The 140,046-nt window shown below is 44.7% G+C and overlaps 1 long non-coding RNA gene across 2 annotated transcripts; it reads left to right on the top strand.

Moving 5' to 3' along the window:
- The first annotated feature begins 59,616 nt into the window (after positions 1-59,616).
- Positions 59,617-127,660, top strand: LOC123594702. Of its 2 annotated transcripts, XR_006710847.1 has the most exons (5): positions 59,617-61,018; positions 61,326-61,512; positions 61,759-61,940; positions 73,232-73,289; positions 127,306-127,660. It is a non-coding gene; the product is annotated as an uncharacterized LOC123594702 (long non-coding RNA). The 2 variants fall into 2 exon arrangements; XR_006710846.1 differs by having other exon boundaries at positions 61,326-61,940.
- Positions 127,661-140,046: the final 12,386 nt, after the last annotated feature.

The following is a 140,046-nucleotide window of genomic DNA, read 5'->3' as shown; positions in this document are numbered from 1 at the left end:
ATTTCAGCTCAGGTCATGATCTCACAGTTTGTGGGATTGAGCCCTGTGTCGGGCTCTGTGCTGACAGCACGGAGCCTGCCTGGGATTCTCTCTCTAGCTCTCTCTCTGCCCCTCCCCTGCTCACACTCTCTCAGCCTCAAAATAAATAAACTTAAAAAAATTCCCCTCAAATGTTCAAATATGCACAAAACTATACAGAGAGGAAGTACAATAAATCCCCATTTACTCATCCCTTTGGATTTAGTTCATTTTTTTAAAGTAAGCTCTAGGCCCAACATGGGGCTTGAACTCACAACCCTAAGATCAAGAGTCACATGCCCTACCAACTGAACCAGCCAGGCACTCCTTGGACTTAGTTCATTTTTGAGACTTACTCTACGAGTGGTTGAAATGTTATTTCATACATGAATACTAGTCAACTTTATTTCTAAATTGTTTCCACTTTTTATTATATAAACATAGATTGAAACTATAAAGTGTTATTTAAACATTTTTGTAGACTTTAATATTTATAATGGCTATAAATGATATAAAATGGTACTATTTTAGAAGTACTTAAGGCAGAATACTGTATTTAAAAATCATGAAAAGTAAGGGGGTGCCTGGGTGGCTCCGTCGGTTGAGTGTCCAACTTTGGCTCAGGTCATGATCTCGTGATCTGTGAGTTCAAGCCCCACGTCGGGCTCTGCCCTGACAGCTCAGAGCCTGGAGCCTGGAGCCTGCTTCAGATTCTGTGTCTCCCCCTCTCTCTGCCCCTCCCCTGCTCATGCTCTGTCTCTCTCAAAAATAAATAAACATTAAAAGAAATAAAAATAAAAATCACGAAAAGTAAGAAGGACACAAAAAAACCTAATATTCTGACATCCCTGTGTACAAAAGAATACCTCTGAAAACAAATTTATAGGAAATGTTTTTCAGAGCTTACACGTTTTACGTCTATGATCTGTTAGAAACTTATTTTCAAACGCCATGTTTGGATCACAGTTTATATTTTAAGATAATCTACATTATATTTTTCCAGCCTTATTGAGATATAACTGACGTATAACATTGTGTATGTTTGAGATGTACCAAGTGATGGTTTGATGCACGTATATATTGTGAAGTTGACAATCTACATTATTAAGCCCAAGGACACATAAAGTAGAAAATGCCCTAATTGTATGCATTTTCATTCAGATTTATAAGACTTACAATGTAGAAAGCTTTTAAAAGATTTCTTGATAGCTCCATTCTGAGATGTCCAGACACGGTTTTTCATGTGTGCTATTATCTTGCTTTTATTTATTCCCAGAGCCTCGTCGGGCTTAACAATATCTACAATTCCGGCCAAGGGAGGTACTCTGACCAGCGTTCACGCTTTTGCTGTCAGCGTTTGTGACAGGAGATCTGGCTTTGCGCGTTCTGTGTGTTCATGTGTTTGTATCAGGCAGGATGATGCTGACTTTGGCCATAGCGTGCCACCCGGAATTGGTGATATCTTAACCTAATAAGGGCTTATTTCACACTCGCATAAAATCTGATGTGGATGATTCTGTTTAGGAAGCTGTCTTGGGCAGCCCTACTGCCAGCCATGAACTTGAGGACTGGGCTTCTCTCATTGTCTTGGATTGCTTCCCTCCCCCTCCCCCGCCGCCCCCCCCCCCCCCCCCCCCCCGCCATGCAGCTGGGGGAGAGAGGGAGGGTGTGGGAAATTTCGTGGGGCGGAGTAGGGGCCAGGCCTGGGGGTGGCGTATATCACTTCCGCCCGACCCCACGGGCTAGAACTGGGTCGTGTGGTCCCACCTAGGTGGAAGGGTGGACTAGAAGCGTTGTCTGCCAGAGTTTGTGAAGAGAGGGTCCCGATCTTAGATCTGGAAGACACTTTTGGGTTCAGCATCTTATCTTACAGAAGTGGAAACTGAGGCACAGTTGTGGAGGGAGCCTTGCACAAGACTATAGAGAAAGCGCCAGGCCAATGTTAGAGCATCTAGTGTGTGTATAGCATCTGGGGTTCGCTCAGACCCGTCCTAGCATCATCTGGACCCATCTTCTACCTGGTGGTAAACGCAACTTCCTCAACAGCCCCCCTGCCGTCCCTCAAATGAAAAGTTGATTCTGTTCAGTTAAGGAATGAAGAGGGGCACAAGTTTACAAATGCCAAGATAAATGTATATATAATTTCTTAATATTTTAATACAATCTTTTATCTTTCCAGTCATGGACTAGTGTGGCATTATTTTATTTTATGGCGCCGGACACTTTTTTTTTTGTTTGTTTTGCCCATTAGTGAGTTTTTTTCCACATTAAGTAACATTTCTGAAAACGACACATGAGCTATAAAACCAGAATACTTAATATTCATACTTATTATGCCTTAATATCTTACCTAAGAGTTCAGGGAGGAAATGGCATTCGTGTCCTGTATATGCCAGTACCTCTAAACCTTTCCATTAGTATTCGCGTTAGAGATAAGTGAATGAAAATAAAAATTATCTGGAAAGTGAAATGTTTCTTCATTAAATTTGAGGTTTTGGCGTTTTCATTTTCCAAAATATGTTATGACTTCAGCGCTCGTAATCTGGTTATTACCATGTGACCAGTACGTAAAACATAAATTACAGATGTGGAGAGATTGGGTTTGGGGGTTTGGGGCGAGGTAGCAAATGGAGGACAAAGAAGAATAAATACACGTTCTCTGAGATTATTCCTTCGTCCCGCTGAGAGAGCATCAGAGCTCTGTCTGTGGTGACAGGACCTGGGTCCTCTCAGCTCTGAGCCGGCCTCTGCATGTTTAAGGTGAAGGATTCTTGCAGAGCCTTGTTTTCCTAGCTTTTGTCGAAACCCTTTCTGGGACCGCGTGCCTCCGTGGTAGGCTAGTGCTTGTCTTAGCCACATCAACGGAAATGTAGTGGGTACGCATCTCATAACCTACCGTATCTTGGGCCTCACGGCTACCGGATGCGACTCCACATTTACATGTGCGACAACAGTAGCAACCGCAACGACACAGCCCTGATCCCTGGCGATTATTATTACTGTTTTCATCTTTCATTGGGTGTTAACTCTCAGGATATGAAAGGATTCAAGGGTGCCGGGCAAACGTCACGGTCAGGAATGCGTTCGAAATCCCGGCGACACCCCCTCTCTTCACAGGTGACGTACTTACGGTAACATCGATAGTAATATCAACCTCTTTGAAACCCTCTGGCAATGCCTTCAGGGGTGAAATCCCGCATCAGTATCCAGCGAGGCAGCTCCCCTAGTTTGCTATCCGGGAGCGTCTCCTTCGCTGGTACGGGTGACGCCATCTTGGAGTCCTGGGTGTCGGCTCTCACTACCTAACAGTCGTTGAGTTGTTACGTGCCGGTCAGTTATTGGCTGTGTCGGTCACTGTTCCAAGCGATGTACATTAGCTCATTTAATTCTCAAAACAAGAGTCTACATCTCTCTTTGTTACTTTTTCAGAACAAAGGAAACCTTCCCAGAAGCCCCTGACAGATTCCCCCTAACGTCTCGTTTGCCCACGCCAAACCCGAAGTTGACTGAGAGGAATGCTTCGCTTAGGAAGTCCAATCAGAGCTCATCACCCGTGTATGGGGAAGGAAATTACAATTCAGAGGAGGCCAAACGAAACAAAACCCGGCTTGTGTTGGCAGGAAGGCCGGGAAAGGTGAGGCTATTGGGTAGGAAGCCAGCGGTGTCTCCCACAGTAGCCAGGGAGAAAGGAGCAGATATCAAGAAAATCTAATTTGAAGACATTTTTCAAACACCGACTATTGAAGTGGAGATAAAGTTCCATTAGTATTTGTACCATGAATGAACATCAACCAAAATAGCCACAAATTTTCTGGGCACCGCTACTTAATGTCTTCTTAATGGTTTGCAGTGTAACTCTGGGCAAGTTCACTTAAGCATTTGGCATTTCTTCTCTGAATATGACAACCCAATAATGAGGCTTTTTAATTCAAGAAACTAGAACTGTCATTCTGTGCTCTGTCTTCATCCCAGATGTTGACAGCTTGATCAGTTTTACTTCCCCCATTGCCAGGATGCAACAAGGGCAGGGGGAAACATTTCAATAACCACTGAAAGAATCTGGAACTCTCCTACATCAGAGGGCCAAAGAGCCCGATATCCACAGGCATTTATGGGCGGCAACATCTCTATGACCCGTGTGTTGCCTGGGTTTCGCATGCAGTCTTCTTCCTTCCTTCCTGTGCAAAGTCCCACCGGGTTAGCATCACAGCGATTTTGTCCCAATCTTCTCAGGCATCTGGGGACCACCACCAGTTTGCGCAAGTGCGGGGGTACCTGTGAGATTCGGCAGTCTCGTAGGCACCTCTTTCTCAGACAGATACAGACAGATTTTCCCACAGGTAATAGTTCCTGTAGTTGAAATCACACTCTACACAAGTGTTCTCCGATTTTTCACCCAGAGCCAGGCTCAGCTTGTAACTGTGCTAAGATTTCCATCAGTCTCTCTGGATTTGATCCGTGACGTGTGGGTCTTGTCCTGGGGCCAGTGCTGCATGTTTATCGCACCTCCCTTGCCCTCCAGTATTGCCAGGTCCCTCCCCCCTAAATGAGTGCATCTCCATTGCTCCCAGGTGATCAGTGAAGCGCTGGAATGTGGCTTTGTCCTTGGGACTGACAAGTGACAAGGACCGCTTATGTCCCCAGTAGTGCAATCCTTTCTATTTTATTCCTTGTGGACACCTTCCCAACTGTTTTTCCAGGAACAGATGAAACTAACTTGATTATTTTCTCATCAGATATTGCTTGTTGTAATAATTTTTTAAAAATGTTTATTTATTTTTGAGAGACAGAGAGACAGAGTGTGAACATGGGAGGGGCCGAGAGGGAGGGAGACACAGAATCCCAAGCAGGCTCCAAGCTCTGAGCTGTCGGCACAGAGCCTGACGCGGGGCTCGAACGCACAAACTGAGAGATCGTGACCCGAGCCGAAGTTGGATGCTTAACCGACTAAGCCACCCAGGCGCCCCCAAATATTGCTTTTGACTCAAATAAAGATCAAAAATAAATAAATAAAACAAAATAAATAAATAAAAAGTGAATGATCATCACACACACACACACACACACACACACACACACACAAACCTAGGTATATTCTTTGTTTTTGAGAGAGACAGACAGAGCATGAGCGGGGGAGGTACAGAGAGAGAGGAGACACAGAATCCGAACGAGGCTCCAGGCTCTGAGCTGTCAGCACAGAGCCTGACGCGGGGCTTGAACCCACAAGCCAGCGAGATCATGACCTGAGCCAAAGTCGGACACTTAACCCACTGAGCCGCCCAGGCGCCCCAGATCATCCACTTTTTAAAACAGATTTCTCTTTTAATGACATCTGAACTTTTTCTAAAAATTTACCCTGAAAGGATGAAGATCAGTGCATATTGAATATGCTTTTCAGTAAAGAATGCTGTAGGTATTTTCAACTGACTACTATATTTAAGAGAGTGCAAAAGACTGCAATTTGCTCATTGTGGAAGGTCCTTCTTTTAAGTTTATTTATTTTGGGAGAGACAGAGAGTGTGTGGGTGGGGGAGGGCCAGAGAGAGAGAGAGAGAGAGAGAGAAAGAGAGAATCCCAAACAGGCTCTGCGTGGTCAGCACCCAGAGCCTGACGCGGGGGCTCGAATTCAGGAAACCGTGAGATCATGAAGGGAGCAGAAATCGAGAGGTGGACGCTTCACCCACTGAGCCACCCCGGCGCCCCGGAAGGTCTCGTTTAAATCCAGTCCCGTCCCTCGCGCCCTCTCTTTGTCAAAATAAGGAAACAGGAACAAATGTTTGAAAAACTCCAGTCCCATCGCATAAAGCGGCCCCTCGTCATTGCCAGAAGTGGGACTTCCCTCCCCGGCTCTGTGGATTACTCCTAAGGCACTCAAGTGTCTGTAGGCCAAGTTTCGTGCGAAAGCAGGGCTGGGCAAGCGGTGCTAGCTGACCTCCACGTTGCGCGTGCGTGCTGTTGGGGGCCGCCTCTCTGCCCAGCTGCAGCTGCACGGGTGGAACTCACAGGAAATACACACAATCCAACACTTCACAAGTTATTTTATACAAGGAGATTTTTATAAATAGCCACAAGGTCTTCTTATCTATCAGATCCCAACACCCAGCCGGCGCTGTGTTCCCTGGAGAAGGGTGCACTCCCCACGGTAGAGCTGAGAGCGAGGTAGAGAGAGAGAGAGGGAGAGAGAGAGAGAGAGAAGAAAGCCTCCTTCGGGTTCGCGACTCTGACTCTTTAACCCCGAGCCGCCAGTGTCTGCCATGACAGGTAACTCCTGATTACTGAACTCCTTATCTTGAAGAAAAAAAAAACACAACAATTTAGGATTGAGTTTCCCTGCGTGGTGCTTTATCTGCCTTTCCAGAAATAAAGTGTGCTTCAGGGAGGAAATTAAAAAAAAAAAAAAAAAAAAAAAGATCGTTGGACCAGATTCATTATCAGGGGAAGATGGTAAGACAAATTCTTGAGCGCGGTGCTTTTCAGACTAGATTTTGAGCGAGAATACTAATTTCTCCTTGATAACATCACATATTTAAAACACACTGTTGAGCTGCTCGATGGCCAGGGGGGAGGGAGGGGGAGGAGGCGTCGTCATCTAAAGATCACAAATACTTAGGTTGCCGACCTCTCGGTCCTGACCCCTACGTCCTCCTCCGTGTTTGCTACGGGTGAGCAAGTGCACGGAGAAGTGAGGTGCGAGAGATCGTCCGGGTCCGATCCTCTCCTCTCCATTTCTCAGCCTCCTCTGGGCTGGTTAAGCGGCCCATGGCCTCTCCTGCCCACGGTACTTTCTGTAGTGCCTCGGTTCTTACAGCGCTTTCAAAACCGCCCATCTCCCGTGCTTGGGTCTTCAAAGACTCCACCGGCCGACAGAATGCCCACAAGCGTCAAAAGAAGGAAGGTCGTAGTCTCCAGGGGAAGGGGAGGGATTCCGTGCATCGCGCTTCTGAGTGTTTGGTTTTGCCTCTTTATTTATTTTTGTCCCTCAGGGCTTCCGACGAAGATCCGGAGTTCCCTCAACACTCTCCTTCTCGGTCAGGTCCTGACATCTACCTGGAGAGCCCCCCTCCAGGCAAACTGCCGACCTCTTTTGGAGAGGATCCCCCCCCCCCCACCGGCCTCCCCGAGGAGAGCCTGAGCCGGGACATCAGCACACCCGGGACATCAGGGCAGAATGCTTGGCCGTTCCCAACGCGCTCCACTCTGCAATCACTACCATTACTGCCGGGGTTTCTCTTTATCTCCTTTTAAAATCCTCCATTAGTGGGAATGTGCATCATGCCTTATCTATCACAAAGAAAGAAGTCAGCCTCGTTAACTATTCTGGTTTAAGGAGCTTCCTAAGCACTTTGCACAAATTATCAGCTAACCTATCTGATTACATGATCGTCATCTGAGCTAATGGCCTTTCAATCGGCTTCTCTCGGAGCTCAGTGGGTCTCTGTGGGACTTGTCTCTCACTCGTGCCAAATACCGACTCCATAGCTTTCTGTGCTGATTTATGCCCCCGTCGTTTTTGGTGATGTCCTTTCTAAATATCATAATTACAGAGATAAGCTGTGGTGTTTAATTTGAGCACAAAAATGTCATAACACCATCAATTTTCCTAGCATCGCTTCACTATTGGTCTGTTGAACACAGAAGTGTGGAACATCCATGGTTACTGAAATCAACAGAGAGATTCTAAAGGCAAGTTTTATCTCCCGTGAAAAAAGCACTCTTTTATCTTACAATCGTGATTATTTTTGGATATCTAGATTAAAGCCGTGCTATTTTATCCCCGCTCTGCCCACCGCCAAAAAAGTCTCTTTCTACAACATTCTATAAAGTCATTTTCTTTCTATTTCCCCATTCCACTTGGAGTGACTAAGCTGTGGGTACCCATGAAAATTTTGAGTTATACAGTCTTACACTACTCGATGTAAACAATATATTGGAAAATATCAGTAATGAAGATGGACCAGTGAGGTCTTCTCCGCAGGCGTAGCAATTTGCATAAGAGGGCTGCACATAAACGGAAAACTCCACTTACTGCACAGAAATCTTGCTTCTTTTTTGTTAAACTTTTTTTTTTTTCTGAGAGAGAGAGAGAGTGAAAGAGAGCATGCATGGATGTGTGCCCGTGCATGAGGGAGGGGCAGAGAGAGAGGGGGACAGAGGATCCGAAGTGGGGTCAGAGAGCCCGCTGCGGGCTCGAACTCACAAACCGTGAGATCATGACTTGAGCTGAAGTCAGACGCTCAATCGACTGAGCCACCCAGGCGCCCCTGGAAATATTACTTCTTAATTAAAATCACTCCATCTGGAAACACTGGAGTCATCTTCGACTCATACACTGGTCACTCACTGGTAGGTTCCTTCAAAGTCGTCTCTTCCATGCCCACCGCCAGTGCTGGGCCTCCGCACGTCGTGGCTCGATGCTCCAGTAGCCCCTGACCAGTCTCCTTGACTCTGATCCAGTCCATTCATCACCAACTTTATCAGCTTAAAATGAAAAGCAACTCGTCTCTCAACCATCCTCCCCCCCTTCCCCCGTTCCTCAGATGGACACACTGTTTAGCTCTTGTAACTCTTGCTTCTGATTAGTGATACGTTTCTAGATAATTTGTATACATCACTGCTTCTTGATGTATTGTTGCACATTGCGCCCCTTTACTTTCTGCCCCCCAACCTTCCCCCGGGATGGGCTTTTCACTTTTTTTTTTTTTTAGCTCCTCTCTTGATGACTTTTGTTAAGTTTAAGTAATACGTTAAGAATCTTATTGCATGTTTGAGCAACTTTAGACGGGGTTTCTGAACTACTCATCCGGTACGACGATGCTTGGTGGGGCTGCTGCACAGCTGTGATGCTGGAGCGTGTCCTCCCTGCCCACTGGCTTATACACACCGTCTCCTGGCTACACGCTTTCCCTGGTCCGCTTACTCCCTTGTATATTCTGTTAGCCTTCTGAGAGGGACGTGCATTTTGGCACGTTTCCAAATTCCTTTTACCCTTTTCTCAACCTTGAGCCGTACTTTGGCTATGTGTAGGGCTGCAGCTGAAAAACTGAGCCTGCGTTTTGAAGGCGCTGCCCCATTATCCCCTGGCATCTGGCAGTGCTGGTGAGAAACCCGATGTGAGTGTGCTTATCATTGCTTCGTAGGTAAGCTAACGTTTTCTCTTCAGGGCTGTGCTATCTTCTTATCTTGGCTCTTCTGAAATGTCACGGTGATGGGTCCAGGTGTGGAGCTTTTTTTTTTTTTTTTTTTTAAGGGTATTTATTTTGAAAGAGAGAGCGTGCACGTGCATGCCCGAGCAGGGGAGGGGCAGAGAGGGGGGAGAGAATTGCAAGCAGGCTCCGCGCTGGCAGCGCAGAGCCCGACGTGGGGCTCGAACTCACGAACCGTGGGATCGTGACCTGAGCTGAAGTCAAGAGTCAGACGCTTAACCGACTGAGCCACCCAGGCGCCCCCCGATGTGGAGCTTTAACCTTTAACCTGGGCTGGGCACTTACTGGGCTCCCGCACTTGGAACACTGAAGTCCGATAGCCCCAGGGAGTCGGCTTTTGTGTCTTCTACCAGTTCCCTCCTTCCACTTCTGTCTTTCCAGAACACCTGTCTATTGGATGTGAGACAGCCTGTATTGAATTTCCATCTTTTATAGTTTTCCTCCCACTTCGGTTCTTCTGTCACGTGTGTTCTGCCTAGAAGGAGATTTCCATATTATATTTTAACTAAAATTTACATTTCGGCGGTCGTATTTTTAATTTCCAAGATCTTTTCCTGACCGTACCTATTTCATAACATTTTCTTTGGGTTGCGGAACACTTCCCTGTTTGGCGACTGCCTCCGCCCCCTCGCAGACGGAGATGCTGGCTGCTGCTGCCGTCGCCGGGGCTGCTGCTCCTTCTCGTTCTGTTCTTCTTCTTTTTCTTTTTTCCCTCTTCCTCTTCTGCTCTCTTCCACCTTCCTTGCTTCCTGTCTTCCGGCTCCTCCTGCTCTTCTGTTCTCTGAATCACTTGTCTCCCTTCTTGTCACTTTCCCCCAGCTTTCCTGAGGTATATTGACATGGGACAAATACAAGTTTTAGGTGTACGTGGCGATAATTCTACATTTGTGTATATATGGTGAAATGTATATAGTGTATACACTAAAACCTTGGTGTGCGAGCATAATTCGTTTCGGAAACACGCTTGTCATCCAAAGCGCTTGCGTATCAAAGCGAATTTCAAGAACCATTGGCTCAGTTGTGATCATGTGACTTTGGGCGTCACATACGACTCGTATTGCAAGACCAAGACGTCGTTCGTTTGTCAAGTTAAAACGTGTTAGAAATGTTTGCTTGTCTTGCGGAACACGCGCAGAACAAGTTAGTCACAATCCAAGCTTGTACTGGATGCATAATATATATACAGTGAAACGATGGCCACATAAGGTTTGGTTAACACATCGGTTCCCTCATATAATTACCATTGTTTTGGTGAGGACAGCTAAGGTCTACTGTCTTTCAGCTCGAAGGTAGACAATTCAGTATTGTGGGTTATAGTCAGCATGCTGTACATTAGATCCCGGAACTAATTCATCGATAGCTGGAGGCTTGGAGCGTTTGACCAACATGTTCCCATTTCCACCATCCCCACGCCTGACGACCACCGATCTACTTTTTGGTTCCAGGAGCTCAGCCTTTTTAGATTACGCGTATGAGCGCGAACACACATGTGTGTTGTGCTCTGACTTCTTTCACTTAGCGTAATGCCCTCCAAGTCCATCCATATTGTTGTAAAAGGCAGGACTTCCTACTTTGTTAGTGTGGCTTTTTTCTTTTTTCTTTTTTTTCAAAATTTTATTTCAATTCTAGTTAAACATGCAGTGCAAAGTTGGTGTCAGGAGTGAGTTTGTTTGTGTTTCACTGATGCTGATGCTCAGGCCTTGATTGCACAGCGAGTGTAGCCACCCCTGCGGCTGCTTCTTGGGCTTCAGGTTCCACTCATGCTTGTTCAGCCCACGGCATGTGTCTTCTTGGGCTGTGGATCCAGGGGCTGGCGCTTCTTACCCTCGTAGAGTTTCCCGGGGTTCTTTTTCTGAGCCTGGTTGATGACGGTGAGAACACGGGCGACAGATTTGTGAACAACTCGGATCTTGGAGAACTTGGAGGCTGGGCTGCCTGTCACTTCGGGACACACAGCTGGGACAGCCCCACCCTCAGGACTTCCAGCTCTTGAAGCACTTCCTCCTTCTTGCCAAAAGTCTCAAGGCTTAATCTGGACCATGTCTGCACAGTCCACCGCCAGGATTTCCCACTTTTGTATGGCAGGATAATACTCCATAACGCACGCACACACACGTACACACACTCACACCCAGTCACACACACACTCACACACACACCCAGTCACACACACACCCAGTCACACACACACACACACACACACACACACACACACTACATTTTCTTTATTCATCCATTATCTAGTTCTCTCTTCAGATCTGTTAATATTTGCTTATTGTATTTTGGGGCTCCAATGTTGGGTGCACATATATTTACAATGGTCATATCCTCTTGATGAACTCACCCCTTTATCATGATGTAGCCACCTCCTCTGTCTCTTTTTAAAATTTTTCTTTAATGTTTATTTTTGAGAGAGAGAGGGGCGGGGAGGGGCAGAGAGAGAGGGAGACACAGAATCCGAAGCAGGCTCCAGGCTCTGAGCATTTAGCACAAAGCCTGACACGGGGCTTGAACCCACGAACCTTGAGATCCTGACCTGACCTGAAGTTAGATGCTTAACTGACTGAGCCACATGGGTGCCCCTTTAGACATCTTTTTAAGTTTATTTATTTTGAGAGAGAGCACAAGCAGGGGAGGGGCAGAGAGAAAGGGAGAGAGAGAATCTCAAGCAGGCACCAGGCTCGAACCCACGAACCGTGATAACATGACCTGAGCTGAAGTTGGCCGCTCCACTGATGGCCGCTCACCCAGGCACCCCTGTCTCTCATTACATGTTTGATTTGAAGTCTATTTTGTCTGATAAAGTATAGCTACCCCTGGTCTCTTTTGGTTTCTGTTTGCATGGAATATTTTATTTTCTATTCCTTCACTTAGGGTTTACATGTGTCCTTAAATTTGAAGTGAGCCTCTTGTAGGCAGCATATGGTTACATCTTGTTTTTTAATCCTTTCAGCCACTCTATACATTTTGATTGGAGAATGTAATCCATTTACCTTTAAAGTAATTATTGATATGGGGCATCTGGGTGGCTCCGTCTGTTAAGCCTCCGACTGGATTTTGGCTCAGGTCATGATCTCCCGGGTTGGTGAGATAAAGCCTTATGTCGGGCTCTGTGCTGATAACACAGGGTCTGCTTGTTATTTTCTCTCTCCTGTCTCTGCCCCTCCCCCACTTGTGCTTGCACGCACGCGCGCTCTCTCTCTCTCTCTCAAAATAAATAAATTTAAAAAATAATTATTGATAAATAAGGACTTACTAATGCCATCTTGTTATTTTCAGGCTGTTTTGTCATGTTCCTTTTTTCCTTTTTGGATGTCTTCCTTTGTGAATTGATGATTTTCCATAATAGAATGCTTTGATTCCCTTCTCTATGTTTTGTGTATCTAACTATAGTTTTTGTTTTGTGGTTACCATAAAACTTACATAAAATTTCTTATAAATAGCAGTGTTTTTAAAGCTGGTAACAACTTAGCTGTGATCACATACAAAAACTCTACCCTCTTACTCCTTCCCTGTATTTATGTTTTTGATGTCACAATTTACCTCTTTTTATATTGTATATAATTTAACAAATGATCATAGAAATAGTTGTTTTCAATACTTTGGTCCTTAATCCTTTATACTTGAGTTAAGTGATTGACATACCACAATATTACAGTGCTAGAGTATTCTGAGTTTGACTATGTATTTACCTTTGCTGGTGTGTTTTATTTTTTCGTATGTTTTCACATTGCTAATCATTATTCTTTTGTTTCTGCTTGAAGAACTTCTTTTCGCATTTCTTGTAAGATGCGTCTAGTGCTCGTGAACTCCCTCAGCTTTTGTTTGTTTGGGAAAGGCTTTATCTTGTCTTTATTTCTGAAAGAAAGACAATTTTGCCTGGTAAAGCATCCTTGGTTAGCAGGGGGTTTTTTTCCCAGCACTTTGAATATATCATCCTATTCTCTCCTGTCCTGCAAGATTTCTGCTGAGAAATATGCTGATAGCCTTATGGGTGTGCCCTTATAGGTGAAAATTGTTTTTCTTTTGCTTCTTTTAAAATCCCTTCTTTGTCTCGACTTTAGATAGTTTTATTTTAATGTATCTTGGAGAAGATCATTTTGTGTTGGACTTTTGGAGGGACCTATTAACTTCATGAATGTTGATGTCCAGAACTTTCCCCAGGTTTGGGAAGTTTACAGCCATTATTTTTTTTTTCCCCCAGAAAAATTTAACAAGTTTATGTATAATTGTTATAAAGTTGAACTGCTGAAACATGTTCACTACAACATTTTGACTTTCATTAACGCTTTATGTCCCTGCATTTATATCGAAAATTCACACACAAGTGAAAATGGAAAAACTGCCAATACCTCATTTTTGTCCCCGATTTTTCCACTTGCCGCCATATACTTAGGTACCTTTTGACCCCATGGAAAAAAATATAGCTAATGTTCGGAACTACCAATAACAGGAAGAAGAGAAATATTTTTTTTGAAGAATGAGATGTTTTCCATCACAGCGGATGCTTACGCATGTTCTCCACATATGTGGCGTGCTAACTGGATGTCGTTCGGCCTGATTGTTACACGTTTGGCCCGGATAGCATGCATGTTGCCGTCTGCCGACACCCACCTGATCCGCCTCTCTTGCCTCCGCCAGGCGTCGATGGCCACACTCTGGAAGCCCGGATCTGTTTTGAAGTCCTGAGCAATTTCTCACACTAGACGCTGGACCGGGAGTTCGTGGATTGGAAGTTCAGCAGACTTCTGATAACGTCTAGTGCGGTGGAGGGTCACGGTACCCGACCTGTAACGATGAGTTTTCCGCACCCCTCCGGTAGAGGGCGCACTCTTGCCAGCAACTTTTGAAGCTAGTTGCTTCCTGGGCGCTTTACCACCAGTGGCTCGGTGGGCAGTCTGCTTTGTTGGAGCCACGGCACAGAGACCTCCTTCCTTACCCCCCTTCACCTTGGGCTGGAACTCAGTGGGCTAGACGTGGCCTTAGCATTAGCGAGCAATGGCAATGTGACAGTGGCTGTAAAACACCAGCCATTGTTTCTTTAAAAAAGCTTTCTGCCCCTTTCTCCCGCTCTTCTCTTTCTGGGAACTCCAGTAACATGTAGATTGTTTCTGTTAATGGTATTCTGTAATTTATGTAGGCTGTCTTCACTCGTTTTTGTTTTTGTTTTGTTTGTTTGCTCTTCTGACTAGTTGATGTCAGTGAAATGTCTTCTCAGTTACCTATTCTTTCTTCTGCTTGGTGAAGTCTGTTGTTGAAGCTCTCTATTGAATTCTTCAGTTCATTCTTTAACTCTAGAATTTCTGGGTGTTTTCGTTTTTTTTTGTTTTTTTTTTTTTTAATGGTTTCTGCTTTATTGTTGAACCTGTCATTAGTTCATGCTGTTTTCCTAATTTCATTTCGTTTTCTGTGTTTTCTTGTACCTCGCTGAATTTCTTTACGAGGATTATTCTGAATTCATTTTTTAAACATTTTGTTAATGTTTATTTATTTATGACAGATAGAGACAGAGTGCAAGTAGGGGAGGGGCAGAGAGAGAGAGAGAGGGAGACACAGAATCTGAAACAGGCTCCAGGCTCTGAGCTTCAGCACAGAGCACGACGCGGGGCTCGAACTCAGGAATGGCAAGATCATGACCTAGGCCAAAGTCAGACACTTAACCGATGGAGCCACCCAGGTGCCTCGTGAATTCTTTGTCAGATAGCTCACAGATCTCTATTTCAGTAGAGATCAGTGTCAGTAATTGGCGTTTTATTAGTTTCTTTCAGTGGTGTCATGTTTCCTTGATTATTATCCTTGTGGCCCTGTGTTGGTTTCTGTGCATTTAAGGAAGGAGGTACCTCTCCCAGTCTTTACGGTCAGCAGGCTTCAGCAGGCACAACTCTTCACTAGTCAGCCTGTGCAAAGATTCTCGACGGGCTACCTGGTGACGTCCGTGCCCAGCGCGTTGCTGCTGGGGCCATTTAGCGGTCAGATCTGATGACTTCGACCTTGCATTTCCAAGCAACACTGGAGTACTAATGTGAGCATGAGTCAAGTAATGTTTTTAGCTCTCTGCTTTCTGGACTTCCTCCCTATTAAGTATCTCTCTGGTTTTACAGATGAACAACGGAGTCTCAAGGCCTGCCAAAGCCTCAGGGCCTTTCTTGAGCCCTAAAGTTTTTCTGCAACGTCAGTCAGAGAGCTATTCCCAACTGTCCCCAAAGTACCCCCTGTCAGTGCTTTCTTGATTGATATATTTTCAACATTAGAATGGATTTCAGAGATAACTTTTAAGACCTCTCTCCTTGGGGAGCTTGGGATGAGGAGGACTATAATGTAGAGTGCAGCACCTCTGTCATGTTTTGTGGCCAAATTCGAGTTCCTATCGCATTTTCTCTTGCTCTTTTTGTAAATATAAATAAAGGATAGACCACTCAAAGATGAAGAACACAATGAAAAAAATAACTGTGTGGAAGTAATGAATAGAATTGGCACCTCAGAAAATTGAATTAGTAAATAAGAAGCCAAGCTTGAGCACCTCCTAGAACACAGAGAAAAAGAAAGGTGAAAACCATGAACGCGAGGCTAGTCAATATGGAGGACAGGTGCAAGAGATAAGGGCTACAAATACGGACAGCTCGAAGACAGGTGAGAACGTGGGAGACAGGAGCAATACTGCAGAAAAACACACGGCCCCGCTGTTTCTGACCTCAAGGAAAGCATTACATCTAGAATAAGGGGGTTCACTGTGTTCTATGAACAATTAATAAAAACAGATTCACATCAGGTAAAATGATTAAATGTCACAAAGAATCCTGGCTGTCAAGTCCCTACAGCCCACGAAAACAAAAACCAGACGTGTTAACCTAATAATAGTCATCCGTAAAGAAACACGATCAGCCTGTTAGTCTTTTCCAAAATACGAAATTGAAGAAAACAGTAGATCATCAACTGTAGAGCCGAGAGGGCAGAGGGTGTGAGTTAAAGTCTAAATAGACCAAGATATCAAATTCTCATTCACTTCCGAATATGTTTGAAAGAAATGCTATCTATCTATCTATCTATCTATCTACCTGTCCTAAACATTTATAGTCCCAGGGTTTGTGCTGCCAGAAGCTTTTACAATTTAGGGGACCCATTTAGGAAAAAGGATACAAATTTAGGTGTGAGAGTGAATATTTATCGAGGTCAAGGAAGCACTCCAAATTGCAAAGTTGATGAATACTACAAACATGACTGCATTTTCCAATAACATTTGTTGACAGTTTGCAATTGCAGAAGATATTAATAAGGCCCATAAAGGGAAGTCAAATATGTTATTTGGTTTTAAGATTACCTGTCAGATACCGTGGTCACTTCGTTATCTCCCTCTTAGTTAATCGCTCAGCACCATGTCGCATAGTTGGCTACTCCCTACTTGTTGAAGTACTTTCTTCTATCTGTTTCCATGACACCGCACAATTCTGTTTTTTCTACCTATGTCACTGGCTGACCCCTTTTCAGTCTCTTTTCTTGGCTTCTCTTCCCTTGGACCTCTGGAAAGTGGTGTCCCGAGAATTTAAACCCGGGCCACTTTTCTGTTGTTACTCTACTCGCTTTTTAGGTGGTTTCAATTGTTACATGGTTTTAAGTAACAAACAGGTTCCAAGGATCCCAAATCTGTATCCTGCCCTGACATCTCTACCGAGCTTCTGACTTATTGGACATATCCAAGTCCTTCACGATCTCCTTCCCTGGGTACCAAATAGGCATCTCAAATCTAGCACGTGACAAACAGACCTTCTGACTTCCCTCTAAGCCTGTACCTCTCCCAGTCTTTTTAAACTTTTTAAAAATGTTTATTTATTTTTGAGAGCGAGCGAGCGAGCAAGTGAGCATGAGCAGGGGAGAGGCAGAGAGCGGGGTGGGGGGGTGGATCGAGGATCCGAAGCGGGCTCTGCGCTGACAGCGGCCAGCCCGACGCGGGGCTCGAACTCACAGAGAGCTCATGACTGAAGCCAAAGTCAGATGCTCCACCGACCGAGCCACCCAGGTGCCCCTCTCCTAGTCCTTGTAGATGTCAACAGGTAGGAGCACCATTAATGCAATTGCTGAACCCAAAAACTTCAGGATAATCCTTGAATTTTCCTCAGTTTTCTGAATTTGCTCCATCAACATATCCTCCCAACTCTGCTTCCAAAACAGCTTCTGAATATGTCCACTTCCTCCTGTGTCTTCCACTCTACCACTCCGGCCTAAGTCACCATTCTGTTCTGCTTAGGCTTCTGTAATGGCTTCCTAACTTCTCTCTCTGCCCCATTCCTCATAGTCTCACTTACTCACAGGCACCAGAGTGATATTTTTAAAGTGTCATTCTTATCATGTCATCGCCATGCTTAAAATCCTCCAGTGGCTTGCCATTTCACTCGGGATACAATCCAAATAGCGTAGGCTTACCAACAAGCCTTTCCATGCTCCGGACCTTCTGCCTCGCCAACGTCGAGCCCCAACACTTTCTGCTTAGCTCACCGCGCTCCGGTCACACTGGCCTTCTTTCTGTCCCCTGAGCATCTTTCCTTGGGGCTTTGTCGCCAGTTCTTCCCTCTGCCAACAGTATTCTCCTCCGTAGATTGTACGCTGCTGTCTCCGTCTTCTCATTCAGGTCTTGCCTTACGTCCTACCTCCTCAGCAAGACCACCTTTGAAACTCTTCTTCGAATGGCGGTCTCCCCCTAGTCATGATCAGTCCTCTCCAGTACAAATACCTTTATCTGATCTTTTTTTAAGTCTGTATTCACTGCAGTCTCCCAAATGCCTAGGACACAACCTGGCACAGAGTTGTGACGCTCCATACATATGTCAACGAAATGAGTGAACACTAGCACCTACCTTTCAAACCGTGGGAAAAGATGACAGCAACTGTATGAAGTACATCGGACGGGGAGTCCTTCTAAGGTGCAATAAGATGTTCTTTTCCTTTTTCTCCACTATTACTTTAAATCCATCTTGTGGAAAAAATGTTTTTGAGTCCAAGAATGAACTTTTAGCCAGTCTTCATAGCTCGTGCACTCAGTCTTAGTCGACGTAAAGTCCTCTGGTTGCTTTCATCTGTAATAGTTCCAATTCAGCAATGAACGTGTGTAGTCTAGGGTGATAATGGCAACACTTTGAATCTCATGGTGAAGAATTCTATCCTCCACGTGAATGTCTCTCCCTCACACATCTCCTCCTTTCTCCACACAAGCAGGTGGCTACAGTTTCTGACCTGTCCAGGGAGGGGAGGTCAGGGTCAAGTTCTATCTCGACTGGAATTTAAGGCATCTGGTGTTGGTGTCTCTGGTTGTGGCGGTTGTTTAGAGCTGTCTCTCCTTGGACTTAGGGGATGGGCAAATCTGACTCTTTCCTTGGTATGCAGTCTGCGTTGGCAAGATTTTATTTATTTAAAATGTTTGCTTATTTATTTTTGAGAGAGCACGAGCGAGCACAAGCAGGAGAGGGGCAGAGAGAGAGGGAGACACAGAATCCGAAGCAGGCTCCAGGCTCTGAGCTGTCGGCACACAGCCTGACGTGGGGCCCGAACCCACAAACCGTGAGATCATGACTTGAGCCAAAGGCGGGCGCTCAATGGACTGAGCACCGCCCCCTCCCCCCCGGGCGCCCCTGCCTTGGCAAGATTTTAAAAAGGCTTCAGGTGAATAGCTCTCCTACCACCTGGCCCACATCTCACATGTGGTCCATGAGAAGCAATCCGCATCCTGGCCCCTGTTCAGTAACTGCATAGCCAGGTCCCAATGCTGCCGCGTCAGGCCAATAGTCACGACGTTTCTGGATGTTAGATTCCTCAGGTATATACGTCTACGTCCCCTCTTCCCCCAGTTTCTAGTTCTAGTTCACAAGTGAACAAACATATGAAAAGGTATAACATACATTATTCATAGTTATTAATATTGACATATACTATATGAATGAACATGTTATATAATATTAACATGTAACACTGTATTATCATAAGAATGAATAGAAATACGAGATTGCCCACTAATAGAATCCTACTGAATATATCACACGCACTGTAGCTGCTAAAATTTAAAGCCTATACCTGAGATACAGCATTTGTTTAACATTTATGTAGTCAAATACGTCTTTTTCTTTGAGATTCCTTCTCCGCTTTCAAGTTTGCAAGTTCCTGACCCTCAAGAGAGTTGATGAACACTCGCTTGTGATTTTTATATTTTCCAAATTTTCTGTGACCTTTGCAATTAGAATCATAAACTATAGTTAACACTACAATTAACCTTAAACCCAAATTACAGGCCTAGAAACATACTGGATGATCCCTTACAACGTGACCGTTTATCTTTAAACTTAGTGCAAGACTAGGCTTCCAAAGACTTCTCTAGCAGTCCTTGGAACGGTGCTCTGTGTCTGGGTCCGTCAGATCCGGGCTCCAATTCCAGCTGTCTCACTCAGTAGCTCTTTGACTGTGGCCAATTTATCCAACCGCTCGGACTTACATTCACAAAATAGCAGCAAAACTAGGGTTGCCACGAGCATTGGCTGAAATAATATACTTAAAGCACCAAGTGCGTACAAAAGGCTGGTTCCTCTTGGTTCTCTCTCTCTTTTGTTTTCTTCCCCACCCATCCCTCCGGGCCTTTGGCAGCTATAGCTCAACGTTCATTATCGACCTGCCCATCAGGGGTGGTTGTTAAAATTCCTTGCTCTATAAACTGAGGAAGTCAGTTGGCGGGACCCGAATTAAAAATTGCAAGAGGGAAGTTGTATTTGCCACGTAATATAGCACAGAACATTCTGGTAGAACACAAGCTCAGCCGAGAGTCCGTTCATGAGAGCAAGCCGGCTTCCTTGCCAATGTGTTTTTGCCTAGCAGTCAGTCTTTGTTAAGTTATCCTGCGGTAACAGCCTCCCGCTCTCAGCAGCTTCCGACGACGAAAGTGTCTCTCGCTCGGCTTCCACAGCCTTGACAGGTCGGGTGCGGCTCTACCTTGGTTCGAGAAGTAGAATTGTCCTGCGGACGTGAGCCAGCAGTGAGGTTTTGAGTTGGGGGTAGCAAGTACTAAACAGCACTATTTAGCACATGTGGGCTCTCAAGTATTAGGCCCTCATTTGAGGTCACTACAGAATATCTGAGGCGGAGGGAAGACGGCCGTAACTTGAATGAAATGGTGTAGCAGGTGTGCGGTTCGGTCCTTTCCAGATTCTGTGACATCTATCACTGTGGTGTCACCAAAATCTCTTTCGGTGCCTTAGTATCTCCACCTGCGTGTTCTGCTCTGCACAGATGGCTCCCTTCAGTTATGATGGAATGTGTTATAGTCTCTGGCTCTTTAAATTTTTTTTTAATGTTTATTTGTTTTTGACACGGAGAGAGAGAGAGAGGGAGACACAGAATCCGAAGCAGGCTCCAGGCACTGAGCCGTCAGCACGGAGCCCGACGCGGGGCTCGAACTCACGGACCGCGAGATCGTGACCTGAGCCGAAGCGGGACGCTCAACCGACTGAGCCACCCGGGCGCCCCTATTCTCTGGCTCTTTAAAGGGTCTAGACAAGAGTGGCCTATTTGCAAACAGTGCTTCTGTGTCTTTTGTAGAGTGACAGTTGACAATATTGCCGACATGCACCTCCGTGCGTCTTACACAGGGACTGGCGTGATTATCATCAGACTTTATTTTTCCTGCAGAAACAAAGCTTGTTTCTGTAGACTAACGTGTGTGTTTCCTTTCTTCAAACAATGACTAAAGAAAAGATCCACCGCGTTTCCCTTTTAGGACTTCCATTGCCAGAAATCTTGGTACCCAATTCACTGCCCAACTCTGGTCACTGACTTGATTCAGCTGCCTGGTAGAATGTTCCCTCTCTGCTGACTCTAAATAGTTCCTCTTCCATTGAATCCCCCGATCGTCCAGATTTGCATTTTCTTAGAAGAAACTTCTAACCTGCCTCTAATGTTTTGGGCAATAGCCCAAATGCTGAATACCCCCCAAATAAACATGTCAACCATAATTTAACTAACTCAGAGAAAATGTTCCGGTTCTTAGTAACGTATCTACGGAGAGGTGGAGCATGTTATGACCGAAGTTTAATTCACCGTAAAAACTATCAAGCCCTAACCTGAAACAAAACAAAACAAAACAAAACAAAACAGAACAAAACAAAACTGTGTGTGTGTGCGGGTCACAGAGGGTTGTATGTAAATGCTTTCGTGTGTTGAAACCTCCGACTAGAATGTGAACCTGATGAAGGCGGGGTTCCTTGTCATGCTTTTTGCATCGTGCCAGTGTTTCCCAAAGTGGGGGTAACACGTGTAAAGCCGGCGAGGCATGAGACGGTTTGGGCTGTACGTGCAGGAACATCTTCAGCTCTGAAGGTATGCTTTTATTTGCATGCGTGGCAAAAATAATTAGCGTAAGAACACCTCTGATTTCATGGATCTTAGGAGCTAAGGTGAAGCCCAGTGTATTTAAGTGGAAGATGTGGTTCAATTAAAAGGACAATGTTAAGTAAACAAGGGGCGCCTGCCTGGGTGGCTCGGTCGGTTAAGCACCTGACTTCGGCTCAGGTCACGATCTCGCGGTCCGTGGGTTCGAGCCCCGCGTCGGGCTCTGTGCTGACACCTTGGAGCCTGGAGCCTGCTTCGGATTCTGGGTCTCCCTCTCTCTCTGCCCCTGCCCTGCTTGTGTGCTCTGTCTGTCTCTCTCTCTCAAAAATAAATCCATAAACATTTAAAAAAGAACAACGTTAAGTAAATAATAATATGGGTGATCTAAGGGATGGAAAATAGCCTGTACACGTCCTAGGAATGAGCGAAGTCTGGGAAACAGTATGTTACACTCTGCTGTTTGACTCCCATCTCATCCCGTTTGAGACATTTATCATATAACATACTTACCGTATGATACATTTAATGTGAGATCCATGGAGCTTGCCCTCTGTGCCGGGCACTTGCCAGGGGACTGGGACTACAGAGGGACTACAGAGCTTAGGAGATACGTTGTCTCTCCTCATCAGCCCTTCAGGAAGCACCTCAAAGACACCTGATATCAGCCACATCTTGGTGGATGGAGTTGTTTTGTTTTTTTTTTTTTTAAGCTGAAATCTAGGAACGTTTCTGCCCACCAGTTCTAACCAGGTATTTAAAATTTTTTTCCATTATAAGTTTGGTTTAACCTCAGTCGTGTGGCCATTTCCTTCTTCACTTTAAAACAGCAATTTTGAGGTAAATTAGCTCAGCTTTGTTGTTCACTCAGTCAAAGGTCAGTTATCAGCTCAGATTAAATAGGGTGTTGTCTCTTGGCATTTGTGGTATAGGCTTTGAAAATAAGGATGCCGGAGACCCAGATATCAGGTGAATCTGTGCCCTATAAATAGAAAAGATAATAAGGTACTTCAACTTTATGCTAGTAAAACTTTATGTCGGGTCTTGGTGACTAAAATTATAGGCATTTAGGATGTCAAGAAGGGGAAAAAACTTCTGGTAAAATAGCACAGAGTTTGCCTCTCTGTAATAGTTATGAGTTTTTTCCTCGCCTAAAATAACATGATTTTATGAGCTTCTAATACCTGCTGGAAATTAAGAAGAGAGCTGCGTTTTGCAGCTCTTTAAGTGTTGATTACGTAAGTATTTCTGGGTGAAGCATCATTTGAATTTTCCTCTAAAAGCAAAACTGACGCTTTTTGCCCCATCCTTTTTTATTATTTTCTCGATTATGGGTTTGTAAAGCACGCGATCACTCTTAGTTATTCTCCTGAGCATTCATTTTTGTATCTAGTAACCATCCGAGGTCTGAAAAAAAGTTCTGCAGAAGAAGCAGTAGAGAAATCTGTGTACTGTTGGCTGGCATTAGCATTTATGAATATTTTAGTTGATTTTTCCAGAGCCACTTTTTATTATCACCACATTATTTTCTCTATCATGTCTTAATCTAAAGATGTGTTAACGTGAATCAATTTTATTTTCGCTGGAGAACACTTGGAGGAATGGCTACAGCTCAGTTAGTTCTATCTCCAGATAGAGTGATTAAGGAATGGTAGGGCCCCTGACGGCTGAATCTTGGGCCAGACATCAATGACTGCCACAGTTTCCCCAGAAGATTAGACATTCAGGACTGGAGGGGGTGGAGGGAGAGGGACTAGTATTTCAAACAAATTGATGTAGTTTAACTAACGGAGGTATATCGGTTTGGGTCCAATCAAGAGACAGAAAACACGATGTTGGAACTGAGAGGTAATAAATTGGTAACTGACACTGTGGTTTTGGCCTCCACCACCTTTGTGGCACTTGGCCCCTCTGCCTCTCCCCTCCCCCTCTCGTCCCACTGTACTCTGAATACGGCGGCCAAGGTGGACATGTTAACGGGGAAATTAACACGGAAATTAGGCCGCGTCACTCCTCTTTGCAAGAGCCTCTAGCGGCTCCCGTCCTACCCGGAGAAGAGGCTAACGTCCTTCAATCCACCGGGTCACGTACAACCTGTGTCCTTCTCCCCTGCTCTTTACCTCTCTGACCCTGCCTTCTACCGCTCTCCCCTTCTCCAGTGTGCCACCTCAGTCACAATGGGCCTCTTGCTGTTCCTCAAACCTGCCAGGGAGTCCCCGCTGTAGACCTTGGCACTTGGTGTTTTCTCTCCCTAGAGTGTTCTTCCTTGGTGTAGTACATGCCTTGCTGCTTTACTTCCTTTTCTCAGATGTCACCTTGTTAGTGACGCGCTCCCTGGGCGTCGATCCTTCTCACATTCCAACTTGCTCTTAACCCTTCATATCCGTTTTGTAGGCTTGTTTTATTTTCTCCTCCACATCTGGAATTCTATATACTCATAATCAGGCATGCCAGGGTTATACTAGTACCTATTTTCCAGGGATAGCATAAAGATTTTGTTTAGGGACACCTGGGTGGCTCAGTCCATTAAGCGTCTGACTTCATGAGGTCATGATCTCGCCGTTTGTGGGTTCAAACCCCGCATCGGGCTCTGTGTTGACCGCTCAGAGCCTGGAGCCTGCTTCGGATTCTGTGTCTCCCTCTCTCTCTCTGCCCTCCCCCATGTGTGCTCTCTCTCTCTCTCTCTGTCCCTCTCTCTCTCTCTCTCTCTCTCTCTCTCAGTCTTTCTCTCATGATCTCATGGTTTGTGGGTTTGATCCATGCTCTGTGCTGACAGCTTGGAGCCTGATGTCCACTTCGGATTCTGTGTCTCCCTCTCTCTCTGTACCTCCTCCGCTCATGCTCTGTCCCTCTCTCTCTCTCAAAAATAAGTAAACGTTAAAAAACTTAAAATAAAGATTTTGGTTATATATATAAATACATATACATGTATTTATATATATAAATATATATAATTTTAACATATAAATATATATTTATGTACTTATATATTTACTATGTATATATTTATATATATTTACTTTATATATATAATACAATATAATTATATATAATATAATATATATATATAAAAGATTTTATATATAGGGATGCCTGGGTGGCTCAGTTGCTTAACTGTCCAAGTTCAACTCAGGTCAGGACCTCACGGTTTATGAGTTCAAGCCCTGCATCGGACTGTGTGCTGACAGTGCAGAGCCTGCCTGGGATTCTCTCTCCCCCTCTCTCTGCCCCTCCCCTGCTTTCTCTCTCTCAAAAATAAATAGACTTGAAAAAAGATTATATATATATATATGTATGTATAGGCCCTGACACATGGAACACTCAAGAAATATTTGCTACGTATAGTGGACAAGCCCTAGGAAGGATGAGCTATGAAAACCTGCGTGTGATCTTTGGAAACCCCTTTTTTCCTAGATGAGGCCTAATCCTACACTGAAAGCTGGCCGGGTGGCCACCTTGTCACACGGTCAATACAGACTCTCGAGGCCCTCCCTCTCTGTCGGCAAGAAGAGGCAATTAAAGGCCAACATAAGGGAAGCGTACGAGGGAGACAGAATACAGCACTCTGACCAGGCGTTGCGAAGGAGGAGACGCCAAGAGGGGTTGGCCAAGGCTCCGGTCGTGTCATGTTCTCGCTACAGGGCCTGGCAGACGAGCATGAGTAAGATCTGACGATGTCATGCGATGAGCCTGCCTCTTCCAGCCTGCTTTGATTTGCGCGTCATTCCCTTCCATCCACATGGGGGACTTCAGGCATTTGAGACCCCTTCTCTCTCGCCGGCTTCTGCCCCTGTTCGTTGCCCTCCGCGCGAACTACTGGCATAGCTTCTAGCTGGTGTTCCCGGCTCCCTAACCTGGCGCCCGTGGTGTGGCCAGCTGCTCCCGTTCTGAGATCACGCAGCGAGCATTTTCTGTATTTCACGCTTGGCTTTAGGCAGTTCACCTTTGTCATTCCTTTAATTCCTCCAGCAACACGTTGAGCGTAGGACTGGTCGTACTTCCTATTATAAATGCAGAAGCAAGTTCGGAGGCCTCACACGACTTGTTCTAGCTCCTTCAGCTCAGCGGTGCCCGGGTTAAGTGTCGTGATTGTTGTACCAGCTCTCCTACATCTTGCCCAAACACAGATCCCTTTGCAAAATTAAACCTTGGCATTTCATGATCTTCACAATCTACCCCTATCCCGCTTCAGATCGTTCTCTCCCATCTGATTGCCCCTGACAGTTCATTGTCCAAGTTAACCCGTTGACTGCTTCCCTCCCGATATTCTAGGGGCTGCGGCGCACCGTAACTTTGCGTGTGCTTCCTCTCTGTCTGCAGTACGCATTCCTCCTTCCTGGTCTGGCAAGCGGCCTGTAATTTTTCAGGCTCAGGTTAATTGCTGCTTCCTTCGTGCAACCTTCCTCAGTGCCTCTTGGGGCAGGATTCATGGCATTTTTTTCTATATTCGCACAACAGCCTGCATTTATTTCTACTATAGTATTTTTTTCATTCTGACTTCTATTACGCTTGTTCATATATTTGTCTCCTCTCTCCAGACCAAAAGTTCCTCCCGGGCAGAGACTGTGTCTGATTTATCACTCAATTTTCACCACCCAGCATAGTGCCTGGTACATAAAGTCTCATAAGAAAGGTTTGTTGAATGCGGAATGGATATCGGACTTCTCCCCACCTGCAGATCTGCAGGGGCCTAGCAGATTCAGCCAGGCCCCTCCGGTCAGGGTTGGGAGCCTCTCGTTCAGGCTCCCAAGATACCCTGTGCACCTTGAACGTTGTATCGTAACCATCTGTCGACATATCCGCCTTCCTTGCTAGGCTGCCTGAAATTCAGGAAACATGCGTAAAGCCCGATGACTATGTCTCAGTGAATGGGTTTTGAGTGAGTAAATGAAGGCTGACTGGGCCTCCACGGTGCTTGGTGTTCTGCCTGTGCTGAAGGGTTATGCTTTTTCTCATTGATGCTCAGCAGATGCTAAACCGTGGAGTCAGTCAACAGTAAATCCGTGTGATTGGCAGCGAAATGGACGAGCCAGTTGTTCTCTGGGGGAAAGGGACGACAATGGAACAGTTTGGCCACGGTGGGGATCACCGTGACTGTGCCTGTGCGGACCGAGCCTGAAGTGAATGGACTGGATGTTTGGCCAGTGTAAGCCCCTCCATCGTCAAGGTAATGGTACAAATGAATATCTAGTCCCCATCTGCGCTTGGGAGGTCTATCACTTTTTTTAAATGTGTTTTTTAAATTTTTATTTTTGAGACAGAGCATGAGCGGGGGAGGGTCAGAGACAGAGAGAGAGAGGGAGACACAGAATCCGAAGCAGGCTCCAGACTCTGAGCTGTCAGCACGGAGCCTGACGCGGGGCTCGAACTCACGAACTGCAAGGTCATGACCTGAGCCAAAGTCTGATGCTTAACAACTGAGCCGCCCAGGCACCCCGATAGCAGTCTATCACTTGTGTCTAATTTCCCATTTCAAGAGTATCAAATTCCGATCGTCAATTTCAACAAACCTGAACAGGAGGTTTGATATTTTACAAGAATAAGCACATGGAAACGGACCCAGCAGAACTGAAAAATGTCACGAAGAATGGCCTGTGACATTATCAGCATAATGTCCTGACCTTAGTTATTCAATCCCTTCATCGAAAAATTCAAAATATTTGCATCCATAAATCCTTCAGTGGTATTTTTCCTTCCTGATGCCAACCCGTCTGGCCTGAGATTTTGTAAACAGACGACTTTTTGATTCTCACAAACATGACATTTTTATGAACATAATAACATAAAAATATGTATCAGTGCCAACCGATCTTAAATATTTTCTATCAAAGTGTGACCTTTTCTATTCCACATAATATCTAAATCTTTTTTTCCTCGTGTTCACAGAACCTGTGAGAAAGTCAAATAACATAATCTGAAATGTAAAGGTATGTTTGGGAAAGTTGGCTAAACCCAGATGTAGCTGCTGATTGAAAATGAAGCTCCCCCCCCCCCCCACCAAAAAAAAGAAGCTACAGCCTCCCGGGTTAGTTTGTCTGAATCATCTTTCAGATGAGTGAGGCCGTAGGACAGATCAAATGTGTTCATAGAGAAGAACATCAAGAGGAACTGGAAGAACCCCCCCTGAGGGGCCAGCTTACAGTCCACAGCATATTCAGAGAACATTTGCTCCCCTGCCTCCGTCGCGCCACAGGTGCCCGGATGGGATGCACGTGGTCTGTGCGTGTGTTCCCAGAATGCCCACTCCATCCTTTTCCGTAAATCCTTGGAAAGGTCTGAGCATGTCTACTTCAAGCCCCCTCTCCCTCCCGTATTTGCTCCAACTCTGCGTCCGCAGCAGATACAAAGGGCTGAGTGATCCTAGTGTAGTAAGGAACTCAAGAGAAATGCCCAAGGGGTAAAAGTAACCAGTTTCTTTCCTTAATAGGATGAGGGCTCGTCCCCTTCCTTTTTGGCAAAGTCCTCCTCGTCTGCGAGAGCCTCAGGAGAGCTCGAATAGCCTCCACTGCGAAGGTCTTGGCCAACCTCGACTAACAGTCATGGGCCCCTCTGGGGTGCCCTCTGTCTGTCGGCCTCCCTGCGACGCAGAGGTGAAAAAACCAAGCTTTGTCCTCAAGTATCTTGCAGTGCAGAAGGGAGGATAGACGCAGGATCACAAAGCCCAAAGTATTACGGTGAGATGCTGCTCTGATGGAAATATCTACATCACGTGAGAATAAAAAGTATCTCAGTCTGCCTTACAGAAGACTTTCCTGAGGACGTGGGAAAACTAACTTACTTGATCTTATTTACAAACAAAATGCTTTTTAAAAGACTTCAAAGGTTGTCTCAAGGGTTCTAAGAACAAGAGATTGAAACCAGAAATTGAAATCCTAGAAGGATTCTTGCTTTGTGCTTCTTTCTTATTTTTGAAAGGTTGACTTCAGTCTGTCTCTCGCCCTCCTTGTCACTCTCGTTTTCTCTGTCAACCAGCAGCTGGCACTTCAGCATATCCATAGTGAAATATGGCCATTTGAATTGACAGCCTCACGTCGAGAGTGCTTCCTGGGAAAAGAGAATCTGATCGGCCCTGCTAAGGTCAGCGTGTACCCCAATCCAGTACGCTATCCCTAGGGGTCAGGGTCATGCAGCGGAAACGTGACTGCCGGGTCACCAACTCCTGGATAGTGAGAGGAGCTCCGCGTATGCAAAGAAATCCCATTAGTTCCAGGTGACCAAAAACATAGGTGTTACGCGCGGAGCGCGGCAAAGAGACCAGGTGCGATGCCAGGCCGAGGCAACGTTTTAAGGACTTTGAATTTGGACTTTGTCTTGCAATGTGGTACGATAAACCTTGCAAGGGGACAGCGATACGTGGCACTAGTGACTGAGATAGAGAAAGCTGGAGAAGCGGCAGTTTGCGGAATACTATTACCTATTATTATAGCGACAAGTGTATATTGCACATAATAACGCTGTATACGCTAATGGTGTTACACATAACATCATATATGACATATTGGATATGCTCTTGGATACTGTGTATTAGTATATTTCATTAGCACTATTTTGAGGTACTTACATCAAAGTGAGGGTGCTACATAAAAGCTCCAATTTACTGAGCGCTTAGTGTGTGCATGGTGCTGCACTTTGCATATATTATCTTTTATTTATTTATTTTTAAGAAAGAGAGAGGAAGAGAGAGAGAGAGAGCAAGAGCACGTGAGCGGGGGAGACGGACAGAGGGAGAGAGGGAGAATCTTAAGCAGGCCCCGTGCCCCATGCAGAGTCTGACGTGGGCCTCGATCTCACGTCCGTGAGATCGTGACCTGAGCTGAAATCAAGAGTCTGATCTAACCGACTGGACCTGTACCTATAGCTTGAAGGGGAAATCAATGCTCATTGATCGAAGCCACCGATCGGAGGTTGTCTGTCACCGTAGCAAAGCCTCGTCCATTCTGCCTAGTACAGTGAGCAGTTGGTGGTGGTCGAGGAAGCGTATCTCTCCTTGATTTCTACTTCCTGTTCCTCTCATTTCCCAATCTCTCCGCTTCACTTCGCATTTCCTTGCTTTGCAGTACTAGTTCCTGGTTGTCTGTCATCGCTGCCGCCACGGCTCTGGCTGGTGGGGTGGATTTCCTCAACGACTGGTCACAGCCACCTACCCCAGCTCGAAGACTTGCCACCAAGTACAATCGGTACTTCCGTTGAACCATTCAAAACCCATCCACCACTGACCGATGCCTAAGAAGGCTTGCCTTAGAACAGCACCTTTCAGGGGCGCCTGGGGGGCTCAGCCGGTGAAGCGTCGGGCTTTGGCTCAGGTCATGATCTCCCGGTCCGTGAGTTCGAGCCCCGCATCGGGCTCCGTGCTGACGGCTCGGAGCCTGGAGCCTGCTTCTGTGGCTCCCTCTCTTCCTGGCCCTTCCCCCGCTCTCACACACACACACACTCTCTGTCTCTCTCTCTCTCTCTCTCTCTCTCAAAAATAAATAAACATTAAAAAAATAAAAAGAACAGTGCCTTTCAAACCTCTGCTTTTAAATATCGCCAATGGCAGAAGGGACCCATTGGAGCTGAGCCGGGGGCAACGAAATGCAAGCACAAAACGTGTTTAAAGTCTCCTACTTTACCTAAAAGTTTTATGCAAATTTTGAATTCTTATTCATTATATATCTTTATTTTAACTTAAAATAAGGTTTTTCCTCAAGTCATCAAGGGATAGCGATTTTTTCAAGAAATGCGTCCTGTGGATTGTTTATTACACACCTTAGATAATCAGAAAAAAACATACCTGGACTCTATTATCTTAGCTCCCCAAAGAAATGCCTTCACTATGATTTAATGTTATTTTTGGTATTTTTATAGAGGTCTGGCCGAGGAAAATCTGTGTGAGGAAAGCACCTGGGTCTTTTATCAAAGTGCACTCACAAATATTGTCTAAAATAGTACACAGTATCCTCAATACAAGGAGCCGTGCCATACATTTTTGTCAAGGTCTTCTGTGTCATTGATGACCCCCCCGCCCTCCGCCAGGTGTCCCTGTAACTCAGCCCGAGGAGTAAGACCTTGGCACAGTGGTTCCCAAAGCGTGGTGCCTGGACCAGCCTCATCAACATCACTTGGGACCTTGTTAGGAATGAATATTTCCAGACGCGCCCACCCCAGACCTACTGAATGAAAAACTGGGGTTGGAACACGGCAATGTGTTTTGACAAACCCTCCGGGGGAATCTGATGTCTGCTAATATTTGAGAACCGCTGCCTTAGCGGATGCCTCGGCCCCCCTCCCGGGGAAATGATTGAAGTGGGCGCGGTTACCATTTTGTCCCCTTTCCATTCCCTTTTCAGCCGCCTGGTGCTCTCCTGTTTGCCTCCTCACACCCCGTCCCCACCTGCTCGGACCACTCTCTCCTCTGGCCTCTTTTCCTTTTCTAGAACGTGGCAAGCTCCTTCCTGCATTAAAGCCTTTACCCTGGCTGTTGCCTCTGCTTGGCTTCACCACAGCGTCCGGGTGATTGACCCCACTTGTCATTCGTATTTCGGCGTAAGGTGACACTTGCTCAGAGACACCCCTGCGAAAAGCTAATTTCAAGTAGCCAACCAATCGCTGCGTCACGTCGCCTTTATTTCTCCCCAGAGTACTTTATCACCACCTTCCCCGCTGTAAATTTGTTTGCTTCTTGTCTGTCTCCTCCACCGGAAGGAAAGTCCCATGCGGATAGGGACTTGTGTCCGTTCGTTTACATTTGTATCCCCCGCCCCTAGGATATCGCCTGGCACGTAGTAACTCATCAAATATTTGGTAAATGAATAATTAGTGAAAAGAACCGTAACTAGGAGCCAGGAGAACTAGGGTTGATAAAGAAAAAATGGGAATAGTTTGAGCAATCACGCCCACAATTTCCACCTAATGAGCCGACGTCCAGAAGTAAGTGTGAACTGGTAGTGTGGGCTCTTCGTTGGTCTCCGTTCCTATTTGCTGCACGTGGACCGAGGCCGTGGCCGTGCCGTACGTGATGTTTAGACAGCACAGCTCTTCACGTTCAAGCCAAGCTACCTATTCTGCTCAGCCAAAGAAACACACATCTCTTATGGAGACATGGTTTAGAGGTCACCGAGAAGATACCCTCTTGAACGATTTTCAGGAGTGATGTTGACTGTACTTGATTTTCACCTTAGACTGACTTCGTAACTTGGTCTTTGAGCGATACGTGATTTCACTGTAAATGCGCCGTATGATTCTTTCAGGTAACCTTAAAATTGCATGTGTGAAACCCGTCTTTCTTCCTTCCTTGTTTCCCCCCGTCTTCCTTCTTTGCCAGAAAGCAATTGGGCAGACCTGAAGGCAATGGAAAGGCAGTCTCGTGGCGGCTGAGGCCCGTTTGGGGAGGATGTCTAAGCGGTGCCGCAGCCTCTCAGGGTTAAGAGATTTCATATGTGTAGGAAGATGAAGCAAATGAGTAAATCCACTCAGTAAATATTTTGAGAACAAGGGGAGCCAGCGGGTTTTAACTACTCAGGAAGGAAGTTGCAAATATGTAAAGAGGTAAAGCTGGACTGAGCCTGAGATGTTGGGTGGGAATTCGAGGTATTGACGTGAACCCGATATTCAATCGATGCAATGTAGAAATAAATATCGATGTAAATGTGTATGTTACATGCTTATATGTGAGTGTATACATATGTATACATGTGTGTAGATTTACCCCCCCCACACACACTTCTTAACTGTTCACTGAACAGTCCTAGAAGCAGTGATACCCTGGGAGCAATAAACACACTTACCGTCCAGCTCCTGGTTTCTAGATACCTCTCACTGTCCAATGGAAAAAAGTCAGAGCACTTTTGAGAAATGACTGCATCGAGGTTTGGGGCAAGAAAAGAACCAGATGGACCTGGAACCTTTTATTGTTCCCACAATAAGGATGCTCTCTAAGAATCGTGGGGATATGTCAAAGGATACAAATGCCAGCTTAAAGAGGATCACACGGGCCAACTAGTAAATGTTGAAAGAATGACCAAATTACAAAATCACCACCTCGCAAGCATCATGGAAATATTTAATTCAGGTAAGACGGGGCACCTGGCTGGCTCAGTTGGTGGAGCATGCGACTCTTGATCTCGGGGTCGTGAGTTCGAACCCATGTTGGATGTAGTGTTTAGTTAAAAATACAAAACAAGGGGCGCCTGGGTGGCGCAGTCGGTTAAGCGTCCGACTTCAACCAGGTCGCGATCTCGCGGTCTGTGGGTTCGAGCCCCGCGTCGGGCTCTGGGCTGATGGCTCAGAGCCTGGAGCCTGTTTCCGATTCTGTGTCTCCCTCTCTCTCTGCCCCTCCCCCGTCCATGCTCTGTCTCTCTCTGTCCCAAAAATAAATAAACGTTGAAAATTCTAAAATCTTAATGCATTACGTATTTGTAAAATATACTTATCTAATTGAACTACTGACAGAGATGATTGATAAAGTAGATATATGGACTAATTGTCAATATCTCACTCTTCTTCTTGGATTGCTTTAAAAAAAATACAAAACAAAAACCCTTTACTGAAAGGAAATAGAAAAAATAAAACCAATGGGTGAAAATGGGATGAGGGATGGGATTTTACGTAGTTCCCAAATATCCCCCCCCCCCAAAACACTATTCCTTATGAAGAAGAAAAAAGTTACTGCACGGTAGAAAGACAGGGCAGATACCATATGAATCAAATGACCCAATTTAATAACACCTAAGGTTGACAAATCAACACCCTGTACTACCCGATAGAACAGAATGACAACGTAGCATCACGCTTGTGATAGTTCAGTCAAAAATGCAGAGCTTGGGTCTGTCAGGAGGCAAACCCATAATAAAGGACATTCTGCAAAATGACACCTGCAGTCATTAAAACGTCAAGCTCATGAGATCGAGGAAAGACTGAGGAACCGTTCCAGATTAAGAGACTGGAAGGATATACCAACAGGGTGCAACTTGTGGTCCCGAATTGTATTCTCTTGCTGGAAGACAGATTGAGACAACTGGCAAAACTAGAATGGGGTCTCTGGAAAAAGGGTATATGGGAGTTTGGTGCGACTTTTTCTTGCTACGTTTTTCTAGGTTTGGCAATTGTTCAAAATGCAGTTGTTTTTAAAGACACTAAAGTAATAAAGGAAGTCCATATAAGGAACCGCTTAATTTTGATTTAGATTCTGGTATCATTTGTTGAGCACCTACTGCGTGTGGGCCATTATGCTAGCTGTAATGATGACTCACCTGTAATGATGGCGAACATTCTGGAAATACTTATCCAAGGGCTAATACGTGCCACATCAGAGTGACCATAGGGCTAACCTCTGCCTCCCTTCTCTCAGCTCAGTTCTAGTGCTGCCTGATGTCCAAGACCTGAAAACACTTTTTTCACTTCCTTTGTTCAACTTACTACTCGTCCACTGTGTGAAGACCAATATGGTACCATTTATTCCATCATGGCCACAAACAGAAATTCTGTATAGGTTTAGTTTCTGCAGTCACTTTGGAGAAATATTTGGCAATTTCTCATCAAGTTCAACATACCCTCACCATAGGATCCAGTCATTCCACTCCTAGATTTTTACCTTCGAGAAATTAAGGCGTACGCCCATGCTAAGATTTGCACGCAAATGTTCACAGTAGCTTTAAGAGCCCAAACCTGGCAACTCCCAAAGCAACCAGCAACAGAGGAATGCATAAAGAAGTTGTGGTATGTCCATACAGTAGAACAAACAGGATTGACATACTGATATATGTACCAAAAAAAATGGATCTCGAAACTATTACACTTGGTGAAAGAAACCGGGCACAAAAGAGTATATATGAAATTTATATGGAATTTGAAAATAGGCAACAGCCACCTACAGACACAAAAAGTGAATCAGTAGTTGCCTGGGGCCGGGATGGGAAATTGGAGTCCAAAGGCAAAGGAGGAAACTTTTTGGGATGATGGGTATATTCTGTATCTTCATTGTGGTGGTGAGTATATATATATGTATATATTCATCAAAACACATTGGACTGGTCACTTAGAATGAGTGTGTTTTCTTTTATGTAAATTAAACCGTAAACAAGTTGATTTGTTAAAACAATTTTTTTTTTTTATTTTAGAGAGAGAGAAAGAGAAAGCATGAGCGAGGGAGGGGGAGAGGGGCAGAGGAAGAGGTAGAAAAATCTTAAGCAGGCTCCAGGCTCAGGGCGGAGCCTGATGCGGGGCTCAATCCTACGACCCTGGGATCACGACCTGAGCTGAAATCGAGAGTCAGGCGCTTAACTGACTGAGCCACCCAGGCGCCCCAATAAAACTGATTTAAAAAGAAAAAAAAAAAACCAGCAGAGGAGCCCTCCTAATAAGATCAAATAAAATCACTCCACAGAGACAACCATCTAATTTAGAATTTAAGAGTCAACTGTTATTTGTTTAGCTCTAAACACGAGGCATTATGATTAGCACAATAATCGCTAACACGTACTGACCATCTACTGTGTGCAGGTGCTAGGCTAAATGCTTTCCGTGGATTTACTCTTTTAACAAATATTTATCGAGGTGCTACTATATGCAAGGTCCTGTTCTTACCCACACACACATACGTGGGTGTCAACCTGGGCTGGCTGCTTTTGTTGCACACACAGCCCGCAGTTGCTGGCCTAAGACGCACCTGGTTACCTCCGCCCATCAGTGTGCAGATTTGGCCGTGCCCTGTGCATCACTAGCGCGTACGCTCTCAGAAGCTTCGGGAAGAGTGTATGGTGTATGCCTGGCCATCACCCCCAACTCTTTCACTCGCTCCTTTTCCCCTCCTCCTCCTGCAGCAAATTGTTTTTGCTACACAGAGCCACAACCCGGAGTCATTCTGTAGGACAAAAATAGCCCGGCTCTTATGACATTTGGGAAGACTCTTCATTGAATCCCATCCATTAACATTTTATGGCGTGTCCACGGTGGCAGGCTTCAGAAGTCAGTGAGACCAGGTCCTTATCCTGAAGGAGCCTGTCAAGTGGCGAGTACTTGAAGGTGAACATCACAGCCCTTACCAGCTTAATCCCCAGCACAGTATGTCTGAACCAGAAGAGCCCTCAGAGATCATAGAGGCCACTGCTACTCAGTATGTGGTCCCTGGATTGGGGCTATGTGTCCTCGACGCGCCAGATGCGGAGTGCGAGAGTAGGCGTTTGCAGACTTTTAAAGCAATTTGGCATTGCGGTGATGTGCAAGGGTGTGATTTCGTATTGGGATAAAAAGGTCTTTCACTGTAGAGAACCGGAAGAGGGTGACTCCTGCGTGTCTCCCCTGCGGAAACTGAAATCCAGAGTGGGAAGTGACTTTCTCAAGGGCTCCTGGTTCTTGCTTCCGGCCTGTTGCCTCTCATGCTCCAAAATTTATTCCGAACTCATGAGAAACGGAGTGGTGAATTGAACCCAAAAAGGGGTTAATGATGGCTACCATTTGGAGGGGATGGCCTGTGTGTCAGGCATTTTATCCATATTCTTCACGACATCTCCTGCTTGTATGTGTTGTTATCACCACTTTGCAGATGATGCAAATGAGGCTTAGAACAGTAAATCAACAAGTCTCAATGTCACCCGGGAGTCAGTGGTCAAACACAGGTCTGTGTGGACCAGACCTCTTATCCGCCATAGTAGACATGCCTCATCTCAGTGAGAACTCCGGCCGTCCTACGAGGCAGAGACGATCATTAACCCCATTTTACAGTTGAAGAAACTAAAGTTCAACAAGATGAAGACCATGGTTAGTGAGTGATAGGGTTGGATTTAATTTGTCTGCCGGCTCTAAAACCCACACACTTTCCCACAATGCTACACTGCCTGAAAATGTTCAAATGACAAATGTGAGGAAGATAATAGAATATTGTTCTCTCGGTATTGAAGCATATCGGTTTCATGGGAAAGGTCACGAGGCTGGGCAAGTTCGGAAGTGTAATCTGGGACTCGTGCCAAGGTCTGAGTCCTGTCTGGTTGGCACATACTTCGACTGGGCATATATCAGTGTGTCACCAGCGTGGGCTATAGCTCATGTTGACTGTTTAACTCCCTTTTCTGTAGCCAAGTCTCAATGGAATTCTCGAAGATTCTTCTGGACTCTCTCCGTCCAGGCAGATGCCAGTGATCTTCCCTTTGCCTGGAATTCTCTTTCTTGTCTCTTTGCCCAGCTCACGCCTATTCATCATTCAAATACCAGCTTAGATTCATTTTCTCAGATAAGCTTCCAGGCACCCCTAACGGAGTCAGGTCTCCCCAGTATCCACCTTCACAGCATACAAAGACACCCAGTTGCAATCCACATCACCGTAAAGAATTGATTATAGAATTCTAGCTTTCACTTTCTCTTAGTAGGATGTAAATGCTGCAAGAGCAGGGGCTTTGTCTGGCTCACTCTTGCACCTCCGGCTCCTAGCGCAGCCGCAGGCGTGCGAGGTACTCCACGAAGGTTTTGCTTCTGGAGTGCAAGAATGGAGGCATTTGTGCAAATTCTGGATCCTTGTGCAACCACGCCTGTGGTCTTCTCTGTGTGCAATTAGACCAGTGTTTCCTAAACTTGCCTGATCATAAGAATCACCTGGAGTGCTTGCTAAAAATATAGATAATTAGGCAGAGAAGCCAGGGGTGGCCCACAAGTGTCAAATTTCGTTTCGTGGCAGACTCAGTGGATTTTGTGGGCAGGCAAGTTTGGGAAAGACTGACTATGTTTTTTTAAGTTTATTTATTTTGAGAGGGAGAGAGAGCAGGGGAGGGGCAGAGAGAAAGAGGGAGGGAGAGAATCCCAAGCAGGCTCCACGCTGCCAGCACAGAGCCCGACGCGGGGCCCAATCCCACGAACCGTGAGATCATGACCTGGGCCAAATCAAGAGCCAGATGCTTAACCGACCGAGCCACCCAGGCACCCCGGGGAAAGAGTGGCTTTAAATACCTGTGTCTTATTTCTGAATATTTTTGTTGACAGTTGGACCTATAGGCTTCCAGGATCTGACTCACAGCTCCTTTCCTTTTGCCCCTTCTCACATGCCCCCTGCTTTATGTCTGCTCAACTAGTTACTACCCCTCCTCGTACACATTCCTCAGCCCAAATATTTGACTTTAGTTGTGCTGTTGCTGTGGTCAGAATGTCTTTTTTCCCATTTCTGTTCTTTTCAAATGATACTTTTTCGATCTAAAACCGTGTGTGGTTTCCCCTTCTTCTGGCCTCTCCTCAAGTTGCATGCCTGCCTCTTTGATGACTCTTCATCATATTCAACTTTGTGTCACAGCCTCTTATGTCTCTATTCCTTTTAGCCTATGAGCAACTTAAGAGCCAGATCCATTCTTGGGCCCAAGTTTTGGTCCCTCCTAAAGCACACACACAGTCTCCCCCCCCCCCCCCCCGCAGGAACCAGGTACTAGCTTAAGACCTTTTCCCACCAGCTCTCCAGCACCGTTAAGAAAATGGCGATCGTCAGGGGTGCTTCTCAACCATTCTCTTCTCTCCGTCTCCAAACCTCTCCAGGTCCTCGTCCATCTTCTCCTCTTGACTTAGCAGATGATTCTGCTCCGCGTGGTCACTCAAGGCCCCAGAGTGATGGAGGCTTCACCTCAATGCGCACTGCCCGCATCACCATAGCAGGGGCTGGACGACATCAGAAATCATGCCCTGCTTCTCAAAGCTTCTGCCTGGAAGTGATACACACGTACACCACTTCCATTAGACCTCACTCCTTCTCGTATCTCATTGGCCAAAATGGGTCGCACGGCCATACCTGATTTAAAAGGGAGCCAGGAAGTGTAATCCCGTTGTTTGTCTGAAAGGAGGAGAACTGGAATATTTGTGAACATCCCTAACGATTGCCAAAATAATATGGATGGAACATATTTCAATGGCACTTTGCTTGCTTTAATTAATTAATTAATTTTAATGTTTATTTATTTTTGAGAGAGAGAGACAGAGACAGAGACAGAGAAACACAAAGCGCCAGCAGGGGAGGAGCAAAGAGAGAGAGAGAGAGGGAGACACAGAATTCGAAGCAGCTCCAGGCTCTGAGCCATCAGCACAGAGCCCGACGCAGGGCTCAAACCGCCGAACCGTGAGATCATGTCCCGAGCTCAAGTCGGGCGCTCAATCCACTGAGCCACCCAGGTGCCCCTGCTTGCTTTATTTTTAATTGCTTTCCCCAACTCTCTCCTGGATAAAGGGTACATCTGCCTTTCTTTTATTTGGCTCACTGTGCGTATGCATACATTTAAAAACGGTGGAGTTATTTATGACCCGATATGGATGCGAGAAATTTGATTATAGACTGACTCTGGCCTTGGTAGAAAGTCCAGAAAAGTTCTTCAGAGTTAAGAGACTGAGAATCACAGCAAGACAAGTTTGGGAAACTGTCAAACTCTGTTACTTTAGAGGACACTTAATTACTCTTAATAATTCACAATTTACTGCCTGATGCTCCATGCAGGTAACGTCTGCTTCCTTATAAAGGATATATGGGAAACAGTAGCCCCAAAGGTGCTTTTTGAAAGGAGGTTTTTAAGAGCATCCAGGTGTGCAGGTAACTAGTCCTCTTGTCGTGGCAAATGTTTGGGTTCGGTCCCTGACTCCAGCCTGACTCGTTTCCGCGTGTTTGAAAATCACTTAACGTTTCTCCACATCAACCACCCCCTGCCTTCAAAAAGGAGCTAATCGTTGTTTTGTGGCTTTGGGGGGATTTCAGAGGAAGGGGCTGGATGGTGAGCACAGCAGTGGGAAAGAGAGTCCATATGGATTGGGGGGGGGCTTCAGTGAAATTCAACTGATGCCATGCAAAATCATGTATTATGTAAAAGAAAGAGCATCCCTTTGGAGTCAGATCGCGTCTCATCTCTGTCACCTCTAGCTCTGTAAACTCGGAAAAGGCGCAGTCACCTCAGAGAAATGGGATGACCCTTACCTCATGGCACCGTTGTGATGAGTAAATGAGAGAAAATACACAAGCCGCCTAGCATAGTGCCAGCACGGAGTAAATTAGAAATAAAAGGCAACCGTTAAAATTAAAGAGCAGGCAAAAAAGATGGGCCATTTTAGCATTTTAGAGGATCCGGCACACCCCAGATATCCTTTAACCCAGTGTGCTTTTATATTAAATACGCCGGGTTAAAACATTTTACTTGTACAACTTTTTTAAAGTTTATTTATTTTGAGAGAGACAGAGAGACAGAGAGAGTAAGGGAGGGGCACAGAGAGAAGGAGAGAGAATCTCAAGCAGGGATCCTGATGCGGGGCTCAAACCCATGAAGCTTTGAGATCATGACCTGAGCTGAAACCAAGAGACACTTCACGGGTGCCCCACTTGTGTAACTTTTTTTTTTTAAACTTTTTAAAAAAAGTGATCTCCATTCTCAACATGGGGCTCGAACTCACGACCCCAAGATCAAGAGTCACACACTCTTCTAAGCCAGCCAGGTGCCCCCATATAGCTGTTACCTGGAATTATAATGTACACAGATACTGAATTTCTTCCCTCTTTCTGAATTAATCCTGCTTAGTTATATTGTTCTCTGCATCGATAGAACACTTGGCTTTCAAAGGGGATGTTAAGATCTTCCAGAGTTAACGTACATTCTAATAGAGGGAAATTATCATGGCCTTATCTTTTAAGGATCAAAATCAGGACTCGACTGTTCTCTGCTGGGATATCCATTATCAACGTGTGACAGATTTGGAATTAAAGTTATGAGTGTGTGAATTGCTGTGGTGTCACACATTATGGTTCTGCATATTGAATCATCTCCTATATTAAAAATGAATAAAATGTAGGTAGAAGGATACATTTGTGTGACAACTTGGAAGGAAAGCAAAGAATGCTGATGAAACCACCATCATGAGGCTACAATACTTTCTCTTGAAGTGTCTTTTTTCTTAGTGTCTACCATTTTATTTCCGCATATTTTTCTGCTACTTCAATAGTGATGAACAGTCTCAAATGAATATTTACATTAACTGCTTTTGCATACGTTTCTTACTTAATCTGTATAGGTCATCTAATGTTTGGAATGGGCTGGTTTAAAATGCACTTTCTTGATTGAGGAGAATTTAAATAGAAATACCAAGAGTATGTGTTCCTGCAAGATTAGAGCTGGGAGGACCATGTAAGATAATTCCTAAGTCAGTGCTTTCCTCTGGCAAACTGTTGTTGCTTCTACCTAGAGAGATCAAATTCCTTGCTCAAGAATAATTTTTAGAGGCAGAATCAGGATTGGAACTCAGCCACCATACTGCCTCCTGTGTTCTGTTTCATTTTCTTTTCTTTTCTACTTTTTAAAAAATGTTTTCCTTATTTATTTTGAGACAGAGAGAGAGAGAGAGAGTGCACGCACATGCACACAAGCGGGGGAGGGGCAGAGAGAGAGAGAGAGTGAGAGCGAGAGAGAATCCCAAGTAGGCTCAGTCCTGTCCCAGCCTGTCCCTGGTTCCAGTGCGGAGCCCGCCTCTGGGCTCGATCCCAGGAACCTGTGAGATCGTGACCTGAGCCGAGATAAAGAGACGCTTAACTGACTGAGCCACCCGGGTGCCCCTCTGTTTCATTTTAAAAACAGGATCGCCAAGTTGGAAACTGACAACGCTATATCCCCAAAAAAGACTCTAAACCCAGTGCTTTAGATTCCTCAGGACACAAAGTGTAACATAGCTATCATCTTTATTTTCTGGTTCTGAGAGGAGGACAGGATGAGCGCGCAGATATTCCAAAGGGCACAAGTATACAGTGACTTGACAGGCAAGATCCCCCCACCCCCAGACCCCTAGCAGCAGCTGTGACCTGTTAAGTCAAAGTAGCAAACCATTGAGATAGGAAAGAGAAGGTGACCACTTTATCCCTGCCTCTCCCTCCTTTGTACTTAAGTGAAACCTACCTGATCTCGCCTTTGCGGCTCAGGCTGAGACTCGATTTACACGTACGCTGTTATTGTGGTTTTGTTTGGCTCAAACTCCTGCGATGTTGGGCGAAGACACAATGATGACGTCGTGAACTCATGTACTTTCTGTCCTCGGATACACAAAGCTCTGTGAACTGGAATTCAGGGAACATTTATGGCTGCATTTCCCACTGTTACTCTTGCTAACAACTCATCGCCTTTTTAAATGTTTACTTTTGAGAGAGAGTGTGAGCTGAGGAGGGCAGACAGAGAGGGAGACAGAGGATCTGAAGCAGGATCTGTGCTGACAGCACAGAGTCCGACGCGGGGCTCGAACCCATGAACCGTGAGATCGTGACCTGAACTGAAGTTGGGCGCTCGACCGATTGAACCACCCAGCACCCCTCCAAAAAAACTCATCACTCTTTGCCATGCCGTGAGCGATAAGTGACACGAGAATTATGGGACTTAGAAGCAGTCATTCTCATTTATGTTATTAGCCGACGTCTTTGCCTAAACAAAGAAAAACACGACAAAAAACCAATATGGTTATCTTTTGATCACACTTAAAGATGTTTACAAGTTGAAAGATCACATCTAAAGGGAAAAAGGTAAATGTGTTCGCGTGATTTAACCAAGAGAACAACAGCAATGGTTATACGTACGTGGAGTGTTCTTGCGGGAAAAGCAAGGTGACTAACACAATAGAAGTCTTTCAGACATCTGTACTTCTCGACAGTAAGGACTATTTAATAGTGGCATGGCTGGACCACCTGCTGTCTGTGGGTTTTTTTTTTTTTCCCCTCCCCTATGTGTGCAGCCAAATCTTTATTATTAGCCAATTTCCTGTATGAAAAGGACCGGTGAGGGCATCAATAATAAAGGATCTTTTATTTAGTACAAATCCCATATAAAAGATGATCAGAGCACCAGTTAGCAGGCTGTGTACGGAAATAGGATTCTCTGAGTACTGGGTGCGCAGGACCCAGGAAGCTGCAGAGGAGGGGGCCGAACACCCGCTCGCTCCAGTGGTGTTCTCAGCACACGGGAGGCCAGGGCACAGCACGCGCGCGCGGTCCACACCTGACTTACAGAGACGGGCGGGAACAATAGGTCGCCGCTTCCTCCTAACGGGTTTCACGCTCTGTGATCCCTTCATGCAGTTTTCAAGCTTTGCAAATCGGCGCACAAACCTCCGTCCACGATCTTTGGACAAAGAATAAGAATGAGCATTTTGTGGGGACCTGTGTGTGCGCGGTACTCTTCCAGGCCCTTGGCCTACATCCGAGCCTCACATCAACCCCGGGAGGTAGGGGTTACTGTGATCCTCGTCCTTGTGAAAACAACTGCTGGGGAGAAAGGCCTCCTAACTTTCCTGTGCTAGCCAGGAAGAGGGAGGGCTGGGAACTAAATGCCGATGTGGATTCCTCCAGAACCTGGTATGTGTTTTTTGTTTTTTTTTTCTCACTGCTCTGTGCCTCCCGTGTGCCATTTTATGTTTACTTGAGAAGAAATGTTTTTAACTAAAGGCAAAAAGGTGAGAATTTAGTTGAATGAGCTTGGGTGAGTTTTAAAGAGATATTTGATATGTGTACTACAATTCCGAGCTTCCTGGCTGGCGTTCTTAATATTCGGCTCCACGGTCAGGTGCTGAGGTATGCCCACGGATTAATTATTTTTATGCAATGGTGACTGTTTTCCAAATTGAACCGTTTTGATAGCTAAATTCAGGCCTGCACGTATGCATGTGTGTGCATTCACACAGAGAACAGATCAAGGGACCCAACGTTATTGCAGGAAGCGTCAATATTTCTGCTTGGTAAAGTGTATAAACAGAAGTTTTCAGTTAAGTAAGCAGAATGAAAATAGCAAAACAAAAATTGAATCTAAACCAGCTTGAACGTTTAACAATCAATGGAGTTAACATTATAGTTAACCGAAGGTGAGAGGTAAATTTCGTCTCTGCTTCACCCCGATGGAAAACCCATCAATCCCCTTTGCAATTGTCTTGATTACATGATTGTGCCCGTCAGGTTCCGGTTTGCGTCTCGAAGACATACATGCTTGTGACTTGTTTAAAGCAAACTCAAGTGGACAAGCACACTTCGGTGGGGTTGGTTGGACCCTTCTCGCCACTGTTTCCACGTATCTATCTCTTACGGCCTCGAATCCTTATTTTTCATGATCGACTACCACTATCCAAAGTCCATTTCTAGACAAAGAAGACTCCCACGTAGGCATCCAGGCCATCTGTCTACATCTTGTTTTCATTACACTTTCTCGATTATCATTGTTTGTGGACCTTCTCATCTTGACTCTGGGTATTATCGCCTGCTTTCCACTTTGCCCTGGGGAGAAGCAATGTAATTTTGAATTCTCGTAACCTGATATCAAAATCATTTTATTTATTTATTTATTTATTTATTTATTTATTTTTTAAATTAATAACTTTTTTTTTTCAACGTTTATTCATTTTTGGGACAGAGAGAGACAGAGCATGAACGGGGGAGGGGCAGAGAGAGAGGGAGACACAGAATCGGAAACAGGCTCCAGGCTCTGAGCCATCAGCCCAGAGCCCGACGCGGGGCTCGAACTCACGGACCGCGAGATCGTGACCTGGCTGAAGTCGGACGCCCAACCGACTGCGCCACCCAGGCGCCCCATCAAAATCATTTTAGAGCAAAAATTTTGGTATCGGAACCCAGCTTGATTCAAGGAAACCCTAGGCAAAGAGGTACCTCCGACAGCATTTAAAGCCCTGTCGGATTGACCAGCCGAACTCACCCTTTGCCGAGCTCCTATGTGAGAGAGGGGGTGAACAGGATCTATTTGGACACTTGTCTCTGACCCCATCACTTGGATCGTGTACTGTATATGCTATTTTCTCCTTGATTACAGCAGTGACTTTGTGTCTTGCCTTCCGGGCACTCAGGGTAACCTTAGTTAACCAATTTTCACTGCTTACCTCTAGAAATGAAGAAGTCACAGATTAGCAATTACATCTCTATTCATCTCAACATATCCACACGAAGCCGCCTTTTTAAGGTAAATACTTGCTGTTCACTTGCTTTCTCCTGAAGATAAGAGGTGAGAAATTCTGGGGATGTAAGCGTGTGACTCAGCTGCAGTAGCATGTACATTTCTGATGGGTCCAAATGAATAACTCAGGTACTAGAATGAAAAAGAGGGAAAAGAAAATGGAATAATCCTTATAGGAAATGTGTTGTAATTGTCGTTCGCATTTTCTTTGTTTTCAGCTTTAAGGAAGTACCCAAAAGTTTCCAAAAGTAAGATTTTGCATCTCTTGTTTTCTTGACGTTAACCGGATCTTCAGTGTTAAGATGGAAATACATAGAAGTGAAAACTCACTAGAAGTTACATCCTTGGTTGGTTTATTATCAATCAGTAAGAGGATTAAAACGGCTTAGCATCAATTACCTGACTAGACAAGCAAGGGAAACAAAAAATCACGTCCAAAAGCAAGGGTGATAATTGGAATGTTCAGGCTGCTGGAGACCTTGTTCACATTTCCTGCGATTATACCTTCATTATACCCCACTGAAGATAATGGCTCTCTGGGGCGCCATGATTCATAGGCTAAAGCTCAATGTAGCAGCGATATTACGCAAAGGTGGAAGATGTGACAAGTGAAATTAGGTCAATTAAACACATATCATTCTCGGACTCGTTAAATTTGTCCATAGCAGATTGCTTGGTTGGCATAAGCCATATTTCCCTAGCTCAACTGATTGTGATGTTATCTTGTGTTTAAGATTACACGTGAACGGAAGCTAGGCTGTGGACCAAAAGGTAGCCACCTTATTATCCTAGTTATTCCTGGCATTAGTTTGAAGGGGTTGTCCATTAATAAGGCTATATGTTTTACCTTTTTCCCCTGATCCCAAAATGCATCCATTTAAGTTAATGTGGCACAGAGTGTCCTCCTCTGGCTGGCCGGTCCTTCCTCAAACTCTTTGCTGGCTCACTTCTACTCACCTCTTTTTTTTTTTTTTTAATGTTTATTCATTTATTTTTGAAGCAGGGGGAGAACAAGTGGGGGAGGGGCAGAGACAGAGGGAGACACAGGATCTGAAGCGGGCTCCAGGCTCTGAGCTGTTCGAGCTGTGGGGCTCGAACTCACGGACCGTGAGATCATGACCTGAGCCCAAGTCGGACGCTTCACTGACTGAGCCACCCAAGGTGCCCCACTTCTACTCGTCTTTTAAGGCTGATAGAAAGATTTCCTGTTCTGATCCTCCCCTGCCCCACCTCTAGGTGAGGTGGCTCCCCTAGGTACACCTTTGTCATAACCTGTAAGAGACAATTATCAGATTGCATCCGAAAGATCAGACTCACAGTTATGCTGAGATGTCATTTCAGATGACAGTGGGCTGGCTCGGAAGGCATTTACGACAACTGACAGTAACTTAGCATGTTCCTTTGGTTTCTCTCTGTCCCAGTACACGGGTCCCACTCACCAAGACTAAAGAAACACCTACCGACTTTGAAAACTCTTTGCATAGACTCCTTTTTGGTGTTGTTTTCGGTAAGAGCAACTTTGCTGTTATGCTAATCTTTAACTTGTCGGGATTCACCTGTATACCACACTGGCAAAACTTGTTTAACTCCTTGGGCAGCTGCCCATGTGAGTACACGGTCCAGGTTTCTCTTTCACACGAACGCCCCCACATCGTGTCCCTCACGTAGTCACGTACCAGTCTGTTTACTTGTATGCTATACACATCTGACTGTAAACTTCTTTTTTTTTTTCAATTTTTTTTAATGTTTGATTTTCGAGAGAGAGAGGAAGGGAGAGAGAGAGAGAGAGACACAGAATCCGAAGCAGGCTCCAGGCTCCGAGCTTGTCAGCACAGAGCCCGACGTGGGGCTCGAACCCACAAACCGTGAGATCGTGACCTGAGCCGAAGTCGGAGGCTTAACCGTCTGAACTGCCCAGGTGCTGCCCGACTGTAAACTTCTTGAGGGCAGCCAAGATGTTCTGTTCATCACTGAATCCCTAACGTGTAACGTGAGGACTGGCATACGGTAGGCGGTTAGTGCTGTGAGCTGACTGCATGCATCGTAGCTGGCATTTATTGGACACTCTTTGTATGTGGCACCATTCTAGGCATTATCCCTTACAGTTAGGAGGTGGTGTCTGTGGTTATTCTTATTTCACACACACACTAGAAAACAAAATCCTAAAGTTAAACATGCCTGAGGTCACGGAGCAAGTAGGCGGTTGACTGGGGACGTGACCCGGGCTGGTCTGACCTCAAAGCCCTTGCCCCTCACTATGAGGAATAATGCCTCCAGGATAGGAGTCACTCCTGCAAGGAAAGAAGGCCCCTGGGGCATTGTACAAGGTTGGCACCTGTGACCGCTGCGATCTGGGAGGGGCTGTCTCATGTCCTCAGGCTCTGGTCTATGAAATCAGGGAGGCGTTGTCTACGAGACCCTACCCTGCGGAGAAATGATGAAAGAGCTTGTGGACAGTCCCACTGGACCGTCAAACTGAAGCGGGTAGGCAGGTGGAGACTCCAAATACGACGCCGTGCCAAGAGAGCCGGCAAAGAGCAAGAAGGTTCCAAGCGGAGGGCTGAAGCCAGAGTCTCGAAGGATTACTGACTGGAAAGAATAGCCGTGGCATGGCGTGGATGTGTGCGAACGCCAGTCGGCCCGGACTGCTGAGCGAGCGGCCGTCCATTCCAACAGTCCTCAGTTATTGAGAACCTTCCCTTGGTCAGCCACTGAGCACGAGACACAGAGATAAGCCAGCCTTATCTCCCGGAGCCACAGAAAAGACGATGCTGTCCGCTTGCCCAGACTTTGGTGCGTTCGCGTTGCCCCGCAACCAGCACGGCCTGGCAATAATTCGTGCCAACAGTATTCTCACCCAGCACTCACTGTAAAAGTCAGGCGCTCTTCTCAGTGCCTTCTGTGCTGTAAAACATCCTATCCTGGGGCGCCTGGGTGGCTCCATCGGTGAAGCGTCCGACTCTTGATTTCGGCTCAGCTCATGAGCTCGCGGTTTGTGAGTTCGAGCCCCGCGCTGTCCGCGCAGAGCCTGTTTGGGATTCTCTCTCTTCCTCTCTCTCTCTCTGCCCCTCCCCTGCTCATGGGTGCCTGCACGCACGCTCACGCTCGCTCCCTCGCTCTCTCTCTCAAAAAGAAGTAGACATTAAAAAAACCCCATCGTCACAACAACTCTTTAAGGGAGGCATGATTGACATCATCGTATTACAGATGAGGAAACGGCGGCACAGACAGGTTAGGGGCTTGCCTGAAGTCACACAGTTTGTCGAGGGTGGAGCTGGGATTGGGACGGAGGAAGTCTGGCTCCAGAGTTGGAGCTCCTAACGTCTGCATGCGTGAGCTCTCTAAGTGGTAGCTCCTTCTCTAGGTTCTCTTTCATTCAATGGCACTTACTCGTTCACCACATCTTTGCCGAGAACCTACTACGTGTTTGGCGTTGGGCTGCTTGCCGGACGTGTAACAGTAGAGAAGGCAGGCAAGGTTTTGATGCCGTCCCATATGGAAGGACTGTCAAGTGGCTCGTAAGATTAGAGAAAGCAGTGACGCTCCGCCTGTCCCCGCCAGGACCCCAGCCATTGCTGGAAGCTGTACGTGCTTCCCAGTAAAGACCGAGACTGAATCGAGAGACCCTGCTCACTCCCAGGACTGAGAACTGCAAGGATTTTGGGTTGAGTCCCTCCCTTGTTGGAATTGGCCAATTTATGTGTATAATGGCAAACAATTCAGCCTTTATGCAAGAGGGAATTCTTTCTGGAAATATTTAGTTCTTGGAACCAAGGAATCTAATATGACAGCAAGCATATTAATTGAGAATCTGTGGCCTGCACTCCTGACCTTAGGAAAAATGGCCTTGGGTCACCTGGGTGGCTCAGTCGGTTAAGCGTCTGACTCTTGATTTCGGCTCGGGTCATGATCTCATGGTTCGTGAATTCGAGCCCTGAGTCAGGCTCTTCACTGACAGGGCAGGGCCTGCTTGGGATTCTCTCTCTCCCTCTCTCTGCCCCTCCCCCGCTCAGGCGCACTCTCTCTGTCTCAAAAAAATAAACTTAAAAAAAAGGGAAAAAAATGGCCTTGCTTGTGTGAACTTGACAGCATCCGTCTCCCCTGCCCCCAGCAGTGTGGACTGGAGTCATTAGATTGGAAGGTACAATTTTAAATGAAAAGACATGTCCAGTTTTATTTGTTGCTACAAATATTTGTTGCTATTATGGTGAATACTTAGTGTTATTGCATAAATTTGCTGGGGAAGATGAATTTTTTAACGTTTACTCATTTTCTGAGAGACAGAGCGTGAGCACGGGAGGGGCAGAGAGAGAGAGGGAGACACAGAATCCGAAGGAGGCTCCGGGCTCTGAGCCGTCAGCACAGAGCCCGAGGTGGGGCTTGAACTCCCGAACCGCGAGATCATGACCTGAGCCGAAGTCGGACGCCTCACCGACGGAGCCACCCAGGCGCCCCTAAGTTTACTAGTGACGATTAAAGTAGAGCTGATTATAAACATACAGAGAACAAGGTAAATGGATGTTTAAAATGTTCTTGCTTTCAAGTTCAATAGTGAATAACTGAAAATTCAGTGTTTAAAGAGAGCTGCAGGAGGGAAGAAAACCCTCTCTTTTGAAAAACAGATTTCCCGTGGACCACGTGGGAATCCCTTGTACAGCGGAACAGAGGCTGTTATCTGGGAAATGTATCGTAGTTATCTCAGAGTCAGGCAGACGATCCCACACCGCACCTCTACTTTGAGCCATTTGAATCCCCAGCCTGCTTTTTTTATTCTGGCCTCGATACCAATTTTGTTTTTGCCGGCATGGGTCTTAAGAGCCGCTGATGCTCGTACTTTGGATTAGCCGAAGTGAAGCACCTCTGAATGCCAGCGTGTATCGACTTTGACAGAGAGCGCACGACCGGGGCCCCGGGAAATTGTATGCGATCCACTCAACACGCGTGTGCTCGAGGCCGGGCCGTGTGCTATGGGCTGGGATGTGAGGCTCCGCGAGATACGTTCCCCGGGCTCGAGGAGCCTGCGGTGTAACGGGAGGGGAAGACGCGGACAGACGAGGAGCAAGATCAGGAGTGGGTTCCGAGAGACATCTGGATCTGGGTAATTCCAGCAGGGGGGTTCATCTGCGGCCGGGGCCCCCGGAAGAGGGCGCAGAGCCACACCCGGGTGGGAGCCGGAGTAGGAGTTGGAGGTAAAAGCAGGGGGGGCTCTGACACCGGCCGAATGTGCTAGTGGGTCAAGTTACCGGCCCTCTCGGAGCACCCGTTTCTGAACTACCGAAGAGTCTTCCAGAGAGGAAAGAGAGAGTCAGACGTCTGCTTCGGGAAGATCTCTCGAGCCTCCGTGCGGAGAGTGGGTGGGAGGAGGCAAGGCCGGAGGCAGGAACGGAGAGGAGAGAGCCGAGCCCTGTTGAGGAAATCAGCGTCTCCAAATGCAGCCTCTTTTATACGCGGTGCCCGGCATCTGGCCACGCCAGCGCCGACACCGATTCTCCGTCTACAGTCCTTGCTTCAGGTCTGGCGAGTGGCCAGAGCCCAGAGAGGAGAGCTCCCCCTCCTCTCCGCTCAGCACACAGGACCCATTCAGAATCATCCCCTCCGATCCCCGGGCTCCACTGGCCCTGGGGAAATGACAGGCCTTGGGAATCAGAGAGACAGTGCCTGTCCTCATCATGCTCAGCTGCCCTCCCGTCCCGGAGGTCACGGATTGTCCCAGAGGCGGTGAGGCTCTTCGTGCGTTTGCTGGGAGGCTCTGGTGGGCGTCAGCCCTGCCACCTCCGGCCCCCCAGCAGGACGTGGGCAGGCCGCATGTCCGCAGGACCGGAGCCAAGACGCAGACAAGCCCAGGGTCTTCATGCGTCCTGGCTGCAGAGGGCCTGCCCTGCTCTCTGGGACAGTGCTTGCCTGCGAGGGAGGTTTGAAAGCAGCTTAAGGTTTTCCCCAGGGCCCGTGTCCTGCTCTGGCCTCGGCGGTACCCTGCAAGAAGGGCAACAGCAAACATAAGGCCTGTGTCTTTTCGTCTCTTAATGGCCTTAAGAAATGCTGTTGTAAAGAAACTCACCAAGATTTCCTTAAGCCCGTTTTCGCAACGTATTGGGCATCGCACCCTTTCCCCATCCATGTGCTATGAGCTGTGTCAAAATAATTTGGGGAGGCGCCACGGTCAAGGATCTGGGCGGGGGGTAGGAGGGACGCGTGGAGGGTGGGTGGCCATTTTGGCGTTGACGTTGGACTTCGTTATCCACGTGACCAGTGGGGTTAGTCAGCCCTGGCGATCCTCTGTTTCCTCCTCTGTAAAACTGAGCTCACACTTGACTTGGGGATCGCCATGAGGGTTACCTGAGAGAAAATAGGGAGAGCTTCTGGTACGCTGGAGCCATTGGTCGTTATTTTTTCTGCAGTGTGGGCAACCGTGAGTCTAGACTTCCAAGGACTAGTTTTCCTGATAGAATTGTATTCGCTCACTAAAGTTGTAGCTGCAAAACCTGCACACAACACACACATACGATCTCTTTGAAACAGAATAACATCAGGTGGATTTCAGGACAGAGGATAGAGGCAGCGCGTGGAAGGACCCGCGAGTCCTTCGTGAACCCTGGGGGCTATGCGGACACTTGGGTCAGTGCTTCCTGATAATGCGCGACACACAGGCGCATCTTGTAAAAAGTGACCCCCGGTCTTCACGTTCGTGACATTAAAAGCTAACACGTCTTGTCCGTTCGGTGTTGGTTCTGTTTACTGGGGTTTTTTTTTTTTGTCTTGTTTTGTTTTTTAACTAGCATAGGAAGATCGGGGACTAGACGTGTGGTGTGAGGGAAAGCAGTGTGATTTCTGGGGTTCTTTGCCGGCCTAAAACATTCCCCCGCCTGCCGGCTGTTGCTTGGAATCACTATCACAAAGCCCTCCTTTCCACGGTTGGCTGGGATGACGCCACACGGACGGGTGGCACAAAGTTCCGGTGCCGCTAACCTTAATAAACTGCTCTTTCGTACACGGCAGCCCTTTCCGTGTCTGAAGACATCTATTTTGCGGCCTCCCGGTGTCTTCTGCTGTTGCCCGCATGCCCGTCTCAGGATCCCCGCTCTCTGGCACCCTGCCTGGCTCACCAACTTCTGTAGGTCCCTCATCCCAAACATCTCTGCCGGAGGGAAGTCTACTCCACAGCCTATAGGGCCAGGCTTCTCAGATGTGCTCCAGAGCCCCGGGCCTCTGGGCAGCCCCTGCCCCCACTGGGCCCGCCCTGATTTTGGAGTTCAGAGAGCAGAGGATAGGAAGATTCCCAGTTCTGTGAGTGGGAGAAGTGCTGTTTTGTTGGTTGCTTTCCCACAGCTGAGCTTGTCATAAAAGGAGCTCTGTTCTCCCAGGGTTTGTTAATTGCAGCATCACTGGGTTTAAAAAACAACAACAACAAAAAAAACCCTTCAAGAATGTAGGGAATCTTGTCTTAATTCAGTTTGATATCTAGTCCCTCACTGCGGTGTCAGTTTCCAGTCTTATGTTTGATACACCAAAAATCAACAATTCAAAGTCATACCGGCATAGTCAAGTTTCCAATATTGAAATAACCCTCTATGCTAATTAAGTGTAAATTATATTAGATGTATCAGGTTACATTGCTGCATATCACCCAACAGTTGCATAATCTTTTGAATTCTGTCAAAACCTGCGATTTCAAATAGAATTAGCTTTTTTAGGAGGAACCTCTGGTAATATCTAGTGAATATCTAGGCCCCCCAGTGAAATTTTCTCGACAGCTAATTTTCTAGCGGGGCAAACACTGGTTATACTTGGGAGTTGGCTTTGATCCTTTGATCTGGTGACGGTGTGGGTGTGAGTGTGGAGGAGGGAGAAGGCTGAGTATAGTTCTCTTTGGCTGGACTGAATTCCAAAGCAATTCCAGTGGCTTGCAAATCAGAGGGTCCGTTTCATGGTGTGCTTAAGAAGGATTCCCCTGAAGGAGTCGTGCTGATTCTGGAGATTAAGGAAGAACGTCCTGGTGGCAATTAATTAATTGTATGCAACGCTTTAATTTAAAACGAGTCACTCCGGCTTGGGAATAAATAAAACCCTCCAAACTGTGAAGGCAAAATGAAACTAAGTGTCGATGGCCACCTTGCCAACCTCGCGTGTGCATTTAAGCGTGTTCCTTTTGGAACCTTCGCGCCAACGCTGCCGGGGCCACGGTCTGTAGAGCTGAGCACATCGGTCAGCTCAGTCTCAGAGACCACCCCGTCTCCTTACCCCAGGCCTCCTGCCCACCCTGCGGCTCCCGCCGGGGAATCAGGCTGGAGCTGGGGGTGGTGGCAGGTGAGTGGGGGGCGGGGCGGGCGCTGGGCAAGTCCCCTGCGGATCCCGGGGCTCGGTCCACGTGCTCCTTTTCTAGACCCGGGGACAGGGCTCCAGCCTTTGCTTCTCCACCAGGGGAATTTCCTCAGGGACCAGGGGGTTTCTGAAGGCCAGAGCATCGGCCAGGAAGAGCGCGCGCCCCGGGGAGGCCACTGGCGCATTTTCATCCCGAGAGCCTTACCCACTCGGTATGCAAGTGCATTGGTACCCTCTTACTATCTCTGTCAACTGGATGCTCCTAGAAAGCAAAACTGGACTATTTTCAGGCCTGCACAAGCTCTGCTTTAATTAAGGGGGCCTTTCCATCTCCTAACTCTGAGCCCGCTGTGGCTCACAAAGCCCCGGCTGGTGGAAGACGTGCTCACCTTCCAGTGGGGGGTCAGCAGCAGACATCGTGCCCCCATCTCGGTCCATGTTTTCAGTCTCGTCGTCGGGGCTGCTGGCCCGTGTTAGACGGGGACACTTCAGCCCTGCCCCCCCGCCGTGTGCGAGCCCTCCCACACGCCCTTGCTCGCACCCACGGGATTCGTATAAAAAGCCTCGGCAGCTGGGTCCTGGTCAACCGAGGAAAGCACTTCCAGCCTCGCCCGCCCGCCTTCCTTCCCTCGGCTCCTGCCTCCCCCAGCCTTCGGTCATAGGTCGCCCTCTCTTTCTTTCCCTGTTTACACCGGATGACTCAACCCCAGCCCCCGGCCCACGGCGACCCTGCGAGGGCCCCGGGCTGTGGTGGCCGCAGAGGGACCTGGGCCTGGGTCCGGGCCACCCCGGAGCGCCCCCTGCAGAGCCCGGGTTCACTGCGACGCTGTTTGGGGAACCAGACCAGACGCCCCGCGCGCCCCCCACCGCGACTTGGGGGCCTTCCCAAGTCGGGGAGCAGTATCAGGGAAAGAGCCGTCACCGAAGATGGCTTTGTTTTCCATTAGAAAGAATTCTCTGCTTGGCATAGCAAACCTTTGCTTACGAACACTGGCTGTCCCGTCTGCCTGTGACCTGTCTTCGTCTCCTTTGCTGTCCTCACTCCCGCCACCTTGTCCTCAGTTCAGGACGGGATATGGAAGCTTCCACCGCCTGACTGCTTGTGGCTGGGCCTCGTCCTCTTAAGGGGCCCCTGTATGTACGTAATTGAATTTGGTTTTCCCCTGTTCCTCTGTCTCATGTCAATTTGATTATTAGACCAGCCAGAAGACCCTAGCAGCGTACAAAACTTTTCTTCCTCCCTGACAGCTTCGTTCATATTTAAAAATCTCATCCCTTTGTATAGTCACCATTAACAAAAACTATTCTGAAACTTCCAACTTCATAAAGGCATTAGATCAGGTTATTAAGCAGCGAATGGAGGTGAGGCATTCTTAGAGACCTAGTGGGAATTCAGATTCTGTCTGGATACCTCATCTTTTCTCCTTCAACCAAACCACGCTCCTGAGTTGCTGAATAACACCGGGTTTTTGTTACGACGCTCACTAGTAACCGAACAAAGGCAACCGGCAGAGTTCCTTTCTCCTTGTTATTTTAAGTGACACTTTGCTACATGCCCGTGATAGTAGCCGTCCGTGGGCTCAGGGCCAGACAGCTGGTTTTGCTCTGGTGCAAATTCATGACTCCATATGTGCTCGATTCTTACCTGTTCTTGGATCGATAGACGGCTTTGTTTCTAAACTGAGCTCTCCATAGTATCCTCAGAGAAAATCTTCCATGGGTCAGGTTAGACTGTGGTAACAAAACACATCCTAAATTTGAGCGGCTCGTACTCACTATTAGCTAACTGACTTTGTACTCACATCTCATGCCCGCTGCTCGTGTCGCGGCAGAAAAGAAAAAGAAAGGCGGTGGTAAAGGGCACGATGGCTCTCAAGGCTTCTGTCCTGATGGGGTATGGATCTTTCTGCTCATTTTCTGCCTCTTCTTTTCTTTATTTTAAATTTAGCTACCTAAAAGCAAATTGGTTAACATACAGTGTAGCCTTGGTTTCGGGAGGAGAACCCAGTGACTCATTGCTTACATAGGACACCCAGGGCTCATCCCCACAAGCGCCCTCCTTAATGCCCATCGCCCATGTAGCTCATCAACATCCCCCCCCCCCCCACCAGTATCCCTCGCAGCAACCCCCGGTCTGTTCTCTGCTCGCTTTCTATTGGCCAAACTAAGTTGCATGGCTGAGGCCGACGGGGCAGGAATGTACAACCTTCCCTGTGGGATGACCAGGGACTATTTGAACAATAACACAGTCTTCCACAGGCCTCCTCCCCCAGGCTCCCTCTTACTACATTTCTCCCGAAAGAGCCAAGTTGGTTTTGCCTTTGAATCACGGTTTTCTAATTGTAAGACGTTTTCTGTGGTACCCACACCCTAGTTTTAGGACCGGCCCTCTGGCCCTCTTGTGTCAAAGAGATTTCCTGACCTGTATCAAAAGTGCCCTGGAGATCTGTGGTATCCATGAAAGAGAAGCTGTTCGGAAGCCACCTTCTGTCCATAATAAAGCCCTTCTCTGCCTGTAGCAGAGCAAGCCAGAACAGAGCTGTTGCCTTCCAGAAGTTTCTTATATTCGTATCGTAAGCCTGGGCATCAGCAAACCTGACATATATTTGAAACCATAGGCATTAGCATTTCGCCTCCTCCGTCTCCTCTCCCTCCTCCTCCTTCTTTAGATTTATACACTTGCTGCTGCACTCGTCACCTGATGTTATCCTGTTTGGGTGCCCTGTTTTATGTTCACATAACACTCTACATTCCCCAGCTCAACCATAATCTGCCTTATAATTGCTTTTTAAGATATCTGTCTCCCTTGACTTATTCATGTGCTCTCGCCTCTAGGCTAGTCCCTTCTATACCTAGCTGTGCTTGTCCTACTGTTTTGTATCAGCCTAGGTCTTGAGATATCCTTGGCCATTTCTCTCGGAGCCGGAATGTCGACTTCCTGCTTTAGGAAACATCTCTGGGGTCCGTTCTATTACGCATTCTGCGTCCCAACTTCCTAGGATCCCCCTTTCGTTCCTTTTATCCTCTTATTCCTGCGGACTTCTAAATCTCCCTCTTTGTGGAAGCTTGGCACACAACCTTCGGTCTCATGAAACACGGAGCCAAAGCTCAAGTGGGGGTGATGTTGGGGAGAACCTAGAACCTTCTTCCGGACGTGACAGGCCTGGTATCCCTAGAGAGTAAGAGACCGCTCGACATTCCCAGTCCCAGGGAGAAGCTTTGTCTCGTGTGCAAGAAAAGAGCACCCACTGGCCTTTGACCAGCGCCATACTGGTGACACCACTCATTGTCACCCCGTGATGGGTTTGCCCTTTGGGGAAAGAGTACTGACCGCAACCAGACAGGCACTTTGCTGGCATGCTAATATTAAAGTCAAGCCGGGAAAAAAAATGCAATGATGTTTTATGTAAGATAATGGTTATCTTACAGCACAGTGGGTGTAATGTACTCAGTGATCTGTTTTTCTTACCTACCTGTCAAAACTCCAGTTTGAAGATTCATATCAAACTTATTTCAATTCACAAAGAAAGGCTGTTGCCATGGGGGTTGGGGAGGAAAGCGTCGCTGGTTGCTGAAGACAATCCTTCCATACACAAGCCAATAGTCACAAAATAGAGGAGGGCCCAATAAGGACTCTTCATAGAACGATTAATAGGTTTCTAGCCCGCATGTGAGCATGTGCGTGCACGCGTGCGCACACACAGACGATAGCTGGTTGGAAGGCAGCTTGTGTGGTATGGAATTTCTAGGGATGCAGATGGCAGGAGAGAGACCAAACAGCACCTTCCCTTCAGACAAGACCGCAGTTTTCTCGTGTGTAGCCTAAGGATAATCATAGCACCTGTTTCCTAGGGTTACCTTCGAGGAAGCAACGTGAGAATACACGTACGGCGCTTCGCACAGGGCAGGGCACGTGGGAAGTAGTCAAAAATGTGAATTCGCATTGTTGTCGTGAAGTGGAGTCAAGGCTGTGCTTCGTACGCCAAGGTGATGGTCTGGAGGGTCCGCGGTAAAGGGTGCAATTAGCATTGCTTCTCCAGAACCGGGAGTGTGATCCCTCACCCCAGTTCCAGATGCCTTCGTCAGGTCACTGCACACGCTAGTCACTGAGCTGGCTGTCCGAGGCCACCACTCCTGGCTGGGGTCAGGAAATAGGGTAAAGCTAAACTCTCAGATGGCCCAAATTATAATTCTATAATTCTAGAACACCTCCTATTTGTTGAGTGCGCTTCTGTGCACCGAGCATCATTCCTGATTCCTAACGTACAACTAGAACGACTCTAAAGGCAGGCGCTGTCATTGGCACCGTTGTACGGAGTGGGAAAACGCAGCACGAGAGAGTAAGCACTCGCCCGGTTCCACCGAGTAAGTGGCAGGGCTGGGAATCGAACTGAAGTCTGGCCGGGCTCAAAGCACCAGCTCTAACATACCAGATCTGAGACTATTGTAATATTAGCAATAACTAAAAACTACCCTTCAGTTCCTTATTTTTATGTTTCCCTAGGGGTCTTATGTCTATTATGACTTCAAAGAAAAGACTATGAAAATCTCCTTTAAAGCAAAATGATCACAAGTAACTTGTCCTTATATACTTAAAGATTTATTAAGGCACTATTACTAAAATTTCTTGTCCAGGATTAAACTGTTCAATTTATAGTACTTGATAAATTACTTTGATACACTTAGCTACGTCTTCTTCGGCATCCCTTTAAATTAAATTTTTAGTTTAAGAGCAGAGAACACTGACGAAAATGAGATTTCAAAATAAAATGACTGCATCCAGAAATCTGTATATAGCTCTAAGATTTCTGAACGTCTCAACATTTTAATTCCTATCACATGGATATAAGCTTGGACTTAAAATATCTGTAATTTCACTTTGAATCGTACATTTAATGATTATTTTTTATGCCTTGCTCAATTTGTTTCTACTTCCTCTCTTCATCAGAGCCCTGGTTTCGCCGATGCTGAAGTGACACTAATCTCAAGACCAGGTCTGAATTCATTTTAGTAATTTGTAAGTACACGTGAATATTAAGGACGTATTAGCAATATACCCACGTACGAGATTTAGCAGTTTGGGAAGCGAGACTGGAAGACACGGGATTTTAGGTTAGATAGCGCTCCACGTGATTACTGACCCTGCCACATACTGCCTGTGTCGTTCTGAATGTATCATTTGAGCTTAGTGATCCTTCGTTTCCCCGCCTGTAAAGTGGGGCTCATAATACCTTCTTCCCAGGAGGGCTGGTGTGATGTACATCAAGGGCATAGACTAATGCGTGCCACAAAATAGGCTCCCACTTTGGTTGAAAAAAGGAAAAAAATGTTGATTCCGTTCCATCCTTTATGTCAATAGAAGTGAGAAAAAGTGGATCGTTTCTAATGCATAATGTAGAAAAACCCTTACAGCCATTTATAAATGTGTGTGTGTGTGTGTGTGTGTGTGTGTGTGTGTATTCTCTATGTGATATATGTATGAACTCTGTATATATATATACTCTCTCTATATATTATACTCTGTATGTACCTATAGAGAGAAACTGTATATATAGTCTATGTATATTCTGCATATACACACACTATATATATGCACACACAATGTACTCTGTATATATACACACTTACTATACACACAGTATACTCTGCATATATGTAAACTTATAATCTCTCTCTCTTTTTCTCTCTCCCTCCCTCCATCTCCAGACACACACACACTTGCACACCGGGTTACTTAATTATTAGCTCACTGTTCTGGTGCATATGGAGGGAGAGTAAAATAGGGCTGCCGTGATGGCCTAAATGAGATTCCCACCTAGAACAAACAATGGTTCTCCATTATTATTTTTTTTTTAATTTTGAGAGGGAGAGAGAGAGAGAGACTGTGAGTGGGGGAGAGGGGCAGAAGGAGAGAGAGGGAATCTTAAGCAGGCCCCACGCTCAGCGTGGGACTTGATCCCATGACGCTGGAATCATGACCTAGACTGAGCCACCCAGGTGCCCCCACTCTTTACAATCAAGCTAGAAGTCCTGTTTTCTTCAGAGTCGTTTGCATGTTACAATGTTTATGTGAGTGCCCTCTCATTGTTTTGTAAGTCATAACTACATAAGGCACCGAGCTTGGCACTTTCACAAATACGGTCTTATTTAAGCCTCATGACACCCCGGGGAAGTAGGTAGTATTATCCCCAGTTTTTCAAAGTTTCTGTATTGAAGCACAATAGACATTTAATAGACTGGAAATGTGAAGGTGTGCAGTTTGATATGTCTTAACCTACGTATACCCCTGGGAAACCATGTACAATCAAGAGAGCGGACATTTCCGTCACCCAGAGAAGTTTCCTCACGTTCCCTTATCATCCCTCCCGCTGTCTCTCCTTGCCCTTGCTCTATCCCAGGCGACCATCACCTGCCTTCTGTCACTATCGATTAGTTTATATTTTCTAGAGTTTTCTATCAACGGAATCGTATAAGAGGTGGTCTTTTGTGTCTGGCTTATTTCAATTAGCATCACGTTTTCAAAGTTCCTTCATGTTGTAGCACGCGTCAGTATTTCATCCTGTCTTACTGCAGAATAAGATTCCGTTGTATGGATGTCGATGAGCATTTGGGCTGTTTCCGCTTCTTAGCGATCATAAATAAATTAATGTCGCCGTCAACTCTAACGTCCATGTTCTTGTGTGGACATACGTTTTCATTTCTGTTGCGCACGTATTCGGGAGTGGGATTTCTGGCTTATTCGGTCACTTTGGGGGAACTGCCGGATTGTTTGCTAATGTGGCCGCCAAATGCTTCATTCCCCGCAGAGCGTTTAAGTATATGAATAAACGGATTTAGAGAATGTCAAGGACTTGCTTAAGGCCACACCACTTGGCGTCTGTCGTTTCAAAACTCCATGCAAGGCGATGCTAAGCTCCTTCAGGATGATGTTTCTCAGACTTACTTTCTCCCATGGATGGGCTCTGAACCAGACTGCTTAGATCAAAACCACTTGCTGGTTCGTAGCACGAAGAAAGATTCTTAATCTCTGTCCTTCAACTTCTCACGTGCAAAAACGGAGCTGATGATAACGGTAGCTACCTCATAGGATTCTTTGGTGATGCAATAAATTAATGGCTATAAATTACTTGGCTCAATCCTGGAACGCACAGGGTTCCAGAAAGACTTGTTGTTATTATTAGCACCGTTTATTATTATTACTGCTGTTGCTACAATCTGCACCCAGAACAGCTCATAATAGAGGCAAAAATCAACCCTCCTAGGTAATCGCACCAACAGGCTGCTCTACAATATATGAATTGACGTCTGGCTTCAGGAGGAATACTCGATTCACGTCTCAAAATAATGTGGCGCCGTGTATCCAGAAATGAATAAAGGGCTTTCCTACTTTGGGGACTCAGTCTAACGTGCTGGGTCTTACCCTTTTGGAGGTCGGAGCGTTGGACGACGGTGACCGACCCTTGCGTGCACAAGGCCCTTTGCAACATTCCAGTCACGGTGGGTCTTTTCGAGGCGGGCCTCGGAAGTCACGGTTAGCGCCCACCTCCTCTACGACAGGCCTTCTGCCAGGCACCGTACATCCAGGGGCTCGTGCAATCCTCATAATCACCCGAACGCGGAGAAAACCGAAGTTCACAGAACGAAGTGTCTTTCTCAAGGTCACTTAGTACGCATGATACTTGCGCTGTTTCCGGGGCCATTTCCCCTGTGCCTCCTTTGCCAGTGCCTGTTGACTATCAGTTTAAGCACCCTTCAAGGTGAAATTGCTTCGAAACCCCTTCCACGGTTTGACAGCCTACATTCAAGCCTTTTAGCATAATTGGGGAAGTCAGTGGGCGGGTGATTCTAGCTTGCTGTAGTAGAAGCCAGTAAGCCATCTACTTATCATTCTGTTGGCGAAGTTTCTCCGCTTTCTTTCCTCTCGATAACACAGCAGGATGTCATTTGCAAGGATGCCAATCCCCACACGGTTCCTGCACCTAACTTGCGACATCAGTCACCGACTGGTTGTGAGAAACGCCCCCGTTGTATAAATGAGCCCCTCCCCTTTGACACCTAAATTGTCTTCGTGCCTGTTCTACACGTCGGAGGGCGCAGAGAGGGCTTTCCAATTTCACACCCCTAATCCAATTTCCCAGACACGGCGGTTCCTAAGTTTGACAGCGGAAGAGGAAGGACTCCACCGCTCCCCAGAGTGGACCTGCAACCCTGGCGGTGAGTACAGCTCCCGGTGCAGATTCCCTACAGGGACCGAAGGGACTCCAGAAAGCAGAGGGGATCCTACCAGTGCTTGTTGCGCTGCGAAGGGGCGAAATCCCACCCCGCCTCCTGGACTCAGCCGGGGCTCCCCCTTGGCTCGGAGGTCAAATCGCTTCCTTCTGCCGCCTCTAAGGTGTGTGCAGGTTGGGGGTGGGGGGGGGATACGGGAGCCAGCGTGGGCTTTTATCCGCTAATTATATTAAGTCCAAGAGAAAACGCTTTCTGAGTTCCATCTCACTGTGTTTTTCATTCTCCTTCCCAGTGTGCCACAGAGATCCCATTTTCAGGACCAGCCATCCTCCTTCCTCTGCACACACACAGAAAGTAGAAGGGGGTAATTATCCCCCAGGAGCACCTTAATTGTTCCAATTAACCTGACCACTTTTTGCAATCAAAGCCAGGCGGAGAAGAGGAATTAAAGTGATCAAACACCGTTTTATGGGCCGTGGGTAAGTAAGAGACAAGGCAGGGCACTTTCTCTGAAGGACGGGCTCTGAAACGACATAGGCTTGCACTCAGGGATTTTTCTACCACCATTACCGAAAAGAAAAATGACATCTTAGCAGCTTGTAATTCTGCCATCACTGTGCCTTTCTTTCATAACACACAGCACATGACCACAATTATCCACGCTCGTTTAAGCTGTCTGTGGAAGCACTCTGTGAGCGGGACTGTTTAACTGCTTTCTCGGGCAGGCAAGCCTGGCTTTGAACCCCCGTTCTAAAACTAACGCGCGCTCCAGTACTGGACAAGCAAGGAAACGCTGCGGAACCTCACCATCCCGAGCTACGAGGTGGGCACCGGCCCCACATTCTAGACGATGGAAGTGACTCTTCAGTGAACTGAAGTTACCTTCCCACATTCACGTTTGAGCTTGGTAATCAGAGGTCATTTCTTTCTTTCTTTTTGTAAGTTCGTAGTATCTGTATTTGTATAATGCTTTGTAGTTGATAAGTGTAAATGCTGTTCAGTACTCGCAAAAATGTTCCATAACAAAGGTGCCACCATATGAGGAGACAGGGGCTCTGACACGTCAAAGCGATTTGCCCGAGTTCACGCACCGGTAACAAATCTAGGATTCAAAGCTGGGATTTCAAACCCTCTCTATGACTCCGGGTCCAGGATTTTCCCTTTATTGTAGCCGAGCTTGTCTGATGGTGGGTTTTTTTAGTTTTTTATTTAAACTCAAGTTAGTTAACATATAGAGTAGTAATGGTTTCAGGAGTAGAATTTGGTAATGCATCACTCACATACGACACCCAGTGCTCATCCCCACAAGCGCCCTCCTTAATGCCCATCGCCCATTTAGCCCATCCCCCCTCCCACCTCCCCTCCAGCAGCCCTCAGTTTGTTCTCTGTATGGAAGAGTCTCTTATGGTTTGCCTCCCTCTCTGTTTCTATCTTATTTTTCCTTCCCTTCCCCTATGCTCATCTGTTTTGTTTCTCTTTAAATTTTTTTTAACGTTTATTTTATTTTTGAGAGAGACAGAGCACGAGCAGGGGAGGAGCAGAGAGAGAGGGAGACACCAAATCCGAAGCAGGCTCCAGGCTCTGAGCTGTCAGCACAGAGCCCGACGCGGGGCTTGAGTGCACGAACCGCATTGATGAAGAGAGGAAGTAGAAACAAATTGAGCATTTGTCTTCAATAATAACATAATAGCATAATAACACTCTAATTCCATCCGCATTATTGCAAACGGCAAGACGTCGTTCTTTTGATTGTCCATTCACCAGTCGACGGACATTTGGGCTCTTTCCATACTTTGTCTGTTGTTGGTAGCGCTGCTGTAAACATTGGGGCCCATGTGCCCCTTCAAATCAGCATTTTTGTATCCTTTGGGTAAATACCTAGTAGTGCAATTGCCGGGTCGTAGGGGAGTTCTATTTGTAAGTTTTCGAGGAACCTCCACGCTGTTTTCCAGAGCGGCTGCCCCAGCTTGCATTCCCACCAACAGTGCAAAAGGGGTCCCCTTTCTCCACGTCCTTGTCAACACCTATTGCTTCCTGAGTTGTTCGTTTTAGCCACTCTGACAGATGCGCGTTTCTCGTCTTCTTCCTTCGTTTCCTTCGTCTTTTCCTGTCCTAACATTCACTGAGAGTCTACCGTGTGCCAGGCACTCTGCTAAATATTAGAGACACAGTGGTGAACATTATGGACGTAATCTCTGTTGTCATGGAACTGAAACAGAACTCAAGTCTGTCTTCTTGCAAAGCTCATATCCTAATCACTATACCAGAGAATTTTGCTTTCCTCACGATGTTGTTATGCTCAGATTAGTGGCTGAACGCAAAAGCGCTCTACTCTTTGAGGAAGTTGGGTTATATATGTGATACGCACACACGTATCTTCCGGCAGACTGAATCTTTATGAACCTTTTCAAGGCTCATTTGGGCATGACAGAAAGAAGTAACTGTAACTAAAAATTGGGTCATTTGCTCAAAATCAGTTAATTTTCTAAATAAAATGTAATACAAAATCTATGGGCAAATCTATAGAGACAGAAAGTAGATTAGTGGTTGCCTGGGGCTAGGAGAAGGAACAAGGTGTGACTGCAAATGGGCATGAGTTTCTTTCTGGAATGTTCTGAAGTTGGATGGTGGTGACGGTTACGTGATTCTGAAAATTTTCCCACAATCTTGGATGGTACACTTAAAATGAGACGCTGTTCTGTTATCTAAGTCAGACCTCAGAAAAGCTGTTAAAAGCGCAAAGTATATTAATAAAGGCTTATGAGTTAATCCTGATGGGAGGTGTGAGTTCAAGTCTTTCTGGGGTGATCAGGGAAGAGACAGGATCGTGAGAGGCCGTACCGCATGAGCCTTATTGGGCGGTGCATGGACAGGTTTGTATGCAAGGAGAAGTCCTTCCCAGCCGGAGACCTTCCAGAGACAGCCTCACAGGGCGATCACCCTGAAGGGGACTGGAGCAAGGGACCCCCTGGGGGAGAGGAAACGGGAGACAGGGCTTACGTGTCTAGGCAGCATTGCTCAGAGCACCGAGGTGGACCGTCTGCGGGTCAGGGAGCTCCGAAGGGCGGCACTGGCTTGGGGTCCTTTACAGGCACAGGATTTGTCTTATCTGTGGCCAGCAGATGTTAGGTGCAGTTTCACAGGGTATGTAAAGTAGGTAGGTTCTAAGTAGGTTAAAAATAAATTTATTTGGACTATATTTAAAGCAATTGGATGTTTAAGAATTTGAGTTCGGGGCCACAGGGCTCCGAACTAGGGGTCCGTCCTAGCCGGCTCTGAATAAATAAATGACAGGGGGCCCATTTTAGGCCAGGGCACAGGGGCCATGCCTGGCCCACGGATGTCACAGGAAGCTATCATGAATCTGCCTTAGCCTCAAAATGATAGTGGTTAAGAGCGATCGTGTCTAGTCACCCTCGACAGGCCACATACCTGTTACCTGATGGTCCCGGGCAACCTCACGTTCTCGTTTCCTCATCTGTGAACCAGGAAAGTATGAGCGTTTGCCACACAAGACCGTGAGGATTACCCAAGTAAACACGTGCCCTGCACAGAGGGAGCGCTCGACAGTTGCCAGCCCTTATTAGCTGAGAACCTGACCGTGCAATCCGTTTCCGCACCTCCGGAAGGAGAGTAGTTGTAATTAATGAATGTCGCCACGATTTCTATTTAGAAGAACTTTTGAACTTGAGCGTTGCTCACAAGAGATGTTAAGTAGCTCGTCCCCAATCACAAGGATAGCAAATACTAGAGCTAAGGTTTGAACCCGGTTGGTCTGAATCCTCACGTTGCACTCCTAGCCGTGTCGCCCCACGACTGACTTAGCAGCTGTGGCCCTTCAGGTGGCTTTAGCCTCTCATCCTCAGGCTCTTCGTGTTTAAACTGTGAGAGTTCTACAAGGTAGGGCTGCGGAGGATGGTTAGGAGAATTAAATGAGATACGGCAAACAGAATTGTGCCCGGCCGGTAGGAGGCGCCCGATAAGCGTCCGCGAGTGTTCAATGACTGTGATTACGGCTGCCCGAGGCGCTTTCACTTTCAAACTCGTCTCCCGGAATGTCTCACGCGAAAGAGGTCGCAACTCAGGAGAGGGAAATTGGGGCCAGGCCGGGCTGGCCTCCAGCCCTGGGTTCACTTGATTATCCACCTCAGCGAACGTCAATTCCGTTCTTTTGTTACTCGTTTAAAAGTTTTTTTTGTTTTTTTTTTTTAATCTTTATTTTTGAGAGAGATGGAGTGTGAGCAGGGGAGGGGCAGGGAGAGGGAGACACAGAATCTGCGGCAGGCTCCAGGCCCCGAGCTGTCAGCACAGGGCCCGACGCGGGGCTCGAACTCACGAACCGCGAGATCACGACCTGAGCCGAAGCCGGACGCTCCACCGACGGAGCCACCCAGGCGGGCGCCCCTTTTGTTACTTGCTTAAAAACCTTAGACTCATCCTGGACGCCTTCCTTTCTCTTCTACCTCACTTCCACTCGGTCAGGGAATTCCTCTGGCTCTGCTTCCAAAAGAAATCTGTGATCTGACCCCTTTACATCCCCTCCACCACCACGATCCTGGCCCTTCGGAGGTACAGGTCACCGTCACTGCTGAACGGGGTTTCCAGAAGAGCCTGCTAACCGCTCTCCCTGCTCAACTGCCCTTGCCCCTCCCCCCCCCCCCCTTCGGTCTGTTCTCGACCCAAAGAGTCACAGCGCCCCTGTTAAAACCTGTGTTGAGGCAGGTCCCTCTTTCGGCGCCCGGATGAAGGGATCTACCGCCGTGTAACAAAGCACTGCCAGCACAGCGGCTCGAACAACATCCATTCATTATTCCACAGCGTCAGTGAGTCAGAACTCGGGACTCTGCTCACCTACGTTCCCCGCTCAGGGCCTCGCTGGGCTGCGGTCAAGGTGTTGGCTGGCCTGTGCTCCTATCCGGAAGCTCAGCTCGACGAGGGTCCGCCTCCAAGCCCCCCTCAGGACATTGCCGACATGTGTCCCCCTGCAGCTACAGAATGCACTGCCGGCCCAGAGCCCAACGTGGGGCTCGAACCCATAAACTGTGAGATCGTGACCTGAGCCAAAATCAAGAGTCCGGACACTTAACCGTCTGAGCCGCCCTGGCGCCCCTTCTAAATACTTCTTTAGAAAGCTCACCTGATTAGGTCAGGGCCACCAAGGATGATGCCCCTTTTAGTTACCTCAAAGTAAAGCTTATCAGGGGCCTTAATTACCTCTGCAGAAGTCCCTTCACCTTTTTCACCTCACGTAATCTAATCACTGGAGTGCCAGCCAGCATGTTCACGCGTTCTGACCACACTCAAGAGGAGGAGGAGAGGATGGGGTGCCTGGGTGGCTCAGTCGGTTCAGCGTCCGACTTCGGCTCGGGTCATGATCTCGCAGTTTGTGAGTTCGGACCCTGCGCTGGGCTCTGGGCTGACCGCTCGGAGCCTGGAGCCTGCTTCCGATTCTGTGTGTGTCTCTCTCTCTCCTCTCCCTTCCCTGCTCATGCTGTCTTTCCCTCTCTTTCTCAAAAATAAATAAGCCTTTAAAAAAAAAAGAGGAGGAAGAAACAGTGGGGGCTATCTTAGAATTCTGACTTCCACACCTCGTTTAAACCTTTGATCAAATGATGCCTATTCTGGTCATACCATTTAATATTGTAACCCACCCCACTCCCACCCCCTACCATGACTCTTACCCTACTCTACTCTTTTTTTTTTTAATTTTTTTAACATTTATTTATTTTTGAGACAGAGAGAGACAGAGCATGAATGGGGGAGGGTCAGAGAGAGGGAGACACAGAATCTGAAATAGGCTGTAGGCTCCGAGCTGTCAGCACAGAGCACTGCCTGGGGCTCGAACTCACGGACCGCGAGATCATGACCTGAGCCGAAGTTGGCCGCTTAACCGACTGAGCCACCCAGGCGCCCCAACTGTACTCTACTTTTTAAAAAAAAAATAAATTCTATTCTTTACAATAGTTTTAAGTTTACAGCAAAATTACAAAGATAGTACAGAGTTGCCATCTAGTCCACATTTAGTTCCCCTATTATTAACATCTTATAGTTTTACGGTGCATTTGTTACAATTAATGAACCAATATGGATATATTATTATTATTATTATTATTATTATTATTATTATTAACCAAGGTCCACACTATTCAGATTTCTGCATTTTTACCCCTAGAATTCTTTTTACAGTCCAGGATCCCATCCAGAATAATGGATTATATTTACTTGTCATGCCTACTTAGTCTTCTCTGGACCGTGCCAGTCTCTCAGACTTAAATGGGAATCGTGGTGAGTTGTTGAAGCCTGAAAGTGGACAAGCTTAAGAGTGAGACACTCACAGGGCAGCAGTCTTCGGTAGGGCCTCACTGCTCGGCGGTGAAACCCACCGGGTTATTACACAAAAGGGCCAAGAAAGATCCTGGCTGGACCTGGCAGGAGAAGAGTAATCATTGTGAAATCCTCCAGACCATTCTCTGTAAGAAGTCCAACTATACAGGGGAAAGACTTTGCCAGAACCTTATTCCATTTGTGGAAGGACATTTGCTTGACTCCAGCTACCTCTAGTCTTCCTGGCTAACCTAAGGGTAGAAAACAAAAGATTTTCTAAAAATTGTGAAGATCACAGTCTAGGAGGGGCCAAAGCAACCAGGAGAAGAGAGTGACATGAGGTTGGACCTGCCCTCAATCTTTCTCAGATAGTGTTAAGAAAGCACCAGGAAAAAAAAAAAAAAAAAAAAAAGGTGGAGGCCTGCTTTGTGGCTCAACTTGTTTCAAGGACGTTCTTCAGGAAGCAGAAGAGAGAGCTGTGTGTGTGGGTGTGGCTTTTCAATGCACAGCAACCCTTCCCAATGGTAAACATGGCCAGACTGCTATTGTTGAAATTGACTTATTCTGGTTCATAGTCTGTCCTTTCCAGTAAGCGTAGAAAGGGGTTGAAGAGAGTGACAGCAGTTGAATCCTACTTGTAACGGGCACTGACTGCTGTGGCAGGTATAATCTCACTGTGTGGGGAGAGAGGGCACGTGGGAGGGATGGGCAGGCTGGGAAAGACTGTCAAAAAGAAGTAATGCCTTAGCATACTCTTCAAGACCGAGTAGGAACTAGGTAAAGAAGGGGAAGGGGGAAGGAGTGCATTCTGAGCAAAGCAAGAATCATGAATGTAAGCCTAGAGGCAAGAGAGAAAAGAGCCTATTTTGGGGGGTTGTAAGAAACCGAACATGAGTGTTTATGAAGGAGCAACAATGTTCATGAACACCGAGTGTTATGAAGGAAGTGCAACACAGTCAGAAAATGAAGCTGGAGAGGGAGGCGGGGGTCAGATCATACAGAGCGTTGTGTCCATGGCTAGGGAACTCATTTTTTCTTTTTTTAAAAAATTTTTCAACATTTATTTTTGAAAGAGAGAGGCAGCGTGAAGGGGGGGCAGGGAAGAGAAAGAAGGAGACCCAGAATCTGATACAGGCTCCAGGCTCCGAGCTGTCAGCACAGAACCTGACACGGGGCTCAAACTCACAAACCGCGAGATCATGACCTGAGCCGAGGTGGGACTTAACCCCTTCAGCCACCCGAGCGCCCCTTGTTTTTTATTCTAAAAACAAAGCCATTGAACGGTAATGGTGCCATCAGATTTTTTATATTAGGAAGACGATTGTGGTTGCTGCGTGGAAAATGGGTTGTAGGTGGTGGCGGGGTGTGAGTGACAAGGAACATCAAGGACGTCAAAGGGGAGTCCCAGGCCCTAGCATTAATGTAGGTTATTTATGATCACGCCCTGAACTTAAGGGTGGCAGCGAGGAAGTACAAGAATAGAGAAACATTAGAGAGATAATTAAGGAATACAATCTGCTGGTATTGGTGATTGATTGGATGGGGCATGGAAAGGGGAGAAGAGGAACTCGAAGATGACCCCAAGAATCTGGTGGGGATATACTTTTTGTCCTGTACCAAGAGTGAGTGCATTGGGAAAATAGTGTCTACATTTCCTTTCGGGAGCTTCTCAAAGGTTTTATGCAGTGAAGGTAATTGTTTAAGGATATCATCTGTCTTAATCAGAGCATTCAGAATGTGAAATCTTTGCATGATCCTGAATTTCTGGTGAGGAATGCCAAACATATGCAATTGTAACAACTTGTAGAAATAAAAAAAAAAAAAAAAAGGGAAAGCTATTTTACTAATGTCCACTCCAGTTGTCGATCAGGAAGTTTTTAGTTCAAGCAGCAACTAGTTATAGGAGTTTAACTGTAGACAGAATGGTAAGCTGAGGATCGTTCATTGTTTGTCCCTTGCCAGGTTCTGTCCTTGTTATTGACAAACCAATTACAGACAAACTGAGTTTGTAACTTTTCAGTTGGACAACTTGAAAAAAATAGGAAGCATTTACTGCCCTGTAGTATTTACCTGATTGAATTATTTTTAAATTGCACCGTGAGAGTATTGCCAGATACTGAAAGCTGACACATCATCTTAGAAGGGATGAAGTTTGATTGTGAAATTGGACATGAACTTATCCGGCAAGAACACAACTCCTGAAGTGTTCTTGCCTAAAACATTTCTTTTCATATAAACTTATGAGAATGTCAGAGATGACACTTTAAAGGTCAACCAGTCCAGCCCACTTTTAGGCATAGATGAAACTAAGACCTACGGAGAAGTGGTTAAGGAACCTGCCTATGGTCACAGGGCGCCTTTGGAACTGAGTCAAGATGCAGTCGTTAATTTTCAACCATCAGGTCCAAGGCTCATCAGACCGTCTTGCACCCCTATGTGTGACTGGCTTCCAAATGCATATAGCTACTGTTATTAATAAACAATAATAATTATGAATGCATTTGAAAGTATTACTAAACTCAGGGGAAGTTTATAAAACTTTATAAAAATCAATGTATTTTTCCCCCAATCGACAAACAATAAGATTACCACTTAACTCATGTGGAGGTCAATATAACCGAGAAAGAAGCCATTGATAAGATGTTCTCACGCTCAAAAAAAAAATTTGGAACCTTCTTGTTGTGGGTTGAATCTTCTCCCCCGAAAAGATATGTTGAAGCCCTACTCCCCAACACGTGTGACTTCATTTGAAAATATGGCCTTACAGATGTTACCACGTTAAGATGAGCCCATACTTGATTAGGGTCGGTCCTAATCCGCTAAGACCGATGTCCCCACATGAAGAGGAGAAGAGAGACACAGGGAGAATGCTATGTGATGACAGAGGCAGAGATTGGATCCACACATCTATCCATCAAGAAATGCCACGGATTGCTGGTAGGCACCAGAAACTATGAGAAAGGCATGGAACAGATACTCCCCCAAAGCCTTCAGAGAAAGCATGGCCCTTCTGACACCTTGATTCAGACCTTTAGCCTCTAGAACTGTGTAACAATGAATCGTTGGTGCTTTAAGCCACCCAGTTGGTGGTGATTTGTTACAGCAGCCTCAACAGGCGAATACACTTGGTTTCCATTGAGGGCGGCCAACAGGCTATGGGAGACACCTGTCGAGGTGGAATGTTATCATCATGTGCTATTTATTTGCCTGGCTTCTTTCCCTTCATCCCTAGATGCTGCCACTTTCAGCTGAGAGCACAGTGCTTCTCTGTCACCTGTACTATGCAGTGAATGGATTTTAACTGAAGTCATGTCTCCTGTCCTCTTGTACTCTTCACCCCTCCCCGCTTCTGTCTGCAGGGATGGAGGTCTCCCGCACTGCGCTCGTAGGTTAGACTTGTTGTAGAGGATGAAAGTGCGTGGGGTAAAGCGATGATGGCTCTTATGAGCTCTCCCATGCTTTCATTTAAAGAAAAAAACAACCTCAGTTTGCTTTTATTGAAAACATTGAGGGTTATTTCCTCGCTGGTCCTCCACCTCCAAATGGAAACCTACGCATGTATCCTTTTATCTGAATCCTAACTAGAAGTTTGGCTCCTTTTTGCCGCACCAGGCAAAGATGAAAGCGGAAGTCAATATCTAGGAAAGATAACAGAGAACCACGAAGTATGGCATTTCGGCGGCACAAAATACACGCAATCGTTCCCCCTGGCAATTCTGTCCCAATTAGACACACAAGTGACCTCCATGCTTTACTGTTCAATGTACTCAAGTGCAGGGCTTCCCAGGTATTAATGCGACACTGGCTTTGAATCTTGTTCTTTCAACAGCATCATGCTCTGGCATTGAACTTTGGGGTTGGGAGGGATGTCAGAAGACAGTGAGCTCAGGGGGGGGCCTGGGGAAGCACTGAGACTCACACAAGTTCACAGAACTAATTGATGGTAGAGTCAAACCTGGACCACGGGCCTCCTGTGCCCCAGCCTGGCATCATTTCAGCCAAATGTCTGTTCTTTTTGGATGAGATTTAGTTTTCTTTCAGGAAGTGTTATTTCTCTCCTCCTCTTCCAGGCAAGTGTAGTGTAGTGCAAGGTCTGATCTCTGAAGGTGAAGGACAGAACTTTCCTGCAGGGTCATCTTCAGTGCTTTCTTATTTCAGCTGAAACTGCGATAGTTTGCCCTCCCACCAACAGAATCGAATCGAATCGAATCGAATCGAATCGAATGGAATAGAAGCTTCAGATAATGAGCTCATTCAAAATAAACAACGGTAATTTCTTAGTTTTGACCATCGCACTATGGCTATGCAAGATGGTAACATTATGGAAATCTGGGTAAGGGATATAAAGGAACTCTATACTATTTTTGCAACTTTCCCGCATGTCTAAATTTAGTTCAGATTAAAAAGGTTTAAAAACTTGAATAAGCAGGATTTTGAAATATACCGATGGCTTTCCTACCTAACCTTTTCCTGAAAGAAAGTGTGTGTGTGTGTGTGTGTGTTCCTCAGAACGTTCTTTACAAATTCTGACCTTACACTGCTGCAATGGAGTAAGCTTGGTAAGTTCCTCTTATCATCTTGTGAAAATTGCATTTTGTTAATAGCCATTAACCACCATATGATAGACCATGCGCTCGGTGGCTATAATGTGCACGCAGTACAGCTATGGGAAAGAAACCAAGAGTACTCTTGGGGGCAATGCGATGATTGGCTAATCCTCTGTTGGAAAAGCTAGAGCGCTCCACTTCTCCCAGGGGAGAAAATGCAGTGAATATCCACTGGAATCGGAAACTGGTAGCTACTCCTCTCCAAGCCCATTTCTACATTTCAAACCCATGTAATTGTTTCAGAAGCCCAGATGTATTCAATGTTATCTCTCGCAATTGCCCGGAATGGGTCTTACAATGCATTTATATTCATCAATTAACTGTCGAGTGCCTACTGTTTGGAAGGCATCGTTCTGGTTGGAAAGACAGACAAGTAGGGAGATAAACGTTATATAGTTTGATAAGGGCTATGGTGGGGGGAGTCACATGGTTCTATCAACGCACAGAGGATTAGTACTTCTAATTTGGCCTTTGGAGTGGAGATGCCACGGAGGACTTCCTGAAGGAGGGACTACCTGGGGCTGATTCTTTAAGGAAGGCGTGAGGTAGCCAAGCACAGGAGGCAAAGACCATAGAGAAGCACTGTAACCAGAGAGAGGAATATGAGCACAATTATAAGGACAGTTTGGCATGTGTGGGCGAGCAGTCCGTTAGAGGTGGGTCAGAAGGTGTGCGTGTGTGGGGGGAGAGTGCTGGGGGACAGGGCAGTGGCGTGGACTGACTTGTCTCAGAGGCTCACTCTGGCCGTGGAATGGAAAGTGGATCGCGGCTAAACTAGAATGGAAAGAGAACCTACTGAGGAGGCTGTTGCGGCAGACCAGGCGAGAGAGGACGGCGGCTCGGAGAAGGATGGTGGCAATGGGGGTGGTGAAATAGACCCGCTACAATTATATTTAAGGGGTGAATTTAGAAGTATGCGGCACGTTATTGAATGTGGGGTTTTACCAAGAGTCAATAAAAGATGATGTCCCGACTTTTGCTTTTCCACATGAGTTAGCTATAGCTTCAACTTCTTTCTGAGTACTTCCTTCCCTTTGTTGTCTTAACTGAAACCTGGCTTTCCTAAGGGCACTACTTTCCTTGGGCCGTCTCAAACTAAAAGGGCAGAACGAAGGGAACACCGTATGTTCCCAGGTACGGTTTATGGGAATGCCAAAAAGACATAGGTCAAATAATTTTTTTTTACCATTTTGCACTCAGTTAAAATAAATGAAATTTTTTAAAAAAAGTTTAGTTCCAGTGTAGTTAACATGCGTTGTTATATTAGTTTCAGGTGTATAATATGGTGATTCAACAATTCCGTACATTCCTCAGCGCTCATCAGGGTAAGTGTTCTGTCAGTCCCCCTTGTCTGTTTCACTCATCCCTCCTCCCCCCTCTCCTCTGCTAACCATCAGTTTGTTCTCTAACGTTAAGAGCTTGTTCTTTTGTTCATCTCTTTTTTTCCTTTGTTCATTTGTTTTTTTTTTTTCAAAATTTTATTTAAATTCCAGTTCGTTAACACACAGTGTAGGGGTGCCTGGGTGGCTCACTCAGTTAAGCGTCTGGCTCTTGATTTCAGCCTAGGTCATGATCTCATGGGTATGAGATTGAGCCCTATGTCGGGCTCCACACTGTGCGTGGAGTCTGCTTACGATTCTCTCTCTCACTCTCCCTCTGCCCCTCCCCTGCTTGTACTCTCTCTCTCAAAAAAATACAGTATAATGTTAGTTTCAGATGTAGAGTTTAGTGATTCATCACTTACATACAACACTCAGTGCTCATCACAACAAGTCCTTTGCTTCTTAAATTCCACGTATGAGTGAAATCGTACAGCATTTACCTTTGGCTAACTTATTTCACTTAGTGTTATACCGTTTAGCTCCACCTATGTTGTTGTATATGGCAAGATTTCATTCTTTTTCATGGCCGAGTAATATTCCGTTATACATACATTATATATATCACACTTCTTTATCCAGTCATCTATCGATAGACACTTGGGTGGCCTTCATCATTTAGCTATTGTAAATAATACTGCAGTAAACATTGAGGTGCATGTATCTTTTTGCATTGGTGTTCTTGTATTCTTTGGGTAAATATGCAGTAGTGAATTTGCTGGATCGTGTGGTAGTTCATTTTTAATTTTTTGAGGAACCTCCGTACTGTTTTCCAGAGCGGCTGCACCCGCTTGCATTCCCACCCACAACGCAAGAGGGTTCCTTTTTCTCCACATCCTTGAGAACACTTGTTGTTTCTTATGTTTTTGATTTTAGCCATTCGGACAGGTGTGAGGTGGTATCTCATTGTGGTTGTGATTTGCGTTTCCCTGATGATGAGTGATGCGGAGCGTCTTTTCACGTGGCTGCTGGCCATCTGGAGGTCTTTTTGGAGAAGTGTCTCTTCGTGTCTTCTGCCCATTTTTTAACTGGATTATTAAAATCAATGACATTTTTGAAAACCAAATAAAGAAACATACTCTAGGTTCGCTCTCAACCTATTTTCTAGACAAATCTTAACACGGACAAGGGAGAGGAGGCACAAACGTTTGCACCGCCGCTTGAACATCAATTACTCTTGGTCTGTCACTGCTCACGTTGTGAACACGGAGTGAAAGTGTCACTGTTGCTCTCCGTGGCCTTTTCTAGAATCATCTATGCTGTAGTTAAATCCCTTTGCTATCATGAAAGTCCTATTATTTATCTCTAAAAACCTTTCTATCTCCATTTTATTACCACAAGCACCCTTCCTTCCGCCCTTCCTTTCTAGTTTACTCCGATCACTGCTGTTATTTCACCTTTGGAAGACGTCCAAACCGCTTACCCCTCTGGTATTTTCCCAATCGACCCTCCACGTCCACTACTTTCCTTTTTAAGCAGCCCAGTTTTATAATTAATCACTTCAATAACATTTTTGTCAACGCCCCAAACACCTTACGTCATCTGTCTCTTCATTGCACCAACCTGAAATAGCCCCACCTTGTGTCAGTCCAGCCATGCACCTTCTCTGATGGTACCAGGCGACAGCCGAATACTGCAAAACCTGTGGTTCAACAGAACAGGTGAGTTCTAATAAGAATTCGTGATCATGAACTTCCTGTGGGCCCTTGATCCTTCCTGAAATAAACCTATTCTCTTTCTAGGGTCAATCTATTCCCCCTCTCTGCACAAAGACCATTTCGAAACTTTTCTTGAGCTTGAGCTTCTGATCTCATCACTGCCCATTCTCCCAGGACCTTTACACTGAGGAACTTTATTTTTTTATTTTTTTAATGTTTACTTATTTTTGAAGGAGAGAGAGACAGAGAGTGAGCAGGGGAGGGGCAGAGAGAGAGGGAGACACAGAATCCGAAGCAGGCTCCAGGCTCCGAGCTGGCAGCACAGAGCCCGACACGGGGCTCGAACTCACGAACCTTGAGGTCATGACCTGAGCTGAAGTCGGACGCCCAACCGACTGAACCACCCAGGCGCCCCTACACTCAGGAACTTTAAAGTATTGTTTACTCCTTTTTATTCATCGTTTTCAACCCCTCAAATAGACTATTTGTATCAGCTTTTATACATGCTCAATTCTCTCCATGGAAAAGAAAATTAGCACTCGTGTATAGCGTCCACTTCCTCCCTCGTCTTCACTCCTCAACTCAACACAATCCAACTGCCGCCCCATTGTGCCCCAAGCTAGCCGTTGCTGAGGCCATTGGTGAGCTCTGTCACTAAATCCAAAAAGCATCTTAAAATCCCCATTTTGTTTGACTTCTCATTAACGTTCAACCCGTGGACCGCCCCCTCTTTCATTTTCATTTTTTTGGAGAAAAAGTGAACGCTTTTGTGATACAATCTTTGTTTTCCTGCTTCGTCTCTTACCCCCCCTCCCCATTTCTGCCTCCGTGGCAGTGCGTTATCTCCCTTCACCTTCACCCCAAACCTCAAGGTTCCCCTTTCTTTGCAGTCGGGGTGCTTCCCATGGTAAGAGAGGATGCCGCGAATAGAGGGAGCTTCTTGCATCGACTGTAGTCTGAGTCCCTTGGCGCTTTCGTTGTAGGAGTCCAGGGAAAACAGTGTCTACCTCAGATTTCTTACAGTCCATCCTCGGGTCGATGGCTTTCACACTGTGCCTGCCCAGTCCTTGGCTCCCGTGAAAGCGCTTCGGGGCCACTGTGGGTGGATCAAGGGGAAAGCTGTGCTGATCGGGACTCAGCCTCAGTCCAACCTGGGTTTCGGTCAAGACCAGCTCCGTTTTCATCTGATTCATCTCATTGGAATTTCACGTAATATTTCATGGGCACAGATTGTTTTTCTGCGCATACCCACGTGTTTATGTACAAACATACACACGCCCACACCCACACCCACACGCAGGCCTAATGCAATGGTCGCCCTGGGCCTGAGACTAAGAAACAAAGCGTTGGTATCATGTTAAGTTTTAGATGTCTGCCTGTCTGCTTCGAGTGCGCAAGTCCTCCGCAGAGACAGATTAAGGGTTGTCTGTAAGGCCTCAGACGGGGCGCAGTATGCCGGTTTTGGGGCTGCCCCATTCTCACTCGAAGGAAAAACATGTTCCTTTCCCCGTTGCCTGAACTTGATGCGTCTCGGAACTTCTGACCCCACATCTATTTAATCCGTCATGGCAGCTAAAGCCTTCTGCTGATGCCCTGAAATGAAAATTGCCAACCAGGGATGGCAACATCAAAATAAGACTGATGAGTATACTAATTATTTCAGCGGAGAGATGCTCTATAAAGAGGCCTGACGGGAAACACTATCAACGTTAGCTACCAAGAAAAGGAAAGACAGCATTTCAGCAAATAGGGTGCTTAATCAGCAAAAGAAGGCCTTCCAAAGATCAGTTTAAATCTTAAGCACGAAAAGTATGTTAGTGAATGTCAAGTTGAATATTCAGTCTGCTCTTTCCAATTTAAGTTTGATTCAAAGCGCATTTATTGGGGCTGGGTATATGTCAGGCACTCTGTCCCCTGCCCTGGGGCATACAGATGAATGAATCATGGTTGCTACCCTTAGGGAGCTTGCAGTATATCATCCACAGATCACATGTCTCTTGCGCCAAATGATTAAACCCTAAAGTCTCCGAGCTGCTCAAGGTGAGTTGAGAATGCAGAGTACAACAGAGCCAAACAAACAGAAACACCGTGACGCTGCTCGGGATCCAGTTCCAGAAAGATCCGTATAGGAAGCGCAGCTTTTTCCAAGGAAGGTTTAAGATACCCTCTATGACGCCGCAGTGCTCAGAGAACGCAGATGAAAGAGAGAGAATATATTCTGGCAGAGCAAGCAGGTATCATGTGTGCTAAAAAGAAAATATAACAGCATTATGAGGCCATTCCCATCAATCAGTAAAGCAGGAAACCAGTATTTTATGTTGTTAACTGAGTCAGAGGGGCTGAGTAGTTCCGTAGCAGAACTAATGGATTTCTTAATGTTAATAAATATTATAGAATATATAATAATATATTATACATATTAACATGCAGATTTATATAATAAATATATAATAAGTATTCTATATATTAATATATAGGGTATGTTAACATATAGAATATTATGTGTATTCTATGTATTAATATATAGGGTATATATATACACATAATATTCTATATATTAATATATACTTTATATATTAATATATCATAATATAATTACTATACCCTATATATTAATACATAGAATACACATAATAAATATTCTAGATATTAATGTACAATACGTTGTTGGATTTATTAATATTACTAGCAATAGATAACATTTAAGGAATTTTTATTCTCTGCTCCTGGCATTTTTCTACAAAGTTCCATTCATATTACATCATTCAATCTAAGAAATCTAAGTGATACGTATTAATGTTTTTATTTTATCACTGCAGTAGCTGAAGCTTACAGGTTATCTAATTCCTCCAAAGTAAGTGGTGTCGCCCACACTTACTGGCTGGACATTGGCGATTTGGGCAGAAGTGAGTGGAGTCGTAGGATGGGGGGCAGATTAGAATGGGTCAAGGAGTAGGGCAGCAGGGTGGCTCAGCTGGTTAAGTGTCCAACTTTGGTTCAAGGTCATGATCTCATGGCTCGTGAGTTCAAGCCCTGCGCCGTGCTCTGTGCCGACAGCTCAGAACCTGCTTCGGATTCTGTGTCTCCCTCTCTCTCTGCCCCTCCCCTGCTCGTACTCTGGTCTCTCTCTGTCAAAAAATAAACATTAAAAAAATTTTTTTATGAAAAAAAAAAAAAGAATGGGTTAAGGAGTAAACATACACGAGAAAGTACAGATAAGGAGCAGAGGAAGCACATTTGGAAAGAATTTTTTTGTGTGAATTTTGTTTTCATTGAAGAAGGAGATCTCGGGGCGCCTGGGTGGCTCAGTCAGTTAAGCGTCTGACTTAATCTCACGGTTGGTGGCTTTGAGCCCCCCCGTTGGACTCCGTGCTGACAACTCAGAGCCTGGAGCCTGCTTCGGATTCTGTGTCTCCCTCTCTCTCTCTGCCCCTCCCCCGCTTGTGTTCTGTCTGTCTGTCTCTCTCAAAGATGAATAAGAAAATAAGAAAATAAGGAAAAGAAGGAGATCTCTACTTTAACAAGTAAAAAGGCAAAGACTAGTCCAGATACAGGTCAGTTTGTAACATTTGATAGGCAAAAACTGAAGCGCTTTTTTTGTCTGATGGCATCTATTTCCTTTGTGAAGGAGGAGACAAGATCATCTTATAAAAAGAAAAGAAGTGGGTGTGGGGGGCGCCTGGGTGGCTCAGTGGTTAAGCATCTGACTTTAGCTCAGGTCATGATCTCACGGGTTTGTGAGCTCGAGCCCTGCATCGGGCTAGCCTCACTTTCTCTCTCTCTCTCTCTCTCTCTCTCTCTCTCTCTCTCTCTCTCTCTCTCCCTCCTTCCCTCCCTCCCTCCCTCTCTCTTCCCTTTAAAAAAAAAAAAGGAAAGAGGAAGTAGGGTCAGAGTTTTGGAAGAGAGTGACCGGGCTTGAAATAGACCTTGGAGAGACTGAAAGACTCAACTGAGAAGGGAAATAATAGGTTGAGGATTGATTTATTTAAGCTTTGTGATCATAAATTTATAGGAACGTGAACCCACACTATTTGAGAATTTTCTGTTGCAGCCCTGGGTTGCTGCATTGCAGGGAGAGAAAAGGTGGCTGTTTGAATTTAGCTCTTGTTGGGATTTGCCAGATAAGTGCAGCGAAAGACAGATGGGCGAGGGAGATTAGGGTAATGACAATAGTGTTATTGATGTGACAGAATGTGGAATCTAAGCTGGATAAAGAGGGCAGTGAAGAAAGTCAAGGGCTGATCAATAGGTAGAAAGTAGAGAAGGTGATGGGCTGAATGTCATTAGGAGTGGGGGCTAATTTAAAACTCACAACGGGGATGCTTTCAGCCAGCTTAAAGAGTTAGAGATAGTGTTCGAGAATGATACATTTGAATCAATGCTTTTAGTGGTGGCATAATTTCAGGTAATAACGGAGTCCATGGTATGAAGGTGGAAATGGGTGGATAAACCGGAATAGAGAAGGCAGCATAATCCCTTCTGGATGTGCTGAACTTGACCTAAAGTCTGGGTTTCTGCGTTGTTGCGTTCCTGATTTCTTACTTTCTTTCTTTCTTTCCTTTTTTGCTTTTTTGGGTTTTTTTTGTTTTTTGCTTTCATTATTTCTATAACCTGTATAATGAGATAATCTATGGTGTGTTGAGATACTAATTTTTGTTTTATTCTTGCTGTAAGAAATTTGAAAAATCCGAAGCTACTATTGCCTTGTGTTCTAAGATGTAGGCCACTCGTTCTAAGCTAGAGCAATACATCATCCCCCCCCCCGTCCCCCCCCCCCCGCCTCCCCCAGGAGGCACTTTGGAAGGGGGTTGGAGCGGTTTGGGGTGGAGATTAGGAAGCACTTTGGGCACTCACTGAGTAGTGGCCAGGCAGGCTGGGTGCTCTGCGATGCGAGGACGAGCATTGCCAAAAGTTTTGCCATTTTCGGCCTTCTTTTTGAATGTCCCACTAGACATTATTGTAGGTGTAAAACCTGTTTGAGTGGGGAGCCGAACTCAATTTTACACAGACGCCTAAAATACTTGTTGCATATTTTGGTAACCGTTAACATTTCAAAGATGTGAACTTCGGTGAAAAATGGGAGACCCCTGTCTTCAGTTTGGTTTGGAACTTGTCGAGATTTGCTCACCACATGCCAGGTAAGACCGTGATGTGAATTCTGCCACACACGTTTGAGATGTCTGTGTCTGCATTTGTAACGGCTGTGTGCAAATCAGTAAAAGGAACGTTTTACTTCTGAGTCTCTTCAATGAAAATAAATATTATTAAATTAGCAGATACAGGAATTACACTTCATCCGTAAAGGTTGTTTTATGTATATCGTTAACACTGTTATTTCCTTGCGAGGATGAGACCAGTTAGACATCTTAGTTGTAAACATTTCATATAAAAAAACTTTAATATTGGTGTCGCCTGTTGCTTTTCAATCTCATTCTGATTTTGTGCCCCGAGATCTACCGTAAGTCCTCTAAAGCTTCCTTCATTAGGTTCCTTTTCCTTTTTTTCTCAAGTTTTTACTTAAATTCCAATTAGTTAATATGCAGGGTAATATTGGTTTCAGATGTCGAATGTAGTGATTCATCACTTACACACAACACCCAGTGCTCATCACAAGTGCCCTCCTGATCCCCATCACCCATGTTTGTTCTCTACAGTTTGTTCTCTACAGTTAAGACTTTGTTTCCTGAGGGGCGCCTGGGTGGCTCGGTCGGTTAAGCAACCGACTTTTGATTTCGGCTCAGGTCATGATGTCGGGGTCATGAGATCGAGCCCTGTGTCAGACTCTGCGCTGGGCGTGGAGCCTGTTTAAGATTTTTCTCTCTCCCTCTCCCTCTGGCCTCCCCTGCTCACTTGCTCTCTCTCTGTCTCTCTCTCTCTCCCCCCCCCCCCAAAAAAGAGTTTCTTGATTTGCCTCTCTTTTTCCCCCTATGTTCATCTGCTTTGTTTCTTAAATTCCACACAAGAGTAAAGTCATATGGTATTTGTCTTTCTCTGAGGAAGCTTAGTATAGTACTAAGTCCGTTCACGCCATTGTAAATGGCACGATGTCGTTCTTGTTGACGGCTCAGTGATATTCTTTACTCTTTATTTTTCTTTATCATGGATCCTTGACCCGCATCTTCTTTATCCATTCATCAGTCGATGGACACTTGGGCTGTGCCCATAATTTGGCTGTTGTCGATAACGCTGCTATAAACATTCGGAGTGCTTGTATCCCTTTGAATCAGGATTTTTGTATCCTCTGGGTAAACACCTAGTAGTGTAATTGCTGGATTGAAGGTAGTTCTATTTGTAACTTTTTGAGGAACCTCCATACTGGTTTCCAGAGTGGCCGCACCAGTTTGCATTCCTACTATTAGCTTCTTTTTCAAATGTTCTCTCTATCCTCCCATTGTTTAGTGAAAGCCACGGTCTCTAAGGCCTTTTTATGTATGAGAGACCACAATATAGACCTTGGAATGTGATGGGATTTCAAACTAGAAGGTGTGTTTTCAGTGATACTTCATCTGTACTCTGTAGGTTATAAGCCTTAAAAATGAGGACCAACTCATCCGTGAGAATAGCATCCTTGCTCCTTTTTTCATTGGAGTGTGTAATTTGTCTGGTGTATTAGTCCCATTGCAATAAAGGTTATTTCTCTGGCCATACACGGATCTGTCTAGATCATTATTACTTATCCTCACATGTTTTCCTCAATTAATTAATTTCTTCTCATTAATTTCTTCTATTTAATTTCCCCTTAATGATACAGTTCTGGCATCATATTTTTATATCTTAAGTATGTGAGTGTGTAGATTGGAGGATGTGTGACTTTCTTTCCAGGATGGTAAAATGGGCATTACAAAATATTTGTTAGAGAAGGGAACACGAATGTGGTATGGTTGATGTCTGGGCTTCCCTTCCTACTCCCCTCCTCCGGGTTAAGATTTTGTAGGTTTCAACGTTAGATCCTTCGAGCGATCCTGCTGGACTTGAGAAAGGGAAGCTGGTGCCTGGACCAAAGGCGAGTGACCTGTCCTGGGGCGCTCAGTGGATTCCCCAGACGATGGCAGATGGGTTTGGGTCTTAGCTTTGGCAGTGAATTCCTTGAGTGGAAGATACCTGTTCTCTGCTTCCCTGAAGATCTCCAAAGGGGAGATGGCTACGTGGGATGAGGGGGGAGGCCAGGCATAGCCCTTCTGTCTTCCGCTTAAAACCAAAGGCAAAGGGGGTCCCCAAAGGAACTGCTGAGATTGAATTTCCTATCAGTTGTAACAGATGGGGGCTAAATTAGATTTAATTGATTGAATAGAGAAAAAAGAAAAAGTCACGAGCCCTGACTCATACCAATTACACTTGAGCTTGCTAACATTATTTTAGACATAGTCTCATCAGAGAAACCTTGGAAAACCTTTAGTGGGAGGCGACTATTAGCATAGCTCTGTTACTGCATATTCCCGAGAACTAGTAGCTTCTCGTTGACCTTCTGCCTCGTCCCTCCAGCACCTCCGCAATGAATACCTGTTTACTTTTAAACCTCCACATTCACTAGCATCTCTGGGTGGAGGCTTCGGGGAATATAAGTCAATGAGCGGTTCCACTTGCCAGCCAGATTCACACATCTTGCTCTGGTTTGTTACACCGCAGAGGGCCTGGCTCTACTTCTGCTAAAAAGCGGAACTTCAAATTGTCAAATCCCGGTGCTTTTGTGAAGCTGGTGTTTGTGAGAAAGCAGACTGAATTCATCAGGGTCAGACAGTAGTTGGATTAAATCACCAGGGAAGACCAGGGGAAAGCTATTGGGGCGCCGACACTTGGGAAAGGAGAAAACGGATCTCTGAGCCGAGCTTACTAAACAGAACTCTCTGGACATATCGCTTAGGAGTGATTGGATAGTGAATTAAAACGTCTGCATTCGTGTTTCCCCTTGACTGACTGTTGCACAATGAATGCTTTTGAGGAGAGATCTATATGGCTTTTTTCTACTCAGCTGCAGGCTTTAGAGCGCGAGACAAGATATTCAGTTGTGTGGCTCCATTGTGTGAGTCGTCACAAAATGAGGTGGGGAAGAAATATTGCTCTTTAAAAGTTAGTGACGTGGAATTGTAAAGAGTTCCAACTGGTCAAGGAAAGAAATGGCGGATAGGCAACTTGAAGAGGGTTCGGGCACTGCTTGAAAGACACGGGCATTGATTTCAAAGGGCTTTCCTTTCAGAGACGCACAGCCCAGGCCTTGGGGACTTCAATAGATGGTCAAGAAAATATCCACGTTATTGCTTTTGGGCTTTTCGCTGAATACGGTTTCCATAAACTGCTTTGAAAAGACCCCAAATGGTTAAATTTCATCAAACAAGTGGCTACTTTGAAACGGCTCATTAGCATCCTGTCCCCAAGCGGGGCCTTGACTGAATTCGGTGGCTTGTTTTCAAACACCTGTTAGAAAACCCAGCCATACGCAGACCACTCAGACAGAAGAGAGGTTTCTTGCTCGGAAACACAATCTCGGACGCTGTTTAAAAACAAATAATAATCTCCGAAGCAGTTTCCGTCCATTTGAGGAGGCCATGCCTCTGGGTGTCTCGTAGTACCTGTTCCGAAACTACTGCAAGAGTAAAGCATGGTCCTTGTAGAGCCTTCCTTCCGCCCGGCTTCCCGGCAGCGTCTGACACCGTTCCTTCCCCGGTTTGCAAGTCGAGTCTCCGTTGCGTGTTGACGTCCGGTGCTCCCGCTTTAGCTCTATAGCTATTCCTCATCGGGGCTCGTTTCTCTGCACATCCCCGAAAGGTTTACTCATCCCCCTGCCCTATTTTAGGCTTTCTTCTCTCCTCACTCTGCACAGTCTCTCCGGCAGTCCCATCCTCCACTGGCCTTCACTGTCCCCGCGCGTTCGTGCCGGCCATGACGGTGGCCGCTGGCCAGGCGTGGCGACTTAGATCTAAATTAATTAAAATGAAATAAAATAAAAGTCAGTGACACTAGCCATATTTCAATAGCCGGTACAAATGTGGAACATTTCTTTTTTCTTCTTCTTCTTAAGAAGACTCAGACGCTTAACCGACCGAGCCACCCAGGCGCCCCTTTTAAAAATGTTCTTCAATGTTTATTTAGTTTTGAGAGAGAGACACAGAGTGTGAGCAGGGGAGGGGCAGAGGGAGAGACGGACACAGAATCTGAAGCAGGCTCCAGGCTCTGAGCTGTCGGCACAGAGCCTGACTCGGGGCTCAAACCCATGAGCCGTGAGATCATGACCTGAGCCGAAGTCGGACGCTCAATCGACTGAGCCACCCGGGTGCTCCTAGAACATTTCTGTCATTATATAAAGTTCTATTAGAAAATGTTGTTTTGCACTGGGTGTTGTATGGAAACCAATTTGACAATAAATTTCGTATTAAAAAAAAAAAAGAAAATGTTGTTTTGCATGCTGATGACTCTCAGATGGGTCTCTAGTCCCTACATCCCTCTGGGGCTTTAGACTCCTAAGAGCCTACCAGACATCTCCATTTGGATGTTCCATAGTTCTCCCAGACAAATTATTTCCACCAAACTGCTCCTTTCCCGGAAGTTAAAGTGGGGCCTTGAATGCAGAGTTAAGGGATTTCTTTACGAAGAGGAGAGCCATCAAGAATTTTGACTGTTTCCAGATAATTAATTTCAAAATTGATAGTTCTTTAAAGTAAAGAAGAGTTCCAGTTTTTAAGTGTGGCATTTGACAGTTTCTAAGTTGAATCATCCCTTTCAATGACCCTGTAACTGGCACCCGTTCCCTCCCATTACCCCGGTGCCCACATTAATTTCACATCCTAGATGAAGAATGAGGCTAACAAAGCAATCTTTGTGATAGGAATTCCCCAGATTGCTTAATTGACACTTCCAAATCTCTCATTTATTCGGATTTCTAAATCAACAGAATTAGACTACAAATTAATTCATTAGCGCAAACAATAGAAAATGGGGTCAGGATTATTAGGAGAAGAATAGACAAGGAGAAGAATTGATCCTCGGTCAGATGTACAGGTTGATCCCTGAAACTCAGAAAAAGTAGGTCAACTTTTCCTCCTCTCTCTTAATTACATGCCCACAAGCTTCCTTCTTGTCAGGTCTGGAAATCTGTGTAATTATGTTTCCATATCTGATCGCCTCCAATTTCGAAATGAAATAAACAGTAGGAACCAGTCACATTAGCAAGAGGAGCCACGAAATTAACATTCATTAAGGCATTGTTCAGCTATGGAGTGCGATCCTCCAGTGACCCCAGGAAAGCAAAAATTCCGTTTACAATTAGGGATCTGTGGTACTCAATAAATGTATGTGTTATTTTGGAAAGAATGCATCCTTTCCCCTTCTATCAAAGGGAGTCTAGACCTGGAAAGGGCATGGCTAAAGAATAATTACACTTTGATGAAAAGAAGCCGAATTCACCTGGATCCAAATCAGGTCAGTAATTATGCACCCTGATGCAGTATAATGATCCTTTGGATTTATAATTATAAACCTTTAGGAGAGTCTCAGCGTAATTCTGAAGTTACAGCAAGGTAACGAGCAAGGTTTCCCATTTGATTTTCCACAACGTGCAACACAATTCTATATTGAATTGCTAGTATTCTTTTATTACCGTCATTTCTCAGGCTTTTAAAAAAAAATCCCCCCTCCCTCTAGATGAGTATATAGCTCCCACTGTCAGTCTTTGCTCGTCTTCCCAACTTTGAATACGTGGCTCTCCACAGCTCGGAAGCAAGCTACCTTTTGTCGGGTGGGCAAAACGTCTGCCTCCTCCCAAAGTTTTCTTTGCTTCAAGACCTTTTTCAGCAGGGCCAAGAGTAAACCCGGAAAGATGATTGCAGCTCAATAACTAAAATGGCCCAAGAGGACACTGTCACCTTTGTGTGTCCTGCATTTGCCTGCCTACTCTATCCCACCACATATACATAGGATGTTTTGTTGGACTGTAGAGTGAAACGGCACAGCATACAGTCTACGTGGCAATGAGACCAAGGCACCCGTACTCCGAAAGAGCAACCAAAAGGAAGAGGGCAAAGGAGAGTGGGAGAGGAGAAGGGGGAGGGAGAGAAATGAGACACTTTTGTGTAAGAGAAAGGACAGACCTTCACCTTCATTATGTGAAAGTATCAAATATTTGGTTCAAGGAAACGGATGGAGCCTCAGTTTCCTCGTTTGTAAGACGAGAATCAGAAAATGTATCTCATAGAGTTGGGGAGGATTAAATAAAGCTCTAAAATACCTAATATAGTGCCGGCCGCAAGGTAACCGTTCAATAAAGAATGGCACTCATCCTATGAATTACCAAATGGCCACATAGACATATTCGGCACATTGACCTATATAAACAGCGTAAGGATTATATACGTTATACACATTTGAATTATAAAGCACGGATATTGAGCAGAAGTGAAATATGGAATGATCGAAAGAGCGACTGGTCTGGAGTCAGTGTTTCAGTCTTGACTATGATTGTCATTTAGCTGCATGATCTTGGGGAAGTCACGCAGCCTTTGGAGCGGGAGTTTCTATCACTGCAAAATACGGGTCACGTTCCCCACCCTGGACATTTGGCGTGCTAATACATGCAAAGGGGCTGTCGTATGTAAAGCTCACGGCGGGTGTGTGAAACATGGTGGCGTGAGACCCTGTTAGTACCCTTTGCCTTTGAAGAAGCAGCCCCTGAGGCAGGCCCTCTGTGTGTGTGTGTCCTCGCACAGGACCCTTTTCTCCCAAATGGCCTTCGGGAGCCTGCAACTGGCTCTGCGGAACCCAGGCCGGTCTTAGACTTGAAGTCTGACCACGGCCTCCGGCCCCGTGTGCGTTAAGCCTCTCCGTTCTGTTTCTTGAGGCGCCACTGCCACGGCTATAGGCTGTGTCCGGCCAGATGGCACTCAAGAGTCAGGGGAAGAACGCGCCTGGGCGCTGGAGATGGCCATGGGAAGGCAGTGGCACAGGCCTTGCTGACTCTCATAGGCACCTGGGCCCAACGCGCCGATTCTCAGGGAGGGCAGACACAACCTCGAAATCGTGTTCCGATCATCACCATCTAGCCACAAAATCCTAGCACACCATGCGAGCCGGTAAATGTTTGTTGAAGAATTCCAGGTAATCTCGAGTTTCGTGACCCCAATACATCTAACGACTTCGAGTCTACTGACTCTCCATTCAGTCGCTACACGTGGCGTTGAAGGGAGATTTTGTGCCTCGTTCCTGGGAAAATGATTTTTCTCCCCTCTCCTTCTCCTCCCTCAGAGACGGCCTTCCTTTGCCTTCTCTGGCGACCTCACTTGCAAATCTCCAGTAAATCAGGTACGCAGCATCTTCTGGATTTTCCTTTCTCTGCCAACTTTCAGTTGCTGATCAGGTTGCCATTTGGGATTGCTAAATGGCCTTCTAATTCCCATTTCACGCCCGGTGCTTTGTCTCTTGTTGGCTCTACAGGACTGTCAGAACCTGTTTACTGACATCGCCTACCTCTTCCTTCAAAACTCTTTAGCTGCACTCTTTTTCCTGCTCTGTATTCTGTTCGGTGCTCAGCCACCCTCACAGGCCTCCGCCGCGACTGAAGGGCCCACGTGAAATGGGGAACTGAGCCCCATGACACGTTTCGAAGAGAAACATCCACTCTTTCCTGAATCGGTGAAGTTTTAAATACCAGGAGTCTGTGTCTCTATTAAAGAGTGGCCAAAAAATTACAAATGGACTCCTTTTTCCCCAAATCTCTGTGTAACTTTAAGCCATCCAAGTCATTTTTTTGGTGAACCTGCTTGCGGGCAGGGGGTGATGGACTGACAGTCGCTATCGTATATATTTGAAACATGAAAGAAAGGTTTTTTTTTTTTTTCACACCAAGTCGCAAAGAAAATCTATCACCTGATACAACTTGGGATCCTCTTTTTTTCTGCTGAAGATTTTGCACTGAAAACATTTTTGCAGACGTACATTAAGGGCCAGACAATATAGCGATTTCCCAACTGTTAATCAAGTTTTAACATAAAAATAGATTTTCTGAGCTAGCAACTGGCAGTTTGGGGATAGACATAATGTATTCAGTAAATAAATTTCCCAGAGCTCAGCTAAGCACTCCTACAGACTATTCAGATCAATATTTGATGAACATGTATCAAAGCAAACTTATTGCTATGAGGAGCCTTTGCCGTCTTTTGATTGAAGTTAATGAAGCAGACATATTGGTGCAAAGCACTTGCTAGATGCATTTGAAATGTGTCCTAACCACCGCCAGTGCTGCTAATGGAAGATGGTGTAATGACTGTCCACATGACTCTGAAATAATTAGGAAAATGGGCGCTTTTCAGAACCCTCCTGCTTAAAATGCAGGCCCAATCACAGAAAACTTTCTAGACATGTGCTGACTTGAATCTCTGAAGATAAAAGGGACGGAGTGCCTTTTTGCTTTACAATGGAAATCTCTCTTCTTTGGCTGTAAAGCCTCGGAAGGACGAGGGAGTCCGCAACCTTGCCAACGACAAGGCGTAGAGAAGAGCTCAGCGTGGTAGCCGCAGGATTGTTCGCCGCCCGCCCCCCGCCCCCCGCAGTTAAAGATGGTGTAGCCATCCCAGAACGTGACCCCTTCCTGCCCCATTCGTGGAAAGGAAGCTACCTGATTTGGGGGGGTCTCCAGGATGCTTCCCTGAGGGCGTGTATAGATCACAGCGTGGACAAGGACTTCCCGGGACTGAGGACGGTGGGAGTACTCAGCCCCGTCTCCGCGTAAGTCCTGGCCTCAGTGGCGGTGCCAGACAGGTGCTCCCTGCGCCCGGTAGGAGCCCTGGACCCGGCGGATTTGCGGTCGGGGCACCGTCCGGACCGCGGCGTGAGGAATGCTAACTCGAGGCAGTGCGCGTGAAGCAAACACAAAGAGAGGGAGATGCTTAAAGAAGGGATCCTGGGACACCATCAGTAAGGAGGAGCCAACCTGCTCAGCAGACGTGGCCTCCATGGGCCAGGGCGGGTGCGTACTCTCCCAGTCGATGTAAACTGTCCTGAAACTGATTTGTGATTGCAAACAGGCCCCGAAGATGGGCCGCCCCCGGAATACCTAGGGGAAAGCAGTCTCTTGAAAGCGAGATGGGTGCGTGGGCTATGCTGCAGGGGTCCCACAAAAGCGCACAGCTAGCGATGGCTCAAGAAAGTGCAGATTTCCTGAAGTGGGGGGGTTAAATCATGCAGAACTCTGGGGCGCCCCGGGGGGGGGCTCCGTCGCTCAAGCGTCCAACTCTTGATCTTGACTCGGACCATCGTGATAATCCATCCGTGACATCGAGCCCGGCGTCCGCCTCTGCGCTAACCGTGGGGGGCCTGCTTGCGATTTTCTCTGTCTGCACCCCCCCTCAAGATAAATAAATAAACTTAACAAACAAATCATGCAGCAATGTTCACAACCCTCTGGACAATCCTTTGCATACATTTTGCCTCCCAGGGTGTGCCGAGTACTGTGAACAAATCGGGAGACTATACGTGCTGGCGAGGATGTCAGAAAGAAAGAGAAAGAGAGAGGGAAGAAAAACACTTGTCACCAGAAAAAGAAAAAATCTGCCTAGAGACGAAGGCTCTTAACAAATGCCACCTCCCTCCTGCTGTGCTCCCAGTGGCTCTCCAGGGTCCAAACCCGTGACCCTGACCTGTGAGTCCCTCCATATTTGATGCTTCTCCGTACTTTACCCACAGGGAAGTCTTCTCCAGCATCGGAAACCACGTTTCTTTATTTAGAGCAGGAGCGGGGGAGGGCAGAGAGAGAGAATCCCAAGCAGGCCCCGCACTGTCAACGCGGAGCCCGACACCCGGCTCGATCCCACGAACGGTGACATCATGAGCCAACATCAAGAGGCGGTGGCTTAACCGACTGAGCCATCCAGGCGCACCGAAGCCATGTTTATGTTTAATACCACGCTTTCTCCCAGGCTCTTCCCTCCAGCCCATAGGGCCTCCTTTCCCTTACCTTTGACCAAACCCTGCCCAGGTGTGCCGCTGAAGTCTCATCCGCAGGCCCCACGCGGCCACCTCTGCCGGGCCAGCCCGGGGACGGCGGGCCCCTACAGTGTGCCTTTCGTGCGGCGGACCCGAGAGGTTGCCGGCCGTCGCGGTCACAACTGCTCTCGCTGCAGGCGACGGACAGGAGTTCGGCTTGATCTGGCAAAGGCCAACAGAGGAATTTACTGGAAGGCTACTGAGGAATTTTATCTACCGAGAAAAGGTGAGAAGAACAAGGGCAGCCGGGCCTTAGGGACATTTGCAATCAGAGGCTCAAATGCTACCTGGACTCTGTCCCTCTCTCATCTTTGATTCCGTTGGCATGACACCTTCTTTCTCTCAGCTTCGTCCACGTTCCGGGAAGCATGGGGACAACAGGCCGCACGTCTCACAGGCCGCAGGAGGGTTTTTGTTCTCTCCTCAGTTGCATTTCAAACAATGCCAGGGGAGTGCTCGAATCGGCCTGCTTGCTTCAGACTCCTATTTCCAGACAAATCCACTATGGCCTAGGGCAGAATCACTGACCACAGACCCTGCCACAGGGACCCGGGACTGTGTGTCATTTCCAGAGGAGAGGGGGGATCACTGTGACCTGAGCAGCCTCCCCGGCTGGTGTCTGCTCCGCCAGCCTGTGGTCTCTCTTGAATTTCTACTTCACGTCGCCTACACCCCATCTCCTCTCCCAGACAACTTCGACGTCTCTTTGACGGCTGAGCCTAGGACCACATATTATCCTTCTAGAGTCCCCGCGGTCCTTACTATAGTTCCACGTGATTCCATTTATTTACCCAACCATTTAGGTTTTTTTTCTCCAGGGTTTCATTTAAATTCGAGCTACTTAACGTACAGTGAAACGCTAGTTTCAGGTGTAGAAGCCAGTGATTCACCGCCTACATCAAACAGCCAGTGCCCATCACAAGTGCCCTCCTTAATGCCCATCACCCATTTGGCCCATCCCCCTGCCCTTCTCCCCTCCAGCTATCCTCAGTTCGTTCTCCATAGCTAAAAGTCTATCTCCCGGTTTGCCTCTCTTTCCGCCCCCCGTGTTCACCTGTTTTATTTCTTAAATTCCATGTATGAGTGAAACCATATGGTATTTGTCTTTCTCTGACTCACTTCCTCTTCTTAGCATAGTACCATCTACTTCTACCCATGTTGCTGCAAAAGGCAAGATTTCATTCTTTTTCGTGGTTGAGTAATATTCCATTGTATATTATACCATATCTTTATCCATTCATAAGTCAATGGACGTTTGGGCTCTTTCCATAATTTGGCTGTTGATAGCGCTGATATAAACATCGGGGTGCATGTATCCCTTTGAATCAGTATTTTTGTATCATTTAGGTAAACACCCAGTAGTGCAATTTCTGGATCATAGGATAGTTCTATTTTTCACTTTCTGAGGAACCTCCATACTGCTTTCCAGAGTGGCTGCACCAGTTTGCATCCCCATCAACAGTGCAAGAGGATTCCCCCTCCACACTATTGTTTCCTGTGCTGGTAATTTTACGCATTCTGAGTGGTGTGAGGTGATATCTCACTGTACTTTTGATTTGCATTTCTCTGATGATGAGTGATGTTGAGCATCTTTCCGTGTGTCTGTTGGACATCTGGATGCCTCCTTTGGAAAAATGTCTATTCATGTCTTCTGCCCATTTTTTTCACTGGATCATTTGTTGAGTTGGATAAGTTCTTTATGTATTTTGGATACTAACCCTTTATCGGATATTTCGTTTGCAAATATCTTCTCCCATTCCCTAGGCTGCCTTTTAGTTTTGTTGATTGTTTCCTTTGCTGTGCAGAGGCCTTTTATTTTGATGAAGGCTCCATAGTTTATTTTTGCCTTTGTTTTTCTTGCCTCGGGAGATATAGCTAGTAGGAAGTTGCTAAGGTCAATATCAAAGAGGCTACCTGCTATACAACCATTTACCGAGTGCCTTTTCTCCGATGAGCCACATGTTATAGGTGGATACTTGTTATCCACCTGATTCTTGCCAGGAACTACTTGCAGTCCCCTAAAACCACCATGCCATTTCTTGCCTCTCTACCTTCACCCATGCTATATCCTCCATCCATAATATCATTCCAATTTCTCTTCCCCTGGCAAAAAAGCCCATTGGGCTTCCAAGAGTCAATTCAATGTTGCTACTTCTGGACAGCCTTTCCTAACCACATTCCCTGGTTCCAGCATCCCAGGACGAGATGAAGCGCCCCTCCTCTGTGCTCCCACAGCATCCTTCATGGCACTTGCTGCTTATCACTGTGCAGTGTCATCATTTACTCGGTCTCATGTACAAAGTGGGCAGTTCTCAGAGTGTGGTCCCTGGGCCATCAGCATTAACCTGGGAACTTGTTAGAAATGCGTATGCTTGGGTCTCACTCCAGGCCTAAGGAGTCAGAGACTCTGAAGGTATGCCCAGCAATCTGTGTTTAAATGAGCCATCCAAGGGGCGCCTGGGTGGCTCGGTCGGTTAAGCATCTGACTCTTGATTTCGGCTCAGGTCACGATCTCCCGTTTCATGGGTTTGAGCCCCACATGGGGCTCTGTGCTGACGGTGCGGAGCCTGCTTGGGATCCTCTCTCTCCCTCTCTCTCTGCCCCTCCTCCGCTCATGTTCTATCTCTCTCTCTCAAAAAATAAACTTTAAAATAAATAAACAAATAAGCAAATAAATAATAAGCCATCCAAGTAATTCTGATGCATGCCCAAGTTGGAGAATCACTGAGACAGGCCCTCCTAGCAGTCTACATGGTCTAGCTCATAGTAAGTGCTCAGTAAAGTTTTGATGAATGAATGAGATAATCAATATGTCCTACTTTACGTGAAGAAGTGAGCACTGGGTGTTGTATGGAAACCAATTTGACAATAAATTGTATTTAATATAAAAAAAAGTAAAAAAAAAAGAAGTTGGAATGTGTTGTTTCTTCTTGTTTGCTTTTCAGCAATTCACTATAACACGTGAATGAGTGACTTACATTCATTTGTTAGACCATCCATTCTATTTATTCATGCGTTAGACTATCTAGAAAACGTGAGATCCTAGGAGAATTCATACCGTTGGCCACAACAGTGGCACATCGCTTCCCAAGCGCCAGGAGTCTTTTGGGAGCCTCCTTCCACGGCTGTGGGCCACTACGTTATAAAGACGATTTCTTCCATTGATACTCTTTAAAAAATAAGCAAGAATTCCAAAGAAAAGCATGTTCTTGCAGCTGCTGATACCCTTTGAGCCTTGTGTGATTTTTAAAAATGATGCCCTTACTTTCATCCCGATGTTGCCAAGTCATCTTCTCTGATAACACCCCCCCCCCCCCACCCCGGGCTTACGTCGTAAACCAATTAAAGGCTGCAAACTTCTTTGGCACATTCCTTCGAGAACTTTATTGCCGTCTGTGAGTTACCCGGTTCCTTTCCGAGGGAGCAATCTCTGTGCGCTGGGCTGAGCCGGGCCGGCCCGCACCTTGGCAAAGCCGGGTGGGAGTGTGTGTGAGAGACTGAGCTGTCTCAATAGCCCAATGTTATGCTTTCAGCAAAGCTTTTGAGAACAAAGTCTCTGTGTTTATTGCTCTCCCTGCCAGTGATTGCGACTGGCTTCTTTCAGTCTTCGCCGCGAGTGCCAAAGCGGGGCACCCCTGAGCACTCCAAGCTCCTCACGGAGCCCTGAAATGAGGCCATTCTCGAGGCCACCCCCTCTCCTATTCTGCACACACACACACACACACACACACACACACAGAGTTTTCTGATAATCCTTTCCCGCACCCCAAAGAATTCCCTGACTATAAAGCCCCCAAGGATACCGACTTGTTACATTAATAACCAAACTATAAGTACTTAGTTTCTGGAAACTTGCTCTACATTGTAATGTCCAAATGTCCAGAGATCCATATTAAACATGCAGGTTCGCCTGGACTGTCTCATTCAGTAGGTTCAGTAGGCTTCCTCAGCCAAGAAGTTGTTATTTTTCTCGATTGCCCCCAGGTCATTCTGATGTTCAGCTACTGTTGCGTGTTACTGGATTGGATGGTGTTCAAGTCTCCTTCCAATGTCGAGTCTATAATGTTTTGTATTACCACCACACACTTTGTGATTGTCTCTGTCTCTCTGTCTCTCCCCTCCCCCCCCCCCCGCCCCCGGCCCACACGCACACCTATCCAAATAAGGGAGGTAAGGCCAGTGTCAACATTATCTGGAGGGTCAGAAAACCTGGGTTATGACCCCATCTCTGCCACACACTCGCTTTTACTTCAGATGCGTCATCAGCCTGCTTTCACCTTCAGTTTCCTTGTACACAAAACGCGTGCTCCTAGACCCACTAGTGTGCTGGGGGAAAGGAAGAGAAGAAGAAGGCTTGGTTTGTGGGGTTTGGAGCATCTGTCAACTTGCACGGTGTAGATAATTCCACCTGTCACGGCCACTGTCAAGCAAGCAACAAATTAGTACAGACTGGCTCCAGCTCAGCACTGACCAGATCCCTCCCAACTTTAAATGTCTCTATCCCATCTTATGCAATTAATGAATTAATACTGATAGCAGTATTCAATGCAATGCAAACGGAAGTCAGTCATTCGTGCTACAGAGAGAGCCTGTGCTTTATTGGACAGACTTTTAAGTTCCGGTTCCACCATTTGGAGCTATGTGACCTTTGACAAGATAATTAACTTACGGGTCCAAACAAAACACTGCTTTTTAGTGAGGAGTAGCGAGCGAATGTACGTAGGGTACTTAGCATAGTGTCTAGGATCTGTAACGTGCAAATGAATTAAATAAGAAACGATAAAGGAAAACAATGGCAGTTATAGCATTAGAAACACCTGCACTGGGCTGAGTGATGTCCCATTGTATGTGTCTACTGCATTTCCTTTGTCCATGGAAGGGCCTGGAAGATGTCATGTTAAGTGAAGTAACTCACAGGAGGACAAATACTGCATGATTCCACTTACACGACATACCCCAAATAGTCAAACAAACAGAAGCAGAGAATGGAATGGTGTTTGCCAGAAGCTGGGGGAGAGGATGTGGGGAATTGCTAATCAATGGGTATGGCGTCACAGTTATACGCGATGAATAAATTCTAGAGATCTGCCACCAACATAGATCCTGTAGTTAACCGTACTGATTTAAATACTTAAAACCTTGTTAAGAGGGTGGCACTGTGAGATTGGCCACACAAAAAGGGGCAATGAAACACATAAAATCTTCTAGAGGTGATGGATATGTTTATTACCTTGTTTATGGTAATGGTATGATGGGTGTACATATATGTCCAAACTCTTCAAAATGTATACATTAAATATGGTAGTTTTATATATTATCAGATACACCCCCATAAAAAAAAAAAAACACCAGCACCAGGCAGAAAAAATGTCCCAAGGGAGAATATGAAAGAGAGAGCTCAATAAAAGTCAAGGTTAATGAGAACATTACTTACGGTTTTATTGAGAACTTGCCACGTTCTAGGCGCTGTGCTAAGAGCTTCACGTGGGTTATCTGATTTTAAAAGCACAGAGAGCCACAAGTGTTGCAGAGCAGATTGTCACTTTTAAAAAGTCTTTCAGATGTCTCAGAAGCTAGTTCTAGAATCGAGCTTCTACACGGGACAGTTTTTAGGAGGACAAATCTAGACGGGAACAGATACGTGAGGCCGATTTACCACAGTCCCACGCTTTGTCCTTTGCATTCAAACCAATTCCTTTGTAAAGTCATTCCGTGGGCATCCACTATGTGCAAGATACTGAACAAGTCACTGGGGGAGGGGAGATGCAAATGTGAATAATACAGGGCCTCTGTATTAGTGAGAGAGACAGACTCGGGCATAAATCACGTTGATTTAAAGCTGTTGCAAACCAACTCTTCGACGTCATTCACCTGGGCCTCTTGTTCCCAGTCTTTTGTTCTTAACACAGTGTGCTCTCTTTTGAAACCACATGGCATGTTTCTGTGGGTGTGTTGTGAAAAGACATCAGGGGTTGAAGCCATATCCCTACCCTATTTACTCGCTGCAGCAGCCAGGGAAATTTCCATCACCACTTTTTTCTTTCTTTCTTTCTTTCTTTCTTTCTTTCTTTCTTTCTTTCTTTCTTTCTTTCTTTCTTTCTTTCTTCTTTCTTTCTTTCTTTCTTTCCTTCCTTCCTTATTCATTTGTCTATTTTTATTTCGTTTTAACTACTGCGTTTGGTAACTTTATGAAGTAAATGACACCAGTTCTTGTAATATATTCCAACATATATGATGGCTCAAACCTGACAGAAGCTCACTCGCATAGAGTCTAAAACAGGTCTTTCTGATTAGCAAGTGGTTCTTCTTCATGTTCACGGACCTAGGATTCTTCTCTCTCGTGGAGCCACCATCTTCAGTAAATGACTTTCAAGGACATCGGGACCTGCTGCTTCCACCAGGAAAGAAAGAACCTGAAGAATCCCCTCTGGAAGATTTTATGGACCAGTCCTGAAAGGCATGCATAATCCGTTGGGTCGAGCTCAAGCATATCACCACACTACACTAACTCCAGGAGAGTCTGAGAAATGTAAGAATAAGAAGAAATGTCTTGGTGAGTAGCTGGCTAGTCCCTGCCACAGAAACCAAGTAACTCTTCCTTATTCTACTCTCAAGATCTCACCCAACATAATACCATGTGAAGTCAAGCTATATATTCGGTTTTCTTAAACATTTTTTTTTTATTAAGTCAACTCTGCCCCCAATGTGGGGCTCGAACTCACAACCTTGAGATCAAGAGTTGCATGCTCTACTGACTGAGCCAGCCAGGCACCCCGATATATTCATTTTGAAATCAATATTAACAGTATCAGAAGATTTCTGGGTGCCATGGTTACATATTTGGATACAAGTTTGCAGGAGAGATGGTCTGAAGTGAACTGTCACTTGTCTTTGCCCTTCGTGATTTTCCAACCCTTCGTTGCTGTCTTGTCTGCTGGTCATCAGCTTCTATCTTATGGTACTCTGCTTTGCATAGGCTGTTGTGTGCAGCTGAAATGATAATAAAACAAAACTTGAGAAACAAGCTAGGCATCAAGAGTCAGAAAAGTCATGAATCAGTAGTGAGTTCGTAGAAAAAATTAAGAATTTGCAAATACTGAGGATAGAGGAGACCAGGCGCCATATGTCACGATGATTAGGGATCAGGGTGCTTGTGGAAACTACCCCAGTGTCTCAGAGGCAGAGCCAGAATAGAGTGTTATTTTTTTAAGTTTGTTTATTTAGAGAGAGAGAGAGAGAGAGAGAGAGAGATAGGGACAGTGTCCCAAGCAGGCTCCGCACAGACAGTGGCAGAGACCCACAGGGGGCTCCATCTCATGAACCGTGAGACCATGACCCGAGCCAATGTCAAGAGTTGGTCGCTCAACCAACTGAGCTGCCCAGGCGCCCCTCCTTGGGGAATATTATTGTAGCACTTTCTACATTACTTGAATCATCACAATTTGTAATTATATATGTATTTTTATTATTTGTTTAATGCATATCTTTCCAACCAGACTGAAGAACATATGAGGGAAAGAACTTTATATTCATCATTGCTGAGCACAGTGCTTGACACATAGTTGTAACTGCTCAAGAAATACTTGTTGGATGGATGGATGGATGGCTGTATTATTATCTTAGTTCAACTAAAAACCGGGTGACCTCCTAGAAGATATCCTGCACTCTTAACAGTTCCTTTCTACTTAAAACTACTTCTTTTGTTTCCAAACTTTCCCCTATTTCCTTTCCCATCTGATAATTTCTACTTAGCCCCCTTCATAGGCTTCTCTTTCTCTGCTCATTTCCTAACTATTGAGTCTCCCAGAGTCCTGCTCGTAAGCCACTATTCTTTTGTTCTACATACCTTCTGGAGATGGTCTCTTCCAACCCAATCAGCTCCTTGTTGATGGCTCTGGTGACTTCATACAGCTAGCCAGGACCTTGTCTTCCCTCAAATTTCAGATATTTTGAACTGCTGGGTATCTTCATTTTGAGTCTCAAGTCCATCTTAACTAAAACCAAACTCATCCTATTTTCTTGCAAACCTGCTTCTGTTTCTGGGCTTTCTATCTGCGTTTTTATGCATGGAAGTGTGTGGCCCGCCATTGCAAATGTCTCTCATGGCATTTAGCACGTTCTACTGAAATTCTGCCTCATTCTATAAGTAGTTAACACTTTTAGAACGGGGGCTATGTCCGATTTATCTTTGTGCTCCCAAGACCTAGCATCGTATATGACCCAAAGCTGGTATTTGCTGAAGTGAGTTCATGTATGTACATCATAATTACCCTTCCGGGTTCCTTAACTTGACCTCTTGAAGCTATATTTGATTTCTCCCTCTTGTGTGATTATAGCATTCAATCAACCACAAAATTCCATGGACTCTATCTCTAAAGTGTCTCCTGTGCCCCTCCTTTCCAATCATTCTTCCCTTATCCAGAGTTCTTCACCCAAACTATGGTCATGGCCTGTTAGCTGTTGTGATTAAATACGACTTCTTCTTACTAATAAAAAGCCCCCTTCCTTCCCTCCTATTCAACCGTTGTTCATTGAGTGACTACTATTTGCCATGCAGGTTTTTAGACACTGGAGGTATAACAGTGAACAAGACAAAACAACTTCCCAATGACTTTTCATTTTATTGGGAGAGACTTAAAGTTAACCAACAGGGGCGCCTGGGTGGCTCAGTCAGTTGAACATCCAACTTTGCCTCAGGTCATGGTCTTGGGGTTCCTGAGTTCGAGCCCACATTGGGCTCGCTGCTGTTAGCACAGAGCCCACTTCTGATCCTCTGTTTCCCTCTCTCTATGCCCCTCCCCCCACTCCTTCTCTCTCTCCTTCTCTTTGGCCCCCCCTCAAAATAAATAAATAAACTTTGAAAAAATAAATACATAAAAGTAACCAACAGTCAAATATATATTATTTAATTTTTTTCCAGGTTTACTGAGATATCATTGACCTATAACACTGGATAGGTTTAAGGTACACAACATGATAACTTGATATACATATATATTGTGAAATGATTACCACCAAAAGGTTAGTTAGCACATCTTTCACCTCACATAATTATTAAATATTTTTTGTTGTTGACTAGAGGCACTGTGTTGCACATTAGATCCCTAGAACTCACTCACCTTCTAAGTAGAAGTTCATACCATTTGACCACACTTACCCCTCCCTGCCACCCTCCCACACCTGGCAACCACCATTCTACTCTATGTTTCTAGGAGTACATTTTCGGTCGATTCCACATATAAGTGAGATCATACAGTATTTATCTTTCTGTCTGACTTCGTTCATTTAGTATAATTCCCCCCAGTTTCATCCATGTTCTTGCAAATGGGAGAATTTCCTTCTTTTTCATGCCCGAATAATATTTCATTGTGTATATTATACCACATTTTTAATCTATTCATCGGTCAGCGGACACTTAGATTGTTTCCGTGACTTGGCTATTGTAAATAATGCTGCAGTAAACATGAGGGTGCAAATATGTCTTCAAAATAGTGATTTTATTTCCTTTGAATATATACCTAGAAGTAGGATTGCAGGATCATATGATAGTTCTATCTTTGGTTTTTTGAGGTGCCTCTGTATTGAATTTTTTTTATTTGAGAGAGTGAGTGAGTGGGGGAGAGGGGCAGAGGGGGAGAGAGAGAGTGAGAGAGAGAGAGAGAGAGAGAGAGAGAGAGAGAATCTTAAGCAGGCTGCACTCTCAGTGTAGAGCCCAACATGGGGCTCGATCCCACAACCCTGAGACCATGACCTGAGCTGAAATCAAGAGTCAGTTGGATGCTCTACTGACTGAGCCACCCACGTGCTCCTAATTTTTATAGTAGCTGTACCAATTTACACTCCCACCAACAGTGCACGAGGGTTCCCTTTTCTCCACATCCTCTTCTTTTTGACCATAGCCATTCTAACAGGTAGGAGGCAATATCTCATTATGGTATCGACTTAACATTTCCTTGATGGTTAGTGCTGTTGACCACCTTTCCACGTACTTGTTGGCTGTTTGTATGTCTTCTTTGGAAAAATGTTTATTCAGTTCTTCTGCCCAATTTTTTTATGGGTTAGTTTCTTATAGGTTGTTTTACCTCTCCTTTATACTATTTTTATTATTTTTGTTTATTTTTAACTTAAATTCAGGTTAGTTAACATACAGTGTAGTCTTGGCTTCAGGAGTAGAGCCCAGTGATTCATCACTTACATGTGACACCCAGTGCTCATCCCCACAAGCGCCCTCCTTAATGCCCATCACCCATTTAGCCCAACCCCCCACCCAATGCCCCTCCAGCAGCCCTCAGTTTGTTCTCTGTATAAGAGTACTTAAGTTCTCTGTACTTAAGAGTCTCTTATGGTTTGCCTCCCTCTCTGTTTTTATCTTCTTTTTCATTCCCTTCTCCTATGTTCATCTGTTCTGTTTCTTAAATTCCACATATGAGTGAAATCATGATATTTGTCTTTCTCTGACTTATTTCACTTAACATAATATATTCTAGTTCTATCCACGTTGTTGCTAATGGCAAGATTTCATTCTTTTTGATCCCTGAGTAGATGTATATATACACCACATCTTCTTTATCCATTCATCAGTCGATGGACACTTGGGCTGTTTCCATAATTTGGCTATTGTTGATAGTGCTGTTATAGACATCGGGTGCATGTTTCCCTTTGAATCAGGATTTTTGTATCCTCTGGGTAAATACCCAGTAGTGCAATTGCTGGATTGAGGGTAGTTCTATTTTTAATGTTTTGAGGAACCTCCATCCTGTTTTCCAGAGCGGCTGCACCAGCTTGCATTCCCACCAGCAGTGCAAAAGGGTTCCCTTTTCTCTGCATCCTCGCCAACGTCTGCTGTTGCCTGAGTTGTGAATGTTAGCCATTCTGACAGGCGTGAGGTGGTATCTCATTGTGGTTGTGATTTGTATTTCCCTGATGATGAGTGATGTTGAACATCTTTTCATGCGTCTGCCCAATTGTCAATCAGATTATTTGGGTTTTGCTATTGAACTGCAGGAGTTCCTTATGTATTTCAGATACTAACTCCTTATCCGATATATGACTTGTAAATATTTCTTCCCATTCCTTAGGTAGTCTTTTCATTTTCTTGGCGATTTCTTTTGCTTTGCAAAAGTTCTTTCGTTTTGTGTAGTCCCATTTGTTTACTTTTGCTTTTGTTGCTTGTGTTACATATTTTAAAATAGTGTTAAGTGCTAGAAAGAAAAAAATGAAGCAGGGCAAGTGGATAGATAAGTGGTTCTTTGAAGTGTGATTTAGGAGATATTGGGTATGCGGATAAGGTGTGTTTGAAGAGGCAACATTTGAATAAAGTAAAAGAGTAAACCATGCAAATGTCTCTGGAAAAAGAGATCAATGCAGAGGAAACTGTATGTATAAATGCCCTTAGGTGGGAGCCTAGTTTGTGTGACCCATGTACCTGGCATGTAGTAAGCAAGAGGTCATCAAGAACCAGAGTCATGTGGGACCTTGGAGATGGTGGTATAAACATTGAATTCTAAGCATGATCGCAGTTGTTATAAAATTCAGAGCAGTGGAGTGCTGTAATTTGATCTAAGAATTAAAAGGTGGCTATGCAGTTAATGTATATCAGTCAGTCAGTCACTGACACAATAATACTGAGAAGCAAACCACTCTAAAACTCAGGGACATAAAAAAATTCACATTATGTCTTCCTGAAGCATTTGTGGATTGGCTACGGGCTGGACTCATGTTTCTAATTTTCTTTGAACCAGCAGCTGCTCAAGACATGTTCCTTTCATAGAAATGGCAGAAGCAAAAGAGGGCAAGATCAAACAAACATATTTCAGGCCTCTACTTGTGTCCCATCCATCAATATCCTTTTGGCCAAACAAGCCACATAGGGTCGCGGAAGTACATGCTTCTTAAGGAGGTGAGGGGCCTGGAAGGGAAAATTATTCTTACCAAAAATCTAGTGTAGGCACGATGCAAGCTTGGAAACAGAGAAATGTACCAGGCTCTCAATGTAGTCCATTCGAGGGATGATGGTCCTTTGGACCAAGAGGTGGCGGTAAAAGGGGTAAGAAATGGATGCATTTGGAATATAATTTAAAGGTAATACTGAAGTTGAAGATGATTTTATATAGGGGATAAGGAAATCATGCATCACTCATATGCCGTTTCCTTCAGCAATGGTACCTCCAGGTGCCATTTACCAAGACAGGAAAGATTGAGGGACGAACAGGCTCTTGATTTTAGACATGCTATGATTAGAGAAACGTCTTAGACATCCATTAAAGATGGTTAAGGACTTTTGGCTGTATGAATCTGGAATTCAGGAAAGAGGGTAGAACTGGAGATACACGTTGAGAAGTCACAAGCATCTAGATGGAATCTAAAGCCTTGAGTCTGGATGGAATGGTTCTCAGATAATCTTCCAATCCCAGATATGGCCATGCCTGTCCCTGATGTTTCTAGTCTCATCTCTCAATATCTGTTTCTCATATCCTGACACTTGATCTAAAGAAGATTAACTTCACATTCTCAAAATGCGCCTATGCTTTCGCATGTCCTCAACTTTGTTCATGCCATCCATCCTTTTTTACTTGGAATGTTCTATTTCTTCATTTCTTCCAGTTAAAATACCCCTTTTGGAAGACCAGACTCATAGGATACCTTCTCCATGAAGCCTTCAAAAATACCTACGTCTGAAAGTGACCTTTGCTGCTCACAAAGGTCTGCTTATATATCAACTACAGTTCTCTCACCTAGCTTTCTATTCAAGCCCAGTTGACTCAATGTCCCCAAGCTGCCTTCCGTGGCTCCCATCCTACTTCAAGTAGACATACCTAGGGATCTGCATAACACTTTCAAAACCACTTTTCCAGCCCCAAACCTCAATGTGTCAGATAGAAGTTTAGGCCCATACATCATAAGTTACGGGTTCCAACACGTGCTAGCAATCAGTCCAATTTGTCCATGTGGCTGGATTGTCTATTGGACTATTCCTGAGGGCAAGAACCTGATCAAAATCCTATTTTCACCCCTCACTTTTGTAAATCACTCGTGTTGTACAGCGTTTTTGTTGAGTTTGAATTTGGATTACCATCATAGACGATACAGATACCTTGTCTGAGTGGTGCTTAAAGAAGAGTGGGTTATTATAAAGAAGGTTCACTGCATGGTGAATCAACACCAACTGTAAAACCGGTATTTTTTCTTTCTCCTTATACTCCCGTATATTATGTTCTCTTACATATTCAACATTCAGAGTTCCTGGCTATGGATAAGGCATACTACACTGAGATTTCGTTCAGCATTACTGAAGCATATTAGACAAATAAAACTGTAAAGGATTTAAAGTATGCAGCACTCCATGGGGACTTTTTTTTAAAGTAGGCTCCACACTGGGTGGCCCCAACACGGGACTTAAATTCGTGACCCTGAGGTCAAGACTTGAGCTGAGATCGAGAGTCAAACACTTAACTGACTGAACCGCCCAGGTGCCCCTACACAGAGACTTTTAAAAATACTACTGAAACAGTGGAAACTGTAAATAATCTGCCATTTCTCTGAATCAAATAAGTGTCTTACTGTGTAGGTAGCGACTTGGAAAGCAAACTGCTGGGCCTCGCCACAATGCCAGGAATTCCCCTTTCTTTGGAGTGGGGGGTAAGAAGTGGAACAGTAATAGACTCAAAAGGCCATTTTTCAAAGAAGGAAGTAATTGTTTGAGAAAAGACATTGGTGAAAGATACATTTTATTTATTTATTTATTTATTTATTTTTCAACGTTTATTTATTTTTGGGACAGAGAGAGACAGAGCATGAACGGGGGAGGGGCAGAGAGAGAGGGAGACACAGAATCGGAAACAGGCTCCAGGCTCTGAGCCATCAACCCAGAGCCTGACGCGGGGCTCGAACTCCCGGACCGCGAGATCGTGACCTGGCTGAAGTCGGACGCTTAACATTTTATTTATTTATTTATTTTATTTATTTATTTCGAAAAATCTTAATGTGTATTTACTTTTGAGGGAGACAGAGTGTGAGTGGGGGAGAGGCGGGGGTGGGGGGAGACACAGCATCGGAAGCAGGCTCCGGGCTCCTAGCTGGCAGCCGAGAGCCCCAGGCAGGTCTCGAACCCTCGAACTGTGAGATCATGACCCGAGCCGGAGTCGAGTGCTTAACTGACTGAGCCTCCCAGGTGCTCCAAAACGATACATTTTAAAAGATACTTTTGAAAGAAGTAGGTAGGAGTTCTTTAGTTGAAAAAAACGCCAAATTTTCGGTATAAAGCAAACTTGCTTCAGAACATTTGCATTGGTTTCTTGATCATGTAAGTCCACATGGGTGGGTTTTGTTCAACACATAATATTGACCTTACGCGGATGTTTGTTTTTACCTAATCGTTTTGCAGTGAGGAGGAGACAGAATTCCCCTGGAAAGCAGGAGCGCTAGCTTCCTGTCTCAGCAGTGCCAAGAGCCATTATAGGATGTTGGGCAAATTACTCCATTTACATATTGTCATCTATCCGTCCAATCATTGATCGCTACCTACACTACATGGTAGTACTATTAATGTTGCAGAAACTGTATTGGTTACAATCCTTGTGGTTGTCACAAGCTTAAGCAAAAAGGGAGACGTTCTCGAAAGAATACTAGGGTGTCTCATGCAGCCAAGGGCATGGTTGCGACCAGGCCTCAGCAGTGACCTGGAACTGGTGGCTGGGAAAACTCTCAGGAATTTCTCTGTCTCCGTCTCTGTCTCTCTGCTAGGGTCTCTCCACCTTTCTGCATATCTGTATCATTTCATTAAAAGAAAATCAAATCTTATTAACTCTGATCTAGGAAACAGTCATTTGCACAAACTGGGTCAGAAGCCCAGCTCTGGTTCAGTGAACTGTGGCCTGTGGGCAGGGCGGCGTTAGGTTATATGAACATGTTAGCCAGGAGCCAGCCCCACTACTTAATTATGTGGATGAGAGGTGTGGGCGGGTGATAGGGTCAGTGCTGAAATTCAGTGCCCAGGAAAAAGAGAGGAATTGAGATGTTATGGTAGGAAGAATAATGCCCCCTCCTAAAAATGCCCATGTCCTGATCCCTAGAATTTGTGAACATGTCACGTCATATGGCAAGAGAGAATTCAGGTTTCAGATGCATTCAAGGTTGTTAATCAACTGACTTTCACCTAAGGAGATCATCCTGGATTAGCCACATAGGCCCAATGTAGACGGAAGGGTTCTTCTAAGAGAGGGGCAGAAGGTCAGAGTCAGAGAAAGATTTGAAGAGGATATGATGCTGGCTTTGAAGATAAAGAGGCCACACACCGAGAAATGCAGGTGGCCTCTAGAAGCTAAAAAAAACAAGGAAGTGAGTTTCCCCCTAAATCTTTCGGAAGGAAGCAGCATCACCAACACCTCGATCTCAGCCCATGATACCTATTTGGTACCTCTGCCCTCCAGAATGGTCAGATGATGAAACTGTTGTCTTAAGCCACTAACTTCCAGGTAATGTGTTTCTTCAACAATAGGAAAGTAATAGAGAGGGCAACTCCACAGTATTCCTGTATATTGATTTAATTTTTTTTTAATGTTTATTTTTGAGACAGAGAGAGACAGAGCATGAACGGGGGAGGGTCAGAGAGAGAGGGAGACACAGAATCTGAAGCAGGCTCCAGGCTCTGAGCTGTCGGCACAGAGCCTGACGCGGGGCTTGAACTCACGGACTGTGAGATCATGACCTGAGCTGAAGTCGGACGCTTAACCGACTGAGCCACCCAGGCGCCCCTGTATATTGATTTAGAGACGGCGTGTTGACTCGGAGCAAAATATATAATCTTAAATTATTCTGAATCCGTGGGAAGAAATGAATTCGTTACACCCAATAATGAAAATGTCAATAGCGATAACTGATTCACTTATTTAACAAATAATTAGTAAATCGTTGAACCTCCTGTATCTTGGGCATCAAGCTAGCCATTAGGGGAAACAGCATTAAAGGGGGGACGCAAAATAGGCACCAGGGAGCTAGCACTCAGACTTCGTCTCATCACAGGCAACCTCTAGGTCAGCGCCGCCCCCCCCCCCCGCCGCCCAGGAATCTACTGCATATGCATTCATATTCAATGGGATAAAGTTTATCTGCTTTCCCTAAATGAGTGCAGGCTACATCCACATCAAAATGTCCATCTTTGGTTCCCTATTGCAAGACGGAATTCAATTTATTCTAACTTCTTCAGGTGACATTTCACCATGGTGCTAAAATCTTTATCCTCAAATGCTCTGCTAATTAAAATACATGAACTACGTAGAGAGAATTTTAAATTGCCACGCACCATATAGCTTCTGAAGTCCTTTCCGGCGTGTATAAATTCCCACTTAAATGTGTATCCATTTGTGGTGACTTATTACTACAGAATTAAAAAAAAAAAAAAGCACAGTTCCATGCAAAGTGCAAACAGATTTGGGGATTTTGAAAATCCTGAGATAATTAGTTATTTTTGATAAGGAGAAGTTCATCGTTGAGCACATCAATCAGTCTAGCAAATCTACTTATTTCCAACAGCAAAATATTTTCAACCAAGAAAATCTATGAAAACATAAAAGTTTAGAGGTAGCTGAAAATCATGATCCAGTCGATTCACATCCGTCTCCACGCTGGACTTTCTCTTTCAGTGACAACTCCCTATTAAACGTGTCTTTTGTAGAGAACTTGAGCAATGCATCTTTATAGACAGGCTTCTGGTGACATCAGCTTCCCAACCCCCTCCCGGATATTCCCGGGCTGCTGATGGGACCTCATGCATTCAGACTCACCTCTGCTCCAGAGCTCCTGCCTGTACATTTTCTGTCGCATCCGGGATAACGTCGATTTAGTGATGAACACAGTCTTTTCCTCAATTGCCACATAAATGTCCACATACAACCCTTACTCACACAAAATATGTATAGTATGTTAGATTTCACAAATTTTATTGGATTGGGAGGGCACAGAGGAGTGGTGTCCTTTTCAGCAAGACACAAAAAAGGTGAAATTCAACATTTAGGCAACCCTATTAGTTTCCTATTGCTGCTGCAATAAATTGCCACAAACTTAGTGGTTATAAAAAATGATTTATTATTGGGGCGCCTGGGTGGCTCAGTCGGTTAAGCGTCTGACTTTGGCTCAGGTCATGATCTCATGGTTCATGAGTTCGAGCCCTGCATGGGGCTCTCTGCGGTCAGCACAGAGCCGGCCTCAGATCCTCTGTCTCCTTCTCTCTGTCCCTCCCCTGCTCGCTCGCTCTCAAAAACAAAAACAAAAAAATTAAAAAATGGTTTATTATCTTACATTATCCTGGAGGTCAAAAATCTAAAAGCAGTCTCACTGGATTAAAGTCAAGGTGTCCAGCAGCTCTGATCCCTTCTAGAAGCTCTATGGGACAATCTGGTTTTTTTTTGTCTTTTTCGGCTTCTGGAGGCTGCCTGCATTCCTTGGCTCATGATCCCTTTCTCCATTAAAGTGCTTCACTTCAACTTCTCCTTCTTTTGTCCCGTCTCCTTTTTCTGATGATGAATCTCTTGTCTCCTTGTTATAAGGACCCTTGTGATGACACCGGGCCCATCGGATAATTCAGGATAACCTCCCACCTCAAGATCCTTAACCCATTCACAGCTAAAAAGTCTCCTTTGCCATGTAAGGTAACATAGTCACGGGTTGTGGGGGTGAGGATGTCAGCACCTTTGGGTGGCCGCCATTTGATTTACCACAGTGATATGAAACATATGTTCTTTAAAGTTTTAAAAAGTTCTTTTACCTTCCTACAACCAGAGAATTGTGACTGCCTCGTTCAATACATCTTAATAGCTCCCCTGTCCACTCCTCCTCCTGTCGGTTTTCCTCTTCACCCCCTCTTTTCACCCAGATTCCCCAGGATAACTTCAAAATGGTCTTACTTTATTATATATAGCCATTCAACTCTATGCTGCTGTAAGCTAACTCCAATTCAGCTCTAGCTCATTTCGGATGGAGCAAAGTGTTAAGCTGAACAGTAGAGTATTTCATTGAACTGGAACCACCCTCTAGAAACTAAATGATGACTGTGAAAGAAAAAAATACCCTTATATTATGTAGAATGTTGACATTGAGGTGTATGGAGCTCCTCCCCATTATACTCACTCAGCTCAGCTGGTCAATATATGTGTGGTAAACAAGCTGCCTTGTCCTTGACATCAAGAGTGTTTCTTGGTCTCTTACCCTTGAGCTTTGTGAAAGTGAGTTTTCTTCCCATGGCCCAAGGAATAGCCTGCCAAAGCCAATCATGCAAGGTAACCCCAGTATGTTAGAGCTTGCCTTCTACTTCAAGGTCTTTCTGGAGTAGGAACAGCATCCTTCTGATGCAGAGGCTTCCCCAGATCTATTTTACCACAGTGGCTGGATAGGAAGGAAGGGATAGAGAGGAGAATCCAAAGGGAACTCGTGGGTTGAACCGTGTCTTCCAAAATTCATATGCTGAGGTCCTAATTGTCAGTATTGCAGAACGTGGGCTTCTTTGGACATAAGAACTTTGCGGCTGGGATCAAAAGGAGAAAACAATCACGTGAAGACACAGACGTACGGGGAGAATGCCAAGGAGCGCAAGGATTGGAGTCTACCTCAGGCCAGTAGGAAAGGCATCTCGGCATCTCAAGGCCATTACTTGGCGACTGATATTTCTCCAAGAAGCCTCTGATATATTACAGACATTTTGCCATTGAGTTTTCTCCTGAGGCCAACATGCATAAGTCAAACGTCAACTTCTGATATTTCCGTTCATTAATTATGCTCCGTTGGTCCATTCAATACATTTGACGTGTGAGGTTATGCAACGTGCATTAGGTTATAATTATCATCTCAGTAATATTATAATACATAAAATATGTCATAAATCTATGAAATGTAGTACCCTTCTCACTTACTGTCGATTCCAATGTCTGCGTTCACAGGTAAATTCAAATTTGCAAATATAAAGAACTTCTTTCCTTGTTTTATTTTGTCTTTGTTTTTGTTGTTATTATTGTTGTGTTCTGTCCTAAAAAGAAGAGTTTTAGTCAAGTGGCTTGCTAGGGCCCAAGTCTTGTCTTTACTCTCTGTAGCCTGGGAAAGCTTTTCATAAACTGATAGAGTGCCTTCAGTGTCTGCAAGTCTTGGGATACAGGGTATTTACAAGAGTCAATTGCTGGTCTATACACAAGCATCGAACAATTGGAATTTGAAACGAAAAGACTTATTTATAATAACACCAAAACCAGAAATTATTCAGTAAAAGTCTAAAACACGTAGAGGACTTATATGTGGAAAACTACAAAACTAATGAAAGAAACTGGAGAAGATCGAAAGAAATAGACATTTTGTGTTCATGGATTGGAAGACTCAATATTATTAAGATGTCCGTTCTTTCCAAATTGATCGATAGATTCAACAAATCTCAAACTTTCTGCAAGCTATTCTGTACCTATCAACAAAATGGTTCTGAAATGTATATGGAAAGACAAAGACCCAGAATAGCCAATACAGTGCTGAAGAAGAATGTTGGAGGACTCACACTGGCCGATTTCAAGACTGACTATATAAAAAAAAAGACATACTATAAAGCTACCATAATCAAGACCACATAGTATAAGCGAAAATATAAACACATAGATCAATGAAAACGAATAGCGACCTCAGAATTAGACTCACACAAATACAACCAATTTTTATCGAAAGTGTAAGGCAATTCATAGAGAAAGAATAGTCTTTTGAACAAATGGTGCCAGAACAATTGAACATTAATATGAAAAATGAATCTAGATACAGACTTCACACTTTACACCAGAAGTAACTCAAAATGGATCATGGGCATACAAATGCAGAACTATGAAACTTCTAGAAGAAATCGTAGGAGAAAATCTGCATGATTTTGCATTTGGTGATGAGTTTTTAGCTATAACACCAAATGCACGACCCAGGAAAGAATGTAAATTAAAAATGTCTTGCCTCAGGGGTGCCTGGGTGGCTCAGTCAGTTAAGTGTCCGACTCTTGATTTCAGCTCAGGTCATGATCTCACAGTTTGCGAGATTGAGCCCTGTATCAGGCTCTGTGCTGACAGAATGGAGCCTGCTTGGAAGTCTCCCTCTCCCTCTCTCTCTGCACCCCCCCTCTCACAATAAATAAATAAATAAATGCCCAGTCTCAGAAAGAAACTGTTAAAAGAATAAAAAGACAAGACATAGACTGGGAGAAAATAGCTGCAAAATATATTTGATAAAGGGCTTGTATGTAAAACATACAAAGAACTCTTAAAACCCAACTACAGATCCTTCTCGGCTTATGATGGGGTTTCATCCTGATAATTCCATTGTAAGCTGAAAATAGGCTAAGTCAAAAATGCATTCAATACCTAACCCACCAAACGTCACAGCTTAGTCTAGCCTACTTTAAAGGCGCTCAGAACACTTACATGAGCCTACAGTGGGGAAAAATCATGTAACACAAGGCCTACTTTATAATAAAGTGTTGACTACCTCACATAACTGAATGACTAGATGGGTACAGAATGGTCGTCAGCGTATCGGTTGTTGACCCTTGTGGTCGTGTGGCTGACTGGGCGCTGTGGCTTGCTGCCCTCACCGAGCATGACAAGGGGGGATCCGGCTGCATGTGGCTAACCTGGGGAAAGACCCAAATTCAAAATTCCAAAGACGGTTTCGTGTGAGTATATATCGCTTTCACACCATTGTAAAGTCGAAAACTTATATGTTGAATAGTAAGTCAGGGACCATCTGCGTAAAGAAACACCATGATTTAAAAATGAGCAAGATAATTAAATACAAATAAAAATGAGCAAAAGATACGGACAGACCTCTCGCCAAAGACGTACAGGTCGAAAACACGCTTTTTGCAGCAACACTTCCGGTTTCCATGAGGAAATTCTTTTCTTAAATACTCGTGTATTCTTGCTGTACTCCTTGCTTTGCTCCATGGAAATAGAGTGAGTTGCCTAAACGATGAATTTGATGGAAAAAAGTGCAAACGTAGCTTAATCTCTTCCTCCCTTTCTTTTTTGGATCTAACTGCAAAGAGAATGTTATTTTGTATACTTCGTGGCAAACATCTGGCTCTAGGCGCTGGTGACTAGTGGGTAGTTATCGTGGTCTCTGATTATCCTTCACTGCCTGTAAATCTTTTTTCTTAAAAAAAATATAGTTTATTGTCAACTTGGCTAACATACAGCGTATATAGCGCGCTCTCGGTTTTTGGGGTAGATTCCCGTGGTTCATCGCTTACATTCAACACCCAGTGCTCATCCCAAGTGCCCTCCTCTCTCTCCCCCACCCTCCCACCAACCCTCAGATTGTTCTCTGTATTTCAGAGTCTCTTATGGTTTGCCTCTCTCCCTCTCTGTTTGTAACTATTTTTTTTTCTCCTTTCCCTCCCCCATGGTCTTCTGTTAAGTTTCTCAAGATCCACACAGGAGTGAAAACATATGGTATCTGTCTTTCTCTGACTGACTTACTTCACTCAGCATAATACCTTCAAGTGAAGATGTGGTTTATATATACAACGGAATACTGCTTGGCAATGAAAAAATGCAATCGTGTCATTTGCCTGTAAATGTTAAAGTAAGTCTTAATTCTGGGGTTCAGTGTTTAGACGATTGTTGCTTGAACATTTAAGTCACAAAGTACAGCTCAGCATTTATCAAGTAATGGTGATGCTATTTTCATCTTCATATGTTTTCCCTATCTCAACTTGTTTTGCATTCAGATAGGAAGACGGGGGCTATTAATTTCTAGTATAATGCTAATAAAGGATGTATAAACAACTCCAGAATTTTGGCCATGAGAGTAACCGGATAGATTATAGTTTGCTGTTACTGGGCTCAAGAGAATTTTTTTTTTTTTTTTTTTGCATCCGACAACTTCAAGATAGGGAATATACTAAAGCGTGTTTATAAGGCAATGAGAATCATCCAATAAGGAGGCGGCACCTAATTTGCAGGGCAACTGTAGGAGAAAATTTCAGGGAAAAGAGAGGGTATGCAATCCAAAGCTCTAGTGAAGAGAAGTTGGCCTTTATAGGAGTAACACTTTCTCTACTATAATATGAGGAGATAGATGCGTAAGCAGATGATCTTGTAGGTTTGTTGGTGGCTGTTGTAATTTTAGGTTGTGGAAAGACAAAACTTCTAGGGAGCCTAGTAGGATTGCTGGTCAGCAATGTTCTCATGCAGCATTTTTATTATACAGTAAAAGTAAACATGACCAGCCCAGTGGTGCAACTTTCTGTAGCAATGGTCAACTACTGAGATATAGGTATCAAGAAGGCAAGCTAATGAAGTTCATCCAGAATCTGGTGTTTCCCATGAGTGTGACAGAAGAAGAAGGGGAGCAAAAGAGTTGAGGTTATTAGTAAGGGAACGATTATAATGATGAACCCATGTGTACTTATATAAGTGAGTTGAGAGGTGAGAAGGTGGTGGTCAGAACGTAGGAGGCTTGATATCAAAATTTTAAAGATGGGGGCACCTAGCTGGCTCAGTCGGTAGAGCATGTGACTCTTTATGTAGGGGTTGTGAGCTCAAGCCCCATGTCGGGTGTAGAGCCTACTAAAAAAAAAAGTGTAAGATAGTATCGTTTCTAGCAATTTCTAGGGTGTGATTGTGGAAGGATTGATTGACAAGGACTTAAAAATAAAGTTCATCTGGAATGAGTTGAACTAGGAACTGTGAGGCCAGAGTGTTATGTAGGTCATGCACATAGACACTGAAGTCACCCAGGGTAATGACAAGAGTTGAGGTGGAGAGCAAGAGAGTAGCAAGAAGCTAAATCTTCCCCGAAAAAAGTAGATTGACAAGGAAGTAATGGGAAATGACAGGGACAAGAAAGAAGAGTGATGTGGTTGAATGACATGTGCCTCAAAGCAGCAAAGGTAGGACAACAAATCACCAGGAATTAGCAATGGAGACTGAGGGAGCTGACTACTGTGTCTCTTGTTTTTGAGGTTCCCAGAGTACCAGAAAAGCATCTATAATAACAAAAAAAAAAAAAAAAGACAAATCAGAAACAGTATCTGCTTGACAGGGCTTAAAGGGAAGTTATGCATTTAGATAAGACAAGGCTGAAAGCAAAAAAGATGACAAAAGATATTCAATTCCATGCAAATGATAATCAACAGAGAGCAGGGTGGGCATAATTATAGCAGACAACATAGACTTTAAGTCAAAAAATGCTGCAAGAGACAGAGAAGGATATCAGATCATGATAAAGTTCAATTCACCAGGAAGATTTAACAAGGATGGGGCTAGGTCATATAAGATAATGTAATAAGTAGCATGGGGATAAGAGCGTACTGATAATGGACTACCAAGGGCCAAGTTCTGGTGATACTTGACATTCAGATGTGCCCTCTGACAGTTTAGCTTTCCTCCTAGTGGGAGGGTGGAATCAACATTAACTGAGAAACTGAGAGAGAAATGGGAACCAAAGAGGAGCAGGAATTTGGATGGGAATGAGAATTTGGTGTGGGATATGCTTAGTTTGGGATGTCTATTAGACATTCAGTTGAAAATGTTGCTTGGGCACTTGGATGTATGAATCTGGAGTTCAAGAGAAAAGATGCGGGCTAGAAATGTCAATTGGGGATGGGTTACAAAACAGATGGTAATCAAATCCATGAAACGGAATGATATCACCCAGGGAGTCCATGTATGTAGGAGACAGACAACGTCCAAAGAGTTAGTCTGGAAAAAGAAAACAAAGTGGGAGGCATCACAATCCTAGACTTTAGCCTCTACTACAAAGCTGCAATCATCAAGACAGTATGGTATTGGCACAAAAACAGACACATAGACCAATAGAATAGAATAGAGAACCCAGAAGTGGACCCACAAATGTAGGGCCAACTAATCTTTGACAAAGCAGGGAAGAGGATCCAATGGAAAAAAGACAGTCTCTTTAGCAAATGGTGCCGGGAGAACTGGACAGCAACATGCAGAAGAATGAAACTGGACCACTTTCTTGCACCACCCACAAAAGTAAACTCAAAATGGATGAAAGACCTACATGCGAGACAGGAAACCATCAAAACGCTAGAAGAGAAAACAGACAATAACCTCCTTGACCTCTACCGCAACAGCTTCTTACTCAACACATTTCCAGAGGCAAGGGAATGAAAAGCAAAAATGAACTATTGGGACGTCATCAAGATCAAAAGCTTCTGCACTGCAGAAGGAAACAATGAACAAAACTAAAAGGCACCCGACGGAATGGGAAAAGATATTTGCAAATGACATATCGGATAAAGGGTTAGTATCCAAAATCTATAAAGAACTCACCAAACTCCACACCTAAAAAACTAATAATCCAGTGAGGAAATGGGCAGAAGACATGAATAGACACTTCCAAAGAAGACCTCCAGATGGCCAACAGACACATGAAAAGACGCTCAACATCACTCCTCATCAGGGAAATACAAATCAAAACCACACTGAGATACCACCTCACACTGGTCAGAGTGGCTAAAATTAACAACTCAGGAAACAACAGATGTTGGCGAGGATATGGAGAAACGGGAACCCTCTTGCACTGTTGGTGGGAATGCAAACTGGTGCAGCCGCTCTGGAAAACAGCGTGGAGGTTCCTCAAAAAATTAAAAATAGAACTACTCTCTGACCCCGCAACAGCACTACTAAGAATTTATCCAAAGGACATAGGAGTGCTGATGCATAGGGACACATGTACCCCAATGTTTATAGCAGCGCTTTCAACAATAGCCAAATTATGGAAAGAGCCCAAAAGTCCATCAACTGATGAATGGACAAAGAAGATGTGGTTTATATATTCAATGGAATACTACTTGGCAATGAGAAAGAATGAAATATTTCAATTTGCAACAACGTGGATGGCACTGGAGGGTATTACGCTGAGTGAAATAAGTCAGTCAGAGAAAGATAGGTATCATATGTTTTCACTCATATATGGAATTTGAGAAACTGAACAGAAGACCATGGGGGAAAGGAAGGGGAAAAAATAGTTTCAGAGAGGGAGCCAAACCACAAGAGACTCTGAGGTTTGATGGGGTTTGGGGGAGAGGGGAAAATGGGTGATGGGCACTGAGGAGGGCACTTGTTGGGTTGAGCACTGGCTGTTGTATGCAAGCGATGAATCACGGGAATCTACTCCCAAAGCCAATAGCACACTGTATACACTGTATGTTAGCTAACTCCACAGTAAATTATATTTAAAAAAAAAAAAAAACAGTCTTGTAGCATCCCAACATTTAAAGACTGGAGAAAGTTTAAGGAACCAACAAAAGAGACGAAGAGTGAGTGGATGACCAATGTGGTAGAAGGGAAACTTTAGTGAGTGTGAGGTCCTGGGAGCTATGTGAAGGAGTTGTTTCAGGAGAAGTGATCAGCTGTGTCAGATCCTTCTGTGAGTAGTGATAACATGTGGACCAAGAAATGGCCATCAGGCTTAGCAATGTAGAGGTCACTGGGGACTCTGACAGGGGAAGTTCAGGTGGAGCGGTAGGGAAAAAACCTGTTTGGAATGGGTGCAGAGAGAATGAGAGGAGAGAATTTGGAGAGAGTGAGAATGAACTAATCTTCTGTTGTTTTTGTGTTTTAAGGAAAGGCCAGTAGACGGATTGGAAAATGGGGTGAAATGAAGGTTAGTTATTCTTGAATTCTCTTTAAAAATTTTTCTTAATTTCGGAGACAGAGAGATCGTGCACTTCCCCCAATTCATGCAAGCAGGGGAGGGTAGAGGGGGAGAGAGAGAATCTCAAATAGGCTCCACGCTCAGCAATGCAGGGCTTGAGCCCCACGCCCCTGGGATCATGATCTGAGCTGAGATCAAGATTTAGACGCATAACCGACTCAGCCACCCAGGTGCCCCTAATTCTCTTTCTAATATGAAAAAAATAAAAACCTGATTGTATGCTGATCAGAAACTTCCAGTAAAGGGGGCAGGGAGGTGATGACGCCGGAGAGAGAAAAGAAAGAAGCCAAGTCCTTGAATGAGTGAGGAGTTTGGAGAACTAATGCCCAAGTGGCCTCAGCTGAGGGTGTGGGCAGCTCATTCATGGAAACCAGCGGGCAGAGTACAGAGACGTGGTTGTGGTTGTGGTTGTGGGAGGTTTTTGAAATTCTCTCCTGAATGCTTCAATTTGTTCAGCAAAGTGGGAATTCAGGTAACGGATGAAGACTGAGGATCAGAGAGGAGATGGAGGTCTGAGTAGACCGAAGACCAAGTTAAACACTCGTCGAGGAGAGTGTGAGAGGAAATGAACTGGGGACACATAGTATGATTGCTTGGCAACCCCTCCTCACCCCTTGAGGTTTGTGGTCAGGATTTGAAGATGAGGCCACTTTGCATGGTTTGTATTTTCTCTAGTTATGTTCAGCTATATGGGGGAGACAAGCAAGTGCTCTTTGGTGCTCCCGGAAGTACTGATCTGGATTCTTCTCCGTCTGGTGGCTAAACTCAAACACTGAATCGCCTTGGGAAAAGCTCAGAGCTGTGAACAAAAAAGTTATATCCTTTAGCTTCTAAATTCAAAGAGCTATCATTTAAGGGGGCCAGGTTATGCTAATCCTCACAAAGATGGAAATGAAAGGGAGTCTGTTGAACAGCTTCAAAAAAGGAGAATGGCAAACATAATATTGTCCTTTTCCTCCTCAGGATGACCTCCCTCCTCAATACCAAATAATCCCCTTAAAAATCCGGGGGCTATTTCTTAAAAAATTTTTGAGAGAGAGAGAGAGCACACAAGTGGGAGAGAGAGGGAGGGGGCAAAGGGAGAGAGAGAGAGAGAGAGAGAATCTTTAACAGGCTCCATTGCTCAGCATGGAGCCTGACATGGGGCTCAACCCCAGGCCCCTGGGATCATGACCCAAGATGAAATCAAGTGTTGGACGCTCAACCGACTGAGCCACCCAGGTGCGTCAGGGGGGCTATTTCTAAATAGAGGGATTCGATCTGCAACTTGTCTGAAATTCACACTGTGTTAAAAATCACAAGATAAGAGCAGCATAGAGCGGGCAGAGTAGCCCAAGAAATCAAGACAGGGCAAAGATTTTTCCCATTTATAGAAAAGTTGACACGGAGGGCTACAGGAAGTCGTAGCAGGGGGCACTCGTTGCCTTGCCAGATCCATCCAAGAAGCGGGATCAAAGGATCTCGACGAGAAGTTGTGGAGAGAAACACAAACATGGCGTAGTAGTTGTACCTCTGCAGATCATTGGTGTCCAAAGGCTGTGGAGAGGCTGCCTAGTAGATGCCTATAAACCACCGATTGGTCCAGACATAAAAAGCAGCTTTGGATAGGCTTTGTGGTTTCCATCCTTGAATAGAACACACTGAGAGCCATGAACATCGGTGGATGTACCATTGCTTCTTTAGACCTATTTCCACAGCCACCTCCCCCCACCCTCCCCACCCCAGCACTGTGAGCCACTTACAGGAGGCAGGTACTGTCTTTTATTTCATTTACATCCAGGTTAGCTAGCATATAGTGCTATAATGATTTCAGGAGTAGATGCCAGTGACTCATCCCCTATGTATTACCCCCAGTGCTCATCCCAACAAGTGTCCTCCCTAATGCCCCTTACCCATTTAGCCCAGCCTGCACCCACAACCCCTCTAGCAACCCTCAGTTTGTTTTTATATTATTTTTGCTTCCCTTCCCTTATGTTCATCTGTTTTGTGTCTTAAAGTCCTCATATGAGTGAAGTCACAGGATTTTTGTCTTTCTCTGACTGACTAATTTCACTTAGCATCATACCCTCCAGTTCCATCCACGTAGTTGCAAATGGCAAGATTTCGTTCTTTTTGATTGCCGACTAATACTCCATTGTATATATATATATATATATATATATATATATATATATCACATTTTCTTTATCCATTCAGCTGCCGATGGACATTTGGGCTCTTTCCACACTTTGGCTATTGTGGATAGTGCTGCTATAAACATGGGGGTGCCTGTGTCCCTTCGAAACAGCGCACCTGTATCCCTTGGATAAGTGCCTAGTAGTGCAATTGCTGGGTTGTAGGGTAGTTCCATTTTTAATTTTGTGAGGAACCTCCACACTGTTTTCCAGAGTGGCTGCACCAGTTTGCATTCCCACCAACAATGCGAAAGAGATCCTCCTTCAGGAGGCGGGTATTGATACGAGCTGAACTGTGTCCCTTCAAAAGTCGTGTTGAAGTCCTAATGCTCGGCACCTTAGAATGAGTCTTAATTTGGAAATTGCATCATTGCAGGTCTAATCATTTAAGATGAGGTTTGGCCCCAATACAATATGACCAGTGTCCTTATAAAAAGGGGGCAATTTGGACACAGACACATGCACAAGGGAGACACCATGTAGAAGGCAGAGATGTGTGTGATGTTGCTTCAAGCCTAGGGATACCAAAGATGCCCAGAAAACACCAGAAGCTGGGAGAGAGGTGTAGAGCAGATCCCTCCCTCACACGCCTCAGAAGGAACCAACCTTTCCCACACCAGGATCTCAGACTTCTATTCTCTAGAACTAGGAGACAACAAATTTCTGTTATTTAAGCCACTCACTCTGTGGTACTTTGTTATGGTGGTACTTTTATTTTATTTTTTTTTATTTATTTTTTATTTTTTTTAATTTTTTTTTTTCAACGTTTATTTATTTTTTTTGGGACAGAGAGAGACAGAGCATGAACGGGGGAGGGGCAGAGAGAGAGGGAGACACAGAATCGGAAACAGGCTCCAGGCTCTGAGCCATCAGCCCAGAGCCTGACACGGGGCTCGAACTCACGGACCGCAAGATCGTGACCTGGCTGAAGTCGGACGCTTAACCGACTGCGCCACCCAGGCGCCCCTATGGTGGTACTTTTAATATTTCTTTTTATTTTTTTTTTAAATCAAAGCAGAACTAGGGAAGATGAAGGAGAAAATGCCTGCAAGAAAGGGAAGCCCTGGGATGGTGAACTTGACAGTGACTTGAATCTGATTGCATATGTATACAAGAGAGACTAAATTTTAAACCAGAAGTATCTGAAACATTATGGGGTTGACCTGGAATGCAATAAAATAAGTTGTCTTCTCTGGACCTAGCCAGGACTCAAATCTAAAGAGAGTATGTATAGGTATTTTTTTAGTTTATTTATTTATTTTGAGGGGGTGGGCAGAGGGAGGAGAGAGAGAATCCCAAGCGGTCTCTGCACAGTCAGCATGGAGCTCCATGCGGGGCTCGAACCCACGAACTGCAAGATCATGACCTGAGCCAAAGTTAAGAGTTAGATGCTTAACCAAGTGAGCCACCCAGGTACCCCAGAGTATACACAGTGTGTGTGTGTGCGTGTGTGTGTGTGTGTGTGTGTGTGTGTGTGTGTTGGAAGGCGGGTAGTTATGAACTGTCAGTCGATTCATGGCCAGTTATATCAAAGCATTGTCAATCACTGAATATTTGAAGAATAACCAAAGTGACATTTGTAATATTCTGTAAGTCCTGTTAAGTTTCGCTTAGCAAGACTTTAGTTGTTTTCTCAACTTAAAACCTGTGGCAGGGGCACCTGGGTGGCTCAGTGGGTTGAGTGTCCGACTTCAGCTCAGGTCATGATCTCACGGTTCGTTGGTTCAGATCCTCTGTTGCCCTCTCTTTCTGTCTCTCCCTCGCTCACGCTCTCTCTCTCTCAAAAATAAATGAGCATTAAAAAAAAGACCTGTAGCATTCATATAGTCAAAAAAAAAAAAAGACTAACTCCACACAGAGTTCATACCTGCTTCATAATTCGCAAAGATTCACTGGGTAGGTCGTAGATGCTTATGTTGACTGCGTGAAAATCGAATAGATCCACCAGATGTTTTGTTTTACACGATTATGTGAGCAAAATCCATTTTTCTTTAAGGAAGTTGAATTGGAACAAAATGCAACATAGACATTTTCAGCTCTGGATGAGGCAAACATCAGGGAGGAGTTATAATTATAGCGGTCTTGCAATTCTGAAAATGCCTTCCTGTATGCTGTTTTATAGACAGTTTTTCCAATTCATAATAACATAACCAATTTTTTTGTGTCTCTATACAGAGATAGTTGAAACTTCCGGGGGTTTTATTTGGGGAAGTGTAGCACAAATTAAGCGGGAAATATCATATGACATCACAGTGTGTATATTTGCCGTAATAAAGTGACCATTGGATTACCGTGATGCCTGAAAACTGTGCCCGACTTCATTTTAGATGTATCAGCGCCTGCTAGTATTGCTGAGTGCAAAGAATCCTTTATCTGAAGATCGTGTTCTAATGTATTTGTTCTACCAGAAGCTGGCTATGAAACTTTAGCTCCTCTGAGTCTCGCTGGCCTCCCTGATAAAACAAATGGTTTGGGCTAGGTAAATTCCAAGTTTTCTTTCAGTGCCAATATTCGAAGTTCATTCAACAAGTATTTATTGCCTAATGCGGATGAGGGACTGGGCTAGCAGGCAGGGATAGCCTGTCAGTGAATAAAACAGATAAAAATCCTTGCCTTTATGCAAAGAAAAACTTGCTGGGGCGCTCCTGGACCCCAACGTTTGTCCCAACCCTCCCACATCCACGTCCTGTGCCATTTGAGTCATGTTCTTAGAGCGTGCTTGTGACCAAGTTCCTCTAGTCAAAAACTTGCAAAGCTCTCTATCAGTTGCAGAGCGTGTTGCAAATTCTTTAATTAGGCAGCCTTTACCCAGTGTGACCTAGCCTAATACTATGTTAACAATCTCATTATTTCAGAGGAAGTGTTGGTTAGTGGAAAAGAACGGATACAGGAGTCTAAAGTCCTGGATTTGGGTCCTTTTACTAACACTCATTAGCTATATAACATTTGGCAAAGCATGTAAATTCTGGGAGCCTCTATTTCCTCATTTGTAAAATAAGGACAATAACATAGCTTTATAGTGCAATATGCAAGCAATAAATCACACTTGATAAAGGTATGAAAGTACCTTAGAACTCTTAAGGTGAAGCGGGAGAATGGAAAGACCATGCATTTTGCAATCATTTAGAACTAGGTTTGAAATCTGGCTCAGCACTGTATCAGCTTTGTGACTTTAATTAATACCTCTGAACTCCTTATCTATAGAATTGGATCAAGATAGCTATTTGGTATGGTTATTATGAGTGGTAAATGAGTGTAAGGAAAATGCTTGACAGCCAATAGGTAATTAGGTGACCACTGGATAGTAGCTATTATTAAGGCAGTTAGTATTTGTTTTAATCCTGCATAGAGAATGACTTGTATAGATATTATGTTCCTACTGGTCGGCAAATTAGTTCAGACTTTCCTCAGGAGAAAGAAAATACAAGTATATATTTGAGAAAGGAGGGGGAAGGAGGGAGGGACGGAGAGAGAGAGAGAGGGAGAAAGAAAGGGAGAAGGGAAGAAGGAGCTTATGAAAGATTCTAACTGGAACAAGAATGAATTGCAATCCAAATTCTGAAGTCATGCTAATTTTACAGAATCATTAGATAGTATTAGCCCACACTAAGAAATGCATAAGAAATAAAAAGAATAAGGAGATTGATTTAGCATTATTTAGTAGAGTTGAAAATGCATGAACTTTATGACTGAACAAATCTACTCCTAGATATGCGCCCTATGGAAATTCCTCTGCATGTCCAAAATGAGGTATGAATACACACATTAATGGCAGAATTGTTTATGAAAGTTGAAGATTGGAAACAAGTTCAAAGTCCATCAATTGAAGGGCGAAAAAATAATTGTGTTTTACTCAATAAGTAGAATATATATAGCAGCAAAATGAGTGAACTATATTGTATAGCTTACTATTAATATGATTATTTTCAAAAGTAAAATGTAGAGTAAAAACTATTGTGCGGAAGAGTATTCACAGCCAAGTATCATTTATATGAAGTTAAAAAACTTACAAAGCCGGGAGCATCTGGGTGGCTCAGTCAGTAAAGCGTGCAACTCTTGATTTTGGCTCAGGTCCTGATCTCATAATGGTTCGTGAGACTGAGCCCTGCGTTGGGTTCTGTGCTGACAGTGTGGACCCTGCTTGGGATTCTCTCTCTGCCTATAAACAAACAAATATTTTTTAAAAAAACTTACAAAACCATATTATATATGGTTAATTCTAGGCCAGGTGTGTGTGTGTGTGTGTGTGTGTGTGTGTGTGTGTCAGGGGATGAGAAACATGCAATCGGGATGAGGTATTCAAGGAACGTCGCCATATTTGTAATGCTGTATTTCTTAAGCTGGATGGTGGGTACATGGCCGCTTGTTACCTCATTTTCTATATTTGTATATATCTGTGTTATTTTGTAATGTCAACTGAAAAGAGTGTGCTAATGACCTACGAGGAGAGGAGGGGAGGGATCCGGTTCACTCAGGCTAACTAACCAGGAAGCCATAATGAATTGTGAGTGCTGATTACCCAGTGAGAAGCTAACACAAGTAATCATCGTACCCAGAATAATACCAACACGCTTCCAACTTATACAAAATAACCATAAAAGTTTAAGTAGAATGGAACTAGAGGGTATTATGCTAAGTGAAATCAGTCAGTCAGAGAAAGACACATGATTTCACTCATGTGGAATTTGAGAAACACAACAGGTGAACATAGGGGAAGGGAAGGAAAAATAAGATGAAAACAGAGAGGGAGGCAAACCATAGGAGGCTCTTCCGTACAGAGAAGAAACTGAAGGTTGCTGAAGGGGAGGTGGGAGGGGGGATGGGCTAAATGGGCGATGGGCATTAAGGAGGGCGCTTGTGGGGATGAGCACTGGGTGTTCTATGGAAGTGATGAATCGCTAAATCCTACTCCTGAAACCAATACTGCACTGTAAGTTAACTAACTTGAATTTAAAAAAAAACAAACAAACCAAAACAAACCCCAAAAGTTAAGTAGATGTTTAGATTTCCCGTAGTCAGGCCCAAGTATCTATGTCCCCTCCTCCCAGAGGCAGCTAGGTGGGATAGCGCGAGAACGTGAATGGATGAAAAGAAGTATAAGCTTGGAAGGCAAACTGACCTGGCTTATAAATTTCTTTTCTGCCATCCGCCCATGGAAATGAGCCGTAAACTTAGAACTGTCAGTGACTTGCTGTGTTACCTCAGACAACTTTTAATTTCAATATCTTTAAATGTAAAATGAAGGCTATAATATCTATATCTATATAGAATACCCAGCTCACACTATTTCAGGGGATACACACATGTGCATGCACACACACACACACACACACACATACACACACACTCCTAGAAGATAATAGGTACTGAAGGAATGTGTTTTCTTCCTTTTTATCCACTAAGAGATCTCTCATAGCCTGAATTCTCCTAAGATCGATTATTAAATTTCATTAGAATCCACTTGAGATCAATTTGTATAATCCCATTATTACAATGGCTAGGAGCAGTTTTGACGTACTGCAATTTTTCTCATTTTAGTATTTCTTTGTTCACCCTTTCTTTTATTATCATACATTGCGAAAAGAGTTGATTACATCTCTCATCAACGGTTGGGTTGGAGAAACAAATGATCTGTTCACGTTGTCTCCTGATAGGTGTTGCTAAAGCACGTGTGGTGACCACGGGCAGCACCGTCTCCCCCGGCCACCAAGATGGCACTCTAGAATGACTTTGAGCACCTAAGCTCCACGGTGCCCTGGGGAAAACAACACAGAGGACGTAGAATATTTAGCGTGGTAAGACCCTCGCATGGAAATCCAAAAGAAATGATATTTTATCCTGTACTTCATGTCCGTTTGCTACGATTACACACTTTTAATCATGGGGAGGGGGAGTATGTGGATGGTGGAAATTCTGCATTTTGGTACCTTCCTCTATCACTTCTCTGACCACTAGGAAATAAAGCTAGAAGTTAAATTGTGTACAGTTTAAATTCCTAGAAAAATCCAGCTATTCGGAAATTTTAAAACATTCTCTTTTTCTTAACGTTTATTTTTGAGAGAGAAATAGAGAGAGAGAGAGTGAGCAAGCGAGCGGGGGAGGGGGAGAGACAGAAGGAGACAGGATCTGAAGCTGGCTCTGTGCTGACATGGGGCTCAAACGGAGTCGAACCCGTGAGATCGTGACCTGAGCTGAAGTTGGACGCCTAACCAACTGAGCCACCCGGGTGTCCCAAAACATTCTTTTAAATAGTGCTTAGGTCAAAGTGGAACTCTAAACTGGTTGTAGACTATTTAGAATATGATGACATGAGAACACTACATCTCAAAATATAGGGGGGTACGGTCAAAGATGACCTTAGAGGATTTACAGCCACATGTGTTTTATTACGCAAAAGAACAAAAATAAGAATTTAACTAAAAGTCGGGGCGCCTGGGTGGTTCAGTCGGTTGAGCATCCGACTTTAGCTCGGGTCATGATCCCAGAGTTCGTGGGTTCGATCCCCGTCAGGCTCTGTGCTCAGAGCCCGGAGCCTGCTTTGGACTCTGTGTCTCCCTCTCTCTCTGCCTCTCTCCCGCTCACGCTCTGTCTCTCAAAAATAAATAAACATTAAAAAATTAAAAAAAAAAACAATTTAAAAATAATAAAAGGTAAAAGAAATACCTGTTAAAAAGCAGGAGGAGGGGCGCCTGGGTGGCGCAGTCGGTTAAGCGTCCGACTTCAGCCAGGTCACGATCTCGCGGTCCGTGAGTTCGAGCCCCGCGTCGGGCTCTGGGCTGATGGCTCAGAGTCTGGAGCCTGTTTCCGATTCTGTGTCTCCCTCTCTCTCTCTGCCCCTCCCCTGTTCATGCTCTGTCTCTCTCTGTCCCAAAAATAAATAAACGTTGGAAAAAAAAATTATAAAAAAAAAAAAAAGCAGGAGGAATTAATTTATCCATTCAATACATATTTATTGAGTGGCTGCTATGTGCCAGACACGGTGCTAGGTACTAAAAATACAGCAGTAAAGGTAAACAAGTCTGTGCCTTCGTGGAACTTACGTTGTAAGAGAGAGAGAGAGAGATCGAAAATTAACACATAAACAATTAAGTGAATAATGTGTTAGGTGGTAAATGCTCTTGATTAACAATAAGGCAGGGTGACAGGAAGTCTATTTGAATGACAATGAAATGCAGACAGATGTGACAGGTATCACTCCTCAGCAAAAGTTTCAAAAATCAATGTTCATGATTTGTTATATTCCCTTTTTCCTGCCTCTATGATTATGGAAAATGGCGTCAAGATAGGGCTTCCATCAGCCAGGGCCCATGAGACCCCTTGGTGACTCATGGTGGATAGGTAGCCTGCCTGAGAAATAAACATCGTTGTTTAAGCCACAGGCATTTCCATGCTTGTTGTTACTGCCATATAGCCTAGGCCATCCTCCTTCTTAAATTCATCTATGTGGAAATGTCAAGTAGTTGGCTGTTTACACAAGACTTTGGGAGAGAAATAGGGAATTGCTGATATATAGATGGTAGTTGAAGTCATGGAACTGAAGAAAATCAGTGAGGGAAGGAGTCTACATAGAAGTCTGAGTATTGAAATCCAGGGCTCTGAAAATTTAAGAAATCAATGAGAAGATAAAGATCCAGCAAAGGAAACAGAGAAGAAGTGATATATGAGAAAGAAGAAAAAAAGAACAATTTTTCCTGAAGCCAAGAATAGAGAATGTTGCAAGGGGGAAGAAATGCCAATGAATCTAATGTTAATAGGTCACAGAAGAGGAGGACTGAGAATTGATCATTGTAGGTAGAATATGAAGGTCACTGATGAACTTTACTGATGTAATTTTGGTGGAATGATGGTGTCTTAGTCCATGTGGGCTGCTGTAACAAAGTTCGTAGACTGGGTAGCTTATAAACAACAGAAATTTATTTCTCACAATTTTGGAGGCTGGAAGTCAGAGATCAGCACATCTGTACGGTTGGGTTCTGATTGAGGGCCATCCTTCAAGTCGCAAACTGCCAGCTTGTCGGTGTGTCCTCACATGGTGAAAAGGGCAGAGCAAAAGCAAGCTTTCCTGTCTCTTCTTCTGAGGGCCCTAATCCCATTCGTGAGGGCTCCATAGTCAGAACCTAACTGCCTCCCAAAGGCCACACCTCCTAATACCATCAGGTATGGGGCTAGGCTTTCAACATAAGAATTTTGCAGGGACACAAATATTTAGTCTATAACAGATGGGAAGCTCAACTTGAATGCACTGGATTGATGAGAGAATAGGAAGTAAGGAAGTATAAGCGATGGGAATCAACTTTTTAGATGAGTTCTTCTGCAAGGGGGAGCAGAGAAAGGGGATGACAGCTGGAAAGTGGTATGTAAAGTTAAGAGAGGTTTGTTTTATAAAATGGAAGATACTAAGTTATGTTTGTCTATTGATGGGGAGGCTACATTGTATGCAATAGATCGTAAATCGATGGGGAGGCTACAGGAGAGAGGGAAAATGGGTTACGCAAGAAAGAGGGCAAGTGTTGGCTTTAGCTAGGAGCGTGAACAGTTCATCCATGCCAACAAGAAAGAAATAAGAGTATACGGGCCCATCCGGATGGAGGCAGACAGCCAGACGTGGTTTGGGAGTTCGTTCAAACTCTTTTCTAATTATTTCAAACTTCTCAGTGAATTAAGAAGGTTAATGAGCTTACAGTAAGGAGGGTGGAAGGCTATTGGAAGTTCAAGGGGAGAAGGTATGAGTAATCACTTTGCAAAGTGGGAGAGGGAACTGTCGGATGACTAACAGACAAACATGGGAATTATCATATAAACAAAAGCAGGAGTTAACATGTTAGAAAAGAGAAAAGCACTAAAGTCTATAAATACATCTCTAAAACTTGGTTCTCTGGAAAGATCAATACAATACGCAAACTTCCGATAAAACCAATATAGAACAAAATAGGAAGAGAGAAAACATACATATATAATATTGGAAATCAAGAAAGGATACAACTACAGGGTTAGAGAAGATTCGAAATATTATATACAGAATTTAAAGCTAATACATAAAAACTCTTCACGTAATGAATCATTTTCCAAGGAAATACATATTATCACAAGTATATCAAAGAAGTAGAAAATTGGAATAGGACATTAATCACAGAAAAAGTTTTGAAAATGATCAAAGAGCTACCAGCAAAAACAGCACTGACCTTAGAAGACGCTAAAGGTAAATTCCTTCAAACTCCGAGATATAAACAGTTGTCATATAGCTTAACTTTTCAGAGTATGCAAAACAATGGCGTACTTTTCCATTTCATTTTACGAGACTAGTGTCACCACAAGCCTCAAAGGAACAGGTAGCATAAAAACTGTAAGACCAATTCACGTGGGAGCATAAAATGGCAAAAATATGGTTTGCCTCGACCCCTTTCATTAATATTTATGTGACCTGAGGAATAAGACATTCTAATTTCTCTTCTTCCGTCTGATGGCTGAATCTAGATGACGCAGAGGTCCTATGGAAAAGTGGAGTCAAAACATGGAAGCAACCTAGATTCCCGAGTCATCGTGTGGAAGACCGCTCTGCCAAACACCAACAGCAACATTGGACTGACACACGAGTGAAAAATAAGTTTCGGTTGATTTTGGTCAATGGGACTTTGGGGTTTATTTATCCCAGCAATTAACGCTATCCGAATTAACACGTGAAATTAATCAAGTGGTTGCCCTGAGCTTCCGTTTTCTCATCTCCAATATGATCATCAAAAAACTTTAGGTGGAAAAAGAAACTCTTTCCACCCCCCTCATTGGTTCCTATGTGCCCACTCAGGGAATCGAGAGTTAGTAAGGACTGTAGTTTTTCTTTTTTTTTTTTTTAATTTTTTTTTTCAACGTTTATTTATTTTTGGGACAGAGAGAGACAGAGCATGAACGGGGGAGGGGCAGAGAGAGAGGGAGACACAGAATCGGAAACAGGCTCCAGGCTCTGAGCCATCAGCCCAGAGCCCGACGCGGGGCTCGAACTCACAGACCGCGAGATCGTGACCTGGCTGAAGTCGGACGCTTAACCGACTGCGCCACCCAGGCGCCCCAGGACTGTAGTTTTTCCATGACATAGATTAGGCTATATACGCCAGTGAGATGGGTCATTAGGAATCTATTTCATAGAAATCCCCTCACCAGAGCATAATATGTAAACAAAGATATTTATCACAGTGTTTATGTAGTGGCAAAAAAAATAAGAAGAGAAAGGAAGAGGAAAAAGAAGAAGAAGGGGGAGGGGGAGGCGTAGAGGAGGGAAGGAAAAAAAGGAGGAAAGAAGAAAGGAAGAAGGAAGGAAGGGAGGGAGGGACACTCCCAAGTTCATTTTATAAGGCCAGCATTACCCTGACACCAAAGCCTTACAAGCACAATAAAAGAAAAGAATATTCCAGGCCAATATTCCTTATAAACATAGATGCAAAAGTTCCCGGCAAAATGTTAACAAATCCAATTCGACAGCATTTTATTTTTTTTTTAATTTTTTTTTTCAACGTTTTATTTATTTTTGGGACAGAGAGAGACAGAGCATGAACGGGGGAGGGGCAGAGAGAGAGGGAGACACAGAATCGGAAACAGGCTCCAGGCTCTGAGCCATCAGCCCAGAGCCCGACGCGGGGCTCGAACTCACGGACCGCGAGATCGTGACCTGGCTGAAGTCGGACACTTAACCGACTGCGCCACCCAGGCGCCCCTCGACAGCATTTTAAAAGAATCATAGACCACAATTAAGTGGGATTTGTCACTGGGATGCAAAAACTGTGTCGACAGACACAAATCACTAAAAAATGATACATTAACAATCTGAAGGATAGAAATCATATGGTCATTTCAATAGATGTAGAAAAAGCATCTGACAAAGTCCAATACCCTTCCACTCCAACAATTCTCAACAAATCAGGTATAGACGGAATGCACCTCAATATAATAAAGGCCACATATGACAAGCCCACAGCTGACATCATGCTCAGTAGCAAAAAACTAAAAGTATTTCCTCTACAATCAGGAATAATTTCTTACCACTTCTATTAAACATAGTACTGGAAATCCTAGATAGAACAGTTAGAAAAGAAAAAGACTTAAAAGACATTCAGCTTGGAAACGAGGAAGTAAACTTAACTGCATTGACATGATTTTAAGTATAAGAAAATCCTAAACACTGCACTAAAAAACCGTTAGAACTGGGGAACCTGGGTGGCTCAGTTAAGCGTCCTACTCTTTTTTTTTTTTTTTTTTTAACGTTTATTTATTTTTGAGACAGGGAGAGACAGAGCATGAACAGGGGAGGGGCAGAGAGAGAGGGAGACACAGAATCGGAAACAGGCTCCAGGCTCTGAGCGGTCAGCACAGAACCCAACGTGGGGCTCGAACTCACGGACTGCGAGATCATGACCTGAGCCAAAGTCGGACGCTTAACCGACCGAGCCACCCAGGCGCCCCAAGCGTCCTACTCTTGATTCCAGGTCAGGTCATGATCTCAGTTCGTGCGTTCGAGCCCTGTGTTAGGCTCTGTGCTGACAGCATAGAATCTGCTTGGGATTCTCTCTCTCCCTGTCTGTCTGCCCCTCCCCTACTCATGCTCTCTGTCTCTCTCAAAATAAATACACAAACATTAAAAAACTGTTGGTACTGATAAATGAATTCAGCAAGGTTGCAGGATACAAAACCCACATCCAAAAATCAGTTGCATTACTATACAATAACAATGAACTACCTGAAAAAGAAATCATGTAAACAATCCCATTTATAATAGCACCAAAAAGGATAAAATACTTAGGAATAAATTTAAATAAGGAGGTGAAAGATATGTACACTGAAAACCATAAAACACTGGGGGCGCCTGGGTGGCGCAGTCGGTTGGGCGTCCGACTTCAGCCAGGTCACGATCTCGCGGTCCGGGAGTTCGAGCCCCGCGTCGGGCTCTGGGCTGATGGCTCAGAGCCTGGAGCCTGTTTCCGATTCTGTGTCTCCCTCTCTCTCTGCCCCTCCCCCGTTCATGCTCTGTCTCTCTCTGTCCCAAAAATAAATAAACGGAAAAAAAAATTTAAAAACATTTAAAAAAAAAAACCATAAAACACTGAAGAAAGAAATTTAAGACACAAATATAGTGGAAAAATATCCATGTTCATGAATCGTAAGAATTAGTATTATTAAAATGTCCATACCACCCAAAGTGATCTACAGATCCAAGTAATAATCCTTATCAAAATTCCACTGGCACTTTTCACAGAAATAAAAAGAATAATCCTAAAACTTGTACGGATCCAGAAAGACCTGACGGACAAAACAAACTTGAGAGAGAACAAAGCTGGAGGCATCACACTTCCTGTTTTCAAACTATACTACAAAGCTCTAGGAATTGCAACAGTATATCATTGGCATAAAAAAGGACGCATAGACCAGTTGGACAAAATAGCCTCCAATAGACCCAGGTAGATATGGTCAGCTACTTTTTGACAAAGGTACCCAGAGTACACAATGAGGAAAGGATAGTTTCTCCAAGAAATGGCGTTGGAAAACTGGATATTCACATGCAAAAGAATGAAACCAGACTCCTACCTAAAACTACTCACAAAAATCAACTCAAAATGAATTAAAGGCTTAAGCATAGGGGCTCCTGGGTGGCACAGTGGGTTAAGCCTCCAACTCTTGATTTCAGCTCAGTTCGTGATCTCACGGTTCATGAGTTCATGATCTCACGGTTCATGAGTTCATGATCTCACGGTTCATGAGTTCATGATCTCCGGCTGTGTCCCAAGTCAGGTTCTGTCCTGACAGTGCGAAGCCTGCTTGGGATTCTCTCTCTCGCCCTCTCTCTCTGCCCTCCCCCTCTCCCATGTGCACGCTCTCTCTCAAAACAAATAAATAAACATGTTTAAAAAAGACTTCAGCTAGAAGAAAACATAAGGGAAAAACTCATTGACATTGGTCTTGGCAGTGATTTTTTTTTTTTTTTTTTTTGGATTTGCCTGTTGCACAGGCAACAGAAGTAAAAAGCAACACGTGGACCGCATCAAACTAAAAAGCTTCTGCACGGCAAATGAAAGAGCCAACAAAATGAAAAGGCAACCTACAGAATGAGAGAAAATTTGCAAACCGTATACCTGGCAAGGCGTTAATATTCAAAATCTATAGGAACTCTTACAGCTGCACAGTAAAGCAAACACACACACACACACACACACGCAAAACAATAAATCCAAAACCAAAGAAATATCCCCATTAAAAATGGGCAAAGGACTTGAATTTTTTTCAATTCAAAGACTGTGTATAAGTGGCCAACAGGTATATGAAAAGGGTCTCGATATCACTAATCATCAGAGAAATGCAAATCAAAGGCACAATGAGATATCACTTTACACCTGTTAGGATGTCTGTTGTCAGAAGGACGAGAGATAACAAATGCTGGTGAGGATGTGGAGAAAAGGGAGCTTTGTACGGTGCTGGTGAGAATGTAAATAGAACAGCAATTGTAAAGAACAGTCATAAGAGGAATAAGTTCTAAGGATCGACTGTGCAGCGTGGTGATTTTTGTTACTAATACTGTATCGCATGCTCGAAGTTTGCCAAGAGGGTAGATCTTCCGTGTCCTAAAAATAAAAGATAACTGTGAAGTGACATTTGTGTTAATTAACCCAGTCCTGGGAATCATTCTGTTTTTAAGTTTATTTACTTATTTCGGAAGAGACAGAGAGAGTGCTGGGAGGGGGCAGAGAGGGAGGAAGAGAAAGAGAATCCCAAGCAGACTCCATGTTATCAGCGTGGAGCCTGATGTGGGGCTCGAACCCACCAGCCAGGAGATCATGACCTGAGCCGAAATCAAGAGTCAGATGCTTAAACCGATTGAGCCACCCAAGCACCCCGGGAATCATTTCACTACGGATACATATACTGAATCTTCATGCTGTATACTTGAAACATATTGCAGTTGTATCTGTTAATTATACCTCAATAAAGCTGAAGAAAATACTATAAGCAGTTGAAGCAGCTGGAAATTTGGTTCTTTTTTTTTTTCTTTTTTCAGGTTTTTAAGTGTGGGGCTGGTACCATGGTAAGTCTTTAGATATTTGGAAAATTGAAACACAGGAGAGAAACGTGTAATTAAACTCAATTTTGAAACTTCCCTGAGTGCGACACAATTTCTGATGGAACACATAGGCTAGGCTATATTTGCCGAACAATGAACCCAGACCAGCCAGACACCCGAGCCCTCTCTTTCTTTCTTTAAGATTTTACCTTTAAGTAGTGTCTACACCCAACGTGGGGCTCAAACTCACAGCCCCGAGATCAAGAGTCGCATGCTCCACGGACTGAGCCAAGCCAGGGGTCCTGAGATACCACAGACCCCTCTTAACGGGCTCAGTCCTGGTGATAATATGGTGAAGGCGGGGTTTACAGGTTATTACTCCCCTCCGGAAACCAGAAGAAAGTCCACATTTCATTAAAAGTAGAACGATGTGCAACATGCTATCAAATGAGCTACCTTTACTCCTTGACACCCTCTGCAACTCTCCCGGCGACGGAGGTCAGTTTTCTCTGACGGTTGATGCTAGATCCTGAGGACCGATGGGTGAGGGAGTCGAGACTGAGATCACCCCCTTTGCCAAATGTGTCTTCCCTGGGGACCCGGGGCGCGAGGCAGACAACATTCCCGGCACGCCGCTGCCTCCTCCGAGTGGGAGGGTGCTGTGGCTGCGGCTCGGTTACCTTCTGCACATGACCTCTGCTCCCTGTCTTGTAGTCTGGGGGTGGGGGTGAAGGTGTGAACATCCAGCGCTGTCTGCCCAAGCCGTTGTCATGACCTCTGCACTGATTACTAAGTGACTCCACGCCACACGTAGGAGAGGGTCTGGAGGCGATAACAAGTGACAGGAAAACGTGAGAAGGGGTTAAGAGGGCAGTGTGGTTTTCGCCTTTGTTATCAGGGACAGATGATCATGGAGTTCTTGTCATTCTGGCCCGTAAAGGAGAAATGATACAACCACATCATCTCCTTCGTTACCATTGCTAATGGTGGAAAGAATTGATCTCGACCAGCTCCTTCTTTGGTTAACTGTCACTTGCTATATATCCGTACGACTGACAGTTTTATGATACAATCTCGACTGTGAGGAAAAGGACGCAAAACTTTATTCACGGGAGGATCCCGTGCAGAGGGAAAAGCACTTAAGGAACTATATAAAATGATGGGGTCTCTGTGATTGAATACGTTTTCTTTTGTTTTTTTTCATGTCACTGTAATTTCCAAGGTCTCCATACTCAACTTCCTCTGCTTTCGCAATTACACAAACAAAAACCATTATAGTTGAAATGTCAGTTCTTTCCTTGTTGAAAGTACAGGGCTCACTTCCAGGAACACGGGAAATTACACAAATGACAGGTAAGAGAGGGAGGGTGGGGGAGTGGTTTCCTCATTTTGGGAGCTCAACTGGAATTAAGCTGACAGGTTCTTTTTAACTTCGTCTAACGGAGAAATGAGAGGAACAAAGTAAATGGAAGGACAAAGTATAGGGTTGGCTAGAAATTCCATTATAATAAAGAATTAGAATATGTGGGCATTGAAACAGCTAGCCAAGTTTATTAATTCTTTTTTTCTTTCTTTTTTAAACATTTTTTATGAATACAATTTATTGTCAAATTGGCTAACAGACAGTGTGTACAGGGTGCTCTTGGTTTTGGGGGTAGATTCCCGTGATTCATCGCTTCCACACAACACCCACTGCTCATCCCCACAGGTGCCCTCCTCCCTGCCCATCACCCACTTTCCCCTCTCCCCCAGCCCCCATCAACCCTCACGTTGTTCTCAGTATCCAAGAGTCTCTTATGATTTGCCTCCCTCTTTGTATCTATTTTTTCCCCTTTCCCTTCCCCCATGGGGAGGTTTTTCAAGATCCACATACAAGTGAAATCATATGGTGTTTGTCTTTCTCTGACTTATTTCACTTAGCATAATACCTTCTAGTTCCATCCACATTGCTGCAAATGGCATGATTTCATTCTTTCTCAATGCCAAGTAGTATTCCATCGTATATATAAACCACAACTTCTTTACCCATTCATCAGTTGATAGACATTTAGGCTCTTTCCATACTTTGGCTATTGTTGAAAGTGCTGCTATACACATTGGGGTACAAGTGTCCCTCTGCATCAGCACTCCTGGATCCCTTGGGTACATTCCTAGCAGTGCTATTGCTGGGTCATAGGGTAGATCTACTTTTAATTTTTTGAGGAACCTCCACACTGTTTTCCAGAGCAGCTGCACCAGTCTGCATTCCCACCAACAGTGCAAGAGGGTTCCCGTTTCTCCACATCCTCGCCAGCATCTATAGTCTCCCGATTTGATCATTTTAGCCACTCTGACCGGTGTGAGGTGGTATCTCAATGTGGTTTTGATTTGTATTTCCCTGATGAGGAGTGACGTTGAGCATCTTTTCATGTGCCTGTTGGCCATCTGGAGGTCTTCTTTGGAAAAGTGTCTATTCATGTCTTCTGCCCATTTCTTCACTGGATTATTAGTTTTTCAGGTGTGGAGTTTGGTGAGCTCTTTTTTATAACTTTTTTTTTTTTCAACGGTTATTTATTTTTGGGACAGAGAGAGACAGAGCATGAACGGGGGAGGGGCAGAGAGAGAGGGAGACACAGAATCGGAAACAGGCTCCAGGCTCTGAGCCATCAGCCCAGAGCCCGACGCGGGGCTCGAACTCCCGGACCGCGAGATCGTGACCTGGCTGATGTCGGACGCTTAACCGACTGCGCCACCCAGGCGCCCCTGGTGAGCTCTTTATAGATTTTGGATACTAACCCTTTATCCGATATGTCATTTGCAAAAATCTTTTCCCATCCCGTCGGTTGCCTTTCAGTTTTGTTGATTGTTTCCTTTGCAGTGCAGAAGCTTTTTATCTTTATGAGGTCCCAATAGTTCATTTTTGCCTTTAATTCCCTTGTCTTTGGAGATGTGTCGAGTAAGAAATTGCTGCAGCTGAAGTTTATTCATTCTTAAAAAAAAAAAGCAGAGGTGAGGACAGCAAAAAATTTCATGCTTTTTTTCTAAAACCAAGTGAGAGTGCCTTGGTAACCAGCTCAGTGCTCATAGTCAGTCTGTATCCTGTAACAAAACAAGAATAAATAACAACAAACCGAACTGTGAACAAAACGAACTATGAAATGAAGAATATTTATTTCATTGGCCTATTGCCGTATCTCCCTGAATCCCTTGTATACTTCAGTGTTTCCAGTGTTTACACTTTGCATTTCAATGATCTCAGAGTAACAGTAATAACATAGTAGAAAAGGACTGCAAGGCTCCTTCGTAGTAAGTTCAGGATTACTAAACACAAATGGTCGTCTTCACGGAGTTCCTGTTTTCCTAACTGCAAATGCTGTCCTTGAAGTCTGCAGATAAGTCAACTTAAGTCTGCAAAATTTTAATAAGGAAAGAAAACAAAGTGTTGACAATAAAGGTTCTGTCGCCAACCATCGTTAGATTCCAGGGCATTTTGATATAATACTATTGTTAATTGAAACGCATTGGTGGAACCACCAAATTTTAGAGGCAGCAGTTATTTCGGAAACATAACACAGCCAACCACCTCACTTTACAGATTAGAACATCGGTGCTGAAGAGGTGAAGAGTGTGCTGTCATTGCACTTTGCTGCCTTTTCAGCTGGTCAACCATCCGGGAGTACGGATGCCTTAATTTGAAAGGTCATCAGAATCAAAATGAATCAACACAATAGTTCAAATCTTCCAATGTTCCAGCTGACTCTGGGCTGCAAAATTTCTTCTCCAGCCTTCCTGACCGGGGGTCCAGAAACTACTGCCTATGAACAGGATGACAGGCTTAGAAGACTTCAGAAAGTAAAATACGTTGTTTGTGAGTGTGGACAAGTGGAGAGGTCGCCAGGCAAAAAAAAAAAAGGGAGGGGGGTTTAATGCTTTTTAAAAATATTTCATGCAGCAAGTAAAAATAACAAAGCACAAAGAGTTAAGTTTCATTTATCTTAAAAATGATTTTCCAGGTGATGATGGATGGATAAGAAGCCACAGTATTCATTATGCTCTTTTTTTTTTTTAACATTTATTTATTTTTGAGAGACAGAGAGAGGTGGAGTATGAGCAGAGGAGGGGTAGAGAGAGAAGGAGACAGAATGCGAAGCAGGCTGCAGGCTCCGAGCTGTCAGCACAGAGCCCAACGCGGGGCTCGAACTCACAATCTGCGAGATCACGAGCTGAGCCGAAGTCGGACGCTCAACCGACTGAGCCACCCAGGCTCCCTGGTAGTCATTATTCTTTTGTAATTTCATAACACATAATACTTCTCTCCCTCTTTGACCCCCATGCTCTCTGCTAATGGATTTAGTATTGCTTTCATGTTACTATAGTTTGATTAATCTGCTATGTATACTTTTGTATTTACTTTGAGAGTAAATGGTCATGATCATTAGCTTTGTGCTTCCTTTACTTTGGTCTCTGTGCTCAGTAACTGACAATCTCGGTTGCAAGGGGAAACAAAATAACCATATAAAGTTTGCTCTTTTGACCGACAAATAAACAACCCCCAAATGATCCCTGTAAATCCAATTAAAGTTCAAATACTGAGCCTTTGGTTGAACACAGAATTTCTAATAAAATTACAAGGGGTTATTCCAGTCCCTAATGCTATTTTAAAGCTTCTAACTTGACGTATTGAAGTGGTATTAGCTGCATTCATCGAACATGTGATAGCAAATATGATACTTCAGAACACTATGCAAATATAATTCCACTTTTTGTTACCTACTCAGCCCTGGTAAATGAGGCACATGTTTAAGGACCAGCCAATCTACTAATTTTTACAGGATTTCCGTTTGAAAGCTGTGTTTGTAATATATTCTTTCATTTATTCTTGAGATATTATTGAGTCCCTGATATGAGTCTGGCACTTTTAGGCTCTGAGTCACTCTGCTTTCATTGGGTTTACATTCTAGGGGGATGGGGGGCAGATAGAAAAAAAAAATGAGTAAATAAACAAGATGAACTTAGCTACCCAGAAGTACTAGGAAGAAAAGAAATTAGAGGAAGTGCGATAGAAGATGACCAAAGGAGGGGAGCTAATTTAGACTGGGTGGTTAGGAATACCCTCAGTGAGGGTGTGTGACCCAACATGTGATTGACAGAAGATCAAGGATTGAGAGACACGTAAGGTGAGATTGAATATGGTGAGGGAGCAAGTTATACAAAGGTCGAATGGGACGATGGTCTAGGGAATAGGGCAAATACCCTTAGCTGAGAATGGAATTGACATGGCCAAGGATTAGAAAAGAAATCCACTGTGGCTGGACCATAGCAAGTGACTGAGCGTGTTAACGGTGGAAGAAAAGAGGGGACTGATACTGAGCCATTGGGTACTTCAACATTAAGAAGTAGAGCTCAAGAGGAGGGTACAGAAAAGGGAACTGAGAATGAATGGCCAGAGAGCTAGGGGGAAAAAATCAGTTTAATATCACGGGAGCCAAGATTTAAAAATGGAGGGCGTGGGTGGCCAAACCAGTGTCAGGGAAATGGTAGCAGTTGGAGGCAGGATTAGAAAGGGTGAAGAGAGAAGAGCAGGTGATGAAATGGTGACCGAGAGTGTAGACAACATTTTAGACAAGTTCTTCTGTGAAGAGTGGCAAAGAGACGGAACGCTGGCTGGAAAGCAAGCAAAGGGTCCAGGTCAAGAGAGGTTTGGTTATTATTTTTTTAAGATGTGAGTTATTTGAGCATGTATCACGGTTTGTTTATCCATTAACATGTTGAGAAATATCTAGGTTGTTTCCAGTTCCTGGATGTTAAAAGTAAAGCTGCCATAAACACTTGTGTACAAGCTTTTCTGTGAACGTATTTTTTTTTTTTTAATTTTTTTTTTCAATGTTTATTTATTTTTGGGACAGAGAGAGACAGAGCATGAATGGGGGAGGGGCAGAGAGAGAGGGAGACACAGAATCGGAAACAGGCTCCAGGCTCTGAGCCATCAGCCCAGAGCCCGACGCGGGGCTCGAACTCACGGACCGCGAGATCGTGACCTGGCTGAAGTCGGACGCTTAACCGACTGCGCCACCCAGGCGCCCCAATGTGAACGTATTTTTTAACGGATCAGTGCACAGGATTGCAATCGCTGGGTCATTGGGTAGGTGCATGTTTTGTTTTTCAAGACACTGACAACCTGGGGCGCCTGGGTGGCTCAGTCGGTTAAGCGACCGACTTTGGCTCAGGTCATGATCTTGCGATTTGTGGGTTTGAGCCCTGCATCGGGCTCTGTGCTGATAGCTCAGAGCCTGGAGTCTGCTTTGGATTCTGTGTCTCCCTCTCTCTCTGCCCCTCCCCTGCTCGCTCTCTGTCTCTCTCTCTCTCTCAAAAAAAAAATATATATATATATAAAATATATAAATATAAATGTATTTATATATATTTAAAATATATATTACATATATTACATACATATATTACACATATATACATATATATGTTATACATGTATATATATTACATATACATATATATATTACACATATATACATATATATGTTGTACATGTATATATATTACATATACATATATATATTACATATATTACATATATATATTACATTTATATATATAAAACTGACAACCTGTTTTCCAGATATCTACTTCACATCCCACCAGCAATGTATGAGTGACCCAGTTTCTCCATAGTCTCCATATCCTCACCAACAATTGGTTTTGTCACTTTTTAAAATTTTAGCCATGCTGAGAAGTGTATAATGATAATTCATTGTGGTTTTAATTTGCATTTTCCTAAATTGCTAATGATGTTGAACATCTTTTCATGTGCTTGTACACAATCTGTATATCCTCTTTGGCGAAATATTCTCTCATGCGTTTTGCCCATTTTTTAATTGGCTTGCTTGTTTCTCTTCTGCTGAGTTTTGAGAAATCTTTATATATTCTAGACACTAGTCTCTTATCAGATATATGGCTTGCAGATATTTTCTCCCACTTGCTAGCTTGTCTTTTCATCATCTTAACACTATTTCACAGAGCAAGGGTTTTAAATTTTGATGAGGTCCAGTGTTTATCAATCTTTCTTTTTAATAGATAATGCTCTTGGTTTCAAGTCTAAGAATTTTTTTTTTTTTTTGCATAGCCCTAGGTCCCGAAAAGTTTCTTCTATGTTGTTCCATAAAAGTTTTGTGATTTTACATTTTGTATTTAAGAACACGATCTATTTTGAGTTAATTTTTGTATAAGATACGAGGTTTGGATAAAGGTTCATTTTTTTGCTTATGGATTTCCAATACAAGACATACTTAAATTAAAATATATAATTTATAATCCAAGTAGAAAAAGTATTGATATTTTTTTACGCCCTCCATCAATTTTGATATTTTCCTATTGTAAATGTGAGATATTCCTAGAAAAGTCACTTCACGTAGCGGTATAAAACAGGGATAAATATTTTCGTGACAACATTAGCAATTTTTCTTTCTACTGTCTCCAGCACGGGACTACCTAGATTAAGCAACAGGAGAGATACATTTTAACTTCAAAAATGTGTGATGGGTGATAATGTGAGAGTTTCTAATTAGAAACTAGAGCTTCTAAATTTATTTTCCTTATTTTGAGAGAGAGAGAGAGCATGAGTGGGGGAGAGGGGCAGAGGGAGAGACTGAGAATCTTAAGCAGGCTCCACGGTCAGCACAGAGCCCAACACAGGGCTCCATCCCAGGATCCTGGGATCATAACCTGAGCCGAAATCAAGGGTCAGATGCTCAATTGCCTGAGCCACCCAGGCGCCCCTCTAAATTTAATTTTAAGAGAAAAAAATAGCTTCCTCGTTTGGCTGCCTTGATCTACACAGGTAAAATGAGCAAGGCCATCAGTATAGGCATTCAACCTATTGTTTCGGAATGAATGACACTGTGGTTTTCCCTCAAATTGCCAAGAAAATTACCTTCACTTGCGCTCAATGTCACAGGCACTGTGGTCACAGCTTCCTAAACCGTGTCCCTGAGTCCAGTCTCCTATACACTGAATTCATAATATACCAGCTCAATCTTCTTTAAAACCCTTTTTGTCATCTTTCTTTCTGTTCCCTTCCCTTAGAGTGAACAGCTCCTCATTGACTAATACATAGCCCAGACTTCTGACCTTGGCCTTGCGGGATCCCCCTACCCTGGCCTCTAAAGTTCCCTTCCACATAA

This window comes from Leopardus geoffroyi, chromosome X (genome assembly GCF_018350155.1).
Source record: "Leopardus geoffroyi isolate Oge1 chromosome X, O.geoffroyi_Oge1_pat1.0, whole genome shotgun sequence".
NCBI lineage: Eukaryota > Metazoa > Chordata > Mammalia > Carnivora > Felidae > Leopardus > Leopardus geoffroyi.
This window is presented reverse-complemented; position numbering and strand designations above follow the sequence as displayed.